General features: G+C 48.0%; 1 protein-coding gene across 1 annotated transcript; it reads right to left on the bottom strand.

Annotated features, from left to right (window-relative positions):
- Positions 1-38,062: 38,062 nt before the first annotated feature.
- On the bottom strand, positions 38,063-110,086 carry LOC137543593 (NXPE family member 2-like). The gene is made up of 2 exons (XM_068264693.1): positions 109,792-110,086; positions 38,063-38,598 (listed from the first exon to the last, which is right to left on the bottom strand). The coding sequence occupies exons 1-2, from the start codon at positions 110,084-110,086 to the stop codon at positions 38,063-38,065; spliced, it is 831 nt and encodes a 276-aa protein (XP_068120794.1).
- Positions 110,087-128,615: the final 18,529 nt, after the last annotated feature.

Genomic DNA, 128,615 nt, shown 5'->3' with positions numbered 1-128,615 from the left:
GCTGACACTCCCAGGTCCTGTGGGATCCGGCTGTACAAACTGACCACATCAATAGTGGCCAGCCTGTCGCTCGGGACCCATGTGGTGCGCTCCACCATACGCAAAACCTCCAATGTGTCCTCAAGTAAGAGGGCACCCCCTTCAAAAGGGGGCGCAGGAGATGGTCGAGGTACCTGGACAACCTCTCAGTCAGAGATCCAAAGCCTGATACTATGGGATGTCCCGGCGGAGCGGTCATGGATTTATGAATCTTCGGTATGTAATACCAAACCGGACGTTTGGGAAAAGGGGGGTAATAGGTTGCATCCCAATTTCTTGGGAAGAAACCCCTTCTCTACCCCCTTAAGTAGAAGGGATCTTAGCTGGGATTGGAAACGAGGTGTTGGATCAGCAGATAGCAGGCAGTAGGTGGATTTGTCATTAAGTTGCCTTTCGGCTTCCTGTCTATATTGATCTACGGACAGGATCACAAGATTACCACCCTTGTCTGCACTTCTGATGATCAAGTTCTCGTTTTTCCTCAACCACTCCAATCCTGCCCTCTCATTCCCTGTCAGATTCGATTTAATATCCTCATATATTTCGGCTTTGATATCTTTGATTACACAATCGAAGAACAAATCAATACTCGAACCAGGACTTACTGGGAAAGGCTGTACCGATCTGCATGCTCTAAAAGTGCTTACATCCCCTATTTCCAAACAATCTCCACTAATGGGGTCCAAATGGCCCCAAGGGCCATCATCAGCCCACAACTCATCGATCACCTGGGCTAATTCCTCATCTGTGGGGTCCCATTGGATTAATGGGCTGAAACCCAAGGTCTCAGTTTGTTTCCCCGTCGTCATTTGAGGATCGTACCTAGAAGTGGGGGAAGAAACAGTAGTATTAAAATTACCCTCAATTCGTCCACCAGACAATGTGGGGTTTCTCCCACTCTGTTCTGGTACCGGGTTCATTATCATCGGGTTTGTCAAATCATTAATTGGAGCTGGTCCTGTAGTCGTATTTCCAGTGATCAGAGGGGTGTTAAACTTCTGACAAATCACCAATTTTCGGACAGACTTATAAAGATCGATGGTAAAGGCAGTCAGATCAAATCTCTTAGTTGGACTAAAGTTCAGGCCCTTCTTGAGCAGGGACGTACAGGATTCTGGAATGTCCAAACCGGATATATTGATAACCTGTAATTCGTCCTTGTTTGTATGACGAACTATTTCATTGCTTTCCGTTTCTTGTTCTTTTGCTTCACATTCTGCATACCCTCCCAATGCACCGATCTCTGCTTTGTTTCTGGATCTATTCCTTCCTCCTCGTCGGATTCTATGTCTAAAGGGGCTTTTGCTCCAACACATGATGTATCTGGTTCCTTATTTTTATCGTCTAATTTCTTGGGGGTCTTAGGTTTCCTTTTGGGTTTCTTTTTAGGGGCTCCTTTCGGTCTTTTTGGATCGTTATCGCTGTCGGATCCTGAATCGGTTGTCCAGTAACCCCTTCCTTTTGGTGATTTTAGGAAAGGCACTGGACCCCAGTTGAAGATTTTACCCTTATCGAAATCTTCCTTATCTCTAAAGAATTTTTTCAATTTTCTTGCTTTTATCTCGTCCTGTATTTTAGTGATTTTATCTTCAAGTTTGTTAACCACTGTTGAAAATTTCTCCTCCGACACTGAATCTTTATACCGCTGTTTGGTTTCACTTAATTCGTCGGAGACTTTATTATACTCGACCACCGCATGGTAAATTGTACAGCCACCAGCCCACAAAGGAGCGTGGATATGATACTCAACCTACAATATGGGTGGGTTAAGAAATTGTACACAGCCCTAAACTCCAGACCCTTTTTTACATAATAAGCCAACATGACAATATAGACAAAAATCAAGTGCAATTAACCTCTTTAGCGGTATGACCACTCGCTGACCCCAGGAGTCTCCCAGTATATATTTAACAGATTGCACACTTGTAAAACCTTTAGCTACCACTAGGCTAGCTAGTACATGTGGCTGGCATCCCCTCGATTGCTGCTGACTCCCCCCCCCCCCCCCGCCGATCCCCTGCTAATACATTACCCAGCCTGGATCCAGCGATCGCGCAGCCTTCCTGCACATCTCCGGTCCTCTCTATGGGGAACATCGGGTCTGCTCATGACGTCATGACGCCGGTGACGTCATGTACGATCCTCTGCATTGAGAAGAGCGGAGCTGTTCAGGGAGGCTGCGCCGACCGATGGATCCAGGCTGGGTAATGTATTAGCGGGGGATCAGCAGCAATCGGGGGGATGCCGGCCACATGTACTTGCTAGCCTAGTGGTAGCTAAAGGTTTTACAAGAGTGTGATCTGTTAAAATTATACTGGGGGATTCCTGGGGCTGCAAAATGTCCTAAGCGGCGTAACGCTCAGGAGGTTAAAAATGTCCACAAGATGTAATATTGGATATAATAAGAAACAATGATGATGTTAAATGGATAATAGACACATAGTCGTATAAATATATAAGAATTATACCATAAAATCTTTACAGCCAATATTGAGAAAGGTGGCCAGGAGCTGGTAAGAACATTTTTATTTTACAGAAATAATGGCACTTTATCGGAGCTGATCTCTATATTTGTTAGCCTTTTAGCAACTTTTTAGCAGCCTAACCGGAGTTGTTTTGTTTCAGACAACTCAATGCAGGGCAACTAAGTCTATCTAATGCAGCCCAATGCAGGAAATGTGTAGGGAGAGCTTCCATATTTATCTCTTCTGGATGCTGAATCGGCTCTCCTCTTCCTCCACTGAGCGGATGCTGCAATGCTAACATCATTGTCTGGGTCTCAATCCCATGACATGCGTACGTACAAAAAGGGCATCGGGAAAAAAGTGTGCGGGGTGTAAACGATAATATTGTTTTGTATTTAGTGTACAAATAATGTTTTACAAATCTATAAATCATTAAATAATGTGTATGAAATCGGCAATAGTGAAAACGTTAATCTTCTCTGTTTCAAAAGTGAAACTTAAAATAACGTTTGTTAAAAAAACAATAATATATGTTTAATCGTTATAATTGTATATTATTGTGATTAACCTTCATTTATGGTTTCTTCTTATAAAAAAATCTGAAAATATTGTTTATAACGATGATATAAATATAACTACGTTTGTAATAAGCAGTGGCGGCGCCAGGGGGGTGTTTTGGGTGCTGAAGCACCCCCTAAAATTCTCCAAGCACCCCCAAAGCACCCCCAAAGCACCCCCCAGCGTGAACTGACTTTTGGCATCTAATAGACGCCGTGTCAGTTCACCGCAGCAGCAGCCAGCAGCAGCGGCAGAGCAGGGCTACGGTAAAATGGCGTGCAAAGCCCTGCTCTGGAGACTTTGAATCTGCAGTGCAGGCTTCGGGCGCCATTTTACCGTAGCCCTGCTTTCAGCGTGGGAGTTTCAGTTGCTGGCTGCAGAGGAACGTGGGAGCTGCGCGCCGGACGGAGGCCAGGACAGGAGGTCTGCTGTGCTGCAGGTGAGTAAATGGGTTTTTTTAAATTTATATTAGCATGTGTTTGTACTTGACAAGTCTGATTGAAGTGTTTTCTGGCCAGGTCTGCAACATGATTGCACATATTTTCTGATCAAATCTTCCACATGCTTGCATGTATTTTCTGGTCAAATCTTCCACATGATTGCATGTATTTCTGGTCAAATCTGCCGACGTGATTGCATGTATTTTCTGGTCAAATCTGCAGACATGATTGCATGTATTTTCTGGTCAAATCTACTGACATGATTGCATGTATTTTCTGGTCAAATTTGCCACATGATTCCACATATTTTCTAGTCAAATTTGCCATATGATTCCACGTATTTTCTGGTCAAATCTGCTACATGATTGCATGTATTTTCTGGTCAAATCTGCTACATGATTGCATGTATTTTCTGGTCAAATCTGCTACATGATTGCATGTATTTTCTGGGCAAATATGCCAACATGATTGCACGTATTTTCTAGTCAAATCTGTCACATGATTGAACGTATTTTCTGGTCAAATCTGCTACATGATTGCATGTATTTTCTGGGCAAATATGCCAACATGATTGCACGTATTTTCTAGTCAAATCTGCCACATGATTGAACATATTTTCTGGTGAAATATGCCACATAATTCCACGTATTTTCTGGTCAAATCTGCTACATGATTGCATCATTTGCATGTATTTTCTGGTCAAATCTGCCAACATGATTGCACGTATTTTCTAGTCAAATCTGCTGACATGATTGAACTATTTTCTGGTCAAACCTGCCACATGATTTAATGTATTTTCTGGTCAGGTCTGCCATATGATTGCATGTATTTTCTGGGCAAATCTGCCAGATGATTGCATGTATTTTCTGGGCAAATCTGCCGACATGATTGCATGCATTTTCTGGGCAAATCTGCCGACATGATTGCATGTATTTTCTAGTCAAATCTGCCAACATGATTGCATGTTTTTTTCTGGTCAAATCTGCCGACATGATTGCATGTATTTTCTGGGCAAATCTGCCACATGATTCCACGTATTTTCTGGTCAAATCTGCCACATGATTCCACGTATTTTCTGGGCAAATATGCCGACATGATTGCATGTATTTTCTGGTCAAATATCCCGACATGATTGCATGTATTTTCTGGGCAAATTTGCCGACATGATTGCATGTATTTTCTGGTCAAATCTGCTGACATGATTGCATGTATTTTCTGGTCAAATCTGCCACATGATTCCACGTATTTTCTGGTCAAATCTGCCACATGATTCCACATATTTTCTGGTCAAATCTGCTACACAATTCCACGTATTTTCTGGTCAAATCTGCTACATGATTGCATGTATTTTCTGGTCAAATCTGCTACATGATTGCATGTATTTTCTGGGCAAATCTGCCAACATGATTCCATGTATTTTCTGGTCAAATCTGCCACATGATTGAATGCATTTTCTGATCAAATCTGCCGACATGATTGAACATGTTTTCTAGTCAAATTTGCTGACATGATTGAAAGTATTTTCTGGGCAAATCTGCTCACATAATGTGTATTTTCTAGAGAAAACCTGCACAATTATGTGAATTTTCTGGGAAAAGGGTCACCAAAACTTGGGCCCACTGTCTTTGCCTTGCACTTTTAAAGGGAACCGGAGGTGAGAATAATATTGAGGCTGCCATATTTATCTCCTTTTAAGCAATACCAGTTGCCTGGCTGCCGTTCTGGTCCTCTGCCTCTAATTCTTTCAACCATAGACCCTGAACAAGCATGCAGCAGGTCAGGGGTTTCTGAAAATATTGTCAGAACTGACAAGATTAGCTGCATGCTTGTTTCTGGTGTAATTCAGTTCACTATTGCAGCCAAATAGATCAGCAGGACTGCCAGGCAACTAGTATTGTTTAAAAGGAAATAAATATGGCAGCCTCCATATCACTCTCACCCCGGGTTCACTTTAAATTACAGTTAGCTCTGCCTTCATCCGGTCAGGGCCACGCCCATTTTTTGCAGCAGGTTATAGCCACACCCATTTTGCGGGCCATCAGCTATCCTGGAAATTGGTCCAGCACCTGCATAGCACCCCCCCCCCCCCCAAAAAAAAATCCTGTAGCTGCCACTGGTAATAAGTGCTGTAAAACATTAGTAAGTATTACTAAAATGTTACTAAATCTATACCTAACCCTACTCTCACACAGAACCCTCCCTGTACCTATCCCTAACCCCTAGACCCCCCCCCCTGGTGGTGCCTAAACCTAAGACCCCCCTGGTGGTGCCTAAACCTAAGACTCCCCTGGTGGTGCCTAAACCTAAGACCCCCCTGGTGGTGCCTAAACCTAAGACCCCCCTGGTGGTGCCTAAACCTAAGACCCCCCTGGTGGTGCCTAAACCTAAGACCCCCCTGGTAGTGCCTAAACCTAAGACCCCCCTGGTGGTGCCTAAACCTAAGACCCCCCTGGTAGTGCCTAAACCTAAGACTCCCCTGGTGGTGAGTAAACCTAAGACCCCCCTGGTGGTGCCTAACCCTAAGACCCCCTGGTGGTGCCTAAGCCTAAGACCCCCCTGGTGGTGCCTAACCCTAACCACCACCCTGGTGGTGTCTAACCCTAAGACCCCCCTGGTGGTGCCTAAACCTAACCACCCCCCTGGTGGTGCCTAACCCTAAGACCCCCTTGGTGGTGCCTAAACCTAAGACCCCCCTTAGTGTTTGCTTTATTATGTGGATAGTAATGTTTTACAAATAGTGACTGTAAAAAATATATTGCAATTTATGTTACGTACTGATAGCTTTATTTTGTGAATAATAATGTTTTACATCCAAGCAATGTGTAGCAAGCACCTATGGTGGACCAAGGAAAGGTATGACGTGCTCTCCACTCCAGTCACCTTTGCACTGTAGGTGTCCTTCCAAATAGCGAATCCAATGAGTAAGCACCGTCTTCAATAAATAAGCTCTTTTATTAAAGTTTCAATTCATCATAAAAGCAGGAAGATCAAGCAACCAGCGACAGCTCCGCTGTTTCGGGCAGACTGCCCTTTTTCAAGCTGTTAAAGCATGTCATCCACAATACAAACCAACACAGAATCCATTTTATAGGAAACATACAAATCAGGTGATCTGGATGCGACCAATCAGAAGCATGGGGCCGCCGACGGACCTGATAGAGAACTACCAGCCTAATATTTAAATTCGCCACTATCCCCACCCCACACAGGGTGTGTCTATCAAAAACCAGCCCCCTCCGCATCAATACGGAAACTCACGCTGTCATCTGACACGCAGTGGGACGAACGCGGTGATACTCTCCGTCCTCCTCCTCCTCTCCAAACAAAACCCACGTGATCCATCACGTGTGGTATGACGCGACACCGCTTCCGCATCAACTCAGCGGCAATTGCGTCATGCATGTCATGGCAACCAGACGCTCTGGTCTTGCAGGGAATTCTACCCCGCCCACCTACAGAGCTCCGGCAGCCAGTCATAACAATAACAAGGAGAGGGACATTGAGCACCGCTCACACTCACCCTCCACGTTGCCAGAAAGAACAGCGCCCCAGGATGATTGGAGATAAGTCAGAGGTCCCATAAAACAGATGGTCGCACTCAGTCACCTGAAAGAATAAAAATAAAATAAAGATGCATGTCAATACACAAGAATAACAGTACCCATCTAAATACACGGTAACAGGTCATATTCTTTATTAAGACCACCCCTTAATAAAGGGGTGGTCTTAATAAAGAATATGACCTGTTACCGTGTATTTAGATGGGACCTCTGACTTATCTCCAATCATCCTGGGGCGCTGTTCTTTCTGGCAACGTGGAGGGTGAGTGTGAGCGGTGCTCAATGTCCCTCTCCTTGTTATTGTTATGACTGGCTGCCGGAGCTCTGTAGGTGGGCGGGGTAGATTTCCCTGCAAGACCAGAGCGTCTGGTTGCCATGACATGCATGACGCAATTGCCGCTGAGTTGATGCGGAAGCGGCGTCGCGTCATACCACACGTGATGGATCACGTGGGTTTTGTTTGGAGAGGAGGAGGAGGACGGAGAGTATCGCCGCGTTCGTCCCACTGCGTGTCAGATGACAGCGTGAGTTTCCGGTTTGATGCGGAGGGGGCTGGTTTTTGATAGACACACCCTGTGTGGGGTGGGGATAGTGGCGAATTTAAATATTAGGCTGGTAGTTCTCTATCAGGTCCGTCGGCGGCCCCATGCTTCTGATTGGTCGCATCCAGATCACCTGATTTGTATGTTTCCTATAAAATGGATTCTGTGTTGGTTTGTATTGTGGATGACATGCTTTAACAGCTTGAAAAAGGGCAGTCTGCCCGAAACAGCGGAGCTGTCGCTGGTTGCTTGATCTTCCTGCTTTTATGATGAATTGAAACTTTAATAAAAGAGCTTATTTATTGAAGACGGTGCTTACTCATTGGATTCGTTAATAATGTTTTACAAACAGTAAGGGATAAAAAGTTAAATAATGTTTTAGTTATAAATAGGATAAATATGTTTAGTATTTTTATAAATGTTATTTGTCATTTTTTTGTGCATTTTGTAAACGTAAATCATCACAAGCACAGTTATAAAACATTAAAAAGCTCCGAGCGCCGTTTATAAAACGTTATTTATCTCTGGCGCCCTTTTTTCCTGCTCGGCGCCCATTAAACGTTATTTACTATGGGAGTGAATGGCTGCGCCCTTTTTCTGCGCCCTTTTTTCCCGTTCCCCCATGACATGACGTGATCGGGAACTGAAGGATAATGTCATCAGCATCGCAGTGCCACGTACAAGAGTCTCCTTCAGCACCAAGTGGCACTGCAATGCTGACGTCATCCACTGGGTCCCGATCACATGTCACATCATGTGATCAGAAGCCAGAAGAGGATGTTGGCATTACAGCTTATTACAGTGGAGGAAGAGGTGAGCCAATCCAGCATCCGGAACAGGTAAATATGAAAGTTCTCCCTGCACTCACTCTGCATTATAGCCTGCTGAAGGAGGGAAACACTGAGGGATTGAAACAACGTGGCACAGCAGCGCACATTGAAAAAAAAAACTTCTGGCAATTGGCAAAGGGTTAAAGTGGTGATAAGTAAAAATGATGTTGTAGTTTATAAGGGCTCACCAGTCTCCTGTGTTCATCACTTAAAGGGATCCTGAGCAGTGGGTTCAAATCAAAAATGTCACTTACCTGGGGCAAGGTCCCCCGGCGTCCCCTGGCTCTTTTGTGGGTCCAGCTGGCGGCTTCCTGGATCTTTGTCGCACAGCATCATCATGCCGGCCACTACGCGACAGTATTGCACATGCGCAGTACTTTTACACCGGCTGTCTTGATGACGCACAGCGGCCGGCGTGATGACGCTGTGCGACAAAGATCCAGGAAGTGTCGACCCGACACCCGAGGTAACGGAGCCTCCAGCAGGACCCGCAGAAGAGCCAGGAGGACGCTTGGGGGCCTCGCAGTCTACGGTGGGCTGGAGGAAGCCCCAGGTAAGTGAAATTTTTGATATGAACCCACTGCTCAGGATCCCTTTATTAATAACTTGCTGGATGCCCGGCGTTGCCCGGGTATGTATTTGGCTGGTGTTGGCCCCGCCCACTTTTCCTAATCCTAACACACAATTACTTAATTACTTAATGAGCAAGTTTGTGAACTTTGCGGTCTTTGGCATCAATAATTTGCATTGAAATAAAATAAATCTGATTGACTGTGGCTCCATCACTTTTTTGAATTTGAACCAATCACCCAATAGCCATGTGTACCAGGTATAGGTGATTAACAGTGCAAGAATGGCAGAAATTAAATATTCCCCTTAAAATCAATAGGTGGATTTTAATTGGCTTTTGTAGGCTCCACCCACCTTTCTGAATATTAATCCCAGTCACCCAGGACCAACTGTGCAAAGTTTGAGAACCCTACCACTAACAGTGTAAGAATGGCTGCAGTTTACATTTTCCCAATGAAATTTGTATTTTTCTCCACACACTGATTTCCTGACATTGTTCGGGTATCAATTTGGCTGGTGTTGGCTCCGCCTACTTTTTCTAACCCTAACACACAATTACTCAATGACCAAGTTTGTGCGCTTTGCGGTCTTTGGCATTAATAATTTGCATTAAGATTAAACACATCCGATTGGCTGTTTGTGGCTCCCCCCCTTTGCCTAAATTTGAACCCCAGTCACCCAATGACCAATTGTACCAGGTTTAAGGCTTGTGCCATTAACAGTGCAAGAATGGCAGCAATTACATGTTCCCCTTGAAAATCAATAGGTGGATTTTGATTAGCTTTTGTAGGCTCCACGCACTTTTCTTAATATTAATCTCAGTCACCCAGTGACCAATTGTGCAAAGTTTGAGAACCCTACCATTAACAGTGTAGGAATGACTGCAGTTTACATTTTCTCAGTGAAATGTGTATTTGTCTCTGCCCACTGATGACCCGGTGTTGCCTGATTATGTATTTGGCTGGCGTTGGCTGCGCTCACTTTTCCTAACCCTAACACACAATTGCTCAATTACTCAATGACCAAGTTTGTGAGCTTTGCGGTTTTTGGCATCAATAACCTGTGTTAAAATGAAACAAATAAGATTCACTGTTTGTGACTCCACCCCCTTTTATAAATTTAAACCCCAGTCACCCAATTATCAGCTGTACCAGGTTTGAGGCTTGTGCCATTAACAATCCAAGAATAGCAGCAATGAAATATTCCCCTGAAAAATCAGTAGGTGATTTTTGATTGGCTTCTGTAGGCTCCACCCACTTTTCTGAATATTAATCCCAGTCACCCAGTAACCAACTCTGCAAAGTTTGAGAACCCTACCATTAACAGTGTAAGAATGGCTGCTGTTTACATTTTCCCAGTAAAATTTTGTATTTGTCTCCGCCCACTTATGAACCCGCGTTGCCCGTTTATGTATTTGGCTGGTGTTGGCTGTGCCCACTTTTCTAACCCTAACACCCAATTAATAAATTACTCAATTACCAAGTTTGTGAGTTTCGCAGTGTTTGGCATCAATAATTTGCATTGGAATGAAACAAATCTGATTGGCTGTTTGTGGCTCCACCCCTTTCTGAAATTGAATCCCAGTGACCCAATGATCAACTGTACCAGGTTTGAGGCTTGTGCCATTAACAGTCCAAGAATGGCAGCAATGTAAATATTCCCCTTGAAAATCAATAGGTAAATTCTGATTGGCTTTTGTAGGCTCCACCCACTTTCCTGAATATTAATTCCAGTCACCCAACGACCAACTGTGCAAAGTTTGAGAACCCTGCCATTAACAGTGTAAGAATGGCTGCAGTTTACATTTTCCAGTGAAATTTGTATTTGTCTCCGCCCCCTTTTTGGTTATGGGAATAAAAAGTATCCTATACTTTATTCCAGGTAATGTACTATGTGTGTGCCAAATTTCATTCAAATCCGTTCAGCCATTTTTGCGTGATCGAGTAACAAACATCCAAACATCCAAACTTTCCCATTTATTATATTAGTAGGATAAGTGGCCATCACCTTATTTAGAAAGTATTGATTATTCAGTCACTAGGAATGAGAGGCCAGTTTCACTGTACTCTGGTTCAAGAAACAAAACACTCACAAGCTGGCCATGTGGCGAGCCTGGGCGCTACCCAGAATGATGAAAGTAGGGAGAGGCCTGTTACCTTACCCCATACAGAGTGGCACAGTGGAGCAGTGGGAGAGTGTATTTAACTCATCTGTCTGGGCACTCCGTTCTACAATTCTACAGGTCCACAGGTTGACTTCCGGCATGACCTCTGCCAATGTCAGGAAGTAGACATTGATGTGGGTAACTGGAAGATGATGGAGCGCCAAAATAGGTGAGTTAAATACATTTACTCACATCCCTACTTTGCCACTTGGCACTCCTCCTCCCCTATAAACATACACACACACACACACACACACACACACACACACACACACACACACACACACACACACACACACCATAAACACACACCACACACACACACATGCACACACCACACACACACATATATACACACACACACACACCACACACACCACACACACACACACACACACACACACACACCCCATAAACACACATCACACACACACACACATGCACACACCACACACACACACATATACACACACACACACACACACACACCACACACACACCACACACACCACACCACACACACACACACACAACACACACAAAACACACACACCACACACACACACACATGCACACACCACACACACACAAAACACACCACACCACACACCACACACACCACACACACACACACAAAACACACACCACACACACACAACACACACAAAACACACACACACACAATCATATTCTTTAGAGGAAAACAAAACCTTTATAGTTTAGGAATTTTTCAATTTGCATCAGGGACATACCCCAAGACCTATTGTGTATTTGAAGTGTACTTAAAGGAATACTATCGATTGAAATGACTTTTTTTTTAATACTCTATATTAGTGTACACATTACCACTAGTGCTAGGGGCACTTTATTTATTCACTCAGGTCTCTCTCTTGCTATCCCTGCTTAAAAATTCATTTCTCACACAGCTCATAGTAGTTTGGGTCACCCTGAGCTGCTTGGTTACTCTGTCACACAGCTCACAAATATATTTCACTGTGTCACTCACAGCATGCAGAGGACATGAGGAGAAACTGTGAGAAAATGCGGAAAAGCCGCCGCATATGCCAAGAGCAAGGCGTCTGACTCCGCGTCCAAAGCGGCGGTTTGCACGCATAGACACGCATCTGGTAGTATGGTAGAATGCGGAAAAGCCGCCGCATGTCCTGACAGCAAAGCGGCTGTTTCCGCGTCCAACGCAGCGTTTTGCATGCAGCAGCATGCGCTTGGTGTGGCTGGGTCTGTTAGTGCACATAGGCAGATGGAGAGCTACGCGCGCGCGGGCCTGAACTCAGGACCTTTATACCAGCAGGTGAAGTGTCAGCTGATCAGGAAGATCAGCTGATTCCTGCAGGACTCATGATTGGCTGAATGGCTCGGGCGGGGCGGCAGAGTCCAGCAACTATATATTCTGCTGCTTGTCAGTTGCTGGTTGTCTGCTATTGCTAACACTTGCGTGAAGGCACTCAGACCTTAGCTAGACCCGACAGTGTGGAGCTGGGAATCCACACTGAGTCAGATTCTTGATAGCTTAAAGTACTAATTGAATTGTATTATTTGTTAGACCAGTTCCAGGGTGTTGAGATCAAGGCCCTCACACCCCAGACTAGGAATACTGTGTATCTTCTGTGTATTCTCTAGCATAGTTCCAGGGTGTTGAGATCAAGGCCCTCACATCCAAGACTAGGGAACTGTATTATCATTTATGTTATGCTCCAGACTAGTTCCAGGGTGTTGTGAACAAGGACCTCACACCCCAGACTAGGATTGTGTTATTACTGTGTTACGTTAGCCCAGTTCAGGGCAAAACCTTACATATTCGCAGCAGGGCTTCCTGCAACCCAGCCTTGGTCCCTCGCTCAGGGGTGCACAGGCTACAGGAATATCACCCACCGCTCAGGGGTGAATTCCTCAGGAGTATAGGCCGCCAGCTCCTCTGGTGGTCTTACTCAGAGTTGTTACTGTTGCACAAACACTTACACTCTCTCCGGTGTCTAGAGGTTAGACATATCTGATTATTGACGATTCCGCAGATCCTCAATAATCGGGTATATCTGTATTCTTGGGGATACTGCGGATCGCCAAGGATCAGATTCTCTCTCTGGTTGCTGACACCAATCGTTACAGAGACAGACTGATCTGAGGTGGTAACAGGTAACTAAATGAGCTGTAATATTGCTGGAATATAACTCGCTATAACACTAGTCTGTGTTTACACTCAGACTGGTTGCCTGGCTGCCTGCTTGTGGTGAATCACTTCAGGATGCATTCACTTTACAAGCTGCTGAGAGGGGCAGACCACTGTTTACAATTAGCATTATTAGTATCTTTATCAGTTAAGAGAAGCAAAGATAATAAACACACATTGCTAGAATCTTTAACCCCTTACCACCATATCAATAAGATTCTTTCAGCAAGGTGATAATTAAACTATAACTGAGGAGTTGATAGCAACTCCCCTGTGCAGAGACATGGTCTAGCCCTCTGGGAGCCTCAGTATTTAGATACATTTTGTATCCAACACTGACGCCAAAACTGACGGAGGATTTTACAGCTGAGAGGAACAGCTGTGTGAGGAATCAAATTGCTCCTAGTACTTGTCCTAATGTGTGCTACAACATACAGCATTTAAAAATAAATGCATACATCGATAGTATTCCTTTAAGGTGAAAATAAACTGATGATTGAACAACAATTTTATCTAGCCTCCTACTTCAAAAAATGACTTTAAGATATCCAAGAGTTTTATGTTATGATTAAAAACGTTGAAAAGTAGACTTATTGTTTTGTCTCAGCTCAATGACTGCTCCGTGTCTCAGAGAGCTAAAATATATGAAGTATTGACCTTTTGTATCTATCCCATGCCCTCAGAAGCCCAGTTCTCTACCAGGAAAGGATTTTATGGCTGTAATTAATTATCAGTGAGGGATGCTATAGTTCAACAGGGTCCCAACTGGAGAAAAACTGTCAGTTGCATAGCTGAATATTAACTCTTCCAGACAGAGAAAGAAGAAAAGGAACACAGCATAAGTACTTGTATGCTTGCCACTGTACATACAAATGTTTAGGTCATCATTTCACATATCACTTAACATTCGATTTTAGGTTCGCAAACCGCGAACGCGAACTTCCAAAAGTGATGGAAAAGGTGTTTCATGGGGTCTAACACCTGAAGGGGGGCATGGCGGAGTGAGATACATGCCAAAAGTCCCTGGGGAAAATCTGTATTTGTCGCACAGTAGCATTTTAAGGGCAGAAATCACATTTTATTGCTAAATTGGAGGCCTAAAGTGCTTTAAAACATCTTGCATGTGTATACATCAATTAGGGAGTGTAATTAGAGTACTGCTTCACACTGACACACCAAACTCACTGTATAACGCACCGCAAACAGCTGTTCGTGTAGTGACGGCCGTGCTGGACTGGTGCACACCATGGCCAGAGTGCAGGCGATAGCAGCTTTCAAGCCCATATGGTCGCCGGGCTGAGGTAGCTCAATCACAAAACAACAGTGACTGAGTGTCCAGCTGATCGAATTTGGTCTGTCCACAATGAAGCAACGACCTTATTTTCTTGGGAGATTCCCCCCCCCCCCCCCCGAGACACTCATATAGCCGGCGGTAATTGCTTCATTGTGATACGCAAGCCCCTTCACCGCGGCAAGCGGCCTTACAAATTCAGGAATCCGTCTGGAGTCCTGGGCCCTGTTGGTGGTGGCGGAGAAGGCAGTCAAGCGGCCTGCGGGCAGAGATGCTGTGTGGGAAGCGACTTAGTCTTGGGGCAGACAGTCACGCGGCGTGCAGGCAGAGATGTTGTGTGTGGGGACTGACTTAGTCTTCAGGCGGGCAGTAGCCCTCCGGGATCCATGCCTCATTCATTCTGATAAAGGTGAGGTGCTGAACACTTTTGTGACCTAGGCGACTTCTCTTCTCAGTGACAATGCCTCCAGCTGTGCTGAAGGTGTTTTCTGACAGGACGCTTGAGGCAGGGCAAGACAGAAGTTGTATGGCAAATTGGGACAGCTCTGGCCACAGGCAGTGCTGCTCGGATACCCCTTTTCAAAATCCGGGTTGGATTTGAATCCGGATACCCAGATATCCGATCCGGGTCGGAGTTCAAAATTTTCTGATCCGAATCGGATATCTGACCCCAGTATCCGGGGGGGGGGGATGTGGGCAAATTCGGAAATCTGGATAGAAAAACTGGAAGTGGCCTTTAAATTGCGTTAAAAACGTTTTTTAGGGTAAATGAGGCATGTAGCATCATTCTTTTTTAAAGGGAAACACTAATTGATGATGTGGGGACTTAACAACCCCCCCCCCCCCCCCAAAAAAAATGGCTGTCAATTAACATCAGGACTAGGTTCCAGACAGCGGTCGTGCAGCCCACATTGTGTCCAAAGTCCAACCGCACAACTGGGACATGGCAGTTTTCAGCTCAGACACCTCCAAAAAATTATGCAGCAATTGTGTTTTGGGATAAATATAGGTGGTATCAGCACAGCAGCAGTGGCCTGTGGCACCCTGGTGGTGGGAGCAGCAAAGGCAGCAAGAGCAGGGCAATGCAGCAGCAGCAGCAGCAGGTGTAACATCGGCCAGGAACATGCCGGACGTGGCACTTGGCAGTGGCACTTGGGAAGTGGCACTTGGCACGTGGCACTTTACACTTGGCAATTTGCACTTTGCACGTGGCACTTTGCACGTGGCATGTGGCACTTTGAACTTGGCACGTGGCACTTTGCATGTGGCACTTTGCATGTGCCACTTTGCATTTGCCACGTGCCAAGTGCCACGTGCCAAGTGTCAAGTGCCACATGCCAAGTGCCACGTGCAAAGTGCCACGTGCAAAGTGCCAAGTGCAAAGTGCCACGTGCAAAGTGCAAAGTGCCACGTGCCAAGTGCAAAGTGCCACGTGCCAAGTGCAAAGTGCCCCGTGCCAAGTGCAAAGTGCCAAGTGCCAAGTGCCAAGTGCCAAGTGCCACGTGCCATGTGCCAAGTGCCAAGTGTCACGTGCCATGTGCCAAGTGCCACGTGCCAAGGGCTACGTGCCAAGGGCCACGTGCAGAGTGACAGTCAGACAGCAGAGGAGAAGAGACTAACTGTCACACTGGCACTGCTCAGCAGCACAGCAGTTCTGTAGTAAGCTAACACAGTAGTACTACTACTCTAACAACTACTAGCACTGACTGCAGTACTACAGTACTAACTACACAATAACACAGTAATCCTATTCCCTAATCCCTAACCTAACCTATACTGTAGCTAGCTAAGGCTAATAGCTGGCCAACAGGCAGCAGCTGGCCTGGTCTGTGCACAGCACACACACATAGCAGCTGCAGCAGCCCTGCAGCACACACTCGGACTGTCACATAATGAAATCAAGCTAATTAACAATACAACAATAGTGTAGTGATAGCGAAGGGGTTAAGCACTGAACAGCTTTAGGTTTATCACTGTGTACAGCACTTGCTAGGCCAGTAGCACTGGAGCATGTCCCTCAGTGATCATTCACAAGCAAGGACGATATTTATCATAATGGCAGCCCTCCTTATTATACAGGGGGGGGGGGGGGGGGCTGGCCAGGGTTCCTTTCTGTGATTGGGTTCGGTTCCAGGGCTTAGGCTGGGAGCCCTCTGATTGGCTCAATGAGGTCTCGTGGGGCCTGCCAGGGTTCCCCTCTGTAATTGGTTGCTAAGGCTTCTGCTGGGAGCCCTCTGATTGGCTCAATGACGTCCTGGACGTCATCTACTTAGTTACAGTATCTCAATAGTCGGATTTCTGCAGATATCCGCGGATATACGCATTGCCAGACAACTATCCACAGATAGCTACAATCTGAATAGGAATCGGATAGCTGAAAAAAATCTGGATAACCATCTCCTCTTGCTGTTTCTCAGTGATGTCAGCTAAGTTCTCCTCCTCCCCCCAGCCACGAACAATACCACGGGAACGTTTAGCAGCACAAGCCCTCTGCAACTCCTGCTACGATTGTTCTTCTACCACCTCCTACTTCTCAAAAAAAACCACCTTCCTCATTTTCTGACTCCTCTTCCCCACACGACTCTTCCTCCTCCTCCTCCTCCTCCTTCCTCTATGCCGCCACAGGTGTTGAGGAAACATCTGGTTCTGATGAGAATTGATCCCACAACTCTTCCTCCTTTAACTGTTCCTGTTCACGCTCCTCCACAGCTTGATCCACCACTCTACACACGGCACGCTCCAGGAAGAAAGCATACGGGATCAAGTCGCTGATGGCGCCGCCGCCTTCACTGCAACTCACCATCTTTGTCACCTCCTCAAATGGCCGCATGAGCCTGCAGGCATTTTGCATGAATGTCCAGTTCTTCAGCCAGAACATCCCCGTCTCCCCAGAGTGTGTCCTTCTACTGTAGTTGTACAGATACTGGGTGACGGCTTTCTCCTGTTGTAGTAGGTGGTCGAACATCAGGAGGGTCGAATTCCAGCAAGTCGGGCTATTACAAATCAAGCACCTCACCGGCAAGTTGTTTCTCCGCTGAATATCGGCCAAGCATGCCATGGCCGTGTAAGACCGCCTGAAATGCCCACACAGCTTCCTGGCTTGCTTCAGGATGTCCTGTAAGCCTGGGTACTTACACACAAATCTTTGGATTACGAGATTGAGGACATGCCATGCAGGGTACATGTGTCAACTTTCCCAAATTCAAAGCCGAAATGAGATTGCTGCCACTGTCACACACCTCGTTGCCGATCTCCAGTTGGTGCGGGGTCAGCCACTGATCCACCTGTTTGTTAAGAGCAGCCAGGAGAGCTGCTCCAGTGTGACTCTATGCTTTGAGGCAAGACATGTCTAAGATAGCGTGACAACGTTTTACCTGGCATACAGCATAGGCCCTGGGGAGCTGGGGCTGTGTAGCTGGAGAGGAGATTGCAGCACTAGTAGAGTTGCGCTGCTACTCAGCCAAGGAGGAGGAGGACGACAGTGAAGAGGATGTAGCAGGAAGAGAGGAGGTGGCAGGAAGCCTGCCTGCAAGCTGTGGAGGTGTCACAACTAGGTCCTCTGCACAGCCACGTACTCCATGCTTGTCATCGGTCACCAGTTTGACCCAATTGGCTGTGTAAGTAATGTACCTGCCCTGACCGTGCTTGGCAGACCAGGCATCCGTGGTCAGATGGACCCTTGACCCAACACTGTGTGCCAGAGATGACACCACTTGCCTTTGTACTTCACTGTACACTTTGGGTATCACCTTTTTTTTAAATAATTGTGGCCTGGTATCTTCCACTGCGGTGTCCAAATGGCCACAAATTTTTGGAAGGCCTCAGAGTCCATCTGCTGGTATGGTAACAGCTGGCGAGATAACAGTTCCGCCAAGCCAGCTGTCAGATGCCGGGAAAGGGAGTGACTGGCAGACATTGGCTTCTTGCACTCAAAGATTTCCCTCACGGACACCTGGCTGCTGCTGTGGGCAGAGGAGCAGGAGCCGCTCAAGGTGAGAGGCGGAGTGGAGGAGGTTGGCTGTGATTGTGAATATGCAAGGGAGAAGGCGGCTGAAGATGATGCACCTGAAGGAGGAAGAGGAGGAGAAGGAGGGTGGCTTAGCTTTTGTGTGCTGCTTTTGCTCAGGTGGTCTTCCCATTGCAGTTTGAGACTTTTCTGCATGTGCCTTCATAAGGCAGTTGTCCCTACGTGGGTGTTGGCCTTTCCACGGCTCAATTTTTGGTGGCAGAGAGTACAGATGGCATTGCTCTGATCTTTGGCAGACACACAAAAACATTTCCACACCGCTGAGCCACCCTGGGGGGTGGGCACTATGGTGGCGTCAGCAGCTGATGTTGAAGGGTATGTGTGCTAGCTGCCCATAGGTGGCGAAACATGTCCCCCTGTTCATCTGCTCTATTGGGAACCCACGTGGCATCCGTATCATCATAATCATCATCATCATAATCATCCTCCCCAGCTTCGCTTGCAGACACCTCCAAAACTGCACCAACAGCAGGTACTTCATCATCCTCCTCCTCACACCTTACATCCATAGTGTCGCCTAACTCAGACATATGAGGTGGTGTAACTTGCTTAGCACCTTCATCTTGTTGTAACAATAATAGCCGTGAATCAGTTAATTCCCCACCAAATAACTCCTGCGACGTGTCAAATGCAGCGGATTTCGTGCTTGTAGTAGCACTGGTGGCTGCGGAAGATGAGGTGTTCTGTGTTAAATAGTCAACCACGTCCTGACAATCTTGGGAGTTGATGGGACGTGCCTTCTTCTGAGCAGTGTACTTGGTCCAGGGTCGCACAAAATCACATCAGCACGACCTCGAACATACCTGCCGGGTGGCCTGCCTCTGGGTCTGCCTCTGCCTGTTTTGTCCTTATCGGGGAGGGGAAGTGAAAGGTATGCACTGACTTGACTAATACAATGTGCAGTCACACAGGTGCAGTGAAAGGTATGCAGTGACTGGTGTTACAATACAAAGTGCAGCTGTCACACAGGTGCAGTTAACAGGTATGCACGGGCTGGTATATTAAACAGCGTGCAGTCACACAGGTGCAGTGAACAGGTATGCAGTGATTGGTATTACAAATTTGCAGCTGTCACACACACACACACACACACAGGTACCGTGAACAGGTGCAGTGACTGGTGGTATATAATAACACTGCGTGAGATCACGTAGGTAGGTGCACTGCACACAGGTAGGTATGCAGTGATTGGTATTACAAATGTGCAGCTGTCACACACACAGGTACCGTGAACAGGTGCAGTGACTGGTGGTATATAATAACACTGCGTGTAATCACGTAGGCAGGTGCCCTGCACACAGGTAGGTATGCAGTGATTGGTATTACAAATGTGCAGCTGTCACACACACAGGTAGTCACTGAATGTGCTGGGCCTGGCAGTGGCACAGTAGGTATTACCAAGGGGCCAAGATCCAGCAGCTGCAATCAGACTGACAGGGCTGTATATGCAACACAAGTGTCAGTGGGACACACACACACACAAAAAATAGATCACAAGAACAACATTAGCTCTCAAAAAAGCTGTTGAGGATGAGGAGTGCTTTTTAGCAATAAGTATCAGCAAGAAGGAGCAAGCTAACAAGCCTATAGCCTAACACAAGAGCCTAAGTAAGCTTTCCCTATGTCAGCACAGGTTCTCTCCCTTCTCTAATTACTGCAGACACACGAGTGAGTGAAATGCCTGACGCTGCCGGCGTTTTATGGGGGGGAGGGGGGGCTCCAGGAGGGAGTGTATCCTGATTGGCTACCCTGTGTCTGCTGACTGTGATGTAGAGAGACAAAGTTGACCCTAATGATGTAGTATAGGGGGCAAATCAAACTCGCATATTGTTCACGGTTCACCGCGAACGCAAATCAGCGAAGTTCGTGCGAATCAGTTCGCCGGCAAACCGGTTCGGGCCATCTCTAGTGAGGAGATAAGCAGAAAATCTGATTATTTGTGCTGTAATGCTGGGGACATACAATTTTTTGTGTTAGATAGATGGTTCAATAGATAATTTCCAACATGTCTGATCTTATTTTCGATCGTTTATCTGATCGATTTCTCATAGAAGTGAATGGAAATAGATAAGAAAAGATAATAGAATCGGATATTGTTTGGATGGAAAAGTTCAATTATTATCTTGTGTATAAAAAAATAAAAAATAAATCAAGACATTTTAAATCAGGATGTTACCACTTATTTGCTAACTTAAAGGACAACTGACCCGAGAGGGATATTGAGGCTGCCATATTTATTTCCTTTTAAACAATGCACATTGCCTGGCTATCATGCTGATCCTTTGCCTCTATTACTGTTAGGCCCTTTCACACTTACTGAGGTACGCACAAAAACGTGTTGAACAAAAATGCTGCATGCCGTCACAGTAGTAGCAATAGCCCTGTGGGGCTATGACATTGATTGCGGTGCGACAGGTCCTGCTGTGGCAATGCAAGAGCTGCAGTGTGCACAGTGAACCTGAGTGAGGCATACTTTCATTAGAGCGTTGAAGTACGGTTGCAGAAGAATTGCCCTGCAACTGATAGGTGGAAGTGTGGAAGGGGCCAAAGCCGTAGACCCTGAACAAGCACAGAGGCTGGTTCTAGGGATGATCGGAAAGAGCAAATTCTGTTCCGCTGAACTCCGTCGCTATGAAAATTCTGGATTCCGTCGGAAAAATTAAAATGATCGCAAATGGAACCTTGTTGATGCTATATGGTAGCCCATAAACCCTATTGACTGTTCCCTTACTCCTTTTTATCCTCCCTTCCTCACGGAGGGAGGAGGGTCTCATCTGCCAGGGAATTGTAGGATTTCAAAAGCCAGCTTACATACCTTGGCCGGGAATCGAACCCAGGTCTAGTGCTTGGTAGGCAGCTCTCTTCACCACTATACCACCACCAACACTACATGCTGAAGCCAGCCTAGCATGTACCATTATGATATATCCAAGAGAAAAATGAGCTTGCTTAGGGATTTGTAGGATGTCAAAAGCCAGCTTACATACATTGGCTGGGAATCGAACCCAGGTCTACTGCTTGGTAGGCTGCTATCCTAACCATTATACCACCAACACAACACACTGCAATGCTACATGCAGAAGCCAGCCTAGCATGTACCATTGTGATAAACCCAAGGTATGCAAGCTGGCTTTTGAAATCCTACAATTCCCTGGAAGATGAGACCCTCCTGAAAGGGAGTCTATCGAGTAGAAATTCTTCTTATTAGGCAGAAATCAGTTCGGTGGGGAAAAAATTTGAATTCCGTAAAATTCCGCGGAATTTAATATCTTTCCGCGGAAATTCCGGCATAGTGCTATAGCAATTCCGTTCCATCACAACGGAACGGAATCATCAAATTCCGTCCGGAATCACGGAATTTTTAATTTAGCGGAATCCAGCGACCATCCCTAGCTGGTTCTGCATATTATGCCCAGCCTCTGTTGCTATATTATCTCCCCCCCAGGGCCCCCCTGACCCTGCGCTCTGCCCCCCAAAGTAAACCGCCATGCTAGTGACATGCAGCGTGTCGCCAGCAGGCCATTTACATGTACACTGTCACTCTCCGCCGCTCCCCACCTTCTCTATTTCGCAGCTCCTCACCCGCGTCCCTTCCCTCCAATCAGCGGGGAGGGAAGGGACGCGGGTGGGAAACGGTGACATAGATGAGGCGGGGGAGCGGCGGACAGTGACAGTGTACATGTAAACAGCCTGCTGGCCTGCTGGCGACACGCTGCATGTCGCTAGCATGGCGGTTTACTTTGGGGGGCACTGCAGAGCGCAGGGGGGCCTGGAGGGAGATAATATAGCAATAGAGGCTGGGCATTATATGCAGAACCAGCCTCTGTGTTCTAATAGGATTTGTAAAAGCCACCTCGGGTTCTCTTTAAGTTTGTCTGCATTTGCTGCATGCTGGTTTCAGGTGTGTGATACAGACACTACGTATGCATGGAATATCATCAGGATGCTGGGCAATTGGCATTGTTCAAAAGGAAATAAATACAGCAGTCTCCATATCCCTCAGTTCTCCTGTCGAAGAAAAAGAGTAAGCTTTCAACTATTAAGCCCTCTTGAGACTCTATACACTTTTTGCATTACGCACAGTACATTGCCTTGCTACATGCTACATGACACAATGGGCCAGATTGCTAACATTAAAAATGATGGGCATGATTCACTAAGAGTAGCATGCTTTATCAAAGTTAACACGCCTTATCAAAGTGAACCCAGCTTATCAGAGTAGCATAGCGAGCGATACGACCCCGCAGGTGCTCAGGGCAGGACGAGTGGAGCTCTCATCATTGCCAATTAGGAGGCATAAGTTGGCTATGCTAGTCTGATAATTCATGTTAACTTCGATAAGGCGTGTTCACTTTGATAAGGCATGCTATTTGTCTTAGTGAATCAAGCCCTATGTGTGCAGACAGAACATATCAAATCTGAGATTGCGTAAATTACATAATACACATTACGTAAATGGCGTAACTCGGGTTGTACACGCATTATGTATGGTGTTTGTGTAAGGCACATTACTGGCTAATACTGACCAAAACACACGGAGGGGAATCTCTTGTTTGAGGACTGGGCTATATCTGAGATATATAAAACTTAGCTTTAAGGCCGGTATTAAATATGTGCATTGCGGTGGGGATGCAATGCTCCTGCATAAACAACAATCATATACAGCAGAGTGCGCTGACGGGGTCATATGCATAGCGCAGCCCTGCGCTCAGTGACGTTCTCCCTGCTGGGCAGAAAGTACATCATTGGGATTCCCATTGGTCTGCGCATGTGTGCAGTGATGCACCGCGCTCTATTGTTTACACATAGGGCCTGATTCACAAAGCGGTGCTAACAGTTAGCACCCTGGTGAAAAGCCCTTTATCATGCCTAAACTCAGTTTAGGCATTATAAGTTTAGGTGTGATAAGTTTAGGTGTGATAAGTTTAGGCATGATAAGTTTAGGTGTGATAAGTTTAGGTGTGATAAGTTTAAGTGCCAACTGCGTTAGCACCGCAGTGCACAGCTGATCAAAAGTTTTACGCTAGCAAAGACTGGTGCACTTCGTATAAAGTTTAATGGCGCTGCTTTGCGTGCGGGACTTTGCAAGCGATCTAAACTTATCTAAACTTAGCATGCCTAAACTTATCACACCTAAACTTATCATGCCTAAACTTATCACACCTAAACTGGCTTTTCACCAGAGTGGTGCAATGGTTATCATGCCTAAAGTCTCTAACTGGGTTAGCACCGCTTTGTGAATCGAGCCCTTAGTGTGTCACCTATTGACTTACATTACTTTAACCACTTTCACCTCCTGGTCGTAGTAGCTACGTCCAGGAGGCCATGTGCGCTCCCGCGGGCGATCGCGTGCGTGCACGCGCGCTTCCAGCCGTGGATCGTTAGCCCACTCCGTTCTAAAAGATACTCAACACAGCATATTAACCTTTATTAAAGGGAACCTAAACTGAGAAGGAAATTGATTTTTCCTTTTAAGATAATACCAGTTGCCTGACTCTCCTGCAGATCCCGTGTCTCTAATACTTTTAGTCACAGCCCCTCAACAAGCATGCAGATCAGGTGCTCGCCTCTGACTGAAGTCAGACTGGATTAGCTGCATGCTTGTTTGAGGTATGTGATTCAGCCACTACTGCAGCCAAACAGATCAGCAAGACTGATAAGCAACTGGTATTGTTTAAAAGGAAACATCCATATCTCTCTCAGTTAAGGCTCCCTTTAAAGAAAAACATTTCTTTGTTACAGCTGATGAAAATCCTGCAATAATTCTGCAGAGTGTCTACATCCTGCTTTCATGGAAGCAAACATATTGTTAACATCCTAGGCCATATGCAATTCACTTTTTCACCTGAGGTAATATTTTCACAACATATCAATTAAATGCCTTTTAAATCATCACTTTTTGATGCTTTTTCAATTGCAACGTGTTGAAAAATTATTTTAAATAGAAGATTTAAAAATTATGTCCTAGGAGAAAACTCAGGAGAAAAAATAATTGCATATGGCCCTGTGTGTTTGCAAATTAGCAGCTGCTCTGCTGTGGCAGAGGAAATCCCTGAGCTGACACAGCTGAGAGCTCAAATTACAGTGGTAGTTAGTCACAGATGAGGGGGAATTAGGCTAAACTCTAAATACATACAGGGTGCATTTATCTAGGTTTTCCTTCTGTCCTGTGCAAGAGTTCTGGTCCACTTAAAGGGAACCAGAGACGAACGATCTCTGAAAAATGAAAGAAGATGTTATACATACCTGGGGCTTCCTCCAGCCCCATAAGCCTGGATCGCTCCCACGCCACTGTCCTCCGCTGCCTCTATCGCCGGTACGGGGTCCCGTCACTTTCGCCGGATGCGACCAGCTGTACGCATGCGCAGGGGCTCCCTCCGGCTTTGTACGCATGCGCCTGCACAGTACGGAGGGAGCGCACTGCGTTTGCGTCGACTGGCCAAAAAGACGGGACTCGGTACCGGCAGACAGAGGCAGCGTAGGACGGCGGCGTGGGAGCGATCCAGGCTGATGGGGCTGGAGGAAGCCCCAGGTAAGTAGTTCGTCTCTGGGTCTCTTTAACCACTTCGAGACCAGCACCCTCTGCCCCCTTAAGGACCAGAGAGTGCTGGTACAGTAAACCGCCGCTTCCCGACGAATCGCTCTGTCCCCACCGCAGGCTGCTCTCTCTGCCGTCACTATGACGGCAGAGCGCTGTGCGCCGGTCAGGAGCCGCTTTCATTGGCTCCTGACCCTGTCACTCAATGTAAGCCAATGGGAACGGCTTACAGGAATGACAGGGCCAGGAGCCAATGAAAACGGCTCCTGCCCGGCTCATAGAGGCGGCAGGGCAGCACATTGCGGTGAGGACAGAGCAACGACAGCGGCGGGGACGGGCGGGGGCATGCGGTCAATGGGACGTAGAGTTTACGTCCGGGCAGAACCGCAGCGCCCCCTACCCGACGTAGAATCGTACTGCGTCGGTTCGCAGGTAGTTAAACAGTTTCTTGCATACACCCTTGTGTATTTACAGTAGCAGCAATGCTTTTTTAGATTTCCAAACACACCATAGGCAAAGGAAAACAGATGATAGGTAATAGGAAAAGGAGTAATCACAGCAACTGATAAACGTTAACTAGCAGGATATTATTATTTGGCACACCCTGACCCCTCTTCAAAGTTTAATTGTAATAATTTTAAACATCCGTACATACCTTTACTGAGAGATGGCCTAAAAGACTTAGAAGGACGATGATCAGGACTACGACAGTCAGAAGAAATATCTGGTACACTTTTGTGGATGTCATAGTCTGAAAAGAATAATTACTTTTATTACAATGGTATGTTAATATTAATAATAATAATAAAAACTTTTCTTTGGGCCAGTTTCCCTGTGGCCATTGCAGTGCTAAACGTGGGATTGCATTGATACACATTTTAGATTTGTGTGAATGCAATGCACAAGGGTGAACTCATTCAGACCCATTGCTAGGTATGGCTGCTCTCACGCTCAGCACTGCAGCTCACAATGCATTTCCATCAAATTATTGACATCTGCACTGCAATGCATATGTTGTGCTTTATGTTAACATTTTATATGGCTTAACAGGCATGGGGTAAACTTACCCTTACAGCAGATATTGTAGATCAGTAGAGGCAATGTCCAATTTTCTGGAGGGAACTGTTTAGTATTATACTAAAGTATACAGAGGCGCCAGCAGAGTAAAAGTAGTACCAAATTAAAATCAGATAAAATGTGGGTGGCAAGGGTGGGCTTACCAACCTAACAATCAACATAACCACTTTGTGTGGTATAAATAACGTTAAATTTAATTAGCACTCCAAAAAAACAGTTTGCAACGCGTTTCACGGGTTCCCAAGCCCACTTCCTCAGGCAAAAAACATACAGGTAGGAGCAACAGTGTCTTTGTGTATACAGGTAAACAGAGGCGCTACACATGTATACACAAAGACACTGTTGCTCCAACCTCCATGTTTTTTGCCTGAGGAAGCGAGCTTGGGACCCGTGAAACGCATTGCAAACTGTTTTTGTTTGGAGTGCTAATTAAATGTAACGTTAGTTATACCATACAAAGTGGTTGTGTTGATTGTTGGGTTGGTAAGCACACCCTTGCCACCCACATTTTATCTGATTTTAATTTGGTACTGCTTTTATTATGCTGGCGCCTCTGTATGCTTTAGCACAATTTGATCCACCTGGTGGATGGGTGTGGACACCCTCTTTCTTTCTACAGAGAGCGACTTTTTAACCTGAGCGGGGACAGGTCTAATCTCCTCGTCTGCGATAGAAGTGGTTGCCTAACCCGGCAACCCAGACTTGCGAGTGTAACCTAATCCTTCCTACGACCTATGCCAATTGTATATCAGTAAAACACTATTGGGGGCTCTCAATTGTCTCTTCCTTTTCCGTTACATGTTTAGAATTATAGGCTATCCCAAATATTAAAATAATCCCAGGTGAGAAAAACATTACTATCCACAAAATACAAATGAAGTCAAGTCAATGTAGGATGCAATATTTAATTCTAATTGTTTCTAATGTCCAATTATTCCAAATGTAACTTTCACTCCAGACAGAAATATTTTTCTAGCTCTGTGTAGTTTATTTTTATCTGAAGATAAGTTAGTTGATTTGTTGATGTTAAATAAATCATTGTTAAAGAACCTATACTTCCTATACTATGATTGGTAGAGGCTGGTCTAAGCCAAAACCCTTGCAGTCATAACAGCAGGATGAAGCAATCCAAGCAGCAGTCCCATGGATGGATGTAAACCAGAAGAAAGAATACTAAGTTTAACCTCTTGAGGACTGCAGTGTTAAACTTCCGTAAAGACCAGGCCTCCTTTCTGCTTATTGGCCACTGCAGCTTTAAGGCCAAGCTGCAGGGCCGCACAACACAGCACACAAGTGATTCCCCCCCCCCCCCCCCCCCCTCTTTTCTCCCCAACAACAGAGCTCTCTGTTGGTGGGGTCTGATCGCCCCCGTGTTTATTTTTTTTGTATAAATATTGATGTTGTTGTTTTTTGAAAATGTTTTACTATATGTCTTTTTTTTTTCTAAACCCCTCCTTCCCCCCCAGCCAGCCAATCTTGGTGATCGGCTGTCATAGGCTTCTGCCTATGAGAGCCTATCGCTCTCTTCTGCCCCAGGGGGACAGCCGTGTCACAGCCACTCGGAGGCTAAAGGCAGGACGGAGCTCCACCCCCCAAGCAGGAGATGCGCGCGCAGCCTGCGTGCGATCTCCTGCAAACTGCAGCCCCAGGACTTGACACCAATTGCCGTTCGGCAGTCCTGGGGCTGCCGCCGTGGCCACGTCCGTTATCGCTTACTGTAGTTTACTGTGAGAGAGGCCCAAGAGATTCACCATGTGGCCAATTTCCCGCTTAAAAATAAGGGGGGGGGGGAGCAAAAATTGGAAGTGGTACAACAGCAACATTTTGTCAGGAAGTGCGTAATAGGCATCTTCAGATTGAATCATTTTCTCCCGGGATGCACAGCAAGGCCAAGCAGCCAATGAGAAAGTATGTAACCACAGGCAGATATAAAGGAGGGGTGGTAGAGGGAGGGTTTTTTTCACTCCATCTTGCGTTATCTGTGCGATAGCAGCTAAGAAACATAGACAGGGAGGTAAGTGTATGCGTCAGGGAGAGATTGCTTGTAGTTACATCTGTAGTTTACCAACTTACACCTGTGATTTATGGGTTGTATTGTTTTCAGAACGATTACTTGTATTATTTATTGTGTGCTGAAGTGGTTAAGTAGACGTGTGGGTAGTTACACTACTTACTCAAGTTTGTTAGCTATCTATAGCTTGCCAGCTACTGAGAAAGCTATCACATCTCTTTAGTGCAAAATTAACATCGGGTAGAACTGTGTGTTAAAGGATACCCAAGGTGACATGGGTATGTACAGTGCCTAGCACACAAATAACTATGCTGTGTTTTTGTCAGAATCCGCTTTGCTGGACTTGATTCCCTGGACTGCTTTGTTTCCTATGCAGCTTGCATAGTTCAGTCCAGGGAAAAGAGTCCTTTCTGTCAGTTTGCAAGGCTGACTGATTTGCATCCACTTGTCATGCAAATTGCTTGTCTGCTTCCTTTGAAGGTTTCTAGTATAAATGTCATTTCCTCCCAGAATTCCTTGCTCGACATAGTTCCTGATTAGAGAAACTTACCTTAGAGCCTCAGCATCATTGTTGCTGTATTCTAGTGTAGTTAATTCTTGGGGAGTGCTCCTTGCATTCCTATTTAGTGCAGTCAGGTTGTGTATATTTGTACTGCCTATTCTGTCTTGTCTTGTCTGTGCGATTGTACTGTCGCCAGCGGTGGCTGACAGTGAATCGTTCTGTACTGTTCTTAGATCGCATTCGCCCTAGCGTTAGAGGTGGTGGATCTTTCTTGTCTGAACCTTGGAGTATAACCTTAGCTGCGGTTGCTACTGGTTACTCCTTCTGTCTGTCTTCTCTGGAACGAACGCTTGCTGTTGTCTGGTGTGAGGCAACCGATTAGCAAGCTTTCGCGTTATCTGTTTGTTCTCTTTCTCCGTGTTCACTTGTTAGTCAGGGTTAGTACGTTTTACCACTGTTGCGCTTAACGTGCAATGGCCGTACCGTTAACGCGCTTGTCTCTGTTGTGCATATCGTGCGTGGACCGCGTTTAGCTAGTTCATTTTGTTATTTTTCTTGGCGTTCAGGTTCTGGTTATTTGCTGTGCCTTTCTTACTCAGTTCACGCTGTGTCTTTGCTCTATCTTGTGTTGCTGATAGCGATCGCCTCTCTTGCGATTAGCTTTCTTACTCTGGTCTGTTCTGATGTGATATGTCTACCGTCGCTGGGTGGTGACTAGATTGGTAGACATTCACATAATCTGTCTTTGTTCTTGCTTTCTTCTGAGTTGCTACCTTGTTGCCCAGTCTTGCTAAATCGTACAATTTCAATCTGGCATCTGTGGCTGTACAGAGGACTTATCCCTCTTTACCCCACAACTCCATCTGCTGGTTGGAATTCTCCTCTACAAGCCTATACTGGGTACTTTGCTTCTGTGACTGTGGCGATTTCCTTTTGCTTGAGCGCACGCGGTGTGCGCTGACTGGGAATCGCCCGCAGATCGTTACAGTTTTCTTTCTCTGTCTGAAAGAGTTAAATATCAGGTATGTAAGTGGCTGACTCAGTCCTGACTCAGACAGGAAGTGACGACAGTGTGACCCTCACTGATAAGAAATTCAAACTATAAAACACTTTCCTAGCAGAAAATAGCTTCTGGGAGCAGGAAAGAGATAAAACGGGTCAATAGTTCATCAACTTTAGCTCTGGCATACGTCAATGAATGTATCATTGAGCAAAAACACTAAAACAGTTAAAACTTCAAAAATATATTTAAACATAAAATAAAACTGTGGAATATCTTTAAAAGTCATTTTTAGGAGAAAGAAGATAGATACAAATTATGTAAATCAAGGTATTTTTAGTACTCCAAACTCCAGCTTGTTTTTGTCTAGCTGTATGGAACCTAGAACTGAGATAAGAACTGTCAGCTATAGCATTCTTTCAGTGCTGAGTAACTTACGGTAGGTAGAACTGTGTGTACAACTAGGTAGGTACTGTACTGCAGGGTAGCATTGTCCCTTAACTAGCTGTATTGTATTACCAATGTAGAGAACTGTCATTCCAAAGAGTTAAAGAGGAACTCCAGCCTAAACAAACATACTGTCATTAAGTTACATTAGTTATGTTAATTAAAATAGATAGGTAATATAATCTCTTACCCACACTGTTTTAAAAGAGCAGGCAAATGTTTGATTTCATGATGGCAGCCATCTTTTTGGTTGAAAGGAGGTGACAGGGAGCATGAGACACAGTTCCAACTGTCCTGTGTGCTGAGCGCCTCTCCCAGTTGCTAGGCAACATGAATAACAACATAGGAAATCCCATCATGCTTTTTTTATTTGATGGGTGGAGCTTAGCTAAAAATGTAACTAAAAATGATGCTTTGGTGAGAAAAACATAGTTCTGATGCTGTGTAACTGTTAAAGAAACACCAAGCCTTTTCAGTTCTGCTGAGTAGATTTTTAGTCCGGAGGTTCACTGCAGAAGTCCAACCCCTCCCGGCCCCCTTCCCCCCAAAAAATATCTTTATTGCACTCCATTTTTACATTTTCACTCAGGGTGGCTGACAGTTATATAATGCAACTGCTCCCCATACATTATACCTCTGGCAGGGAGTTAAAAAAATCATCCACTTGTTTATTTAATTGTCTGAGATGTGTTTCATATCACTGCACCATTACTGATTGCACCACATAGGTGTTGCAAAAATTGTATGCTCATGTATTTAATTGTTTAAAGGAGTTCTGCGTGTGTGTGTGACGGGGGGAGGGGAGTGCTGAGGATAAAAATGAAAACTCCTCAGAACTCCTTTTAAGACATTAACCTCCCTGGAGTTATGATTATTTCCAGATTTTAGGGTCTTTTCAGTACCTTACAAACCCTAAAATCAGGAAAAAAAAATTCCTCCAGAAAGCCAGCAGCAGCCCCTCCTCTCACTCACCTCCCTGGGCTCCAGCACTGCAATTTTCCCTCCGTCCTCCAGGTGGCGCTGTAACACCCTGGTGAGATCGATGATGGTGATCTCTCCAGAGTGATTCAGAGCATCGGAGGACAGGAAGGAGGACGGCTACCGATTTCTGGATCCCCCGAGAGGTGAGTAAAAACACCTGCTGCGCACTATACTTTGCATTGAGATCCTGGTGGCTAGCCCAATCGAGCTTACCACCAGGGAGGTTAACGTGTTGCAGGCTGTTGCACCACCACTGATTGCACCACATAGGTGTTGAAAAAAATTGTACGTTCATTTATTTAATTGTTTAAGACACTGATGCGCTGGATAGCATTGCACCAGCAGTGATGGCAACAGACAGGTGTTGAAAAATAATTGTACATTCATTTATTTCATGCTCCATCTCAGGTCCTCTATCCTTAGTCCTAATGTTGTGGTTATACTCCTAGACACCTTTATACATTCATTTGAGATGTCATCTAGTCCATGATGCCAGCTAGCAATGTGGTTTCTTGCTGTTTTGATGGCAGAGACTGCTGCTAGTGTGCTGCTGACACTTAGGCCCGCAAAATGCTAGCAGATTATTAAACGCGTTTTTCCTATACTTAACATTGAGGCAGAAACGCCTCCGCAATCCAAAAAATGCCTCACCCCGGGAGGATTCGTTTCTGCAAAACTCCTCCCACTCTGGTGTGCACACCCCCATTGAAATACATTACCCAAGCGTATCTGCAGCCGCAAGCGGCTGCAAAAACGCTGAAAAAGCCGCTCGGTGTGCCCCAGCCCTGTGTGCCTCTTTTTCTCAGTCTCAAGTCTTGTTGCTTCTATGGCCTAATGTCTTTGTTGCCTTCTATACGCTGTCCATCACACAATTCCAATTTGCTTGCTGTCACCTTAGCTAGGATTCTCTGAAAAATTGCAAGGTCTTTTGGAACTTTTATTTTTTTAATTCTTTTTCACTATTCTTCTACACATACCTAGCAAATGTGGTGGTTGTAGTATGTAACCTTTTACAATCAGCCCATTGACTTTAATAGAATTCACAAATTAGCTTCAATGAAAATTTGCTTCAACCCTGCTGACATACTGTTATCATTAGGAGTTTTGTTCAGTAACATTCAAATTATACTCTAATGGTTGAACACTCAAAATAATGCTGACTGCCACTTGCATCAACTATTCAGGAAAAATCTGAGAAAAATATAATTTGCATAATAATTTGGAACGTGGTGTGGTAGCTTTAATATTATACACATACTGTATATACTCAAATACAAGACAACCTCGTATATAAGTCGACTCCAATATTCAACTCCCTTAAAGAGACTCTGTAACGTCAAAAAGATCCCCTGGGGGGTACTCACCTCGGGTGGGGGAAGCCTCCGGATCCTAATGAGGCTTCCCACGCCATCCTCTGTCCCACGGGGGTCTCGCTGCAGCCCTCCGAACAGCCGGCGACAGTGCCGACTGTCAGTTCAATATTTACCTTTGCAGGCTCCAGCGGGGGCGCTGTGGCTGCTCTCGGCTCCGAACTACACGGAAATACCCGATCTCAGTCGGGTCCGCTCTACTGCGCAGGCGCCAGAAACTTGCGCCTGCGCAGTAGAGCAGACACGACGGCGATCGGTTATTTCCGTGTAGTTCGGAGCCGACAGCTGTCAGAGCGCCTGCGCAGGAGCCAGGAAGGTAAATATTGACGTCATTATTCTCGGAGGGCTGCAGCGAGACCCCTGAGGGACGGAGGACGGCGTGGGAAGCCTCATTAGGATCCGGAGGCTTCCCCCACCCGAGGTGAGTACCCCCCAGGGGATCTTTTGATGTTACAGATCCTCTTTAAGCTGGAATCTTTTATTGATTCAAGTATAAGTCTTCCCAGCAAAGTTAATGGCTGCACTTGGGGCTCAGGAGAGGTTAATGATTGCACTGCATACAGTATTGCAGCCATTAACCACTCCTGTCCCTTAAGTGCAGCCAATAACTCCTCCAGGCCCCCAAGTGCAGCAATTATTCACTCCCCTTCCTGCAGCCCAGTATTTATCCCCTGTACCTTTCCTTGTTAATTGTTGTGGCTGGAAGTTACAGACCTGTATTTGCTTGGCATTTCCTTTCCTCAAAGATTCACTTACCACTGGGTACATTGTTGGAAATAAGAATGTCACTAGTGACTCGTGTATAAGTCAACCCATATACTTTTTTATGAAGTGAAAAAGACCTAAATTTCTAGACTTATATTCAAGTATATATGGTGCAGTATGTCTCTCATGTAACTTTATATCCAAAACTGTACTCCATAATGCAAATGAAGCCTTACACGTGATTAATACAGAGGCAGAAGTATATTAGCATCACAGTTTTGCTCAAATTATAGCTCTAAAATATTTTAAATTACAACAGTTGTTTAGTGTAGTGGACACATTTTTTACAAAAAGATAATATATTTCAAATTAATGGCTGTGTAATACCGGTAATCATACAAGGTACCCCTAAAAAGCTATTGGATTTTGAATATGAATGCCAGCGGAAGCATGCCGCTCTGAGTTCTGTACCATGTCATGGGTTCTTACATTCAAAAAGAACACTAGACACTGGACCCCAGTATGCAACAATGGTCCATATGCAATTCACTGTTTCGCCTAGGAGATATTTTCACACCTTGTCCATTAAATTCCTTTTTTTAAGAGACTCTGTAACAAAATGTTCAGCCTTATTTCTCCTATCCTGTAAGTTCCTATACCTGTTCTAATGTGCTCTGGCTTACTGCAGCCTTTCCTAGTTGCACAGTGACTGTGTTATCTCTGTTATATAATCTAATCTTCTTTCCTCTGTTGGTTCTGTCGGGCTCAGGCTCTAAAGGTAGCCATACACTGGTCGATTTGCCATCAGATTCGACCAACAGACAGATCCCTATCTGATCAAATCTGATTAGAGAGGGATCGTATGGCTACCTTTACTGCAAACAGATTGTGAACCGATTTCAGCCTGAAACCGATCACAATCTGTTGTGGTGGTGCTGCCGCCGCTCCCCCCGCCCGCATACATTACCTGCTCCGCTGGTGCGACTGCCCCCGGTCACCACTCTTCTTCTCCGTCTCCGCTCTGGTCTGCGGCATGATTCCCTTCTTCCTGTCTGGGGGAAGTTTAAACAGTAGAGCGCCCTCTACTGTTTAAACTTCCTGCCGGGACAGGAAGAAGGGAAGCATGCCGGAGACCAGACCAGAGCGGAGACGGAGAAGAGCGGAGACCCGGGAGTCGTGCCAGTGGAGCAGGTAATGTATGCAGCTCTATTGCGTCGGTCGTCGGGCACTCGAACGCCGCTAGCGATGTGCTCTTTACTCGCGGGCAATCGACGGTTATTTTCCACACGGCGCGATCGACGGGATTGGACGGTATGGACCGAAATTCGGCGTGTAGCGTGAACGATTGGCAGCAGATTCGATCCCAGTGATCGAATCTGCTGTCGAAACGGGCGCAAATCGGGCCAGTGTATGGCCACCTTTAGGCTGGAATGTGCGGCTCTGCTTGTGATAGGATAGAAGCTATACACACAATCTTCACGCCCCCGGAAGGCTTTGTGTGAGTCACAGACTGAGCTCCTCTCAGCCTATCACACTGTGGTTAGTAGCCATGTCTTTTGTTTGTAAACACTGCGTAAAACTGGCAATTACAAGCCAGGATTGCAGCAGGAAGTGGCAGAAACAGCAGAGGGGCCCAGGAGAACATAATGAATAGAATGGTATGCTTTTTATTCCAAGAATTTTAGAGTACAGATTCTCTTTAAACCACCAACAAGCAAGAAAATATTCAAAATAATTTTGACAGATCTTTACCTATGCTGAAAATTTATTTTAAAGAGAAGATAAAAAATTTCAAAAACGTATCTTCAGCAAAATGGTGACTTGAATGCAAGTTAGGCCAGAAACCCACTAGGAGCGATTTCTAATCGCTAGTGATTTAAAAAAGCTCTTGCTAATGCAATGCTATGGGGGGATTTTTATAAAATCACATCACTCAAGTGGGATCACACCCATAGCATTACATTAGCAACGTCATCTCCTCCCTGGGCTTCAAATACCACCTATATGCCGATGATACCCAAATCTATCTCCACACCCCCGATCTCTCCCCCTCCACTATGGACAAGGTCTCCTCCTGCCTATCAACCATCTCCTCCTGGAAGTCAGCTAGGTTCCTGAAGCTTAACCTGAATAAAACTGAACTCATAATTTTCCCGCCCCGCTCTACACCACCCCTCCCAGATATTCACTTCACTATCAACAGCACTACCATCTGTCCTACCTCCCAGGCCCACTGCCTGGGCGTCACCCTAGACTCTGCCCTCTCCTTCAGCCAACATATCCAAAATGTTACCAGAACCTGCAACTTCCACCTTTGAAATATCTCCAAAATCCGCCCCTTTCTGACCCCAGATACTAACAAGCTTCTCATCCATGCCCTCATCATCTCCCACCTTGACTACTGCAATGCCATACTATCTGGCCTCCCACTAAAACGTATTGAACCCCTTCAATCAGTCATGAATGCAGCAGCTAGACTCATCAGACTTTCCCACTACTATGCTTCCACTTCTCCCCTCTGCCAAGCCCTACACTGGCTCCCTATCAGCTTCAGGATCAGTTTTAAGGTTTTGTGCCTTACCTACAAATCTGTGCACAAGACCTGCCCAACCTAAATTTCTGAGCTCGTCAACAGATATATACCTGCCCGTCCCCTCCGATCCTCCAATGATCTCCGCCTGACCCTCCCCACGCATTTCTAATTCCCATGTACGCTTACAAGACTTCTCAAGAGCTGCCCCCACCCTATGGAACTCCCTTCCACTCCCCCTCAGACTCGCTCCTTCCTTCAACACCTTCAAGCAAGCCCTCAAAACACATTTCTTTAAAATAGCCTACCCCACATCTACCACACTCTAACTCTCTGTCAATCACCCTTTCCACAGTCCTAGCTTATGTTTCCCCCCACCCTTTAGATTGTAAGCCTTGGCAGGGCCTTCCTCCTCCCTTAGTGTGTCCTTCTTAATTTTACTACCCCAGCAATTACACCCTTCACATGGACTAACTCGTACTAGTTTTGCCAGGTCTCTGTAAACCGCATTTTGTACCCTGATTGCATGTATAACCTTGTGCTATGTTGTATAACCGTTTGCTACCTCTCTGTCTGTCACCCCTTGTTGCAATGTATGTTGTCATGATATAGCAGCTAGTTATGATGTTGGGATAATACAGGAACATATTCTATCATTTTTCTATCTGCTGTGCATTATGTCAAAGGTGTAGATATGCCAGGCTAGCTTCATGGACTGTTAATGTGATTGTGTGTGTGTGTCAACAGACCTACATTTGCATTGAATTCCTCGGGAAGCAGGGAGCTTGGACATTAGCATACAGTTCCTCAGGACAGCCAGGAACAGGTAATTAGGTTCCCTACAGGTAATTAGGTTCCCTTTTTTCTGGCATCCTGCAAATGTGGTGCATTGCTTTGATCTTTTGTGTTAAGGTAAACAGCTGCCTGTGGGTCAAAACACTAGCAGACTAACTGAGTCTGCCAAGTTCAAAGTGGACAGGAAAAGCCTTGAAATTCGCAGGTCCCAGCTAGCCCACGTGCGACAAGGGGCTCGGCAAACCGTGATGTCACAAACGGGGAAATTGCGTTAGATGGTGGGACTTGTACCCTCAGGCCCCAAAATGGGCCTATAAGAACCTGCACAGGTCCTTCACAACTTGTAGCTCTCTGGAGATAGCAAAGATGCTAGGGCTGACCGACTACTGGTCGAAAGCGGCGTTCTCCCGTTAAGGAAGTTCAAACAACGCTGTTAACGTTTATTTTTCCCTGTTTATTTTGGTAAGCAAATAGCCTTGTGTGTATCTTTGTAACTTGTATCTTTGTAACTTGTATCTTTGCAACTTTTATTTTGTAACTTTTACTGGTTTTGTAAATCTTTTGTATATATTATTTTTTGAATTGTTCCACTTTCTCCCTGGAATATTAAATCGTTATTTAATAAATTTGACTGCTGTACTAAACTAACACTCATAGCCTAGAATAGACTGAAGTGTAACTGTGTATAAGTCCATGCTTGATTGTACGTTTGGGCAACACTACTGTATGAGATTGTAATTGCATTGTGTGTATGGGGCACTTTTGCGCTCGACAGCAGAGTGGCTAACAGTATCGGAACGACTGTTAGTGGTTTTGCTGCACGACAGTGTAACTTGCAGTACAAGTCAGTGCCTGATTGTGCCGTGTTACTGTACAACTGTACTGTGTGTGTGTGCGGCCTAAAGCGCAAAGCTGACCCGAATACGAAAACGCGGATTGCGCGCTGAGCACTCGACAGCTGAGTGGAGGTCTCTAGCAACAGCTAGTGGTGGCAGTAAGGAGCGTTTGAGGTGTCCCAACCTTGTTTGTAGCTTGAATAAATAAGGCTGCTCCCCGCTTGATCTGGTCAAACCCCCAGTCGGGAACCATATACGCAGGCATGCCGCGGGCCGGTTCCTGACATATGTATCCCTATTTATTGTCCAGCGCTGGGTAATATGTTGGCGCTTTATAAATACAATAAATAATAATAATAATTAGCAAGAGTTTTCAAATCACAAAGCGCTCAGAAAATTGCTCCTAGTGGGTTTCTGGCCTTACAATGTTTATTCTACATGGCATGAATTTATAGCCACTTTGCTACTTCAATAATTTGGCATAAAAAATGAATGACTATGTCTTGCAAATTTGTAAGTAAACTGTTTTTTAAAAAATGTATCACAGTGATTGGTTCAATATAAAAACATAAAACGTAAAAATTATATTGTATGATCACTTAACATATATATGATAAAAACAAGTTGATTTGATTCCTAACAACCTCCACTGGGGGATGAACATTATGAGAACCGAATGCTACAGTCATGTCCCAGACATCTATTACCCCAACATTGAGACCACTAAAGATGTTTTGAATTACGAGATACTGGATATACCCATGAAAGTCACTGAATCGTTCAACATCAGTATTGATGTCCCTGGTGTTCTCAGATTTTAGAATAACTTTAGTATCCGGGCTTCGTAAAAAGAGACGTTCTATGGCACTTCGAACATTGAGAATTCTCTTGATGAACACGGGAAGAGGAAAGGGTCGGAAATGCTGTCCTAGAGTAATCACAATAATAGTGTTGGGGCCACCAGCAAGTCGGTCAATTTCATTGGTGGTATAGGAGTGATCTTTCATGTTGAAGAAGCTCAGAGTTACTAATGGGTGTCCATGTTTCTTCCACTGAATGTAGATATTGTTTTTTAAGTCATATGCCATATTGGTCTTGTGCCAACTAGTTCCATGAACGTTATACAACTTCAGATCTGTTAGATAAAAAAAAATCATGACAGGTGTAGTTATATATATATATTCTTTGCTAGATATGGGCAGACCGTATAAATGAAGGAGAAATAGAAACTGGCACTAGATGAAAATCAGAAGTTGATTGGCTCCACTACCGGAGTGTAACCCAAAGCTACGTGCACTTCTATGAGGATAACTTGTGTACAAAACAGAAGAAAAGGCTTGAGGCACAGTAACTTGCAAAAAAGGTTACATTTACTCAACCGTATTCAGACAGCAGAATTGCGGTGGGGGTGACAAGGCCTGACAGCCGTTTCGCTTAACAATAAGCTTCCTCAGAGGCCAGTGGTATGGCCTCTGGCCTCTGAGGAAGCTTATTGTTAAGCGAAACGGCTGTCAGGCCTTGTCACCCCCACCGCAATTCCGCTGTCTGAATACGGTTGAGTAAATGTAACCTTTTTTGCAAGTTACTGTGCCTCAAGCCTTTTCTTCTGTTTTGTACACTAGATATGGGAAGACAATCCATAAAAAATCTCCAATTTTGGGCAGATCTAATGAAAATGTTCCTTCCCTCCAGAGGTATAACAATAGCTCCCACAACCCCAGCCATTGGGGCAAAAGGAGGCTGAGGGGGCCCAGTCTTGTGGCAACGAGATCAGAGCAGCGGCATACATCCAGTGCAGTGACTCATCCTCACTCCTCATCACTGTAGCAACTCTACACTCTATTTCACTTCGGCTCCCATCGCTGAATGTCACATGACGTTCAGAGATGGAAGCCGAAGGTAGATAGTGTACAGTGGCTACAGCAAAGAGAGGAGTGAGAACCTGTCCCTCCACTGGATAAGAATAATATATAATGCTGCTGCTCTGCTTTCCTTGCCACAGGACAAGGACCCCCTCAGTCCCCGCCCACCCTTATGCACAGCAGGAGAGGGGGAAGACACTTGCGCACTGCGATCTTGTTGGGGGCGTAGGATGGGGGTTAAGCAGGAAACCCCTTCCGGCTGAGTTTTTTTTGGGGGGGGCTCAATGGGTTCGGCTTTCTTCCTCCCCTTGAACAGTTTGCAGAGTATGTTAGTGAAACATGCTGAGTGGAGATGTCGCGAACCTTCGATTTTCGGTTCGCGAACCCCGTTCGCGAACCTTCGCGGAAGGTTCGGTTCACGGAAAAGTTCGCGAACCGCAATAGACTTCAATGGGGATGCGAACTTTGAAGAATAGAAAAAATTATGCTGGCCACAAAAGTGATGGAAAAGATGTTTCAAGGGGTCTAACACCTGGAGGGGGGCATGGCGGAGTGGGATACATGCCCAAAGTCTGGATGTGACGCAAAGCAGTGTTTTAAGGGCAGAAATCACATTGAATGCTAAATTGCAGGCCTAAAGTGCTTTAAAACATCTTGCATATGTATACATCAATCAGGGAGTGTAATTAGAGTTCTGCTTCACACTGACACACCAAACTCACTGTGTAACGCACCGCAAACAGCTGTTTGCATAGTGACGGCCGTGCTGGACTGGTGCGCACCATGGCGAGAGTGCAGGCCGTGGCAGTTTTCAAGCCCATATGGTCGCCGGGCCGTGGTAGCTCAATGATAGAACAACAGTGACTGTCCAGCTGATCAAATTTGGTCTGTCCACAATGAAGCAACGACCTTATTATCTTCTTGTATGTAGGTAGGCATAGGTAGGAGTCCCAGTGTAGGTAGGTAGGCATAGATAGGTGTCCCAGTAGTTAGCTAGGCATAGGTAGGAGACCCAGCATAGGTAGGTAGGCGTAGGTAGGTCCTCTAGTATAGGTAGGTAGGTAGGTGTCCCCGTATAGGTAAGTAGGTGCCCCAGTAGTTAGGTAGGCGTAGGTAGGTGTCCCAGTATAGATAGTTAGGCAGGGGCAGGCTGGCACAGTAATAACAATTACCAAGGTCCAGCTGCAACAGATAGGGCTGTATGTCAGTGTCAGTGAGCAACACACACAAAAAAAAACACATCAGGAAAGCATTAGCTCTCAAAAGAGCTGTTAAGGGGTGCTATTTTAGCAATAACAATCAGCCAGGAGCAAGCCAAGACCAAGAGTCTAACTAATCTGTCCCTAGAAGAACAAGTCTGCAGCAGCTGTCCCTAGTCTGTCTCTAGCAGGCACACGAGTGAGTGTAATGGCCGGCAAGCCTGCCTTATATAAGGGGGGGTGGGGCTCCAGGGCTTAGTGTAGCCTGAATGGCTACAATGTGCCTGCTGATTGTGATGTAGAGGGTCAAAGTTGACCCTCATAGTGCATTATGGGGCGAATCGAACTTCCGCTAAAGTTCGCTTGGTCCAGGCGAACGCGAACCCCCAAAGTTCGCCTGGAACCGTTCGCTACATCTCTAATGCTGAGCAAAGCATATGTTCCTGCACTGAAAAGTCCACTGCAGCTCCTGAGTTCTCACATGAGGTTTTTAACCTGGTGAAAAAGTCATGTTATAGGTGGATCATCAGTGTTAGTTAGAGGGGAACATTCATCAATTTAATTGTACTGAATCACAATGCAGTTGCATCCCACATGTGTAGAGGTTCCTTATGATTCTGTTCAGGGGCGTTGTTAGCCCAAAAGATCAGTGGCTCGGGCCCCGGATTTTTTCTGGGGTGCCCCGGATGTCCCCCAGGCAGCTGTGGTGTATCGATCAGGGGTATGCTGGGTGCTGTGGTGCCTATATGTGGGCATACTCTGTGTTGTGGTGCCATGTTGGATGCTGTGATGCCTTTATGGGGGCATGCAGGGAGTTGTGGTTCTTCTATGGGAGCATGCTGGGAGTTGTGGTGCCTCAATGGCAGGCCTCTAAAAGCATCGGAGGGGGTCCACTAGAACAGTGTTTTTCAACCAGTGTTCCGCGGCACACTAGTGTGCCCCGGAACGTTGCCTGGTGTGCCGTCCTCTTCTCCCCCTCCCGCCCGTGCCGCTGCTGTTATTAGCATAGCAGCGGCCGCTCTCCCCTCTCCGGCGCCTGTATATTCTAGCAGCGTATCTCCGGCTGCTCTGTCTGTGTGATGCGGAAGGAGGGAGGGCTCGGTTCCCATAGTAACGGCGATACATATCGCCGTTACAGGAAGCCGCTGCCCGGATGCTTCCTTCCGCATCACACAGACAGAGCAGCCGGAGATACGCTGCTAGAATATACAGGCGCCGGAGAGGGGAGAGCGGCCGCTGCTATGCTAATAACAGCGTTGGCCGTGGGGACGGGCGGGAGGCACTATACTGGCTATCCTGGGGCACTATTCTGGGGCACTATACTAGCTATACTGGGGCACTATTCTGGCTATACTGGGGCACTATACTAGCTATACTGGGGCACTATACTGGGGTACTATTCTGGCTATACTGGGGCACTATACTAGCTATACTTGGGCACTATACTGGGGCACTATACTGGCTATACTGGGGCACTATACTAGCTATACTGGGGGGCTATACTGGGGCACTATGCTGGCTATACTGGGGCACTATACTGGCTATACTGGAGCACTATACTGGGGGGCTATACTGGGGCACTATACTAGCTATACTGGGGGGCTATACTGGGGCACTATGCTGGCTATACTGGGGCACTATACTAGCTATACTGGGGCACTATGCTGGCTATGCTGGGGCACTATGCTGGCTATACTGGGGCACTATGCTGGCTATACTGGGGCACTATTCTGGCTATACTGGGGCACTATACTGGCTATACTGGGGCACTATACTGGGGCACTATGCTGGCTATACTGGGGCACTATTCTGGCTATACTGGGGCACTATACTAGCTATACTGGGGCACTATGCTGGCTATACTGGGGCACTATGCTGGCTATACTGGGGCACTATGCTGGCTATACTGGGGCACTATGCTGGCTATACTAGGGCACTATACTGGCTATACTGAGGCAACTAAACTCCCTACACTGGGGCAACTATGCTAGCTATGCAGCCGCAACTCCGCCCGTCGCCCCCCCCCCCCCCCCCCCCCCGCGCCGTTCCCCGGAGAAAAATTTGGTCAGGCAGTGTTCCCCGGGCCGGAAAAGGTTGGGAACCACTGCACTAGAAGATCAGGGAATGCTATGGGGGAATTGCTATTGCCAGGCAACTTGGCATCAGATCAGCCTGCCCAGCAGAAAACCAGGTCAGCCAGCACAGAAGCCAGGTAACTCTGTCTAGAAGTGACGCTGCCTATTTATGTAATATTTTGGGGGTTTTTTGTTTTGTTTTTGGTTTTTTTCTTTTGCATTAATGGAGAGGAGGTTTCATCCAACATTTTTCTGGGCAGGCCTACTTAAACTGCTGTTAAGTTCATGTAAATGTTGCTCCACCCATAGAAGAACCACAGCTCCCTGCATGTCCCCATAAAGGCATCACAGCATCCAACATGGCACCACAACACAGAGTATGCCCACATATAGGGACCACAGCACCCAGCATACCCCTGATCGATGCACCACAGCTGCCTGGGGGACATCCGGGGCACCCCAGAATAAATCCGGGGCCCGAGCCACTGATCTTTTGGGCTAGCAACGCCCCTGAACAGAATCATGAGGAACCTCTAGAAAGCACATCATTAAATCTTCCCTAACCCCCTGCCAGTAAGTCAATATATTTGTAAAAGTTGCACAGTCTCACTTATTGGAGTTCTCCAGCAAAAACATTAATTGTTGCACATTACCTGCTCGTCAGGCTAAGGGACTTCTGATCAACTTGAAATACAGGTGTTCATTCGTAAATGTTCTGCAGGACAATATACATTTTCTATTCCCTCCTGTGCTCACATTAGGATGCAACTGCATTGTGATTCCTTACATCCCTATATATATATATATTTATTTACAGACCAAAAGTTTGGACACACCTTCTCATTCAAAGAGTTTTTCTTTATATTCATGACTATGAACATTGTAGATGGACCGCAGAGTGGAGGCAAAAGGGCCAACAAGTGCTAAGCATCTCTGGGAACTCCTTCAAGACTGTTGGAAGACCATTTCAGGTGACTACCTCTTGAAGCTCATCAAGAGAATGCCAAGAGTGTGCAAAGCAGTAATCAAAGCAAAAGGTGGATACTTTGAAGAACCTAGAATATGACATATTTTCAGTTGTTTCACACTTCTTGGTTATGTACTATACTTCCACATGTGTTAATTCATAGTTTGGATGCCTTCAGTGTGAATCTACAATGTTCATAGTCATGAAAATAAAGAAAACCCTTTGAATGAGAAGGTGTGTCCAAACTTTTGGTCTGTACTGTATATATATATATATATATATATATATATATATATATATATTTACTATTATTATTATGTGATGGGTTACCCTGAGGAAGAAATGTAGAGCAAGAGATACAGAGAGGTACAGAGAGCTGCACTTAGCTGTTATTATATAAAAATAATGTAAAGAAAAACAAAGTTATTTTCCAGTAAATTGTCAGAAATATTGATAGATGTATAATGTGTTAGAGGTTAGGGTCGCTTCCAGAAGGATGGCCTCTTTGCAGTGGAAGGGCCCAGTACAGAACACTCTGTACGCAAACTGTTAGGAAGCTAACATCCTTTATTAATGTTAATTTGGTGTATCTGTTTTGCAGGATTTGTATCCTGCTTATAATTAGACTCTGCACACCTATGCTGGTCGTCATTCAGATGCAGCCTGTCTTGGGAAGCGCTGCCACCTCTCCCTGCTGTCTAAAAAATGTAAGTTTACCTTATGTCTAGTTGCTCCCATTTGATATTTCATGTATGCATTCCATTTTTATACAGAGGATAGGGCTATAGTGCATAGATTAGCATCTGTTTTGAATACAATGTGTGCATTTGCCTCTAGGGGGTGCTGCACGCCTCTGTTGGTAGTCATTTCAAATGCGGCCTGGTTTTAGGATGCCCTGCCAATTCTTCCTTGTTGTCTAAAAAAATGTGTAAACCATGTTATGGCCAGCTGCTCCCAGGTTCATACTATGCTTATTAGAGACCCTAATTCCAGAAGGATGGCCTCTTCGCAGTGGAAGGGTCCAGTACAGAACACTCTGTATGCAAACTGTTTTTGGAAGGTAACATCCTCCATTAATGTTAATTTGGTGCTTCTGTTTAGAATGCAAGATTTGTATCCTGCTTATAATTGAGGTTCTGCACACCAATGCTGATAGTCATTCTGATAGTCCTGTCTTGGGAAGCGCTGCCACCTCTTCCTGCTGTCTAAAATATGTAAGTTTACTTTATGACTAGTTGCTCCCTTTTGACATTTCATGTTTGCATTCTGTTTCTATTCAGAGGCTGGGCTATAGTGCATATTTTAGCACCTGTTTTGAATACAAGGTGTGTATTTACCTCTAGGGGGCTCTGCACCAGGGGTGCTCGGATACCTCTTTTTAAAATCCGAATTAATTCGGATCCAGATAGCTAGGAATCCGGATCCGAAACGGTTATCCGAATCTGAACATTCCGGTATCCAAATAAATTCGGATATCCGAACCCATTATCCAGGTAAATCCAAATTAATTCGGATATCTGGATAGAAAACCGGAAGTGGCCTTTAAATTGCTTCCAAAACGTTTTTTAAAGTAAATGATGCATGAAGCATCATGTTTTTTTTAAAGAGAAACACGAATTGATTATGTGGGTGTGAGGAAACGCGGAAAAGCCGCCGCGTGTACTGATAGCAAGGCGGCTGATTCCGCTTCCAGTGCGGCAGTTTGCACGCAGGAGCGGGCGTCTGGTGCTGTGAGAGAACGCGGAAAAGCCGCCTGTGGACTGATAGCAAGGCGGCTGGTTCCGCGTCCAGCGCGGCGGTTTGCACGCAGCAGCATGCGTCTGGTGTGGCTGGGTCTGTTAGTTCACACAGATTCAGGAATACGCACGCGCGCGCTGAGAGGCAGAACTTTTATGACGGCCAAGGGGGGGATCAGCTGACCTGGCTGGTCAGCTGACCTCAGAGCAAGTAACTATTGGTCTATCACTTAAGGGTGGCGCCAGAGAGCACTGTTCTATATATAGTTACTGCTGGCCAGTCGCAAGTTGTCTGCCGTTGCAAACACTACGTGGAAGCACTCAGACCTTAGTCAGATCCTACAGTGTGTTTGAACCAGGTGGACCTGGGAATTCACACTGAGCCAGAATATTTGTGTTATCATTCTGTTATACTTCAGACTAGTTCCAGGGTGTAGAGACCACGGACCTCACACCCAAGATTAGGGAACTTGTGTTATCATTCTGTTATTCTTCAGACTAGTTCCAGGGTGTAGAGACCACGGACCTCACACCCAAGACTAGGGAAATTGTGTTATCATTCTGTTATACTTCAGACTAGTTCCAGGGTGTAGAGACCACGAACCTCACACCCAAGACTAGGCATTGTTTGATATCTGTTATGACCTATTGCTTTCCTGACTATCCCTCCGCTCTCTGATTCGGTATCACGCACATCTGATTATCCGTTGCCATCCCTGCCTGCCTTGGATACCGAATCAGCCTTCTGTCTTTGTACTTTGTCTGTCCATGTGTTGCCGACCTGGCTTGCTCGACCTCGAGAGCTATCTCTCCCCTTTAGGAGATAGTCTCCAGATCAGCTAGTGACATCCATCTTCAGGTGTCACTCACTCACTGGCCCTACCTACCTTCAACCTGAGACTCCACCCCTTGGAAAGTCTCAGGCAGCTGGAAGGTTCTCGGGCTTCTCTAAAGAGCAATATTGCCCATACTGCCAAGGACCATCTGCTCATCAGGTGGTTTACTCAAAGTCTTTACTGTTGCACCAAACACTCACGATTATACAGGTGTCCAGAGGTTAGTACTATATCTGTATTATTGGTGATTCTGCAGATCATCAATAATCGGGTATATATCTGTATTCTTGGTGATACTGCAGATCACCAACAATCAGATTCTCTCTGTGTGCTGACACCGATTGTTACAGAACGGCAGACCCAAACCAAATGGACGCACTCAACAGCCGTCTTGATGCACTCACCACTTCAGTGGAGAATTACACCCGAGTGCTGGACAGTCACCAGACCCAGATCAACGCTTTGTCTGGGACTGTACAGGTCTTTCAGACGGCTGTGAATACAGTGCAATCCCCTCCTAGCACAGACATACGTATGCCTGTACTCGAAAGGTTTTCTGGTCAAAGATCTGACTTCCAGAATTTTAGAAATAGTGTTGTCATACTTTGAGTTAAGGCCTAATGCATCAGGAACCGTGGCACAGAGAGTTACATTCATCAAAACTCTGTTGTCAGGGGATTCCCAGATCTGGGCATATAGTCTGCAGACAGGGCATCAGGCTCTAACCTCAGTGGAGGAATTTTTTAAAGCTATGGCTATAATTTATGATGATCCAGACATTGCCTCTACTGTTGAGTGGAAGCTCAAGACACTACAGCAGGGCAAGGGTCCGGTGGAGAATTATGCAGCGGAGTTCAGGAAATGGTCAGTTTCAGCTAGATGGGACTCATTCACACTTCTAGACTGTTTTTTGTCAGGGTTGTCAGATGCGATCTCTGATCTAATGTTGGGTCATCCTGAGCCGAAGTCTATTGATGAGGCCATTTCGTTAGCAGTCAGAATTGATCGTCGCCTACGTTATCAAAGACAGACTCGGAGTGGGAACAATGTGAAATATGTTTCCTACGCCGCGCCTCCATCGGTTGTATCCCCACCCGTTTCACCTCCACCAGAACCAATGCAGATTGGTCGGTCGAGATTGTCCCGGGTGGAGCGGAGACGCAGAGAAACAGAGCAGCTCTGTCTGTACTGTGCAGAGGAGGGTCATAGAGTACAGAATAGTCCCAAGAAGTCGGGAAACGCTGCCGCCTAGGTGTAGTCGGAGGTAATACCCTAGGCATGCAGTCGTTACCTCTAGATGATAAACGTTTGCTCCTCCCTTGTACTATATCTTGGAAGGGTAAGACAGAGACCACTGAGGCTTTCATTGACTCTGGCTCAGCAGCCAATATTATGGATTACAAATTTTCTAAGAAAGTGGGGATCCCTATTTTTCCGTTGCAGCAACGGATTCTGGTCACGGCAGTGGATGATTCTCCTCTGCAGAGTAAACACCCTCTGTCTCAGACCCCAGAGTTAAGGGTTACATTGGGGGTGTTACATAAAGAGAATTTGCAGTTTCTGGTCTTGCGGATGACAACCTCCACGATCATTCTTGGTATGCCATGGTTACAACTTCACTCTCCTCAGATCAATTGGGCTTCAGGTCAGCTAACAAGCTGGTCTACCCTTGTTATCATCATTGTCTAGCGAAGGTAACATTGGGTAAAACCAAGATACACATGGAAGGGTTGCTAGACCAGTATTCAGAATTTGCGGATGTGTTTTGTCCCAAGTCAGCAGATAAACTTCCTCCGCACCGTCCTTTCGATTGTCCCATTGATCTCAGGTCTGGTTGTATGCCCCCTAGAGGTCATCTCTATAATTTGTCTGGGCCAGAGAAATTAGCTATGCAAGAATACATCTGAGAAAATTTAGCTAAAGTCTTTATTCGCCCCTCTCGGTCACCAGCAGGGGCAGGATTCTTTTTTGTGAAAAAGAAGGATGGAGGCCTCCGTCCATGCATTGATTATCGGGGCTTAAATAAAATTACAGTAAAAAATCGTTATTCTCTGCCCTTAATAGACGATTTGTTTACCCAGGTCACCAATGCTAAGATTTTCTCGAAGCTGGATTTGAGGGGTGCATACAACCTTGTGCGTATCAGGGATGGTGATGAATTGATGAATGGAAGACGGCCTTTAACACACCTGACGGGCATTACGAGCCCCTAATGATGCCCTTCGGGTTGTGTAACGCCCCGGCCGTCTTTCAAGAGCTGATTAACGAGGTCTTCAGAGAGGTATTGGGCAAATTCGTCTTAGTGTACTTAGACGACGTACTAATTTTCTCATCCAACCTCTCAGAACACAGGAAACATGTTGGGTTTGTGTTACGGAAGTTAAGACAAAACATGCTGTATGTTAAGTTGGAAAAGTGCATTTTCGAAGTGACCTCTGTCGCATTTCTGGGGTACATAATCTCGACCCCTGGCCTCTCTATGGACCCTGGAAAGGTTTCGGCTGTCTTGGAGTGGCCCCAACCTGTAGGACTGAAAGCTCTCCAGAGATTCCTAGGGTTTGCCAACTACTACAGGAGGTTCGTAAAGGGGTACTCTACGGTGATTTCACCTCTCACCAGTCTCACCAAGAAAGGGGCAGATACTCACCAATGGTCCCCAGAGGCCTATGCTGCTTTCTCCACTCTGAAGAAATTGTTCTGTTCTGCACCCATACTGTGACATGTTGACGTCACCTTTCCCTTTATTGTGGAGGTAAATGCCTCAGAGGTAGGGGTAGGGCCTGTGCCGTCTCAGCGTTCCGGGTTGCAGGGAAAACTGCATCCTTGTGCCTATTTCTCCTGTAGGTTTTCACCAGCAGAGAAAAACTACAATGGGCTCGATTCACAAAGCGGTGCTAACCCAGTTAGAGACTTTAGGCATGATAACCATTGCACCACTCTGGTGAAAAGCCAGTTTAGGTGTGATAAGCTTAGGCATGATAAGTTTAGGTGTGATAAGTTTAGGCATGATAAGTTTAGATAAGTTTAGATCGCTTGCAAAGTCCCGCACGCCAAGCAGCGCCATTAAACTTTATACGAAGTGCACCAGTGTTTGCTAGCGTAAAACTTTTGATCAGCTGTGCACTGCGGTGCTAACGCAGTTGGCGCTTAAACTTATCATGCCTAAACTTATCACACCTAAACTTAGCATGCAATGGCCACAGAAAATCAGGAGCACCAATGTAGATAATCTGAAACGGTGTGCCGAGGTCCCACCCCAGTACTCAAGGGGTCACAGCAATTTCCAATCCAAGGACCGGCACCACACAATGCAAAGTAAGCTCAATTACTTTATTTCCATGAAGACAGCAACAACAGACGCTGTTTCGGCCGCAAGGCCTTTCTCAAGTTGCTTAAGGGTCATACATAGTACAAAACACATCACATACATATATACTAATATACACGCCCCTACAGGGATGTGTGTTAACCAATCCCGGCAGCAGAAGAGAAGAGGACCTGATGGGAGACTGAAAGGGTCAAACCAGACCAATGAAAATAAAAAATATCAAATATGAACTCACCAATCAGGCGTGCTGCGATGAAACCGCCGCTCTACCGTTAACCCGTATGGCGGCATGACGCTCAATAGTGGGAAGCCGCCGCCTCCGATACCCGGAAGCGCCTGGCCACATGACGCGGTCACGTGCTAAAAAGCACATGACCGCGCTACACCAATCACAGCGCCCATCTGCCACCCAATGGAAACGGAGAGCCGCTCCAGCGTAGTAGCGGTGGGAGGTGCGGCATCGTCCCATCACCATAGTAACCAATAGCATAACGATGCATATCAACCGCACATACTCACGCCTACACCGCCCGCTGGATTAAAGGCCATCGCTGCACATTTAACACCTCTTGCTGCCGGGCACCAGCTGCAAAATAAAAACAAACATGTGAAAATTAAAAACAAATGTAGAAACAAGTTAATAGAGAATACTAGCATTAATCAGTAAGGAGCACCAGACAAAGTACAAGCTGTCATTAAATATCTATTCAAGCTAGCAGATCATGTATATCATATACAAAAACCTAAGTCATATTCCCTGTTCAAACCCGCTCTGCCCATTGCATCCAGGCGCCTGATCCACCCCGCCTCCCTGCGTAATAGTTCTTTAGTCTTGTCACCTCCCTTCCACCCCGGGGGAACTCCATCTATTATAGTGACCCTCAACTGGGAGACACTGTGGCCACACGCTGAAAAATGTTCTGCCACAGCCTGTCCCTCAGTAGAGTGTCTTATAGCCGTTTTATGAGCCGATATGCGGCTTTTTAAACTTTGTGTGGTCATGCCCACATATATGCTGCTGCACGGGCATTTCAGTAAGTAAACAACAAAAGACGAGTCACATGTATATCTACCCCTGATGTAATAGGTCATGCCAGAGGTTGGATGCTGGAAGGTGTTACCCTTTACCACATTGCCACACATGTGACATGACATGCAAGGGAACATACCCGTTCTGCCAGTGAGTGCCTGAGGGGTGGGAGCCGGTCGTATACGTAATTTATCCTTAACCGTAGGTGCTCTGCGGAATGACATCAATGGGGGATAACGGAACTCCGGCACTCGAGGTAACCCATCGCGTAAAATGTGCCAGTGTTTACGCAAACTTCTTGTTATTACATCACTGCACGTATTATACGTAGATACAAATGGGACGCGTGAAACGTTTTTTGGTTTAACTCGACGCGCAGAGATAGAGGTATGCAGAGTCTCCTCTGGATATCCCCTCCTCTGAAATTTTTGTGCCAGCTCTATTTTTCGTGTCTCACACACCCCAGGCTCACTCACTATTTTGTTGACCCTAATAAATTGGCTCCGGGGAATACTTTTTTTAACTCCCTCGGGGTGAAAGCTGGAGAAATGTAATGTTGAGTTCCTATCCGTGGGTTTGGAGTAGAGGTCAGTAGCTATTCCATCAACCCCACGATAGACCCGAACATCCAGAAAAGAAATACTGTCATGGTCACAATCAGCTGTGAGCCTAATGGGTGGGCATTGCTCATGGACCTGCCGGATGAAAACATCCAGCGTAGAACGTGGCCCCCTCCACACGCAAAAGACATCATCTATATACCGCCACCAGCAAACGGAGTGCTGGCGGAACAATGGATTGAGATATATAAAAGTTTCCTCATACAATCCCATAAATAGATTTGCGTAGGAGGGGGCCACGTTCGATCCCATAGCTGTTCCCCGTAATTGTCCAAAGACTTAGCATGCCTAAACTTATCACACCTAAACTTATCACACCTAAACTTATCATGCCTAAACTGGGTTTAGGCATGATAAAGGGCTTTTCACCAGGGTGCTAACTGTTAGCACCGCTTTGTGAATCAGGCCCGATAAGTTTAAGCGCCAACTGGGTTAGCACCGCAGTGCACAGCTGATCAAAATGTTTACGCTAGCAAAGTCTGGTGCACTTCGCATAGAGTTTAATGGCGCTGCTTTGCGTGCGGGACTTTGCAAGCGATCTAAACTTATCTAAACTTATCGGGCTCGATTCACAAAGCGGTGCTAACCCAGTTAGCATGCCTAAAAGACTTTAGGCATGATAACCATTGCACCATGCTGGTGAAAAGCCAGTTTAGGCGTGATAAGTTTAGGTGTGATAAGTTTAGGTGTGATAAGTTTAGGCATGCTAAGTTTAGATAAGTTTAGATCGCTTGCAAAGTCCCGCACGCAAAGCAGCGCCATTAAACTTTATACAAAGTGCACCAGTCTTTGCTAGCGTAAAACTTTTGATCAGCTGTGCACTGCGGTGCTAACGCAGTTGGCACTTAAACTTAGCATGCCTAAACTTATCACACCTAAACTTATCATGCCTAAACTTATCACACCTAAACTTATCACTCCTAAACTTATCATGCCTAAACTGAGTTTAGGCATGATAAAGGGCTTTTCACCAGCGTGCTAACTGTTAGCACCGCTTTGTGAATCAGGCCCAATATAGGCAATAGCAAACTTCTAGCCATAAAATTGGCCTTTGAGGAATGGCGACATTGGCTAGAAGGGGCAGAACATACCATTACTATTTACACTGACCACAAGAATTTGGAGTACATTGAGGGCGCTAAGAGACTTAGCCCCCCTCAGGCCCGGTGGTCGTTATTTTTCTCAAGATTCAGATTTGTAATCACGTATACCCCTGGTAGTAAGAACATCAAGGCTGATGCCTTATCCAGGTGTTTTGAGCCCGAGACAGCACAGCCCTCAGACCCAGAGACCATTGTTCCTTTAGAAAGTGGTCCTGGCAGCCACTGAGACCTGGAAAGACTGGGCTGTCACTTTAAGTCCGTTCCAACAAGATGTTCCAGGGGGAAGCCTGAGGGGGTCATGTTTGTACCATTGCCTTTTCGCCTACAACTATTGCAGCTGTTCCATTCCCACAAGAATGCTGGGCATCCTGGGGCCACCAGAACTCAGGATCTCATTGCTAGATGTGCTTGGTGGCCGTCATTGGCAACAGACTGTAAGGAGTATGTAAGAGAGTGTGCAGTATGTGCTAGGAGCAAACCCTCCCGTCAGGCAACCGTTGAAACATTGCAGCCTTTACCAGTCCCGAGTGAACCATGGACCCATTTGTCCATGTATTTTGTGGGTGAACTCCCCAGGTCTGAGGGCATGACGGTCATTTGGGTGGTAGTCGATCGATTCAGCAAGATGGCTCATTTTGTCCCCCTGAAAGGACTCCCCTCGGCCCAGGAATTGGCTGATCTCTTCATCCAGCACATTTTCCGGCTGCATGGCATTCCCGGAAAATATAGTGTCAGTTCGGGGAGTCCAATTTTCCAAGTTTTGGAGGGCATTCTGCCATCAGTTAGACATGGAGCTTTCTTTTTCATTAGGCTACCACCCACAGACCAATGGCCAGACCGAAAGAATCAATCCGTCCCTGGAACAGTTTCTGAGATGTTATGTTGCAGATGCACAAACCGACTGGGTCAAATTTTTGCCGTTTGCAGAATTTGCACACAACAACCTGAAAAGTTCCTCTTCAGGATTTTCCCCATTTCAGGTAGTGACAGGAAGGTCACCTAAGTTCACCCCATTGCCAGTGGCTTCTACTCCGTTTCCAGCCCTGGAGAATTGGCAGAGGTCTTTGAAACAGATTTGGGGAATGGTTAAAAGAAATCTGGGGAGGGCTTTTCAGAACCAGAAGAAACAGGCTGACAGGAGACATTCCATAGAATGGGAATTTCTTCCAGGAGACTTGGTCTGGGTGTCCACACGACATTTGGCTCTAAAGCAACTGTCACCCAAGTTAGGTCCCAGATTTGTGGGTCCGTTTCCAGTGACCAGAAAATTCAATAATGTCACTTATGCCATTGATCTCCCTACCAGCATGTGAGGTGTGAGATCATTGCATGTGTCCTTGCTCAAGCCGGGAGTACACGTGGATTCCCTTCCCCCCCCCCCCCCCCCCCCCTGTGTTGATTGATGACCAACCGGAGTATGAAGTTGAAAAGATTCTGGACTCACGGCTTGTGCAGAACTCCGTGCAGTATTTGGTTCACTGGAAGGGGTATGGCCTAGAGGAGAGAACTTGGGTGCCAGACTGTCGTATGCAAGGAATTAAAGAAGGAATTCCATAACTTGCACCCTGGAAAGCCTGGTGGGAAGTGTCCGGAGTCCACTCCTCGGGGGGAAGGGGTACTGTGAGGAAACGCGGAAAAGCCGCTGCGTGTACTGATAGCAAGGCGGCTGATTCCACGTCCAGCCTGGCGGTTTGCACGCAGGAGAGGACGTCTGGTACTGTGAGAGAATGCGGAAAAGCTGCTGCATGTACTGATAGCAAGGCAGCTGGTTCCGCGTCCAGCGCGGCGGTTTGCACGCAGCAGCATGCGTCTGGTGTGGCTTGGTCTGATAGTTCACACAGATTCAGGAATACGCGCTGAGAGGCACAACTTTTACGACGGCCAAGGGGGGTGATCAGCTGACCTGGCTGGTCAGCTGACCTCAGAGCAAGTAACTATTGGTCTATCACTTAAGGGTGGCTGCTGGGCAGTCGCAAGTTGTCTGCCGTTGTGAACACTAAGTGGAAACACTCAGACCTTAGTCAGATCCTACAGTGTGTTTGAACCAGGTGGACCTGGGAATTCACACTGAGCCAGAATATTTGTGTTATCATTCTGTTATACTTCAGACTAGTTCCAGGGTGTAGAGACCACGGACTTCACACCCAAGATTAGGGAACTTGTGTTATCATTCTGTTATACTTCAGACTAGTTCCAGGGTGTAGAGACCACGGACCTCACACCCAAGACTAGGCATTGTTTGATATCTGTTAGGACCTATTGCTTTCCTGACTATCCCTCCGCTCTCTGATTCGGTATCACGCACATCTGATTATCTGTTGCCATCCCTGCCTGCCTTGGATACTGAATCAGCCTTCTGTCTTTGTACTTTGTCTGTCCATGTGTTGCCGACCTGGCTTGCTCGACCTCGAGAGCTATCTCTCCCCTTTAGGAGATAGTCTCCAGATCAGCTAGTGACATCCATCTTCAGGTGTCACTCACTCACTGGCCCTTCCTACCTTCAACCTGAGATTCCCCCCTTTGGAAGGTCTCAGGCAGCTGGAAGGTTCTTGGGCTTCTCTAAAGAGCAGTATTGCCCATACTGCCAAGGACCACCTGCTCAAATACATAAAAAAAATGGCTATAAATTAACATCAGGACCAGGTTCCAGACAGCGGTCATGCATCCCACATTGGGCTTGATTTACAAAACGGTGCTAACGTTAGCACTGGCCCTTAGCACGTCTAAACTCAGTTGAAATGTGAGAAGTAGTGATCGTGCGCAAAGTACCGCGCGCAAAGTTTTGCGCGCGCACTGCACAGAGCGCAGGGCGCTCCGCGCGCAGTGCCCATTAAAGCCTATGGGACTTAGTGCGCGCATAGAACTTTGCAAAACTTTGCGCGCGATCTGATTGAGAAATCTGGTGCTAACCTACTTAGCACCCTGGTTAGCGTGCCTTAAGACTTTAGACGTGCTAAGTAGGTTAGCACCTCTTAGTAAATCAAGCCCCTTGTGTCCAAAGTCCAACCGCACAACTGGGACATCACAGTTTTCAGCCCAGACACTTGCAATTGTGTTTTGGGTTAAATATAGGTGGTATCAGCAACAGTGGCCTGTGGCACCCTGGCGGTGGGAGCAGCACAGGCAGCAGGAGCAGAGCAATGCAGCAGCAGGTGTAACGTGTGCCAGGAACATACCGGAGATTGCACCGTGGCACATAGCGTTGGTACCATGGCTGTAAAAAAATTGTGAACCAGGCTTAGTTAGTAATAGTTAACAATCAGGAGGAGCCAGGAGGTTGTGGTGGCAAAGGGTGGTAAGGCAGGCATAGTGATTCTAAGCCACTTCATGTCCTCCTCTTGCCAACAACAGGGAAAGACTCGCCCAACAGTGTCTGGCGGCATTTTTTCCATGCATGGAAAGCAGTGGAGGGAGCAGAGGAGGCCACTGAGGACTGGCTGCCTGAACAGGCCTCAGTGTCAGCAGGAGTGGCAGAGGGGGTTCTGGTTCTCTGAGTCTGACCACTGCCAGCGCCAGCTTGCTTCAGCCTCTTGAACTCCTCATGCTCAACAAAATGTTTTCTGGACAGATGGGTGATGAAGCTGGAGGTGCCATACTTGGAGGGGTCACAACCTCTGCTCAGCTTTAGTTTGCACACATTGCATATGGCAAACTTGCTGTCCAATGAGGGCAGAGTGAAAAACCGCCAGATTGGGGACATGAAGATTCCCCTGCGGCATGAATGGGATGCTGCTGCTTTTCTCCCTGTGGCAGTTGGGGGTTGAGTGGTGCAGCTGGTGGTAGTGGCAGAAGATGAAGCAGCAGGCTGTGGGTCCCGCATTCCACACCCACTGCTGCTCCTGCCACTGTCTGCAATGCTGATCCTCCGTGCCAAACCCACCGACGCATCCTCCTCCTCCTCCTCAGAGCTGACACCCTCATTCTGTGGATGGTAGTCACAGCCCTTCATCTCAACATCAACATCCTACCCCCCCTCCTAAAACAGCTGCTGCTGGGATGATGATCCCCCAAACTCCTCTTCTGCTGCCACATGTAAGGACCCCCCCCAGCAACCACCGTCTGCATCTGTGACTCCTCCACATAGCCCAATGCGCCCAGAATATCCTCCTCAAACTCGCTGTGGGTAACAGCCCTGATTTTGATCACAGTGCCTGGAGTGAAAAGCTCGTTCACTGAGGGTAGGCTGCCTGCTGTGGTCAACGTGATGACCGAGACCCCAGAAACTGCTGGGCGGCTGCTGCTGCTCTTGCAAACAGGAGTGCTGGTGGGGGTGGAGGTCTCAGTTGTAGAGTTGGTGGTGGCCTGCTCATCCACCATCAGCTGGAAAATGGCTTCTACATGCTGCTGCGCCTCTGCAGCGTGACTACCCCTAACAGCTGGACGGCCAGTGGCTAGTGGCAGAATGAACACTGATGCGGCACAACTGCTGACGGTGGCCACAATGTTGTTCCCTCTCCTCTTGGCCTTTCTGTCCCTCCCCTGGCTGCCAGTGCCAGCAGACATAGTACAACTTATGTGATGATGTCACCAGATGATGTGGGGTACTTGTACTTTATTAAAATCGGGGTTGGACTTTAAAGAAAATCAGTACGGAGTGACAGACAGCAGAGTAGAAGACAGTGCACACTAACTGTCTAACTGTCACACTGACACTGCTCAGCACAGCAGCACAGCAGTAGTTTGTAGTAGGCTAACACAGTACTACTCTAACAACTAACTAGCACTGCAGTACTAACTACACAATAACACAGTAATCCTATTCCCTAACCTATACTGTACCTAAGGCTAACAGCAGGCCAGCAGCAGGCCTAGCATGTGCAAAGCACACACAGACACAGGACCTAACTAGCAGCTGCTGCAGCACAGAGTCTGACTGTCACTGAATGAAATCAAACAATTACACAAGCTAGCTAACTAAAAAAACAATAGAACAATAGTGTAGTGAAGGTGTTTAGCACTCAAAAACTTTATGTTTACCACTGTATACAGCACTTGCTAGGCCAGCAGCACTGGAGAATGACTCTCAGTGAACAGTCACAAGCAAGGACGAGATTTCTCATCATGGCACCTCTACTTATATACAGGAGGGGCTGGCCAGGGTTCCCTTCTGTGATTGGTTGCTAGGGCTTAGGCTGGGAGTCCTCTGATTGGCTCAATGACGTCATGGATGTCATTTCCATGGTTACACTATCTGGATTTGGATATCCGAACTAAGTATCCGACCGGATTCCGGATTTCCGATAGATACCTGAGTTAACTCGGATAGTGCTATTCGGATTTACACAGATATCCGAAATCCGAATCTGAGTTCGGATAGCGGAAAAAGTTTGTATCTGTCTAGGTAGTTTGTGTATCCGGAATCCGGATGAGCATCCCTGCTCTGCACTCCTCTGTTTGTAGTCATTTTATATGCGGCCTGGTTTTGGGATGTGCTGCCAACTCTTCCCTGTTGTAAAATATTCCACATTTTAATCACTGTTACGGTACACAGGGCCGGTTTAAGCAACAATGGGGCCCCAGGGCAAAATAAACCTGGGGGGCCCCCCCAACATATACCCCGGAACAAAAATCGGCATTAGGAGACCTTTTTTGCAGCTGGTATAGTCAGGGTGTGAAGTCCCAATCGGTCAGAGCTCCACATTCTGGCTATCCCAGCCTGCATGGGGGACAAGGAGTAAAAAAGTTTCAGGAGGGGGGACCCCACATAATTTTTTTTTTTTTAAAAAAATTCCTACACTCTAAACATAAAAAAAATTGGGAAAATAGGAAAAAATGCCAGGGATCTTCATACAGTCATATTGCGGCTGTATAGCGATCCCTGGCCAAAGCGCTGCGGCTGCGTATAGACCCCCTGGAAACCCCGTCAGGAAATTTATTGCGCTTTCGTTTGATGCATGTAAAATTACACTACCGTTAGGTTTGCTACTAAAAGTGACATTTACCGCATTTAAAACTATACTTTTTTCCTTCTAAACTTTAAAATCAATTTTCTCAAAAACTATAAGGTCTTTTTGAAAAATTGTTTTTCCTCTTATTCCTAATGATCTCCTTAACATATCCTGCAAATTTAGGGTTTCTAGCATTTAAGGTGGATTTGTTATTAACCATTAAAGTCTGCAGGCTTTTAAATGTGTTTTTTTTTCCTTTGAAACTTTAAAATCGATTTTCTCAAAAACTATAAGGCCGATTTGAAAAATCTTTTTTTCCTCTTGTAGCCACTGGGGGCCCCTACAAGCTCTGGGGCCCTGGGGCAGCTGCCTCCTTTGCCTTAATGGTAGCGCCGGCCCTGACGGTACAGAACCCCTTTCTAAATTGATGGAAAACCCTTTTAATCTCTGTACACAGATCCTGTCCCCTTGTCCTTTGTACAAGCTTAGGGACAGAAAGATCATCTGCCAAGCTTTTGTATTGCCCTTAGATAAATAAACCTATTGTGTCCAACCTTTCTTAGTGAGACCTTCCATCCCTCTGATTAATTTAGCTGCCCATCTTTTTACCTGTTCTATTATGTCAATGTCCTTTCTATAGTATGGTGCACAAACCTGTACCCCATACTCCAGGTGTAGCCTTACAAGTGAATTATACATCAGAGTGAATAGTATACTAGCATCTCTTGATTTTACTTTCCATTTTCTGCATCCTCGAATTTTATTTGCTTTCACTGCTGCTGCTTTACATTGAATATAGTTGTTTAAAGTGTTATTAACCAGTATTCCCAAGTCCTTATCCAAGTCTGATGTTGCCAGTACTAGTCCAAAAGCCTGTCTGTTGAATAACGGGCATTAGGAAACTGGCACATGCCGTCCGCAGCCATGTGCCGTGCATTGTGCACCAAGCAGCTGGCATGGACACGGGAGGACGCAGGAACAATAGGATTATTATATACGATGGTGCTCTAACGTTGCGGTTGCATGTCCAAAGGTGCATGACCTTAAATGTATCTACATTTAATTGAATCTGCCCTCTGTCTGCCCATATAGCCATGCTGTTGAGATACTGTTGTAAAATGTCACAATCCTGCTTAGTGTTTATTATTCTGAATAATTTTATATCATCTTCAAAGATGGCAACATTACTCTGTATTCCATCCACTAGATTTATTAATAAATACATTGAAATGGATTGGACCTATTACTATAGAAGTTTTCCATTTTGAATATAATCCATTTACCACCACCTTCTAGAAAGGCCAGTTCTCTGTCCACATACACACAGGTTCTCTTAGTCGCTGTATCCTCAGCTTCTGCAGCAGGCTATTGTGGGGAGCACTCAGTTTCAAAGGTCTTTGCAAAGTCCAAGTACAGTACATCTATGTCTTTTCTTAGATCTTTTAGAATAGACACCAGCAGTACAGCCAGCCAAGGGAAAGCCTCCATATCCCTCTCAGTTTAGGTGTGCTTTAACCACTTAAGGACCAGGCTTGTTCGTGCTGATCTGTGCAGCGTGGGCTCTCCAGCCCACAGCACAGATCAGCAGGCAGCCAGGGCGACCAGACTTCCCCCCCTTTTTTCCCCACTAGGGGGATGTCCTGCTGGGGGGAGGGTCTGATCGACGCCGGCTATTTTCGATCAGCGGGGGGGGCCTCAAAGCCCCCCTCCGCAGCTATTTTCCGCCTCCCTTCCCTCCCTCTCCTCTTTCCCCTGGGCGGCGCAGGACGGAGATCCGTCCTGCACTGCCTCTAATAGGCTTCAGCCTATCAGCTGCCGGCAATCCCCAGCCAATCAGAGACCGGGGATCGCCGATCTCCTTTACGGCGCTGCTGCGCAGCAGCGCCGTATGATGTAAACAGCGGGGATTTCTTCTTCTTACATTTTGCCTGCTAGCTGCTATCAGCGGCTCGCAGGTTGTTCACGGAGACACCCTCCGTGAACTGACATAGAAAGGCCGCTCGAACGAGCGGCCGTTTCCATGTAAACCCACTTAACACCTAGGTCCGCCGATCGGCTGCCCGTGGTCGTTAAGTGGTTAACCACTTGAGGACGACAGTGGTAAACCCCCCTAAAGACCAGGCTATTTTTTTCATAATTGGCCACTGCAGTTTTAAGGCTAAGCTGCAAAGCCGCACAACACAGCACACTAGTGATTCCCCCCACCAACAGAGCTCTCTGTTGCTGGGGTCTGATCCCTCCCCCCCATGTTTATTTGTTTTTAATAAATATTTATGTTCTTTATTTTTTCATATTTTTTACTGTTTATTTATTTCTTTTTTTTTTTAAACTGCCTCCCTCCCCCCAGCCGGCCAATCCTGGCAATCGGCTGTCATAGACTTCTGCCTATGACAGCCGATCGCTCCCAAGTGCCCCAGGGGGACTGTCCCCAGTACAGCGCTGTACATGTAAATAGACAGCGGTCATAGAAAATAGGAGAAAGTGGCTTATCAATAACTGAACTATTTGGAGGTGGATGCCATCTGGGCCAGGTGCCATTATTATTTTTGTTTTTATTTAATTAATTCTACTGTTGCAGATTCTATCTGTCTGTCTGTCTGGCTGATGCATAAAACAATGATCATATAGGAATATATCTGTAGCAGAAGCACATGTGCTAAAATGAATTAGGTAAAAAGATAAAAAAAAAGTGCAACACATATGCATTTACCTTTTAAGAGCGGTGAAATGAATTCTATCTATTGAAGCAAAGTTGAATCACCTATTAACCTCCTTGCCGGTCTAAAAAATCCGGCAAGGAGGCAGCGCCGCACTTTTTTTTAATTTTTTTTTTTAGATCATGCAGCGAGCCCAGGGCTCGCTACATGATAGCCGCTAAGCAGCGGCATCCCCCCACCCACTCCGATCGCCTTCGGCGATCAGAGTATGCAGGGAATCCCGTTGAGAACGGGATTTCCTGCAGGGCTTCCCCGGTCGCCATGGCGACCGGGCGGGATGACGTCACCGACGTCATAGACGTCGTGACGTCAGAGGGAACTCCGATCCGCCCCTTAGCGCTGCCTGGCACTGATTGGCCAGGCTGCGCAGGGGTCTGGGGCGGGGGGGGGGGCGGCTCAGCGCGGCGGGTAGCGGCGAATCGGCGGCGAGCGGCGGCGATCACGACCTACACGCAGCTAGCAAAGTGCTAGCTGCGTGTAGGGAAAAAAAAATTATGCAAATCGGCCCAGCGGGGCCTGAGATATCCTCCTGCGCAGGTTACCCCGAGCTGAGCTCGGGATAACCGGCAAGGAGGTTAAATATATCATTTTGCCAGCTAAGCATGTCTGGATGTTAGACAAAGGCTCAAATGAAGACAGGTTGCAGTGTAGGGGGAACCACTGATTCTTTAGAAAATAGCCACCAGGAAATGGTGGGGACATCCCAGTTTTACACTTTGAAGTCCCACTTATAATCATTTCTGAAAAATAATTTGACCACAAGTTTTTATTTGGTGTCTTTAAATTATTTTATGCAAATAAAAATAAAACTGTAAACCTAAAGAGACAAGGGGCTGTATTCAATTAACTTTTTCTCCCGTGTTTTTTCTCCTAGGAGACAATTTTTCAACTTTTTAAAATAACTTTCCAGTTTTGTAGTATTTTCTTACTTGCTTGTGGTTTAAAAGGCATTTTATTGAAAAGGTGTGAAAATATCCAGTAACCATAATAATAATCAGGGATGGACTTTCGAGTAATTCCAAGTAGCAAGCTACTCGGAAATGAAATGGCAACGAGGCGCTGATTAAAGGGAAGGTCCAAGCGGAAAAAAACGAACAAACTCCACTTACCTGGGGCTTCCTCCAGCCCCTGCCAGTCGATTTGTGCCCTCGCCGCAGCGCCTCTCACTCCCGGTGTCCTGCGCTGAAGAAGCCGACCTTACCGGTAGTGTTGGGCGAACAGTGTTCGCCACTGTTCGGGTTCTGCAGAACATCACCCTGTTCGGGTGATGTTCGAGTTTGGCCGAACACCTTATGGTGTTCGGCCAAACTGTTTGGCCATATGGCCGAACTAAGAGCGCATGGCCGAACGTTAGCCGAACGTTCGGCTAGCGCTGTGATTGGCCGAACGGGTCACGTGGTTCGGCCCCGAACACGCTCTGATTGGCCGAACGGGTCACGTGGTTCGGGTAAATAAATACCCGATCCACGTCATTTCTCCGCCATTTGTCTGTGGGTTTAGCTTTGGGTAGGCAGGCAGGGTAGTTCTCTCTCCAGCCAGGCTAGCCAGGGTCCCCCGGTCATTGTGTCACTGCTGGGAATAGTACTACACCGCTCACCCACACTATATAGCATTGTGTTTACTGCCACTCTGTATCTCTGCTGGGAACAGTAGTACACCGCTCACCCTGTATAGCATTGTGCTCTGTGTCGCTGCTGGGAACAGTAGTACACCGCTCACCCTGTATAGCATTGTACTCTGTGTCGCTGCTGGGAACAGTAGTACACCGCTAACCCACACTATATAGCATTGTGTTTACTGCCACTCTGTGTGTCTGCTGAGAACAGTAGTACACCGCTCACCCTGTATAGCATTGTGCTTTGTGTCGCTGCTGGGAATAGTAGTACACCGCTCACCCACACTATATAGCATTGTGTTTACTGCCACTCTGTGTCTCTGCTGGGAACAGTAGTACACCGCTCACCCTGTATAGCATTGTGCTCTGTGTCGCTGCTGGGAACAGTAGTACACCGCTCACCCACACTATATAGCATTGTGTTTACTGCCACTCTGTGTGTCCGCTGGGAACAGTAGTACACCGCTCACCCACACTATATAGAATTGTGTTTACTGCCACTCTGTGTGTCTGCTGGGAACAGTGGTACACTGCTCGCCCTGTATAGCATTTTGCTCTGTGTCGCTGCTGGGAACAGTAGTACACCGCTCACCCACACTATATAGCATTGTGTTTACTGCCACTCTGTGTCTCTGCTGGGAACAGTAGTACACCGCTCACCCACACTATATAGCATTGTGTTTACTGCCACTCTGTGTCTCTGCTGGGAACAGTAGTACACCGCTCTCCCACACTATATAGCATTGTGTTTACTGCCACTCTGTGTGTCTGCTGGGAACAATAGTACACCGCTCACCCACACTATATAGAATTGTGTTTACTGCCACTCTGTGTGTCTGCTGGGAACAGTAATACACCGCTCACCCTGTATAGCATTGTGCTCTGTGTCGCTGCTGGGAACAGTAGTACACCGCTAACCCACACTATATAGCATTGTGTTTACTGCCACTCTGTGTGTCTGCTGAGAACAGTAGACCACCGCTCACCCTGTATAGCATTGTGCTTTGTGTCGCTGCTGGGAATAGTAGTACACCGCTCACCCACACTATATAGCATTGTGTTTACTGCCACTCTGTGTGTCTGCTGGGAACAGTAGTACACCGCTCACCCTGTATAGCATTGTGCTCTGTGTCGCTGCTGGGAACAGTAGTACACCGCTCACCCACACTATATAGCATTGTGTTTACTGCCACTCTGTGTGTCTGCTGGGAACAGTAGTACACCGCTCACCCACACTATATAGAATTGTGTTTACTGCCACTCTGTGTGTCTGCTGGGAACAGTGGTACACCGCTCGCCCTGTATAGCATTTTGCTCTGTGTCGCTGCTGGGAACAGTAGTACACCGCTCACCCACACTATATAGCATTGTGTTTACTGCCACTCTGTGTCTCTGCTGGGAACAGTAGTACACCGCCCACCCACACTATATAGCATTGTGTTTACTGCCACTCTGTGTGTCTGCTGGGAACAGTAGTACACCGCTCACCCACACTATATAGAATTGTGTTTACTGCCACTCTGTGTGTCTGCTGGGAACAGTAGTACACCGCTCACCCTGTATAGCATATTTCTCTGTGTTGCTGCTGGGAACAGTAGTACACCACTCACCCACACTATATAGCATTGTGTTTACTGCCACTCTAAGTCTCTGCTGGGAACAGTAGTACACCGCTCACCCACACTATATAGCATTGTGTTTACTGCCACTCTGTGTGTCTGCTGGGAACAGTAGTACACCGCTCACCCACACTATATAGAATTGTGTTTACTGCCACTCTGTGTGTCTGCTGGAAACAGTAGTACACCGCTCACCCTGTATAGCATTTTGCTCTGTGTCGCTGCTGGGAACAGTAGTACACCGCTCACCCACACTATATAGCATTGTTTTTACTGCCACTCTGTGTCTCTGCTGAGAACAGTAGTACACCACTCACCCACACTATATAGCATTGTGTTTACTGCCACTCTGTGTGTCTGCTGGGAACAGTAGTACACCGCTCACCCACACTATATAGAATTGTGTTTACTGCCACTCTGTGTGTCTGCTGGGAACAGTAGTACACCGCTCACCCTGTATAGCATATTTCTCTGTGTTGCTGCTGGGAACAGTAGTACACCACTCACCCACACTATATAGCATTGTGTTTACTGCCACTCTGTGTCTCTGCTGGGAACAGTAGTACACCGCTCACCCACACTATATAGCATTGTGTTTACTGCCACTCTGTGTGTCTGCTGGGAACAGTAGTACACCGCTCACCCACACTATATAGAATTGTGTTTACTGCCACTCTGTGTGTCTGCTGGAAACAGTAGTACACCGCTCACCCTGTATAGCATTTTGCTCTGTGTCGCTGCTGGGAACAGTAGTACACCGCTCACCCACACTATATAGCATTGTTTTTACTGCCACTCTGTGTCTCTGCTGAGAACAGTAGTACACCACTCACCCACACTATATAGCATTGTATTTACTGCCACTCTGTGTCTCTGCTGGGAACAGTAGTACACCACTCACCCACACTATATAGCATTGTGTTTACTGCCACTCTGTGTGTCTGCTGGGAACAGTAGTACACCGCTCACCCTGTATAGCATTTTGCTCTGTGTCGCTGCTGGGAACAGTAGTACACCGCTCACCCACACTATATAGCATTGTGTTTACTGCCACTCTGTGTGTCTGCTGGGAACAGTAGTACACCGCTCACCCTGTAAAGCATTGTGCTTTGTGTCGCTGCTGGGAATAGTAGTACACCGCTCACCCACACTATAGCATTGTGTTTACTGCCACTCTGTGTCTCTGCTGGGAACAGTAGTACACCGCTCACCCTGTATAGCATTGTGCTCTGTGTCGCTGCTGGGAACAGTAGTACACCGCTCACCCACACTATATAGCATTGTGTTTACTGCCACTCTGTGTGTCTGCTGGGAACAGTAGTACACCGCTCACCCTGTATAGCATTGTGCTCTGTGTCGCTGCTGGGAACAGTAGTACACCGCTCACCCACACTATATAGAATTGTGTTTACTGCCACTCTGTGTGTCTGCTGGGAACAGTAGTACACCGCTCACCCTGTATAGCATTGTGCTCTGTGTCGCTGCTGGGAACAGTAGTACACCGCTCACCCACACTATATAGCATTGTGTTTACTGCCACTCTGTGTCTCTGCTGGGAACAGTAGTACACCGCTCACCCTGTATAGCATTGTGCTCTGTGTCGCTGCTGGGAACAGTAGTACACCGCTCACCCACACTATATAGCATTGTGTTTACTGCCAATCTGTGTCTCTGCTGGGAACAGTAGTACACCGCTCACCCTGTATAGCATTGTGCTCTGTGTCGCTGCTGGGAACAGTAGTACACCGCTCACCCACACTATATAGCATTATGTTTACTGCCACTCTGTGTGTCTGCTGGGAACAGTAGTACACCGCTCACCCTGTATAGCATTGTGCTTTGTGTCGCTGCTGGGAATAGTAGTACACCGCTCACCCACACTATAGCATTGTGTTTACTGCCACTCTGTGTCTCTGCTTGGAACAGTAGTACACCGCTCACCCTGTATAGCATTGTGCTCTGTGTCGCTGCTGGGAACAGTAGTACACCGCTCACCCACACTATATAGCATTGTGTTTACTGCCACTCTGTGTGTCTGCTGGGAACAGTAGTACACCGCTCACCCTGTATAGCATTGTGCTCTGTGTCGCTGCTGGGAACAGTAGTACACCGCTCACCCACACTATATAGAATTGTGTTTACTGCCACTCTGTGTGTCTGCTGGGAACAGTAGTACACCGCTCACCCTGTATAGCATTGTGCTCTGTGTCGCTGCTGGGAACAGTAGTACACCGCTCACCCACACTATATAGCATTGTGTTTACTTGCCACTCTGTGTCTCTGCTGGGAACAGTAGTACACCGCTCACCCTGTATAGCATTGTGCTCTGTGTCGCTGCTGGGAACAGTAGTACACCGCTCACCCACACTATATAGCATTGTGTTTACTGCCACTCTGTGTCTCTGCTGGGAACAGTAGTACACCGCTCACCCTGTATAGCATTGTGCTCTGTGTCGCTGCTGGGAACAGTAGTACACCGCTCACCCACACTATATAGCATTGTGTTTACTGCCACTCTGTGTCTCTGCTGGGAACAGTAGTACACCGCTCACCCGCCACTGTATAGCATTTCTGTACTGCCACTGTACTGCTGCCAGTCAGTGTGTACTTTAAGGATAAGTGAAATGAAGAAGAAATCCTGTGAAAGAGGGAGGGGCAAGGGAAGAGGTGTTCCCCCTGACGGTTCACGTACAGGCCACAGTGGAGCACCGAAGAAAACCCACTCAATACCGCCCATGTTGTCCAGGAAATCAACCCTCACAAATCCAAAAGAACAGGACCAGATAATTAATTGGATGACCTCTCAAGCGTCCAGCAGTGGGTTAAGCAGCACCAGCACATCACGCACGAGGTCCGAGTCCTCAGCCAGTTACAAGGAGCCAGTGTGCACAAAGCTGGCACAACCGGCAGTGACACCACGCACACAACTGCCAAATAACCAGTCCGAAGAATTTCCTCAGGACACAATGGGGTATTTGCAGGAGCTATTCCCAGCCCAACAAACTTCCACCTTTCAAAGGTCAATGGAACAGCCAGAAATTTTGTGCCCGGATTCACAACCATTGACTGTGGGAAATGCACCGCGCACTGAAATGCAAGGCGAGTCCGAGGAGGACTTTGAAACCCAAATCCCAGAGCAAGTTAAGCAGGAGGGGTTTTAATTGCAGGAGGTCGGCCGAGAAGATCTTGAAGACGACGTTGGAGTGTGCTGCGCAGAGGTTGTTGTGGGGAGCTCTACTCCACGGCGGCGGCCCACAATCACATATGACGAGTTTGAGGAGATGGAAGAGGAGGAGGGTATGGACAATGTTGACAGATACCCAGATTTTGTATGTGAAGGAGAACATCGCCGTCGTAGCAGCACAGATGAGTCTGTTGAAGAACCCACTGCTGCACGAGTTCGCCTTGTGCCACAAGGTAGGCGGCGCGAAATTTCAGGCACCACAAGCGTGGAAGTTCAAGTGAGACGCAAAAGAGGCGCAAACAGAAATCGCCAGCAAGGCAGGTGCTCCAAAGTCTGGCCTTTCTTTGAAGACTGCAGTGAGGATGGTACCATGGTGATTTGCAAGGTGTGCAAGACCCGCCTGAGCAGGGGGAAACATATTAACAACCTCTCCACCACCAGCATGACCCGCCACATGGTATCCAAACATCCCACTCTGTGGCCGCCAGGACAGGGTACCAGCAACACTGCCTCCCTTGGGGTCACCAGACTTACCACCAGACCCTCCTCAGCAGCAGCAGTAGCCCAGCCATTGCGTGGTTCACAACAACATTCACAAACATCAGACGACGCTGACACTGTCACTTTCCGGAATAGTGCTCTTGAGGTCTCCCAGTCATCAAACACAACAACCAACAGCCGTTCAGTGTGCAGCCCTACGGTTCAGTTGTCTGTCTCGGAGATGCTTGAGCGCAAGAGGAAATTGCCAGCAAATGACCCCCGGGCCGTGGCACTAACAGCCAGCATAGCCAAGCTTCTGGCCTACAAAATGCTGCCATATCGAGTGGTGGAGACAAACAGCTTCAAGGGCATGATGTCAGTGGCCATCCCACGTTACGTGGTTCCCAGCCGCTACCACTTTGCGCGCTCTGCAGTGCCTGAGATGCATGAGCACGTGGTCAGCAAAATAACCCGAAGCTTGAAGAATGCCGTTGCCTGCAAGGTTCACCTCACCACTGACACCTGGATGAGTGCGTTCGGCCAGGGTCGATACATCTCCCTTACCGCGCACTGGGTGAACCTTGTGGAGCCTGGCAGCGATTCCTCACCTGCTACGGCGCGGGTGTTGCCCACGCCGCAAACAGCTGCACCGCCGTCCCTCCCACTGGATAACAACAGCAGCACCTACCTCTCTGACTCCTTCTCCTCCAACGCATCTCAAAGCTGTACCTCATCCGGAAACGCTAACCCAGCAGCAGTAGGATCGTGGAAGCAGTGCAGCACAGCTGTTGGCATGCGTCAGCAAGCGTTGCTGAAGCTGATCTGCCTTGGGGATAAGCAGCACACAGGGGAGGAAATTTGGAGGGGAATAAAGGAACAGACGGATTTGTGGCTGGCACCGCTGGACCTGAAACCGGGCATGGTTGTGTGTGATAATGGGAGTAATCTCATTTGCGCTTTAAGGTTGGCTAAGCTGACACACATCCCTTGCCTGGCGCACGTGATGAACCTAGTAGTTCAGCGGTTCCTGAGGACATACCCAGGCGTGGCCGATCTTCTGTTGAAGGTGCGACGAGTGGCCAAACATTGTAGAAAATCCAGTACTGCTTCGGGGGCACTCGACAAGATGCAGGAGCGCTTCAATCTCCCCCACCATTGCTTGCTGTGTGATGTCCCTACGTGCTGGAATTCTACGCTGCACATGCTAGCCCGCTTTTGCGAGCAGAAGAGTGCAGTGGTCCAGTACATGACGGCGCAGTACCGAGGCGCATCCGGACAGCTGCCAAGCTTCTGTGGATCCGATTGGGCCAACATGTTGGACCTCTGCCAAGTCCTCCAAAATTTTGAGCAATCCGCGTTGCTTGTGAGCAGTGACAACTCTTCAGTCAGCATTACCATACTACTGCTGTGTTTACTGAAGAAGTCAATGTTGAAAATCAAGGAAACAGCTGTCATGATGCAACTGTGGGAATCTGAAGGAGAAAACGATCAGCGTGATGGTACCAACATCAGGCCATCCGCCTCAGGAAACGCTGGCCCCAGCAGCTATGACGAAGAAGAGGAGGAGGAACAGCTGGAGTTGGAGCAGGAATTTCATGCCACCACTGACGAGGGCCAGAGCGGTGCACGTTGGACTTCCACAATTCAGCGCGAATGGTTAGCAGAAGCAGACCAGGAAGAAGGTGACGACTATGATGCATCACAACAACTATCACAACGCTCACAAGAGGATGATGAGGATTCTGGCAGGACTCTGGCACACATGGCTCAATTCATGCTAGACTGCATTGAACGCGACCCACGCATTGTGCGCATTCTGGAAAACACCAATTACTGGGTTTATACCCTTCTGGATCCACGGTACAAACACAATGTTCCAAAACTGCTTGAAGAAAGAGTCAGACAGGTCAAAATGGAAGAATACCAGCAGGCCCTTGTGGAGACTTTAGAGAGGAGATTGACATCCTCCCCCTCCTCTAGCCAGTTGTACGCCGACAGACTGACTTCCGCAAACCCAGGACGACCAGGAGGGCAGCAAACAACACAAGCCGCAGCTAGTGCCCAAAAGGGAATGGTATCGGCAGTGTCCTTGGAGTGGGAAAATTTTATGACACCCATGCAGCAGCAGCCCACAGAACAGCAAGCGTGCAGATCCACCTCCAACACCGATCGCCTGGAGAAGATGGTCAAGGACTACATGTCAGATGGCATAGCTGTGTCTAACAATCCATCTGCACCCTTCAACTATTGGGTATCGAAGCTAGACACCTGGCACGAACTGGCAATGTACGCAATAGAGGTGCTGGCTTGCCCGGCAGCCAGCGTTATGTCGGAACGCTGTTTCAGTGCTGCCGAAGGCATCGTCACAGATCGGCGTATCCGCCTCTCCACAGAAAATGCAGACCGTCTGACTCAAATTAAAATGAATCAATCCTGGATTGGAAACGACTATGCAACACTCCTGGACCCCAACCAAGTAACATGAACAATGACCATCTGTGATGGGTTAGCGTTTCTGGTCCCTGTTTATTGAACCTCTTATCTGTATTACATTTATGACTGCATGGCGGTAAAAAGCATGCTATCCGCACGCTTCTTGTCCTCATGCAAGGCCTGGGTTGTTGTGTCTGAAAGCGTGGCCTTCTCCTCCTGCGCCTCCTCCTGTTCCATCACGTGTGCTGCTGCTGGGTTAGCGTTTCCGGTCCCTGTTTATGGAACCTCTTATCTGTATTACATTTATGACTGCATGGCGGTAAAAAGCATGCTATCCGCACGCTTATTGTCCTCATGCAAGGCCTGGGTTGTTGTGTCTGAAAGCGTGGCCTTCTCCTCCTGCTCCTCCTCCTGTTCCATCACGTGTGCTGCTGCTGTGTTAGCGTTGCCGGTCCCTGTTTATGGAACCTCTTATCTTTATTACATTTATGACTGCATGGCGGCAAAATGCATGCTATCCGCATGCTTCTTGTCCTCATGCAAGGCCTGGGTTGTTGTGTCTGAAAGCGTGGCCTTCTCCTCCTGCGCCTCCTCCTGTTCCATCACGTGTGCTGCTGCTGGGTTAGCGTTGCCGGTCCCTGTTTATGGAACCTCTTATCTTTATTACATTTATGACTGCATGGCGGCAAAATGCATGCTATCCGCACGCTTCTTGTCCTCATGCAAGGCCTGGGTTGTTGTGTCTGAAAGCGTGGCCTTCTCCTCCTGCGCCTCCTCCTGTTCCATCACGTGTGCTGCTGCTGGGTTAGCGTTGCCGGTCCTTGTTTATGGAACCTCTTATCTTTATTACATTTATGACTGCATGGCGGCAAAATGCATGCTATCCGCACGCTTCTTGTCCTCATGCAAGGCCTGGGTTGTTGTGTCTGAAAGCGTGGCCTTCTCCTCCTGCGTCTCCTCCTGTTCCATCACGTGTGCTGCTGCTGGGTTAGCGTTGCCGGTCCCTGTTTATGGAACCTCTTATCTTTATTACATTTATGACTGCATGGCGGCAAAATGCATGCTATCCGCACGCTTCTTGTCCTCATGCAAGGCCTGGGTTGTTGTGTCTCAAAGCGTGGCCTTCTCCTCCTGAGCCGCCCTCCTCCTGTTCCATCACGTGTGCTGCTGCTGGGTTAGCGTTACCGGTCCCTTTTCCTGGAACCTCTTATCTGTATTACATTTATGACTGCATGCCGACAAAAAGCATGTTACCTGTGCAAAGAAAACAGACATTTCTCGCATTTAAAAGACAGTTTTCCCTTTGAAACTTTAAAATCGATTTTCTCAAAAACTATAAGATCTTTTTGCTAATTTTTTTTCCTCTTGTACCCACTCCCAAGGTGCACATACCCTGTAAATTTGGGGTATGAAGCATGTAAGGAGGCTTTACAAAGCACGAAAGTTCGGGTCCCCATTGACTTCCATTATGTACGGAGTTCGGCGCGAACACCCGAACATCGCGGCCATGTTCGGCGAACGTTCGCGAACCCGAACATCCAGGTGTTCGCCCAACACTAGTGTCTGGGTGCTAACCTGAACAGCGGTTGTTACTGGTAGCCTCTTCTGATCTGTCTTCCTGGATCGCACTAGCCTCTTGCGCTAGTGCTGTGGATCCTTCTGGTCTGCTACTCTCTTGCTGTACTTGGATCGCACTAGCCTTTTGCGCTAGTGCTGTGGATCCTTCTGTTCTGTCTTCCTGGATCGCACTAGCCTCTTTTCGCTAGCGCTGTGGATTCTATCTCTCGCTTGTTCATATTTTCGTGTGTCTGTCTTGTCTGCTACGAACGTTTGCTGGAGGCTCGGTGAGGTAACCGTTAAGCAAGCGCTCGCGTCCTCTGTTTCATGTTTGTCTGTCGGTGGTTAGTTAGGCGTGCTTGTCTCACGCGGAGACCACGCATAAACGCGTGCACTGTTGCGAATGAGTGCGGTGTTCGCGTTTAGCTAGCGTTTGTTATTTTCCGTATCTTCTCATTGTATGATTTGCTGTGCCTTTGCCACTCTCGTGCTCTGCCTTGCTGTAGCCTTGTGTCACCTCTGGCAATCACCTCTCTCGCGATTGCGTTCCTACTTCATATCTGCTGTTGTGTATGCACCGTCGCGGGTTGGCGACTAGTTTGGTGCACACACATACAATCTGTCTCTGTGCTCATTCTCTTCTGCAATCGCTTCTCTTGCGATTGCATTCTCACTTGGTTTCTTCTGTTGTGTGTCTGCCGTCGCAGGTTGGCGGCTAGATTGGTAGACATACATACATTCCTCATCTGTGCTTATTCGGTCTTGTGTCGCTGTTAACAATCGCCATCTCCGGCGATTGCCTTCTCGCTTTGTCTTCCTGGTTGTGTGTTCATCGTCGCAAGGTGGCGACTAGTTTGGTGAACACACATACCCTCTGTCGCTTTGATCTCTCTTTTTCAGGGCTATCTTGCCCTGCGTTTCTTCCCTCCGTACAATTCCTGTCTGGCGTGTGTGGTAGGGCAGAGGAGCTGTTCCTCTGCACTCCACAGCTCCCCCTGTCGACAGGAATTTCCCTCTACCGGTGTATTGCACCAGTGGTGCTCAGCAGAGCTCGAATATTCGAGTAGCTCGAATATTCAAGCTCTTTTTCAGCTATTCGAGCTCGAATACCGAGCTCGAATAGCTGCAGCTATTCGAATGGGCTATTCGAGTTAATTCGAATAGCCCATTCACTATTCGCGCTATTCGAGCAAACAGCGCTATTCGAGCTCAAATACCGAGCTCGAATAGCGTCATAGCCCAGATTGATGTCCTTAGAGCCAATCAGAGGGCTCCCAGGCCCTCTGACGGCAGCCAATCACAGAGGGGGACCCTGGCCAGCCCCTACCCTATAAATAGCGGCCGCCATTTTAGGTTTTTCCGTCCTTGCCTGACTTTGTACAGAGAGAGATCTGCTCCTTTGTGCTTTGGCTTAGCAAGAGCTTTATTGTGGTCAACCACCTAGTGTTTTTGCTCACATACACCTCCTATATACACCTATATTGTTGTTAGTTAGATAGACATTGTATTTTAGTTAGTAGCTTGTGTGTTACATAGAGACAGCCAGCTGCTGCAGGCAAGCTTACACAGCTTTAGGCCTCAGGGCATTGCCTGTGTGGGCACAGCTGTCCTCCTGTCCTCTGTTAGTTTATTTCTCATCTATACCAGTGTTTCTGCTGTCCTTTACTACTGAGTGATTGTATTTTGTAGTATACTGTAACTGTACTAGGACACTCACTGTCACTGTTTGTTCGTTCATAGCTCCTGCGTGTGTGCGTGCACCGTCTGTACAGTACACACACTCTATTTCCTTCTGATTACTACTGATTATTGTAATTTTTAGTTGTACTTACTGTTACTACTTACTGCACTAGGGACACTCAGTCACTGTTCATAGGCTAGCTCCTGCGTGTGTGCGTGCGTGCACTGTCTGTACAGTACACACACTCTATTTCCTTCTGATTACTACTGATTATTGCAATTTCTAGCTGTACTTACTACTGTTACTACTTACTGTACTAGGGACACTCAGTCACTAATCATAGGCTAGCTCCTGCGTGTGTGCGTGCGTGCACTGTCTGTACAGTACACACACTCTATTTCCTTCTGATTACTACTGATTATTGTAATTTCTAGTTGTACTTACTGTTACTACTTACTGTACTAGGGACACTCAGTCACTGTTCACAAGCTAGCTCCTGCGTGTGTGCGTGCGTGCACTGTCTGTAGTGTACTACACACACTCTATTTCCTTCTACTGAATCTGATTACTACTGATTATTGTATTTTCTAGTTAGTGTACTAGGGGACACACTCACTGTTCACTGTTCACACTTACTGATTACTGAATTATTGTATTTTGTATTAGTACTGTACTAGTAATCACTTAGCGATCTAATCACTTAGTGATTAGTGTCACCTCACCCATCAACCCACTCCATTAAAGTACCCCACTTTTTCACCCGCCCTTTTAAAAAACTTTTTTGTTTACGCCCAAAACATCAAAGATGTCTGGAAGTGGCAGCCAGCACGGTTTGGGCAAGGGGAAGGGCAGCAAGGGAATCAGGAGGAGAGGGAGCAGCATTGTGGCAAGCCGCGGCCGCGCCACCATGCACAGTTCCGCAGCAGCTGCGTCAGTGGCTAACATTCCGCCTCTAGCCACTGGCCGTGGACGCCTTGGGTGCCGCCCAGCAGGAGCATCTGCAACTCACGCTGCAGAGACACAGCAGCAGCAGCAGCGTGTAGTACCTGCTCCTATTTTTCTCCAGCCGGGTCGGAAACGTCCCATTGAGGAAAAGGATGCAGCCACTGTGGTGCAACTGATGACGGAGGAAGAGCAGCCCGCCATCAGCTCTGCATCCGAGGCCTCCACCCTCACCACCACCACCACCCCTGTTCGCAGCAGCCGCCCAGCAGGGCCTGGGGAAGAGGTCAGTTCACCATCACTTGGCGATCTGTCATTCAGCAGTCTTTTGACCCCAGGCATCATGAGTAAATTGTCTGCTGTTGTTGGTGATTTTGAGGAGGAGATGCTGATGGGCACTTTGGGGGAGGAGGGATTGGACAGCAAGACTGTGGCGACAGTCAAGCAGCCCATCCATGTATCAGGAGAGGAGTTTTTGGGGGTCATCATCCCAGCAGGACATGTTTCAGGAGGGGGAAGATGATGATGACATGGTGACAGACAAAGACTGGGTGCCACCAGCTCCAGGGGATGTCGTCGTCAGCAGCTCTGAGGAGGAGGAGGAGGACGCACTTGTGGGCCTTGCAAGGAGGCGCATCATTGCAAGCATTGGCAGCAGTAGGCAGGTCCCACAGCCTGCTGGTGTCTCAGGCTCAGCAGCAGCAGCAGCAGCAGCAGCATCTGCCAGTATCACCACCAGCCGCACCCAAGCCCCCCCCCCCCCCCCCCAACCACCACAGGGAGACAGGCAGCAGCGGCTCCAGGCCGTAGGGGGTTGTTCTTGTCACCAATCTGGCGATTTTTCACAATGCCCACAGTGTACAGCAAGTACGCCACTTGCAACCACTGTCAGCAGAAGTTGAGCCGAGGTGCAGACCCCTTAAAGTTCAGCACCAGCTCGCTCATCAACCACCTTGCTGCTAAACATTTCCACCAGCATGAGGCGTTCCAGAGGCTGAAGGCAGTGGCACCACACCCATCACTGCACAGCCTTCAGCAGCAGCAACAGCAGCCACCCGCCCTCCTGCTCCTCCAGCAGCACCAGCAGGAGTGCGGAAACGCACTGCTCCTCCCCCCTCTGCAACTCCTGCCTCCGACACTGAGGCCTGTTCTGGCAGCCAGTCCTCAGTGGCCTCTTCTCCTGCTGTGTCCGCTGATTCCTGTGCTAGCAAAAGGCCACGCCAGAGCCTTTTGAGCGAGTCCTTCCAGGGGGTGGTTAGGGCTCTGCCTCCCAGCAGCCGTCGCGTGCGTCAGCTGAACGGCTTGCTGGCACGGGCCATGTGCTCCCAACTCCTGCCGTACACGCTCGTGCAGGAGGGGAGCGACATGCGTGCGCTGCTTGCTTGTGCAGCCCCAGACTGGCAGCTCCCCAGCAGACACTACTTTGCCCGCAAGGCCATTCCTGCACTGCACCGCTTTGTGATGGCCAATGTGGAGCGAGGGCTGGAGCACGCGGTTGGTGAAAGGGTCCACGTCACCATGGACTCCTGGAGCAGCCGCTTCGGGACAGGCCGCTACCTGTCCTTCACTGTCCACTGGGTCAGCTTGGTGGAAGGGGGTGAGGATGGGAGAGCAGCAGCGGGCACAGCAGCAACACAGTGGGTGGTGCCACCTCGCAGGGTCAGGGGAACTGCAGCAGGTTCCTCCGATCTTCTGCCATCCTCCGGCACACCTGGCCAAACCCCCCGCCTCAGCAGCAGCGTGAAGGCCCGCCACTGCCAAGCGCTGCTGCAGTTGGTCAGCCTTGGGAAGACCAAACTGACGGCAACCCATGTGTTGGCCAAACTCCTGGAGCAGGAGAGGATTTGGCTGACCCCCAGAGGCCTCAGAGTCGGAGAGGTGGTGGCCGACAATGGGGCCAATCTGGTTGCCGCAATAGACAGGGGAAACCTGACCCACATCCCCTGTCTTGCCCACGTGCTGAACCTGGTGGTGCAAAAGTTCTTGCGCACCTACCAGGGGATGGGCGAACTGCTGGAAACGGCAAGGAACGTTGTGCGTCACTTCCGGCGCTCGGCTTCAGCCTGTGCGAGCCTGGATGACGTGCAAAAGGAGCTGGAGCTGCCACGCCATCGGCTGATCCTTGATGTTCCAACTCGCTGGAACTCTACCCTGGCGATGTTGGAGCGTCTGGTTGAACAGAAGCACGCTGTCAACCAGTACCTTGCCCTAGCCACTGTTTCCGCCGCTCAGAGAAGGGACAAGACCAGCAACATCCCGTCCATCGTCCCCGATGATGACTGGAGGCACATGCAGCAGGTGTGCTTAGTGCTGGCTCCCTTTCTGCAGGCCACTAACATGGTGAGCAGGGACCATGCTATGGTCTGCGAGTGGGTGCCCCTGGTTTGTCTGCTGAACAGGGCCCTCGAGGCTTTGCTGGAACAGGGAGCGGCAGCCTTGGACCAGCAGGAGCGGCAAGCAGCTGCACAGTCCACCTCTGAGGGGGAGGAGGAGGAGGACTTGGTGGAGGTCCCTGACCTTGCTGCTGATGAGGGGGATCAGCACAGCGCAGCTGAGTTGGTGCGGGGGTGGAGAGAGGATGAGGCGGCAGAGGAGGAGGATGAGGACAGCACTGCCATCGGTGTGCCAGCACACGTGGCCCGCCTCTTCCCAATGGCAGCGCACATGCTGACGTGCCTGCACAAGGACCCCAGGGTGATCCAGATGAAGCAGAGGGAGGACATCTGGATCAGCATGATGTTGGACCCACGCCTCAAGGGGAAGTTGAGCCAGTTCCTGCCACCTGCAGGAGGAGACCCAGCGCAACAAATAAGGAGCTTGCAGCAGGCCCTTGTTGAGCGCTTGGAGGAAGCCTTCCCCCAGCCTTCCACCCCCACTGTCCAGCCAGCACAGAGGCAGCAGCAGGTGCCTGCATCCAGCAGCAAGCGCCCCACAGACCTGCTGTCTCTCAGCAACGAGCTCTACAGGACTGTAGAGGCTCCAGCAGCAGTGACTAGAGAGGAGGTGCATGCAGCAGCATCCTCCTCCGGTCACAGCCAGCGCCTGACCCGCATGGTGGCTGACTACATGGGGTCCTACAGCGGGCTTGACAGCGATGCCCCTGTTGATCCCATGGAGTATTGGGTCAAGCGCCTGGAGATCTGGAGCGAGCTGGCGCAGTACGCCCTGGAAGTGCTGTCCTGCCCCCCTTCCAGCATGCTGTCCGAGCGCTGCTTCAGTGCAGCTGGTGGCGTGGTCACCGAGAAACGCTCACGTCTGTCTCACAAGTCTGTGGACAGACTGACGTTTCTCAAGATGAACCAGGCGTGGGTGGAAGGCGAGTTCCTGGCCCCCGTTGTCGGCGAGAGGGGGACATGAACTGGCTGCCGGAAGAACCATCGTTAATGTGCCTTACCACCCTTTACCACCTCCTTGCTCCTGCTCACTAAGCCAGCCTGGTTCACTTTGACTATTACGTCGCCTGCAGCCACACATTTTACATCTACAGTGGGCTGCTGTGTACTGCCCTTCTGCTGTTTGTCTGTGTTTCCCACTGCCAGGGTACACAGATTTACCTTCTGCTGCCACTCTGCCGCCAGCTATTACGTCAAACAATAGCTATATCTGTGTAATTTGCTGTAAAAAAAAAAAAAAAAGTAAACCATTAAAAAAAAAACAATTTTTAATTTTTTTGAGGTGCCCGGGTTGAAAACTGTGTTGTCCCAGTTGTGTATTGGACACGATGTGGGCTGCACGACCACTGTCTGGGACCTCCTGTTGTATTTATTTAAAGCCCTGGTATCAACGCTAGGTACCAGGGCTATTATGTCACGCTGCCTACCTACCTGCTGCCACACTCACACTACTCCTCCATTCCTCCTGCTGCTGCTGCTGCCTGTCTGTGTTTCCCACTGCCAAGTGTACACAGATTTTACCTTCTGCTGCCACTCTGCCACCAGCTATTACGTCAAACAATAGCTATATCTGTGTAATTTGCTGTAAAAAAAAAAAAAAAAAAGTAAACCATTAAAAAAAAAAACGTTTAATTTTTCTGAGGTGCCCGGGTTGAAAACTATGTTGTCCCAGTTGTGTATTGGACACGATGTGGGCTGCACGACCGCTGTCTGGGACCTCCTGTTGTATTTATTTAAAGCCCTGGTATCAACGCTAGGTACCAGGGCTATTATTAGAGTTGAGCTGAAATTTTCGTAATTTCGCATTACTATAATTACGCATGCGAAATTTGCGATTACGATGCGAAATTAGCGTAGCGAAATTGCCATTAAAATCGTAATTGAAAATACCGTAAGCGTAATTTTCAACGCGAAATTTCGCGTTTCGTTCATGCTGTAATTTTGCATTAAACGCTACCGTAATTTCGCGTTAAACCGTAACGCTCCGTATAATATAAAAAAGCCGCCGACTTTAAGGGTTAATAGCAAAGCCCCCTTAAATGCTAAGAGCCTCAAATTTGGAGAATATATTAAGGAGATCAGGAGGAATAAGAGGAAAAAAAATTTTTTCAAAAAGACCTTATAGTTTTTGAGAAAATCGATGTTAAAGTTTCAAAGTAAAAATGTATACATTTAAAAACCCGCCGACTTTAACGGTTAATAGCAAAGCCTGCTTAAAGTTTAGGAACACCAAATTCCTAGGGTATATTAAGGGGATCAGTGGGAATAAGAGGAAAAAAATTTTTTTCAAAAAGACCTTATAGTTTTTGAGAAAATCGATGTTTAAGTTTCAAGGGCAAAAATGTCTTTTAAATGCGGAAAATGTCAGTTTTTTTTGCACAGGTAACAATAGTGTATTATTTTCATAGATTCCCCCAAGTGGGAAGAGTTTTACTTACTTCGTTCTGAGTGTGGGAAATATAAAAAAAAAACGACGTGGGGTCCCCCCTCCCAGACCTCTTTAACCCCTTGTCCCCCATGCAGGCTGGGATAGCCAGAATGCGGAGCACCGGCCGCGTGGGGCTCCGCACCCTGACTATACCAGCCCGCATGGTCCATGGATTGGGGGGTCTCGGAAGGGGAGGGGCAGCCAAGCTTTCCCCTCCCCCTCCGAGCCCTTGTCAGTGGCGCACGGAGGGGGTTGTTCTGAGTGTCTAGAACAACCCCCTGCACCGGGACCGGAAGTGGGGCTGCCGCATGGCCCGGCCGGCTGGGGACAGAAGACAGAAGAAAATGATGGAGGCGCCAGCCGCGCTAATAAGGGATGCGGGAGCTTTATTCCTCCCTCCCTCCCTCTGAATGCCCCTCACCTGCAGTGAATGTGTGCCCGGCTCCCCCATGAGTGTGTGCGCAGCGGAGCGGTAGGTCCTCTTACCGCAGATCAGGCGCACCAGCAACTGGAGTCTCATGCTTCCTGTTTACCATGACGTCACAGGAAGCATGAGACTCCAGTTGCTGGTGCGCCTGATCTGCGGTAAGAGGACCTACCGCTCCGCTGCGCACACACTCATGGGGGAGCCGGCACACATTCACCGCAGGTGGGGGCATTCAGAGGGAGGGAGGGAGCGAGGAATAAAGCCGGTTCCCGCATCCCTTATTAGCGCGGCTGGCGCCTCCATCATTTTATTCTGTCTTCTCCCCCAGGCAATCTTCTCCCCACACAGGGGGCGGGCACCTTCCTTCACCTATCTTATACTGGGGGGCATATACCTATCTAATCTATCCTGGGGGGCATATACCTATCTAACCTATACTGGGGGGCATATACCTATCTAATCTATACTGGGGGGCATATACCTATCTAACCTATACTGGGGGGCATATACCTATCTAATCTATACTGGGGGGCATATACCTATCTAACCTATACTGGGGGGCATATACCTATCTAACCTATACTGGGGGACATATACCTATCTAATCTATACTGGGGGGCATATACCTATGTAACCTATACTGGGGGGCATATACCTATCTAACCTATACTGGGGGGCATATACCTATCTAACCTATACTGGGGGGCATATACCTATCTAACCTATACTGGGGGGCATATTCCTATCTAAGCTATACTGGGGGGCATATCCCTATCAAACCTATACTGGGGGGCATATCCCTATCTAACCTATACTGGGGGGCATATACCTATCTAACCTATACTGGGGGGCATATACCTATCTAACCTATACTGGGGGGCATATACCTATCTAACCTATACTGGGGGGCATAGCCCTATCTAACCTATACTGGGGGGCATATCCCTATCAAACCTATACTGGGGGGCATATACCTATCTAACCTATACTGGGGGGGCATATACCTACCTAACCTATACTGGGGGACATATACCTATCTAATCTATACTGGGGGGCATATACCTATCTAACCTATACTGGGGGCAACTATATGGGCTACCTATACTGGGGGGGACCTATAGCTGGCTACCTATACTGCGGGCACCTATACCTGTCTCCACGTTGGGGGCGCATTTTACGCCCTCACCCTGGGTGCAATTTAGCCTAGAAACTGCTAGTATTTGGCTCCACCCACACCATATTTTGGCCACGCCCACACGCCACTTTCAGGAACCCCCCCCCCTTGGAAATCCTGGATTTGCCCCTGCTTGTCCAATCCAAGGACAAGGGGCTCTTCTCCACCTCCGATGGGCGGTGGAGGTGGAGGCCGCGATTTCCTGGGTGGGGGGTTCATGGTGGAATCTGGGAGTCCCCTTTAAAAAGGGGTCCCCCAGATGCCCACCCCCCCTCCCAGGAGAAATGAGTATAGAGGTACTTGTACCCCTTACCCATTTCCTTTAAGAGTTAAAAGTAAATAAACACACAAACACATAGAAAAAGTATTTTAATTGAACAAAAAACATAACCACGAAAAAAGTCCTTTAATATTCTTAATTAACCATTAATACTTACCGTATTTTTCGGACTATAAGACGCACTTTTTCTCCCCCAAAGTTGGGGTGAAAAAGCTGGTGCGTCTTATAGTCCGAATGTACAATGTTACAATTGGAAAAGCACCTCTGTATTTCCTGAGATACATGTGTCCGCATACAGGATGCTTACTTCTGCCCAGCTTTGCCTGCTCTGCCTCTTAAATGTTGCCGCCTGAATGCTGCGATCACCCTGGACTCTGACTGGCGATCCACTGCGGCGATCGGCGATCCCCCACTGTGCCGCTGCTGATGGTTTATAAGATGCTTAAGTGAAGTCCTACTGGCTCCCAAGGCATTTGCCAATCATCGCTAACAGCCGGTGCCCGGTAAAATCCTCCGACATGCAAGATACATACTTCCGCTTTGGAAGTGACTGCAGACGCATCTGATTGGTCGCGCTAGTCCTGCGGGCGGGATGAAGGTACCGCTCCTGAACCAATCACAACCCTCCTTCCCTGACACCAATCAGGGAGGAAGGATTGTGATTGGTTCAGGAGCGGTACCTTCATCCCGCCCGCAGGACTAGCGCGACCAATCAGATGCGTCTGCAGTCACTTCCAAAGCGGAAGTATGTATCTTGCATGTCGGAGGATTTTACCGGGCACCGGCTGTTAGCGATGATTGGCAAATGCCTTGGGAGCCAGTAGGACTTCACTTAAGCATCTTATAAACCATCAGGTCAGCAGCAGCGGCACAGTGGGGGATCGCCGATCGCCGCAGTGGATCGCCAGTCAGAGTCCAGGGTGATCGCAGCATTCAGGCGGCAGCATTTAAGAGGCACAATGGGGGATCGCCGTTTGCGCAGTGGATCGCCAGTCAGTCAGAGTCCAGGGTGATCGCAGCATTCAGGCGGCAGCATTTAAGAGGCAGAGCAGGCAAAGCTGGGCAGAAGTAAGCATCCTGTATGCGGACACATGCATCTCAGGAAATATAGAGGTGCTTTTCCAATTGTAACAGTGCTACAGGAGTCAAAAGCTGAGGACGAGAGCCACTTTTGCACTTTTCCCCACTCCCGGAGTCTGTGTTATGTCTCTCCCCACTCTGAACACTGGCTGGTACGAGTGGTGGATGGAGACATACATGCTTCATCCCTGGTACATCAGGAGCTGGCAGTGAGTGTAGTGTGCCCCTCTGGAGTCTTCTTAATGGGTAAGCTGTTGATCTTGCACTTTTTTTTTATTATTTGCAGCCATTTATCTCTACAGCACCTTGTTTATTTACCTGTGGAGCACTTGGCACTAGCACAGTATATACTGTATATACACTACTCTATTTATATTGTTACCTGCTACTGATGTTAGTGTCTGAAGCTCTACAGGACACTCCTGCACCATGGACGCACCAGGTTTATTTTATTTTTTTCCCTGATTTTTGCCCTCTAAACCTAGGTGCGTCTTATAGTCCGGAGCGTCTTATAGTCCGAAAAATACGGTACCTGTCCCTTTAAATAAATGATCCCACGCAATATCCTCGGAAATGTTCTATCAGTTACAATGTAACAAAGTTATTACAATGTAACAACTTTGTTACATTGTAACTACGCCGCACCCGACGCCACTCGCCGCTCAGCCGCCGCATACGCGTCCGTGCAGGACGCTAAGTCCCCGCAGCTCCCGCTGTCCACCCCGCCCACTTCTGTCACCCACATGTCACCCACATGTGGGTGACATGTGGGTGACATGTGGGAGAGGCGGGGAGGGCAGCGGAGCCGGCGGGGACTTAGCGTCCTGCACGGACCCGACAGAGCTCTGAGCTATATAGCTCAGAGCTCTCTAAAGCATCTTTGTATTTGGGCTTCAAGGAGCCCCATTGGTCCTTAGCAGACCAATGGGGTTACTTCAAATCAGAAGGAACCCCATTGGTCTGCTAAGGACCAATGGGGCTCCTTGGAGCCCAAATACAAAGATGCTTTCGAGAGCTCTGAGCTATAGCTCAGAGCTCTGTCGGGTCCTGCAGCACAGACGCGGTGGCGGCGGCGGCGGTGAGTGACGTCGGGTGCGGCGTAGTTACAATGTAACAAAGTTGTTACATTGTAATAACTTTGTTACATTGTAACTGATAGAACATTTCCGAGGATATTGCGTGGGATCATTTATTTAAAGGGACAGGTAAGTATTAATGGTTAATTAAGAATATTAAAGGACTTTTTTCGTGGTTATGTTTTTTGTTCAATTAAAATACTTTTTCTATGTGTTTGTGTGTTTATTTACTTTTAACTCTTAAAGGAAATGGGTAAGGGGTACAAGTACCTCTATACTCATTTCTCCTGGGAGGGGGGGTGGGCATCTGGGGGACCCCTTTTTAAAGGGGACTCCCAGATTCCACCATGAACCCCCCACCCAGGAAATCGCGGCCTCCACCTCCACCGCCCATCGGAGGTGGAGAAGAGCCCCTTGTCCTTGGATTGGACAAGGGCTCGGAGGGGGAGGGGAAAGCTTGGCTGCCCCTCCCCTTCCGAGACCCCCCAATCCATGGACCATGCGGGCTGGTATAGTCAGGGTGCGGAGCCCCACGCGGCCGGTGCTCCGCATTCTGGCTATCCCAGCCTGCATGGGGGACAAGGGGTTAAAGAGGTCTGGGAGGGGGGACCCCACGTCGTTTTTTTTTTATATTTCCCACACTCAGAACGAAGTAAGTAAAACTCTTCCCACTTGGGGGAATCTATGAAAATAATACACTATTGTTACCTGTGCAAAAAAAACTGACATTTTCCGCATTTAAAAGACATTTTTGCCCTTGAAACTTAAAAATCGATTTTCTCAAAAACTATAAGGTCTTTTTGAAAAAAAAAAATTTCCTCTTATTCCCACTGATCCCCTTAATATACCCTAGGAATTTGGTGTTCCTAAACTTTAAGCAGGCTTTGCTATTAACCGTTAAAGTCGGCGGGTTTTTAAATGTATACATTTTTACTTTGAAACTTTAACATCGATTTTCTCAAAAACTATAAGGTCTTTTTGAAAAAAAAATTTTACCTCTTATTCCTCCTGATCTCCTTAATATATTCTCCAAATTTGAGGCTTTTAGCATTTAAGGGGGCTTTGCTATTAACCCTTAAAGTCGGCGGCTTTTTTATATTATACGGAGCGTTACGGTTTAACGCGAAATTACGGTAGCGTTTAATGCGAAATTACGGCATGAACAAATAACCATTGTAATGCGAAAATTACGCGAAAATTACGCTTACGCGAAATTTCGTGAAATCCTTCTTTATTATGATTATGTACTTACGGCCATAATCGTAATTACACTAATTACGCGAAATTTCGCGAAATCATAATTAGGTCATTACGCTCATCTCTAGCTATTATGTCACGCTGCCTACCTACCTGCTGCCACACTCACACTACTCCTCCATTCCTCCTGCTGCTGCTGCTGCCTGTCTGTGTTTCCCACTGCCAAGGGTACACAGATTTTACCTTCTGCTGCCACTCTGCCACCAGCTATTACGTCAAACAATAGCTATATCTGTGTAATTTTCTGTAAAAAAAAAAAAGTAAACCATTAAAAAAAAAACACAATTTTTAATTTTTTTGAGGTGCCCGGGTTGAAAACTGTGTTGTCCCAGTTGTGTATTGGACACGATGTGGGCTGCACAACCGCTGTCTGGGACCTCCTGTTGTATTTATTTAAAGCCCTGGTATCAACGCTAGGTACCAGGGCTATTATGTCACGCTGCCTACCTACCTGCTGCCACACTCACACTACTCCTCCATTCCTCCTGCTGCTGCCTGTCTGTCTGTGTTTCCCACTGCCAGGGTACACAGATTTTACCTTCTGCTGCCACTCTGCCACCAGCTATTACGTCCAACAATAGCTACTCATTACTCCTCCATTCCTCCTGCTGCTGCTGCTGTCTGTCTGTGTTTCCCACTGCCAGGGTACACAGAATTACCTTCTGCTGCCACTCTGCCACCAGCTATTACGTCAAACAATAGCTACTCTCATTACTCCTCCATTCCTCCTCCTGCTGCTGCTGCTGTCTGTCTGTGTTTCCCACTGCCAGGGTACACAGAATTACCTTCTGCTGCCACTCTGCCACCAGCTATTACGTCAAACAATAGCTATATCTGTGTAATTTGCTGTGAAAACAAAACAAAAAAACCATTTAAAAAAAAAAAGGTTTAATTTTTCTGAGGTGCCCGGGTTGAAAACTGTGTTGTCCCAGTTGTGTATTGGACACAATGTGGGCTGCACGACCGCTGTCTGGGACCTCCTGTTGTGTTTATTTACAGCCCTGGTATCACCGCTAGGTACCAGGGCTATTATGTCACGCTGCCTGCCTCATTGACTGCCTGCTGCCACACACTCATCCTCCTCCTCCTGCTGCTGAATTTACCTCCTGCTGTCTGTGTGTTTCCACTGCCAGGGAGCACATACAATGGCGCTTCCACCATGCGCCACCAGCTATTTGTTACGCTCAAAAATAGCTGCATTTCTTTAAAAACACAAAAAAAAATATACTTTTTATTAATACTTTGTGATATTATTTTTAGAGGTGTCCGGGTTGAAAACTGTGTTGTCCCAGTTGTGTATTGGACATGATGTGGGCTTCACGACCGCTGTCTGGAACCTCATGCTGTGTATTTACGGCCTAGTACCACCGCTAGGTACCACACAGCCTATTATGTCTCGCTGCCTGCCTCATTGACTGCCTGCTGCCACACAATCATCCTCCTCCTCCTGCTGCTGCTGCTGAATTTACCTCCTGCTGTCTGTGTGTTTCCACTGCCAGGGAGCACATACAATGGCGCTTCCAACATGCGTGCGCCACCAGCTATTTATTACGTTTAAAAATAGCTGCATTTCTTTAAAAAAAATATATAAAAGAGAAATAAGTGAAGAAGAAGAAGACGATATAGAAGAAGAAGAAGATATAGAAAAAGAAGAAGAAGAAGGAGAAGAAAAAGAAGATATAGAAAAAGAAGAAGACGAAATAGAAAAATAATAATAATAAGAAGAGGATATAGAAAAAGAAGATATAGAAAAAGAAGATATAGAAAAAGAAGATGAAGAAGAAGAAGAAGATGAAGATGAAGATGAAGATGAAGATGAAGATGAAGATGAACATGAAGATGAAGATGAAGAAGAAGAAGAAGAAGAAGAAGAAGAAGATGAAGATGAAGAAGATGAAGGTGAAGATGAAGATGAAGATGATGAAGAAGAAGAAGAAGAAGAAGAAGAAGAAGAAGAAGAAGAAGAAGAAGAAGAAGAAGAAGAAGAAGAAGAAGAAGAAGAAGAAGAAGAAGAAGAAGAAGAAGAAGAAGAAGAAGAAGAAGAAGTATATACACTACTGAACAGAATTTTGGACACAACTTCTCTTCTCTTTCCACCTTTTTTTTTTTTTTAAGGAACATCCCCACATAATCACTTGCTGTTGTTACTTGGAAAAAAAGATATTTCTTGCATCATTCACCCTCAAAACAAGTGTTGGAAGCTATTTAAGGCCAATTCGAATAGTCAGCTCGAATAATGAGCTCGAATACCGACTCGAATAGTGAGCTCGAAGTCCGAGGTCGAATCGAATAGTAAAAAATATTCGACTCGAATATTCGACCGAATTCGAATAATTTACTATTCGAATTCGACCAAACTCGAATAATAAAAAGGGGTATCCGAGCATCACTGCATTGCACCTTTTGCTGGGTTCCCGCAAATTATACGCTTGTGGAGGATTTCCGCAGTGTCAGCGCACGTCTTGTGCGCTGATCACGGAGAGAATTCCACAATCGTTACAATTGGAACTCAAATTGGCTTGGTAAGCTCAGTGACCCCTGACCTACATACACAGGTGAATTTAATTACAAGAAAGAGTATTTAAGGGGTTCAATTGTAAGTTTCCCTCCTCTTTTAATTTTCTCTGAAGAGTAACAACATGGGGTCTCAAAACAACTCTCAAATGACCTGAAGACAAAGATTGTTCCCCATCATGGTTTAAGGGAAGAATACAGAAAGCTGTCTCAGAGATTTCTGCTGTCTGTTTCCACAGTTAGCAACATATTGAGGAAATGGAAGTCCACAGGCTAAGTCCAAGTTAAGGCTCGAAGTGGCAGACCAAAGAAAAATTTCGGATAGACGGAAGCGATAAATGGTGACAACAGTAAGAGTCAATCCACAGACGAGTACCAAAGACCTACAACATCATCTTGGTGCAGATGGAATCACTGTGCATAGTTCAACCATTCGGCACACTTTACACAAGGAGATGGTGTATGCGAGAGTGATGCAGAGGAAGCCTTTTCTCTGCCCACAGCACAAACAGAGTCACTTGAGGTGTGCTAAAGCACATTTGGACAAGCCAGCATTATATTGGAATAAGGTGCTGTGGTCTGATGAAACTAAAATTGAGTTATTTGGGCACAGTGCAGTTTCTAGGCTAAAATGCACCCAGGGCGAGGGTGTAAAAATTGACCCCCCCCCCCCCCCCCCCCCGCAGCAAGGTTTGGGTGTCCGCAGTATAGGTTAGCCAGGTCTAGTTGCACTCAGTATAGATTCCCCCAGAATAGGTACCCCAGTATAGGTAGCCAGCTATAGGTCCCCCCAGTATAGGTAGCCAGGCATAGGTGAGCCAGTATAGTTGCCTCCGGTATCGGTTAGCCAGGTAGGTGCCTCCAGTATAGGTAGCCAGTATAGTTGCCCCCAGTATAGGTTATATAGGCAGGCGTCCCCGGTATAAATTAGATAGGTAGTAGGTGCCCCCAGTACAGGTTAGCTAGGTGGGTGCCTCTAATATAGGTAGCCAGAATAGTTGCCCCCAGCATAGGTTAGATAGGTAGATGCCCCCAGTATAGGTTAGTTAGGTAGGTGCCTCCAATATAGGTAGCCAGTATAGTTGTTACCTGTATAGGCTAGCTAGGTAGGTAGGTGCCCCCAATATAGGGTGGATGAGTTAATGCTCCCACTATAGGTTAGATAGGTAGCTGCCCCCCAGTATAGGTTAGATAGGTAGGTGCCCCCCTGTATAGGTTAGATTAGGTAGCTGCCCCCTCAGTATAGGTCAGATTTGGTAGCTGCCCCCCAGGTTAGATAGGTAGCTGCCCCCCAGTATAGGTTAGACAAGTAGGTGCCCCCCAGGATAGGTTAGATAGGTAGCTGCCCCAATATAGGTTAGGTAGGTGCCCCCCAGTATAGGTTAGATAGGTAGCTGCCCCCCAGGATAGGTTAGATAGGTAGCTGCCCCAATATAGGTTAGGTAGGTGCCCCCCCCCCAGTATAGGTTAGATAGGTAGCTGCCCCCCAGTATAGGTTAGATAGGTAGGTGCCCCCCAGGATAGGTTAGATAGGTAGGTGCCCCCCAGGTTAGGTTAGATAGGTAGCTGCCACAATATAGGTTAGGTAGGTGCCCCCCAGTATAGGTTAGATAGGTAGCTGCCCCCCAGTATAGGTAAGATAGGTAGCTGCCCCCCAGGATAGGTTAGATAGGTAGGTGCCCCCCAGGATAGGTTAGATAGGTAGCTGCCCCAGTATAGGTTAGATAGGTAGGTGCCCCCCAGGATAGGTTAGATAGGTAGGTGCCCCCCAGGATAGGTTAGATAGGTAGCTGCCCCAATATAGGTTAGGTAGGTGCCCCCAGTATAGGTTAGATTAGGTAGGTGCCCCTCAGTATAAGTTAGATTAGGTAGGTGCCCCCCAGTATAGGTTAGATAGGTAGGTGCCCCCCAGTATAGTTTAGATAGGTAGGTGCCCCCCAGGATAGGTTAGATAGGTAGGTGCCCCCCAGGTTAGGTTAGATAGGTAGCTGCCCCAGTATAGGTTAGGTAGGTGCCCCCCAGTATAGGTTAGATAGGTAGCTGCCCCCCAGTATAGGTTAGATAGGTAGGTGCCCCCCAGGATAGGTTAGATAGGTAGGTGCCCCCCAGGATAGGTTAGATAGGTAGCTGCCCCAGTATAGGTTAGGTAGGTGCCCCCCAGTATAGGTTAGATAGGTAGCTGCCCCCCAGTATAGGTTAGATAGGTAGGTGCCCCCCAGTATAGGTTAGATTAGGTAGATGCCCCCCAGGATAGGTTAGATAGGTAGCTGCCCCAGTATAGGTTAGGTAGGTGCCCCCCATGATGGAGGGGGGGAGCCGCAGCCGCGGGGAGGGCAGCCCTCCCTCTCCCTCCCTCTCCCCGGGCCGCCCTCCATGCGATCCCCCCTCGGACTCACTGCAGAGTAATGCGCAGGGAAGCACTATAGAAAACTACTCACCTCCCTGGTTCCGATCGCTGCTCTCTCGCCGCCAGTCTCCTCTCTCTCCATACACGCTGATACATACACACGCTGCTTCCTGTTTAACTGGAAGCAGCGTGTGTATGTATCAGCGTGTATGGAGAGAGAGGAGACTGGCGGCGAGAGGGGGATCGCATGGAGGCAGGGGCGTAGCTAGGGGGGGTCGGGGTAGGACAAGTGCCCCCGGGCGCCGGGTCCCCAAGGGCGCCCAGCTGAGCTGCGTTTTTTTTTTTTTTTTTGTTTCTTTTGGGGAGTGGAGCAGCGCAGAGAAGAGGGAGAGCTGTGCGGACGGTGGAGAAGGGGGCCATCTCCCCCCCTTCCCTCATCTTAGGGTGCTCTCTCTCCCTCGCTGTCCCCTCCATTATTGTCCGGGTGGCTGATAGCGGCGGGCGGTACTCACCTCCGTCTCGCGCCGGAAGTTCGGGTGTCGCAGCCGCTGTTCTGGACTGGACCAGACCGAGTAGCGGCAAATCCATCCGGCGCTGTGACGAGACGGAGGTAAGTTCCGCCCGCCGCTGCCAGCCACCCGGACATTAATGGAGGGGACAGCGAGGGAGGGAGAGCACCCTAAGGTGAGGGAAGGGGGGGAGATGGCCCCCTTCTCCACCGTCCGCACAGCTCTCTCTTCTCTGCGCTGCTCCCCTCCTGCTGGGGGGGGGGGGACCTGGCTACCTACTCTGGGGACATATAACCCTGACTACATATACTGGGCACATATACCCCTGGCTACATATACTGGGCACATATACACCTGGCTACATATACTGGGCACATATACCCCTGACTATATATACTGGGCACATATTATACCCCTGGCTATATATACTGGGCACATATTATACCCCTGGCTACATATACTGGGCACATATACCCCTGGCTACATATACTGGACGCATATTATACCCCTGGCTACATATACTGGGCGCATATTATACCCCTGGCTACATATACTGGGCATATATACCCCTGGCTACATATACCCCTGGCTACATATACTGGGCACATATACCCCTGACTATATATACTGGGCACATATTATACCCCCGGCTACATATACTGGGCACATATACCCCTGGTTACATATACTGGGCACATATACCCCTGACTACACATACTGGGGACATATACTCCCCACTACATATACTGAGCTCATATACCCCGGACTATATATACTGGGGACATATACCCCGGACTATATATACTGGGGACATATACCCCTGACTACATATACTGGGGACATATACCCCTGACTACATATACTGGGGACATATACCCCTGACTACATATACTGGGGACATATACCCCTGACTACATATACTGGGGACATATACCCCTGACTACATATACTGAGAGAACATATACCCCTGCCTACATATACTGGGTATATATACCCCTGCCTACATATACTGGGCACATATACCCCTGACTACATATACTGGGCACATATACCCCTGGCTACATATACTGGGCACATATAACTCTGGCCAGAGCAGGGACAAGGTCCTCCAGCACCCAAGGCTGAGACAGCAAAGTGCGCACCTCCATCCCTCCCACCCCAGCCGTCACACACTGATTGCTATTAGACTAAGCGGGCCACAGGGCCCACAACCTCCCAAACACCTTAATATCTAGTTATCTGGCTTGCAGTCACTGCTATGTATCCCCTTTTTCTTATTTCTGCTTCATACACAATTAGGAATGACAACTGAATGAATTGTGCGCCCCCTCCTAAACTGCGCCCTGAGGCTGGAGCCTCTCCAGCCTATGCCTCGGCCCGGCCCTGCCTCTGGCTACATATACTGGGGATACCCCTGGCTACATATACTGGGCACATATACCCCTGGCTACCTGTTCTGTGGACATCTCTACCACTGGCTACCTGTTCTGGGGACATCTATACCGCTGGCCACCTATTCTGGGGACATCTACACTGCTGGCTACCTATTCTGGGGACACCTATAGACCTGGGTCTACCTATTTTTGGGGAACCACTGCTGTCAGATTGAGTGTATTTTGGGGAACTGCTGCCAGGTGAGATGTGTCTACCATATTAAGGGGGCATTCTGCCTATTTATGTGAAATGCTGTCTATTTATGTGCCTCATGACTGCTGAATTTGTCTTGTTGGGGGCCTCATGGTTACTGAATTTGTCTTGTTGGGGGCCTCATGATTTGTTGGGGGCCTCAAGATCGCTGAATTTGTTTTGTTAGGGGCCTCATGATTGCTGAATTTGTCTTGTTGGGGGCCTCATGATTGATTGCTGAGTTGGTCATGTTGGGGGCCTCATATTTGCTCATGATTGCTGAATTTGTCTTGATGGGGGGGCTCATGATTGCTGAATTCGTCTTGGAACATGCTGGAAGGTGCATACTGAGGGAGGGTGGGTGAGCGTGAGCCTGCTAACCTCCATGTACATTTGGCTCCACCCATAACCACGCCCACGTTTATTATGTGGCGCAGCCTTCACCTTAGGGGGCGCATTGATAGTCTTTGTCCCCGGGCGCTGAAAGCCCTAGCTACGCCTCTGCATGGAGGGCGGCCCGGGGAGAGGGAGAGGTCGGGCTGCCCTCCCCACGGCTGCGGCTCCCCCCTGCATCACAGCGCCCCCCTCCCAGCAGCGCTCAGTGCGGGGGCACGGGCCGCACGGCAGTAGAAACGGCCCTGTTTGGGCATAACAAGGGGCATTATGCATGAAGTAAAAACACAGCATTGCAAGAAAAACACCTTCTCCCTACAGTAAATTATGGTGGTGGTTCCATCATGCTGTGGGGCTGTGTGGCCAGTGCAAGGACTGGGAATCTTGCCAAAGTTGAGGGACGCATGGATCCTACTCGGTATCAGCAGATTCTGGAGACCAATGTCCAGGAATCTGTGACAAAGCTGAAGCTGCCTCAGGGATGGATCTTTCAACAAGACCCTAAACACTGCTCAAAATCCACTAAGGCATTCATGCAGAGGAACAAGTACAACAAGAGAGCTGTCCATGCTCGGAAGCCATCACACCTGAATGAACTATAGATGTTTTGTAAAGAGGAATGGTCCAAAATACCCTCAACCAGAATACAGACTCTCATTGGAACATACAGGAAGCATTTAGAGGCTGAAATTAATCTAATAAACTTCATTTCACTTCTCAAATATCACTGTGTGTCTCCTACATGATATATTTAAAGTGAACCAGAGACAAAGCACCCTCATGTATTTTACCATATATATCAGTGGGAACATTAGAGAAAACACCTACCCTGCTCTCTGCTTCATCCTTCTCTGCTCAATCTGCCTGTTATCAGCCCTGAAAAAATCCCTGACTTAGCATTAAGTCTGGCTTTGCTCAGGAGTCATCATAGCTGAGTCTGTCCTCTCTGATGCATTTTCAAGCCCCCGCCTGTCCCCTTCTGCCTCCTCTATAATGACTCAGCTATGATTCCTGAGCAAAACCAGACTGAATGCTCAGTCGGGATTCTATCAGGGCTGATAACAAGCAGACTGAGCAGAGAAGGATGAAGCAGAGAGCAGGGTAGGTGTTTTCTCTAATGTTCCCACTGATATATATGGTAAAATACATGAGGGTTCTTTCTCTCTGGTTTACTTTAACTCACATTTTTTATCGTAACAACCAATGATTTATACAGGAAAATCATGACGAGTAACAAGGTTGCCCAAACTTTCGCATCCCACTGTATTTCATGAAAAGAGAACCTCTGCTTCTCAGTGGAGATGCCAGATTCCCAAGGCTACAGCCTGCTAGGACCTACACATACAATTGTCCCGTTAATGACAATTCGTGCAGAAAACCGACTGCGATTGTGTTTTTCACAGCTCTTCCGTGACAAGCAAGACGTGTTTTTTTTTTTTTTTTTTTTTTGGTTTTTTTGTATGATGCACTTTTCACATGTGGGTTTTCCAAGCATTGTATTTAAAAGAAATCTCTGTAAACTTAAACAGAATCTATGCTTTGAATAGTGGCATAGCTAAGGAGCTCTGGGCCTCATTGCAAGTTTTACATTGGGCCTCCTCAAGCAGTCTATACATAAGAATTGAGACGGCGCACCAAAACCTGCCAAGGACAACCACAGTGTCAGAGGTGCAAGAAGAGGATAGGGACCATCCTAGTACTATTCAAAGTATCTATAGAAGTGATTATTACCAGCACAGGACCAATAAAGACCTACTACTGTGGTTGAGGGAGGGCCCCTCTGGCCCAAGGGCCCAGTGCCGTCGCAACCTCTGCACCCCTTATTGCTACGCCCATGGCTTTGAGAGAAATTAATCTGTTAAAACTTAAAGGACAACTGTAGTGAGAGAGATATGGAGGCTGCCATATTTTTTTTCTTTTAGGCAATACCAGTTACCTGGCAGCCTTGCTGGTCCTCTGCCTCTAATACTTTTAGCCATAGACCCTGAACAAGCAGGCAGCAGATCAGTTGTTTCTGACATTTTTGTCAGATCTGACAAAAATTAGCTGCATGCTTGTTTATGGTATGATTCAGAGACACGTCTGCAGCAAAATAGAGCAGCCGGGCTGTCAGGCAACTGGTATTGCTTAAAAGGAAATCAGTATGGCAGCCTCCATATGCCTCTTACTACAGTTGTCCTTTAACATGTTTGCTAATAAAAAAAAAAAAAAAAAAAAAAAAGATATAGCCTGTACTGCCTATCAAATCATCTACATAGGATGAAAGGGGTGCAAAGGCTGTGTTAAAAAAACTTTAATGTGACGCATTTCACAGGGGTGAAACGCGTTGCATTAAAGTTTTTTAAAACACAGCCTTTGCATATCATTGCGGCTAACACCGCCTTGCTTTTTTTAGCTGTTTTTATTTTCTACTACACTCATAGCTGTGGAATCCGGCTCATACCGGCCAAGCGTAAAAAACGTTTACCTGCCCACCGCAGCGTGTTCCAAATAACCACAGTGGAATCCCGACCGGATCACCATCCAGGACCGTGAGGATATCCATGCAAGCCAGGTCCCCAGCATAAGAGGGACACAAGCGTGACAGCTGGCAAAACTATATAGGTTTCTCCAGCCTCGATAACCAGGTGAGACCTTTCCTATAGGGCCTAGAGCCCTCCCCTACTAGTATCACAGTGTGCCCTTTTTCTCCTTAATGTCTCCACATCCAGCACTGTTCTATACAGGTAGCAGCACCTGTGATACAAGGGGACCCGCAGATCGCTCTCTTTACTACCAGAATCCACAGATCTAAAAATCAAAGGGGGACAACAGTGCTAACACCCTTTAATGGGTTGGTAGACTTGCAGTGTTGTTGGGGTGTTTCCCCCTCCTTAGCCTTACTAATCAGAATGCATAATATTTACACACATACACCCTCTATCTATCCCAGGTGATAGGTGGAGGGTGTTTGTGTGTAAATAGAAGGACTCCCCATCCTTCTATTTAGAGGAGTCGATAGGCAGTGCAGGCTAGATCATTTTTTAAGCGAATATATTAAAAGTTGAGTTTTAAAGTGTACCAGAGATGACACAAAAAAAATTCTTACCAGTGGTGCTCATCATGACCTCATGATCACGGAATAGCCATGATTCACGAGCATTTGTTCACTATCCGCCGCCGTGATCTGATTTCGTGATTGATTCTGGATCACAGAATTCAATCACTAGTCAGCCGTGGTTAATATTATTTGGACGGTGCGGAAAGCCGTGATTGAGTCGTGATTGGCAGAAATGGGCGGAAATGACATCCCTGGGCCAATCAGAGGCCCCCAGCGAGACCCTAGCAACAAATCATAGGAGGCTCTGCCCTCCCCTCCTGCATATAAAGCAGCGCCCATTACAGAGCTCCGTCCTTGCTAGACTCTGTGGCACTGAGAGAGTATCTCCAGGCCATATTGCATAAAGCAAGAGCGTTTTTTTGTGTCAAAACCCAGCGTTTTCACTTATTACATTGCTCTAATACTGTATTTGATACTTGTATTCAGCTAGGTAGCCAGTGAGTGATTAACTTAAGCTAGTTGTAGTCCGTGTACTTGTCAGTGAGAGTGTAATGATTGCTGTGCTTAGTGCAGGCAGGCAGGTTCATTGATTCTGCTGCTCTATCCAGGGCCGTTTCAAGTAACAAATCGGGCCCTAGGGCAAAATTAGCCTCGGAGGCCCCCCAACAGACACCCCCGACCAAAAAGCATCATTAGAGGCCATTTGTTGCAGCCAAATTTCCCTCCTGGGCCCCTGAGCTGGCTGCTGACCCTCCCCCAATCACCTCCCAACTTTACAGACTCTGCAAAGTCCCTGGGGAGCAACAGTTAAGATGGAGGAGGGACAACTTGGGGGCCCCTACAGGCTCTGGGGCCCTGGGGCAATTGTCTATTTTTTCCTATGGTAGGTCCGGCCCTGGCTCTATCTATCGTCCTGATGATGCGCCACAAGGAATAACGGCGCAAAACGGCTGTAGACCCCCCTTAACTGCCTGTACCTCTCTCCATTGTATGCCTTTTAAACTCTTGGAATAAAAGTGATGTTTTAAGTGGATGTGCATGGCCGCTCTGTCTCTCGTGTTGGCTCTATTACTGTATTTGATACTTGTATTTAGCTTAAGCCAGCCATCCAGTGATCAACTTCAGTTTGTCAGTCACTCAGTGTAGTCAGTGTCAGTGAAATTGTTCTGTGCTAGAGTGCAGCCAGGTACTTTGCTGTGCGTAGTGTAGGCAGACCGCTGTCCACTGATTTTCATGCTCTATTACTGTATTCAGTATTTGCGCCGTCTGCGCATTTTTGTTTTTTTGTGTTTTTTTTCTGAAAAATCAATAAAGAAAGCCCTCTGTTATATTCCGTCTGTCCCAAGGCCGACACACATATTGACAGTAAAAAGCATCACACTTTCTCCACTTTGAAATATTGTGCATACAACATGTCTGGCAGGGGTCAGGGTCATGCTATGAAAGGGAGAGCCATCGCCTCTGCCACTTCTGGGACTGGTCCACAGCCAGGGAGAGGGTGGTCAGCTGTAGGGGATGCAGCAAAGAGCCGTCCATCAGCAGCACAGCCGAGTCAGCCGACACCGGTGGCACCCATTTTCAGCACCTTGATTCGCCATGTGGTCATTCAGGAGAGTCACTCACATGCAGTGGTGGACATGAATCATGATGACGGAGGAGCAGCCCATTATTACTTGTTCCCAGACCTTGGCTGTAAGCAGCACTCCCAGCAGCAGCAGCCAATGCCCCATCCTTGCTGTGACATCCACTCCAGCAGCCAGTGGTTAGCAGCTTTCCCCGGACGAGAGCATTCTGTCCCTTAGTCCGGCATCTGGGAGAGTCTTGATGGCTGCTGTTGAGGAGATGATGAGGCCTGATGTGGAGGAGGTTGTGCTCAAGACAGCAGCAGAAGCATATTTTGAGGATGAGGAGGGGTCTGTGTCTGGGGATGTTGAAGTGGAAGAGGTGGTGGGGGTCAGGAGAAGAGATGTTTTCTGACGAAGAGGATGATGATTATCAGGACCGTCCTTATGTGCCTGAGGTCCCAGGAGACAGCTCGAAAGAGGATTATTCACCTCGAAGCTTAGGCCATTGTATCGCCACATGTCAGGCAGGGGCAGGTCCAGCAGTGGGCGTGGAACACAGGCCGCTGCTTCAGCCAGCACCGCTATCAGCCCCAGCACCACCACGCAACCCCCAACCAGAAGGAGAGCCACTGCACCCTCTGTGGGACGTAGGGGGGTGTTTACGTCCCCAGTAAGGAATGTTTTTCATGTGTCCACCCAGGATGAAAGGTATGCAGTGTGTAACTCCTGCAAAAAAAACTTGAGCCGTGGGCGCAACATGTCGAAGATGGGTACCTCATCCCTCCAGGCCCACCTGAAGATCCATCAGTGTCATGCTTATGCAGAGTTCAATAGGCTGAAGGACCAGGAAGGGAGTGGTCAGAGCAGGAGACCACCACAGCAGCATCATCCCTCCCTCAGAGTGGTGTAGCCACTGCATCAGCATGCAGATGCACTTCTCCATCCAATGCGCCCTCGGCAGACATTGAGGCTGATGAGGCCAGCTAGTCCTCATTGGCCTCCTCTGCTTCCCCTGCAGGACATCGGCGGCAGACCCTGCTGAGCGACAGCTTTCAGGGTTTGACCAAGCCTCTGTCTCCTGATCACAGGTACGTCCATAAGCTCAACGGCTTGCTGGCCCGAGCCATGTGTTCCCAGCTGCTTCCGTACTCCCTGGTGAAGGAGGGGAGCGATATGCGCACGCTGCTCCAGTTTGGGGTCTCAGAGTGGTAAATTCCCAGCTGCCACTTCTTTTCAAGATCCGCCATCCCAGCACTGCACGAGTTTGTGGTGGCAAACGTGGCCTGTTCGCTCGACTACGTCATGGGCGAGTGGGTCCATATCACCATGGACTCGTAGAGCAGCCGATTTGGGACAGGCCACTACCTGTCCTTTACGGCGTACTGGGTGACATTGGTGGAACAAGACCTGGGTGACAAGAGCACAGCAGCCCAGTTGGTGGTGCCACCATGTGGGATATGGGGGGGATGCAGCAGGCTCCTCTGATCCCATTCCCTCCACAACCCGCAAACAAGCCCGCCACAGTCAGCAGCAGCAGCAGCGCCACTGCCAAGCGCTGCTGAAATTGGTCAGCCTGGGGAAGGATAACCTTACAGCTGCCCACATCCCGGCCGCCTTCAGAGTACAGGAGCAGAGGTGACTGACCCCTAGAGGCCTGAAAGTGGGTTATGTGGCATCCGATAACGGGGCCAACCTGGTGGCCGCACTGCAGCAGGGACACCTCCAGCACATCTCCTGCTTGGCCCACATTCTTAATTTGGTGGTGCAGCGCTTCCTGCGCACCTACCTGGGGATGAACAACCTGCTGGAAGATACCCGGAACGTGGTGCGCCATTCCCGCCGCTCTGCCACTGCCTCTGCAAGCCTTGCCCACCTGCAGTAGAGCAAGGACTTGCCATCACATCGCCTGATAATATGATGTCCCAACTCCCAACTCTTTGGAACTCAATTCTAGCGATGTTGGAGCGGCTGTGGTCCCTCCAGGGCTGTGGAGTCGGAGCAATTTTGAGTGCCTGGAGTCGGAGCCAGGGTCAGGAAAAAATGCACCGACTCAGACTCCTAATGAATTTAAACTGTAATTAAAATAGAAAATATGCTACAATGTTCTATTTCTCAGATAATAGTCATCATAAATAATTTATATATACAGTAATAGCTCTGCTTAGTCCACAAAAATGAAATAAACCGATCAAAATTAGTTACTTGTGCTGCTTCAATAAAGCAGTCCCTGTATTTTTAAAGTTAGATATACATATCTGATTGTGGCTGTTCAGTATATATGATGTGTACACAGGAATCTCTTATATATACTAAATAACATCTATGCTGTAAGAATAAAGCCTGATGTGTAGCTGTGTCACAAATAGAGATGGTCACTGAGATGGAAATAATTCTGCATTGATGCTGATTTATGCAAATGTATGCACTCTCTTTGCTCAGGAAATCAAATATTTTGATATGTTGCTAAAATTTAGTTTGGTGACTACGAATTAACCTTCCTGGCGTTCGGGGTAAGCCGCACAGGAGGTTTTCTCAGGCCCTGATGGGCCGATTTGCAATTTTTTTTTTTGCTGCACGTAGCTAGCACTTTGCTAGCTGCGTGAGCACAACGATCGCCGCCGCCCCACTCGCAATCACCGCTATCCGCCGCGCCCCCCCCAGACCCCGTGCGCTGCCTGGCCAATTAGTGCCAGGCAGCGCTGAGGGGTGGATCGGGACTCCCAATGACGTCATAGCGACGGGAGAAGCCCTCCAGGAAATCCCGCTCTTTAAACGGGATTTCCTGATCGGAGATCGCCGGAGGCGATCGAAGCGGGCGGGGGGATGTCGCTGCATAGCGGCTATCATGTAGCGAGCCCTGGGCTCGCTGCATGATTTAAAAAAAAAAAAAAGACTGCTGCGCTGCCCCCTGGCGGATTTTAATAGACCACCAGGAGGGTTAAAGGGTACCTGAGATGGATGAAAAGAAAAGTGTTATACATACCTGGGGCTTCCTCCAGCCCCCTTCAGGCTAATCAGTCCCTCGCTGTCCTCCTCCGCCACCTGGATCTTCTGCTATGAGTCCAGGTAATTCAGCCAGTCAGCGCAGTCCGGCCACGTGCGGCTCCAACAGCCAGGAACATTCTGCATTCGGCGGAGGAGTGTGTGCATTCGGCGGCAGAGTGTGTGCATGCGTACTACATCAGACTGGCTCACCAAGTTGGGTTAAATCTTGATTATTGTATACTTTGTAACATACCAACCTCTATATTGTTCTAGACAGTTCTTGTTGTTTATGGTCCTTCTTATACAATGTGCTGTTTGTACTATATCATGTATGGTATTCGTATTTATTCCTTATCTTGTACCTTATCCTTAACCTCCTTGGCGGTAACCCCGTGTGTGACACGGGGTAAGCCGCCGGAGGGTGCCGCTCAGGCCCTGCTGGGCCGATTTACATAATTTTTTTTTTTTTGCTGGACGCAGCTAGCACTTTGCCAGCTGCGCCAGCACCCCGATCGCCGCCGCCGCGCGCCCGATCGCCGCTATCCGGTGCGGCGCGCCCCCCCCCCCCCCCCAGACCCCTGCGCTGCCTGGCCAATCAGTGCCAGGCAGCGCCAAGGGGTGGATCGGGTCTCCCAATGACATCCCGACGTCGCTGACGTCGGTGACGTCATTCCGCCCCGTCGCCATGGCGACGGGGGAAGCCCTCCAGGAAATCCCGTTCTTTTAAAAAATTTTAAAAAAACTGCTGCGCTGCCCCCTGGCGGTATTTTTCATACCGCCAAGGGGGTTAATGTTAATATTTATATTATCATATTATCCCATCATTTTATTTTTAACTTACTACTTTTAAAATGAATACTATGTAAAACACAATCTTTCCCTTAAATTGCACTTTGAATATGGTATACAGTTAGTAGCCACATGATGGCAGCAAAATACACTTTACACCAGGGTTCTCAAACTCAATTTACTCGGGGGCCGCAGGAGGCAAAGTCAGGATGAGGCTGGGCCGCATAAGGAAATTCACAATCGCGGTGCATCACCGCCTCTGCCCGCCCCTCTCACTCTTCCTTCACAGAGAGGCGGGGAGAGGCGGCGATCAGCAGGTCAGGAGGGGCAGAGCTGAAGCTGAAAGCTCTGCCCCTTCCAGCAAATGCAGGCAGATTGCCCCCCGGGCGATTTGGGGGCTCTGCAGCCCTCGTTTAGCGGCAGGGATGCGGCGGATTACTTGGGAGCACTGAAGTGAACTATAAGGAAGCTTTTGCCGGCGAGGGCCACAAAATATTGTATCGAGGGCCGCAAATGGCCCGCGGGCCGCAAGTTTGAGACCCCTGCTTTACACTAACTAACCCAACGCCTTGCAGAATGCACATATACAATACAATAATACAAAACAATAACATTTGTAAAGCGCTTTTCTCCCATAGGATTTATACATTTCTTTTTATATATATATTTATATAGGTTATGTATAATGTTGTAATTTTTGTATATATGTATATCAATTTATATATTTTTAGCTATGAACACAAGGCCCTCTTGCCCTCATTCGTCATGGACACTTATCCCGGTGCTACATAAACTGCGCCTGCGCAGTGCATATCAACATAGACGCACGCAGACATGTAATCCCATGGGCGGCGCCATTTTTGGAGCATGCACACTTTAGATGCACGCAGGGTGCGACGCCATCACCGCACCATGTGACCAGACACCTTGTGTGATGCGTCATTGTTGACGCATATGTTCTTACCATATACGCTTGGTGCGACGTTATCGTCACACCACGTGGTCCAACACACCCACTCGCAGCGGATTGGATACCAATCCGCTGCAGTCTTGCTCACTGGCCGCATGCACCCTGTTCTTTCCACTCGGCGCTCCGCTCACATTTATACAGGTGGCAACAGCCCATTGGCTGTGCACACTGTGAGGCAGTGGCGTAGCTAAGGAGCTGTGGGCCCCAATGCAAGTTTTACATGGGGCCCCCCAAGCACTCTATACATAACAATTGATACGGCGCACCAAAACCTGCCAATGGCAACTACAGTGTCAGAGGTGCAAGAAGGGGATGGGGAACAGTTTGTTAATGATTACCAATATTAAAAGTATCTATAGAAGTGATTATTATGAGCACAGTACCAATAGGGAGCTAATACTGTAGTTGTGGGAGGGCCCCTCGGGGCCCCTATGGCCCAAGGGCCCCGATGCGGTCGCTACCTCTGCACCCCCTATTGCTACGCCCCTGCTGTGAGGTATTTACACACAGCCCCTGCCTCTCTACATGGCATCAGCCTATTGGCTGCCTGCTCTATCACTATAGTTACCAGCCCCGCCCACCAAAGCCCTCCCTGGTTCCCCATTGGTTATTCAGCCTCCTCTCATGCATATGAAGAAGTGAGCGTCCTCATTATATTACTGAGGCGCTATACTTATCACTGCCGGAATTCTGGTCAGTTTTTCCTGTATATTATTATATTTTTTGGACTTTATTTCCCCTAGATGCTACTACACACTTTCTACTAGTCCACTTCTTCCTCCAAACTCCTTATTACCCTGCATTTCACCTAGATCTACTACACCTTAGGTTCTATTCCCCTTTACAATACCTGTTCATTTTCCATAGCCTCCCTTCACTTTATCTACTACCCACTCTGGGCGTAAATATCTCCACTACCACACCATCACATATGATGATCTGCATCATTTATCATACTGCATATTTAAATGCCATTCCTAGCAGTGATGTTATAGCTTTGTTTATTGTTTCTTATTTACAGTTGTACCCACTTTTATTGCCTGATGAAGCGGGCTTGGCCTGCGAAACACATTGCAACTTTGGGGAACCGTATAATAAATGTGTTTATTACTATTCAGACAGTCCTTCCTGTCTGCTTTCGGGAAGTAAGCCCACCACTTCCTCCAAGCAATTTTTAAACATTTTATCTGATTTTTATCCTGCTGGCGCCTCTGTTTCTCTTACTACTACATGATGTGTAGCCGTGTCACTAACAGAGATGGTCAATGAGATGGAAATAATTCTGCGTTGATGCTGATGTTTATGCAAATGTATGCACTCTCTTTGCTCATGAAATTAAATAATTTGATATGTTGCTAAAATTTAGTTTGGTGACTACGAATTAAAGGGTACCTGAGACGGATTAAAAGAAGAGTTTTATACATACCTGGGGCTTCCTCCAGCCCCCTTCAGGCTAATCAGTCCCTCGTAGAGATGGGCCAAACCTCCGATTTTAGGTTCGCAAACCGGGTTCGCGAACCTACAGCGAAAGTTCGGTTCGTGCAAACTTTCGTAAACCGCAATAGACTTCAATGGAGAGACGAACTTGAAAAATTAGAAAAAATTATGCTTTCTAGAAAAATGATGGAAAAGATGTTTCAAGCGGTCTAATACCTGGACGGAGACATGGTTGAGTGGGATACATCTCAAAAGTCAATAAAAAAAACTAGATATGACGCAAACCACTGTTTTAAGGTCAGAAATCAAATTGAATGTTGAATTGCAGGCCTAAACTGCTTTACCACATCTTGCATGTGTATAAATCTATCAGGAAGTATAATCTTCTCTCTTCCTCCCTCCTCCTCCTCATCCGGAGGATCTTGTCTTCTAGGGATTTGAAGGATGTCAAAAGCACGCTCACACATTCATTGGCCAGGAATTGAACCCAGGTCAACTGCTTGGAGGGCAGTTATGCTCACCACTATACCATCAACACTACAGGCTGAAGCCCGCCTAGCTGGCCAGGGAAGGATGAAAAGCTAGGTGGCCATGCAACCATTCCTGCTAACCTAAAGCTTACTTGTGTCTTACAACACATTGGCTTAAGACTAATCCAATGCTCCAATATGGGGAAGCTTCTCTGTTTGCTGTTTTTTTTTTTCTTTTTTAAAGGGATACTGTAGGGGTCGGGGGGAAATGAGCTGAACTTACCCGGGGCTTCAGATGGTCCCCCGCAGACATCCTGTGTTGGCGCAGCCACTCACCGATGCTCTGGCCCCGCCTCCAGTTCACTTCTGGAATTTCTGACTTTAAAGTCAGAAAACCACTGCGCCTGCATGCCCGTGTCCTCGCTCCTGCTGATGTCACCAGGAGTGTACTGCGCAGACACAGACCATACTGGGCCTGCGCTGTGCGCTCTTGATGACATCAGCGGGATCGAGGACACGGCAACGCAGGCGCAGTGGTTTTCAGACTTTAAAGTCTGAAATTCCAGAAGTGAACCGGAGCCGGGGCCAGAGCATCGGTGAGTGGCTGCGCCAACACAGGATGTCTGCGGGGGACCATTAGAAGCCCCGGGTAAGTTCAGCTCATTTTCTCTCAACCCCCCTACAGTATCCCTTTAAGTGTGGTGTCACAGTTCACTCATCTCTTTAACTACAAGAAAGGCCCAGGAGTAGTCTTAGCTACCGTAATATCTATGTTACGGCAGGGCCCTTTTTACACTTTCTCTTACAGGGCTATGGAAACCGTTTTGCCCATGCAATAAAGCGAGGTGCAAAAATGAAATCATGCCTAGCAGAGGTTGGTTTTGATCCATCCATCTTTGGGTTATGGGCCCAGCACACTTCTGCTGCGCCACTCTGCAGTCTGCTTACAGTTGTATACAATCTTCAAGTTTAAGAAGGGTACATTAGTTGAAATAGTTACACTACAATCTATGTTACAGCAAGGCCCTAATGACACTTTCCTTAAGTGGCTATGGTAAAGTCTTAAGCCAATGTGTTGTAAGACACAAGTAAGCTTTAGGTTAGCAGGAATGGTTGCATGGCCACCTAGCTTTTCATCCTTCCCAGGCCCGCTAGGCTGGCTTCAGCCTGTAGTGTTGGTGGTATAGTGGTGAGCATAGCTGCCCTCCAAGCAATTGACCTGGGTTTGATTCCTGGCCAATGTATGTGAGCGTGCTTTTGACATCCTACAAATCCCTGGAAGACAAGATCATCCAGAGGAGGAGGAGAGGAGGGAGAGGAGCTGTTGTGGGGTGCTATATAAGGAATAACAATCAGCCAGGAGCAAGCTAACATGCCTACAGGAGTCCTAACTAAGCTTCCCCTAGCAGAGTCTGTCAGCAGCTGTCCCTTCACTAATTACTGTAGGCAGACGAGTAAGTAAAACAGCCGGAGAACCTTGGGTGGGGTGGTGGGGCTCCTGGAGTGAGTGTAGTCTGATAGGCGACAATGTGCCTGCTGACTGTGATGTAGAGGGTCAAAGTTGACCCTAATGGAGCATTATGGGGGAGAACCGAACTTCCACAAAAGTTCACCTTCGCCGATGAACGTGAACCACCCAAAGTTCGCCTGGAACCGTTCTTGGACGACCAACCATCTCTAGTCCCTCGCTGTCCTTCTCCACCACCTGGATCTTCTGCTATGAGTCCCGGTAATTCAGCCAGTCAGCACAGTCCGGCCACGTGCTGCTCCAACAGCCAGGAGCATTCTGCATTCGGCGGAGGAGTGTGTGCATTCGGGCAACTGTGGGTACACGCTGCTCCTCCTGCTGCGGCATTTCCCTAAATCCCTACAAAAGTCTGTGTTCCCACTGCCAGGGTCCATGGATGCATATAAATTTTGGGCAGCATTATCATGCTGTGGTACTGCCATTGAGGTGCCATAGATTTTTGGGCTGCTGCACTGACTGCTTAGTCGTCCTCCTCCTGCTTCCGCAGATGTTCTATTTCACTACTAAAGTCTGCGTTCCCACCGCCAGGGCCCACGGATTCTGCTGCCATGTCATTGCTATCGCTGCAAGTGGAATTTTTTTTTACAAAAACCACTCTGGGTGTTTTTGTGGCGTCGGCCACTTATCCTCCTCCAGTGGTACCACCACCGCCAGGTGGCGTTGGGACTCATCATCACCTGTCTGCATGGTTGTAGTTTGCTAGGGACTCTGTGATTGCTTAAAGTGTATTTCCCTGTTTAAAACCAATTATTACCAATTAATAGCCCCCTTCAAAGTGTTAATTTAACTTTAAAATCGATTTTCCCAAAAACTAAAAGTCAGTTTTGAATTTTTTTGTTCACCTTTATAATCCATGCAAATTTGTGGATTGTAGCCTGTATGGGGGCTTTGCTATTAAGATTAAAGGAAAATCCGGATCACGGCCCGTGATTCCGGATTTTAGAGGCAATCACGACTAAAATCTGAGTTGAATTCGGAAGTCCGTTTCAAATCTGTATCAAAATCACAACTTATCCAGATATCGATTCAGCCACTGCCAAATTCAGTCGAATCCATGACTGGGGTATCCGAGCACCACTAATTCGTACATACCCAGGGCTTCCTCCGGTTTCCTCCAGCCTGATCACTCCCTCTGCGCTGTCCCCCACTTCCTGTATCTTCTGTAAGGGCTTTCGGTATCTTCGGCCATTCAGGGCCAGTCATACAATCAAAAAACAGAGCAATCCTAACATATCCATATCCATGGACAAAAATGACACAACTAAGCAAAAAAAGCTTCCATGGTTTATAAACCAAGCAACCACAACTGCATATAGCAAAAATGTATACATTTATTTAACCTCCTTAGCGGTAGCCCCGTGTGTGACACGGGGTAAGCCGCCGGAGGGTGCCGCTCAGGCCCTGCTGGGCCGATTTACATAATTTTTTTTTTGCTGGACGCAGCTAGCACTTTGCTAGCTGCGCCAGCACCCCGATCGCCGCCGCCGCGCGCCCGATCGCCGCTATCCGGTGCGGCGCGTGGCCCCCCCCCTAGACCCCTGCGCTGCCTGGCCAATCAGTGCCAGGCAGCGCCAAGGGGTGGATCGGGTCTCCCAATGACGTCCCGACGTCGCTGACGTCGGTGATGTCGCTGACGTCGGTGACGTCATTCCGCCCCGTCGCCATGGTGACGGGGGAAGCCCTCCAGGAAATCCCGTTCTTTGAACGGGATTTCCTGATCGCCTATCGCCGGCTATTAAAAAAAATTAATTAAAAAAAACTGCTGCGCTGCCCCCTGGCGGTATTTTTCATACCGCCAAGGGGGTTAAGGACGTATCCCAAAGATATAAAACCAAAACAATTCACCAGCGTTACTGGAAGGGAAGATATCAAGTATAATAATAATATAAATAAATAATAAATAAATCTTCACACAGTGCCAGTGGGGGTGGATGTAAATGTCAAAGCAAATCACATACAAATGACATGAAGCTAGCCGGCGGATGATGAGAGGGGCAGTGCATTAGAACGGTGAGGGTGTTATTTCATTTCTTATTTTACTACTGACAGCCTCATTATTTATTTGCATTATGACAGCTGTACTCAGGAGTTTGTGCTGTCCGTAGCTAGCTTCATGTCATTTGTATGTGATTTGCTTTGACATTTACATCCACCCCCACTGGCACTGTGTGAAGATGTATTTATTTATATTATTATTATACTTGATATCTTCCCTTCCAGTAACGCTGGTGAATTGTTTTGGTTTTATATCTTTGGGATACGTCCTTAAATAAATGTATACATTTTTGCTATCTGCCGTTGTGGTTGCTTGGTTTATAAACCATGGATGCTTTTTTTGCTTAGTCATTCAGGGCCAGTCGACGCGTGGGCAGTGCAGCTGCGCGCTCTCCCCCGTATCCCTACCACAACCTGGAGAGTTCTGTAGTACTGCGCACGTGCAGAGAGCTCCTAGTGACGGCGCGTGTGCAGTGCAGCTGCACGCTCTCCCCCATATCCCTACCACAACCTGGAGAGTTCTGTAGTACTGCGCATGTGCAGAGAGCTCCTAGTGATGGCGCATGCGCAGTGCAGCTGCACGCTCTCCCCCGTATCCCTACCACAACCTGGAGAGTTCTGTAGTACTGCGCATGTGCAGAGAGCTCCTAGTGACAGCGCATGCGCAGTGCAGCTGCGTGCTCTCCCCCGTATCCCTACCACAACCTGGAGAGTTCTGTAGTACTGCACATGTGCAGAGAGCTCCTAGTGACAGCGCATGCGCAGTGCAGCTGCGCGCTCTCCCCCGTATCCCTACCACAACCTGGAGAGTTCTGTAGTACTGCACATGTGCAGAGAGCTCCTAGTGACAGCGCATGCGCAGTGCAGCTGCGTGCTCTCCCCGTATCCCTACCACAACCTGGAGAGTTCTGTAGTACTGCACATGTGCAGAGAGCTCCTAGTGACAGCGCATGCGCAGTGCAGCTGCGTGCTCTCCCCGTATCCCTACCACAACCTGGAGAGTTCTGTAGTACTGCGCATGTGCAGAGAGCTCCTAGTGACGGCGCATGCGCAGTAAGCCCCGACTGCCGAAGGACCATTTATGGAAGATCCAGGAGGAGGAGGATGGCGCCGAGGGAGTGATCGGGCTGGAGGGGGATGGAGAAAGCCCCAGGATTGTATAAAATTTTTTTGTGTGTCTATTGATGCTCGGATGTCCCGATCCACGGATTCGGCAACCACGGCCGTTGCCGACGTGATTGGTTCTGTATTGTGATATGCATCCACGCCACGACGCCGATTTTTGGTCGTGAACGAGGCAATCACGGTCGGATCCGGATCTTCTTTTAGCGTTAATAGCAAAGCCCCCATACATGCTACAATCCCCCAAATTGCATGGATTATCAAAGTGATAAGAGGGTACAACTTAAACAAAAAAAAATCCAAAAATAATTTTTTGTTTTTGAGAAAATGGATTTTAAAGTGAAATCAACACTTTAAATGGGGCTATTAATTGGTAATAAGTGGTTTTAAACAGGGAAATACATGTTAAACAATTACAGAGGTGAAGGTGAGTTCCAATGGCACTTGGCGGTGATGGTACCACTGGAGGAGGAGGAGGAGTGTCTGACGCCAAAAATACCCAGAGAGGTTTTTGTAATTTTTTTTGGGGGGAGGGGTTTGCAGCGATTAGCAATGACATGACAGCAGAGTTGTCAGTGGACCCGGGCAGTGTGAACGCAGAGTGTAGTAGCAACAGAAGGACCATGGCAACTCACTGGTAGTACCACAGGCAAAAAATGAACCAAGGTAGGCAGGTTGTAACTTTCTTTGCAAAGGCAGGCATGGTTAACACATTGCAGCAGCCACTTCATGTCCCCCTTTGTCCAACAATAGCGTCCAGAAACTCACCTTCCACCCAAGCCTGGTTGATTTTCAGGAAGGTGAGTTTGTCCAAAGAGGCGTGGGAGAGCCAAGAGCGCTTCTCGGTGACCACGCCACCGGCCGCACTGAAGCATCTCTTGGAGAGGACACTGGAAGGGGGGCAGGACAGGAGTTTCAGGGCGTACTGGGCAATCTCCCTCCAGATGTCCAGTCTCTTGACCCAGTACTCCAAGGGGGCCATGCAGGGCCGGCCCGCCCATGAGGCGGGGTGAAACTTTTGCCTCAGGCGGCACCCGCCCGTCCATGTGTGTGGGGGGCCGCCCGAGCTGGAGGGGATAGCAGGCAGGAGGGGGGTATTGGGCCTAGCGGCGGGGAGGGGGGTCGGACCCCCCCCTCCCTCGCCTGGGTCCCCTGTCCTCCGCTCCCCTCCAGCTTTAAAAAGGTCCGTGCTGTGGCTGCAGCTATTCGTAAGAGGCAACGGGCGGGGATTACTCACCTCTTCCTCGTTCCAGGCCAGCGTGCGCTCCACTGACGTCACTTCCTGCTACGCCGCAGGAAATGACGTCATTGGAGCGCGCGCTGGCCTGGAACGAGGAAGAGGTGAGTAATCCCCGCCCGTTGCCTCTTACGAATAGCTGCAGCCACAGCACGGACCTTTTTAAAGCTGGAGGAGAGCGGAGGACAGGGGACCCAGGCGAGGGAGGGGGGGGTCTGACCCCCCTCCCCGCCGCTAGGCCCAATACCCCCTTCCTGCCCGTTATCCCCTCCAGCTCGGGCGGCCCCCCACAACAACGGCTTGGGGGGGGGGGCGGCGGCGATTTCTTTAAAAATTGCCTCAGGCGGCAAGAAGTCTAGGGCCGGGCCTGGGGCCACGGGGCTGTCGGTGTCATTGAGCCCGCTGAAAGACCACATGTAATCAGCCACCATGCTGGTTAGTCACTGCTGGTGCTGGGTGGAGGTGGATGCTGTGGCTGGCACCTCTGCTGTGGGCTGCTGCACTGCATACAGGCTCTTGCTTAGGCTCTTCAGATCTCTGGGGCGCCAGTTGCTGGTGGCAATGTCAGGCACCTGTTGCTGGGTTGGCAGAGCAGTTACAGTGGGGGTGGAAGGCTGGGGAAATGCTTCCAGTAGTCTGCGCACAAGGGCCCCCTGCAACTCCCTTGTGCGTTGCTCGGTGGTGGATGGCGTCATGAACTCTCCCAGCTTCCCCTTCAGACATTTGTCCAGCATCAAGGTGATCCAGATGTCCTCCCTTGAACGCATCTGGATCACCCAGGGGTCCCTGCGAAGGCAGCGCAACATGTGCACACCCATGGGCAACAAGTGGGCATTGGCAACAAGATCTTTATAATCCTCGCAGTCCCATATCACATGCCTGTCCTCTTCCTGTGCCGTGTCATCCTCCCCAAGCCACCATCCCCGTACAACGCCAGCGGCGCTCTGCTCCTCCTCCTCAGCATTCAGGCTAGGGACCTCCAACTCGTTCACCTCCTTCACTACCTGTGAGCCCTCTTGTGCTGCCATCTGCTCCTTTTCTAGCTGCCTCAGGGCTTCATCACCATGCTCAATTAAATTGCGCATTGCCCGGTCCAGCAGGCAAACCATGGGCACCCAATGTCACACAGAGGCCCGCTCCTCGCTGACCATCTTCGTTGCCTCTAGGAAGGGACTCAGCACCAGGCATACTTGCCGCATCTGTGTCCACTGACTTGCACTGATGATGGGGATTTGCTGGTTGCTGAGGCCAGTTTGGTCTAACATGTAGGCCCTAACAGCCAGCCTGTGCTGACACAGCCGCTCCAACATGGCCAGAGTTGAATTCCAGTGAGTTGGCATATCTGTTATCAGGTGGTGTGGCTTTCCATATTGCTGCCGTAAGGTGGACAGGAGTGTAGAGGCAGTGTCTGAGTGGCGGAAAAATCGTACCATCTCCCGGGCATCTTGCAGCAGGTCGTTCATCCCCTGGTGGGTGAGCAGGAAGCGCTGCACCACAAGATTCATCATGTGGGTGAAGCAGGGGATGTGCTGAAGGTTTCCCTGTTGCACTGCGGCCACCAGGTTGGCCCCGTTATCGGCTGCCACATACCCCACTTCCAGGCCTCTGTGGGTCAACCACCTCCACTCCTGCTTCCTGAGGACATTGGTGGCCATGAGCTTTTCCTTCCCCAGGGTCACCAATTTTAGCAGCGCTTGGCAGTGCCGAGGCTTGGCGCTGCTGCTGCCGAGGTGGGCTTGCTTCGCGGGTATGGAGGGAGTGGGATGAGAGGAGCCTGCTGCATCCCCCCTGATCCCACGTGGTGGCACCACTAACTGGGCTGCTGTGCTGTTGTCCTCCCTCCCTTTCACCCAGTGTCACCCAGTGGGCCGTAAAGGACAGGTAGTGACCTGTCCCAAATGGCTACTCCACGAGTCCATGGTGACGTGGACCCGCTGGCCCACAGAGTAGTCAAGCGAACGGGCCATGTTTTCCACCACAAACTTGTGGAGTGCTGGGATGGAGTTCCTGGAAAATAGTGGTGACTGGGGATTTGCCACTCGGGGATGCCAAATTGGAGCAGTGTCCTCATATCGCTCCCCTCCAGCACCAGGGAGTAGGGAAGGAGCTGTGATGCCATGGCCCGGGTCAGCAAGCCATTTAGTTTGCAGATGCACCTGTGGCTTTGAGGCAGAGGCTTGGTCAGACCCTGAAAGGTGTTGCTCAGCAGGGTCTGACGATGATGTGATGCAGGGGAGACAGAGGAGAGAGACGACTGGCTGCCAGTCTCAATGTCTGTATCCTGAGTAGCCGAGGTGGAATAGCGCTTGTGTGCTACTACTGCTGCTGCGGCGAGGGATTCACGACCCTGAGGGAGGGATGATGCTGCTGCAGTGGTGGGCCTTGTGCTCTCAGCACCCCCTGCTTGCAATGCCTGCCTCCTCTTGAAGTCCTCATACTGACGGCAGTGGCAGCTCTTCAGGTGGCCCTGGAGGGATGAGGTACCCATCTTGGACATATTTTTCCCACGGCTTAATTTTTTGCTGCAAAACTTACAGACCACATATTTTTTGTCCTGGCTTGACACCCCAAAAAAGTTCCATACCGGTGACTGCAATTTACTGTGGCCCTGGGCGCTACCGCTAGCAGAGGGTGCAGCGGAACAATCTGTGCTTGGGGTTTGCATGGTTGTGGTGCCAGCTGAAGCTGTGTCCTGTCTACTTCCTCCACACCCACTGCTGTACCTGCCCCTGCCTGACATATGGCGATATCCTTGCCCAGGCCTAGGTGACTCGTCATCCTGCTCCGACCATTCTTCCCCGGACTCGATCAATCTAGCTCTTCCTCTGACTCCCCCACCTCCTCTTCCGCCCCTACATCCCCAGACACAGACCCCTCTTCATCAACATTGTCCAATAAGAGTTGTGATTCTCTGGCTCGAGCTGAATCTCCTCCATATCAGTCCCCAGTAGGTCCTGAGCTTCAGCCATCAATATGTTCCCAGATGCCGGACTGAGGGACAGAGCACTGTCGTCCTGGGAGGGCTGCTGACCACTGGCTGCTGGGGTGGATGTCACAGCAAGTGTGGGGTGCTGGTTGCTGCTGCTTGGAGTGCTGCTCACAGTTTGGGATGCAGTCATGATGTCCATCAATATGTTAGGTTCCATCTGCTCAACCACCACACAGGGACCAGAAGTTTTAAAATATTGTGATAACAGCATCCGCTGACTCGGCCCAGGCTGTTCTGCCCTTTCTGCTGCACCACGACCCCGTACAGCTGGGCGTCCTCTCCCTGGCCGTGGAGCAGTCCCAGAAGTGGCTGAAGCAATGGAGCTCCCTTTCCTGACACCCCCACGAACCCTGCCAGACATGTTGCTAATGAATCACTGCAAAATGAGATGAGTAATACCAGTGAGCAGTGAGCACAGTACAATGTAACTGAAGGGTATCACTGTCAAATGAGATGATTAATACCAGTGAGCACAGTACAACGTAACTGAAGGGTATCACTGGGTAATGAGATGATTAATACCAGTGATCAGTGAGCAGTACAACATAACTGAAGGGTATCACTGGCTAATGAGATGAATAATACCAGTGAGCAGTGAGCACAGTACAACGTAACTGAAGGGTATCACTGGGTAATGAGATGAATAATACCAGTGAGCAGTGAGCACAGTACAATCTAAGTGAAGGGTATCTCTGGGTAATGAGATGAATAATACCAGTGAGCACAGTACAACGTAACTGAATGGTATCACTGGGTAATGAGATGATTAATACCAGTGAGCAGTGAGCACAGTACAACGTAACTGAAGGGTATCACTGTCAAATGAGATGATTAATACCAGTGAGCACTGAGCACAGTACAACATAACTGAAAGGTATCACTGGCTAATGAGATTAATAATACCAGTGAGCAGTGAGCACAGTACAACGTAACTGAAGGGTATCACTGCCAAATGAGATGAATAATACCAGTGAGCAGTGAGCAGAGTACAACGTAACTGAAGGGTATCACTGCCAAATGAGATGAATAATACCAGTGAGCAGTGAGCACAGTACAATGTAACTGAAAGGTATCACTGGGTAATGAGATGATTAATACCAGTGAGCAGTGAGCACAGTACAACGTAACTGAAGGGTATCACTGGGTAATGAGATGATCAATACCAGTGAGCAGTGAGCACAGTACAACGTAACTGAAGGGTATCACTGGGTAATGAGATGAATAATACCAGTGAGCAGTGAGCACAGTACAATCTAAGTGAAGGGTATCACTGGGTAATGAGATGACTAATACCAGTGAGCACAGTACAACGTAACTGAATGGTATCACTGGGTAATGAGATGATTAATACCAGTGAGCAGTGAGCACAGTACAACGTAACTGAAGGGTATCACTGTCAAATGAGATGATCATCAATACCAGTGAGCACTGAGCACAGTACAACATAACTGAAAGGTATCACTGGCTAATGGGATTAATAATACCAGTGAGCAGTGAGCACAGTACAACGTAACTGAAGGGTATCACTGCCAAATGAGATGAATAATACCAGTGAGCAGTGAGCAGAGTACAACGTAACTGAAGGGTATCACTGCCAAATGAGATGAATAATACCAGTGAGCACAGTACAATGTAACTGAAAGGTATCACTGGGTAATGAGATGATTAATACCAGTGAGCACAGTACAACGTAACTGAAGGGTATCACTGGGTAATGAGATGATTAATCCCAGTGATCAGTGAGCAGTACAACATAACTGAAGAGTATCACTGGCTAATGAGATGAATAATACCAGTGAGCACAGTACAACGTAACTGAATGGTATCACTGGGTAATGAGATGATTAATACCAGTGAGCAGTGAGCACAGTACAACGTAACTGAAGGGTATCACTGGGTAATGAGATGAATAATACCAGTGAGCACAGTACAACGTAACTGAAGGGTATCACTGGGTAATGAGATGAATAATACCAGTGAGCAGTGAGCACAGTACAACGTAACTGAAGGGTATCACTGTCAAATGAGATGATTAATACCAGTGAGCACTGAGCACAGTACAATGTAACTGAAAGGTATCACTGGCTAATGAGATTAATAATATCAGTGAGCAGTGAGCAGAGTACAACGTAACTGAAGGGTATCACTGCCAAATGAGATGAATAATACCAGTGAGCAGGGCCGTATCTATTAAGAGGCACCCGTGGGCCGGTGCCATGGGCGGGTCCTCGGGGGGGGCGGGTGGCCACTGGTTCAAATAATAATACTTTTTTTTATTTTTTTTCCCCCTTATGACATTTTTTTTTCTATCATTAACATTTTTTTTTGGGGGGGGGGGGGGGGGGAGCGCCGCTGCAGCAGCCAGAAGTTACAGTTCTTACTGTTTGCAAGCGCTCCCCCCCTGCCGCCACCATCCACAATGGTTTCCTCTGGTCACGTTCTCTGTGCGCTCTGACTGACTCTCATCGCACAGTAATGAGCCAGCCAGAGCAGGTGGAGCCACTTGCATGTACAGGGAGGGGGCGTGGCTTGACATTGAGGCTGAGACAGCAGGGCAGGCTATGAAATACATTGGCTTCCGATGCTCCGCCCCCCCCCCCCCCAGCCGACTAGCCGAGCCCGGGTAAAGTGACTCCTCCTCAGCTCCATTTTACATCACGCAGGAGGAGGACAGCAACACATGAGATGGTCGGGTCGGGAGTCACTCGATCGGGAGCCATGTGAAGCAGCTGCTGCAGCCCAGCCCCCAGCTACCCAGCCCAGCCAGCCAGCTAGGCAGACAGGTCACCCTCGCCCAGCCCAGGGTCACAGGCAGCAGGCCCCAGCCGCCCAGGCAGCACAGCAGGCCACCACCAGCTACCCCAGCCCAGGGTCACTCGCAGGCCCCAGCTGCCCAGGCAGCACAGCAGGCCACCACCAGACCAGGCGGTGGCATGCAGAGTTTCCCTCGCGCACCGGACTAGGTAAGATATTTGTTGTAGTCAAGTTCCTGGACAAATCTGCTGACATTATTGCACGTATTTCTCATCAAATCTGCTGTCATTATTGCTCGTATTTCTCATCAAATCTGCTGTCGTTATTGCTCGTATTTCTCATCAAATCTGCTGTCGTTATTGCACGTATTTCTCATCAAATCTGCTGTCATTATTGCACGTATTTCTGATCAAATCTGCTGACGTTACTGCACGTATTTCTGATCAAATCTGCTGACGTTACTGCACGTATTTCTGATCAAATCTGCTGTCATTATTGCTCGTATTTCTCATCAAATCTGCTGTCGTTATTGCTCGTATTTCTCATCAAATCTGCTGTCGTTATTGCACGTATTTCTCATCAAATCTGCTGTCGTTACTGCACGTATTTCTGATCAAATCTGCTGACATTATTGCACGTATTTCTCATCAAATCTGCTGTCATTATTGCACGTATTTCTGATCAAATCTGCTGACGTTACTGCACGTATTTCTGATCAAATCTGCTGACGTTACTGCACGTATTTCTGATCAAATCTGCTGTCATTATTGCTCGTATTTCTCATCAAATCTGCTGTCGTTATTGCTCGTATTTCTCATCAAATCTGCTGTCGTTATTGCACGTATTTCTGATCAAATCTGCTGACGTTATTGCTCGTATTTCTGATCAAATCTGCTGACGTTATTGCTCGTATTTCTGATCAAATCTGCTGACATTATTGCTCAAATCTGCTGACATTATTGCTCGTATTTCTCATCAAATCTGCTGTCATTATTGCTCGTATTTCTCATCAAATCTGCTGTCGTTATTGCTCGTATTTCTCATCAAATCTGCTGTCGTTATTGCTCGTATTTCTCATCAAATCTGCTGTCGTTATTGCACGTATTTCTCATCAAATCTGCTGTCGTTATTGCTCGTATTTCTCATCAAATCTGCTGTCGTTATTGCACGTATTTCTCATCAAATCTGCTGTCGTTATTGCACGTATTTCTCATCAAATCTGCTGTCGTTATTGCACGTATTTCTCATCAAATCTGCTGTCGTTATTGCTCGTATTTCTCATCAAATCTGCTGTCGTTATTGCTCGTATTTCTGATCAAATCTGCTGTCGTTATTGCTCGTATTTCTCATCAAATCTGCTGTCGTTATTGCACGTATTTCTCATCAAATCTGCTGACGTTACTGCTCGTATTTCTGATCAAATCTGCTGACGTTATTGCTCGTATTTCTGATCAAATCTGCTGACGTTATTGCTCGTATTTCTGATCAAATCTGCTGACGTTACTGCACGTATTTCTGATCAAATCTGCTGACGTTACTGCACGTATTTCTGATCAAATCTGCTGACGTTATTGCACGTATTTCTGATCAAATCTGCTGACGTTATTGCTCGTATTTCTGATCAAATCTGCTGACGTTATTGCTCGTATTTCTGATCAAATCTGCTGACGTTATTGCTCGTATTTCTGATCAAATCTGCTGACGTTATTGCACGTATTTCTGATCAAATCTGCTGACATAATTGGGCAGATATGCCGACATGATTGAATATATTTTCTGGGCAAATCTGCTCACATTACGTGTATTTTCTTGAGAAAACCTGCACAATTATGTGAATTTTCTGGGGAAAGGGTCACCAACACTTGGGCCCACTGTCTTTGCGTTGCACTTTTAAAGGGAACCCGAGGTGAGAGTAATATTTTAAGCAATATTAGTTGCCTGGCTGCCGTGCTGATCCTCTGCCTCTAATTCTTTCAACCACAGACCCTGAACAAGCATGCAGCAGGTCAGGGGTTTCTGACAATATTGTCCGAACTGACCAGATTAGCTCCATGCTTGTTTCTGGCGTAATTCAGTTCACTACTGCAGCCAAATAGATCAGCAGGGCTGCCAGGCAACTAGTATTGTTTAAAGGGTCACTTAAGCCAAATAAAAAAAATGAGTTTTACTCACCTGGAGCTTCTACCAGCCCCATGAAGCTGTCCGGTGCCCATGTAGACTCGCTCTGATGCTCCTGGCCCTGCCAGCAGCCACTTAAGGTTTCGGCGACAGGAGCAGACAGGCCGGGAACGCGAATGATTCTTCGCATTCCTGGACGTAATAGCGCCTTCTATGCTGTTATATGATATATGCTATATCAGCATAGAGGGCGCTATTACGGCCAGGAATGCGAAGAATCACTCGCGTTCCCGGCCTGTCGGCTCCTGTCGCCAGAACCGGAAGCAGGGCCAGGAGCATCGGAGCGAGTCTACGTGGGCACCGGACAGCTTCAGGGGGCTGGTAGAGGCCCCAGGTGAGTAAAACTATTTTTTATTTGGCTTAAGTGTCCCTTTAAAAGGAAATAAATATGGCAGCCTCCATATCACTCTCACCTCGGGTTCACTTTAAATTAGTTAGCTTTACCCTCATCCGGGCATGGCCACGCCCATTTTTGCCGCAGTGCGGTTATAGCCACAAAAATTGGTCCAGCACCTGCATAGCACCCCCCCCCCCCCCCAAAAAAAACCCTGGAGCCACCACTGACTGTACTTATACTAATTATTTATATAGCGCCAACATATTACGCAGTGCTGTACAGAGTATGTATTGTCTTGTCACAGTGGGGCTCACAATCTAATCCCTACCATAGTCATGTGCATGTAAGTATCGTAGTCTAGGGCCAATTTTTAGGGGAAGCCAATTAACTTATCTGTATTGTATGTTGTTGGGATGTGGGAGGAAACCAGAGTGTCCTAAGGAAACCCACACAGACACAGGGAGAACATACAAACTCCTTGCAGATGTTGACCTGGATGGGATTTGAACCTGGAACCCAGCGCTGCAAGGCGAGAGCGCTAACCACTACGCCACCATGCTGCCATACTACTATACTGTATTGTACTGCCATCTTCAGCAGTACTTCACAGAGTATGTAGTCATGTCACTGACTATCCTCTGAGGAGCTTACAATCTAATTCTGCCATAGTCTAATGTCCTACCATATTTGTATTTATATAGCACTGGCATCTTCTGCAGCACTTTGCAGAGAACAGCCATGTTCCTGACTTTTCTCAGGGGAGCTCACAATCTAATACCTACCACTATTTTGTGGGAGAGAACACTGGCTAATGTGTGGGGTTTTTTTTGGGGGGGGGGGGGGGGGGACTTTTCCTACTTGCTTTTTTAGGGTCACTTTACTCATACCTGGGGAGAAAACGGCTTTGGGCTGCACTCTTACTAGGAAATTTTAATTGACCACACCCACTGTGTTATGGACACACCCACTGCATTCTGTGGCCACGCCCATTCTTTGCCGCGGCGCGCTTGGCGCGCCGCCAACATCCTCCTGGGCGCGGGGGGGGGGGGGGGGGCGTCGTAGGTTTGGGGTGCCTAGGGGAGCCCAAACCCTAAATACAGCCCTGCCAGTGAGCAGTGAGCACAATACAACGTAACTGAAGGGTATCACTGGGTAATGAGATGAATAATACCAGTGAGCACAGTACAACGTAACTGAAGGGTATCACTGGGTAATGAGATGAATAATACCAGTGAGCAGTGAGCACAATACAACGTAACTGAAGGGTATCACTGCCAAATGAGATGAATAATACCAGTGAGCAGTGAGCACAGTACAACGTAACTGAAAGGTATCACTGGGTAATGAGATGATTAATACCAGTGAGCAGTGAGCACAGTACAACGTAACTGAAGGGTATCACCAGTGGCGTAGCTAAGGAGCTGTGGGCCCCGATGCAAGTTTTACAATGGGGCCCCCCAAGCACTCTATACATAACAATTGATACGGTGCACCAAAACCTTCCAAGGACAACCACAGTGTCAGAGGTGCAAGAAGGGGATGGGGAACAGTTTGTTAGTGATCTCTACTATTCAAAGTATCTATAGAGGTGATTATTACTAGCACAGGACCAATAGAGAACTAATACTGCAGTTGAGGGAGGGTCCTTTGGGGCCCCTCTGGCCCAAGGGCCCCAATGCTGTGGCTACCTCTGCAACCCCTATTGCTACGCCCCTGGGTATCACTGGGTAATGAGATGATTAATACCACTGAGCAGTGAGCACAGTACAACATAACTGAAGGGTATCACTGGGTAATGAGATGAATAATACCAGTGAGCAGTGAGCAGAGTACAACGTAACTGAAGGGTATCACTGGGTAATGAGATGATTAATACCAGTGAGCACAGTACAACGTAACTGAAGGGTATCACTGGGTAATGAGATGATTAATACAAGTGAGCAGTTAGCAAAGTACAACGTAACTGAAGGGTATCACTGGGTAATGAGATGATTAATACCAGTAGGCAGTTAGCACAGTACAACGTAACTGAAGGGTATCACTGGGTAATAAGATGATTAACCCTCCTGGCGGTATAAAAAATTCCGCCAGGAGGCAGCGCAGCAGTTGTTTTTTTTTCTAAATCATGTAGCGAGCTCGCTACATGATAGCCGCTACATGATAGCCTTCGGCGATCTCCAATCAGGAAATCCCATTCAAAGAACGGGATTTCCTGGAGGGCTTCAACCGTCGCCGTGGCGACGGGGCGGGATGACGTCATTGGGAGTCCCGATCCACCCCTCGGCGCTGCCTGCCACTGATTGGCCAGGCAGCGCACAGGGTCTGGGGGGGGGGGGGGCGCCGCGACGGATAGCAGCGATCGGGCGCGGGGCGACGGCGATCAGTGTGCTAGCTGCGTCCAGCAAAAAAAAAAAAATTAAGCAAATCGGCCCAGCAGGGCCTGAAAAAAATCTCCTGCGCGGCTTACCCCGAACTACTACAGGAAGGTTAATACCAGTGAGCAGTGAGCAGTACAACATAACTGAAGGGTATCACTGGTTAATGAGATGAATAATACCAGTGAGCAGTGAGCACAGTACGCAATGTCACTCACGAAACTTACTGAATGAACAGTACTGGCAGTGGCAGTGTGACTGTCTGTAAGTAGTAGCTGAAGTGTATGACTGGCTAGCTGAATACAAGTGAGCAGTACACTGTGAACCTGCCTGCCTGCACTAAACACACTAATCACCAGTACACTCTGACTACACTGACTACAGCAATGACTCACTGGCTAGCTACCTAAATACAACTGACAAGTACAATATAAGAGCACTGTTAGGAGTAAAAACGCTGGGTTTTGACACAGAAAACACTCTTGCTAAAGCAACAATGGCCTGGAGATGATCCTTTGAGTAGTGGTGCTCAAATACCCCTTTTCAAAATTCGAGTTAGGTCGAATTCGAATAGTAAATTATTCGAGATCAGTCGAATATTCGAGTCGAATAATTTTTACTATTCGATTCGACCTCGGAATTCGAGCTCACTATTCGAGTCGGTATTCGAGCTCATTATTCGAGCTGACTATTCGAAATGGCCTTAAATAGCTTCCAACACTTGTTTTGAGGGTGAATGATGCAAGAAACCTCTTTTTTTCCAAGTAACAACAGCAAGTGATTATGTGGGGATGTTCCTTTAAAAAAAAAAAGTTGAAAAGAGAAGTTGTGTCCAGAAATTTGTTCAGTACTGTATATACTTCTTCTTCTTCTTCTTTATCTTCTATATCTTCTTCTTCTTCTTCTATATCTTCTTCTTCTATATCTTCTTCTTCTATATCTTCTTCTATATCTTCTTCTTTTATATTGTCTTCCTTTTCTTATTCTTCATCTTCTTCATCATCATCTTCTTCTTCTTCATCTTCTTTTTCTTCATCTTCTTCATCTTCTTCTTCATCTTCTTCATCTTCTTCTTCATCTTCTTCATCTTCTTCATCTTCTTCTTCTTCTTCTTCTACATCTACTTCATCTTCAACTTCTTCATCTTCTTCTTCTTCTTCATCTTCTTCATCTTCTTCATCTTCTTCATCTTCTTCATCATCATCTTCTTCTTCATCATCTTCTTCTTCTTCATCATCTTCTTCTTCATCATCTTCTTCTTCATCATCTTCATCTTCTTCATCTTCTTCATCTTCTTCATCTTCTTCATCTTCTTCATCTTCTTCTTCTTCTTCTTCATCTTCTTCATCATCATCTTCTTCTTCTTCATCTTCTTTTTCTTCATCTTCTTCTTCATCTTCTTCATCTTCTTCTTCATCTTCTTCTTCTTCTTCTACATCTACTTCATCTTCAACTTCTTCATCTTCTTCATCTTCTTCATCTTCTTCATCTTCTTCTTCTTCTTCTTCTTCTTCATCTTCTTCATCATCATCTTCTTCTTCTTCATCTTCTTTTTCTTCATCTTCTTCTTCATCTTCTTCATCTTCTTCTTCATCTTCTTCATCTTCTTCATCTTCTTCTTCTTCTTCTTCTACATCTACTTCATCTTCAACTTCTTCATCTTCTTCTTCATCTTCTTCATCATCTTCATCTTCTTCATCTTCTTCATCTTCTTCATCTTCTTCATCTTCTTCTTCTTCATCATCTTCTTCATCTTCTTCTTCTTCATCATCTTCTTCTTCTTCTTCATCTTCTTCATCTTCTTCATCTTCATCTTCTTCATCTTCTTCTTCTTCTTCATCTTCTTCATCTTCTTCTTCATCTTCATCTTCTTCATCTTCTTCATCTTCTTCTTCTTCATCATCTTCATCTTCTTCTTCATCTTCTTCTTCTTCATCATCTTCATCTTCTTCTTCTTCATCTTCTTCTTCTTCATCATCTTCATCTTCTTCTTCTTCATCTTCTTCTATATCGTCTTCTTCTTCACTTATTTCTCTTTTCAAATTTTTTTTTTAAAGAAATGCAGCTATTTTTGAGCGTAACAAATAGCTGGTGGCGCACGCATGTTGGAAGCGCCATTGTATGTGCTCCCTGGCAGTGGAAACACACAGACAGCAGGAGGTAAATTCAGCAGCAGGAGGAGGAGGATGAGTGTGTGGCAGCAGGCAGTCAATGAGGCAGGCAGCGTGACATAATAGCCCTGGTACCTAGCGGTGATACCAGGGCTGTAAATAAACACAGCAGGCAGGAGGTCCCAGACAGCGGTCGTGCAGCCCACATTGTGTCCAATACACAACTGGGACAACACAGTTTTCAACCCGGGCACCTCAGAAAAATTAAACCTTTTTTTTTTTTTTTTTTATGGTTTTGTAGTTTTGGTTTTACAACCAATTACACAGATATAGCTATTTTTTGACGTAATAGCTGGTGGCAGAGTGGCAGCAGAAGGTAAATCTGTGTACCCTGGCGTTGGGAAACACAGACAGACAGACAGCAGCAGCAGCAGGAGGAATGGAGGAGTAATGTGAGCAGCTATTGTTTGACGTAATAGCTGGTGGCAGAGTGGCAGCAGAAGGTAAATCTGTGTACCCTGGCGTTGGGAAACACAGACAGACAGCAGCATCAGCAGGAGGAATGGAGGAGTAGTGTGAGTGTGGCAGCAGGCAGGCAGCGTGACATAATAGCCCTGGTACCTAGCGGTGATACCAGGGCTGTAAATAAACACAGCAGGCAGGAGGTCCCAGACAGCAGTCGTGCAGCCCACATCGTGTCCAATACACAACTGGGACAACACAGTTTTCAACCCGGGCACCTCAGAAAAATTAAACCTTTTTTTTTTTTTTTATGGTTTTGTAGTTTTGGTTTTACAACCAATTACACAGATATAGCTATTTTTTGACGTAATAGCTGGTGGCAGAGTGGCAGCAGAAGGTAAATCTGTGTACCCTGTCGTTGGGAAACACAGACAGACAGACAGCAGCAGCAGCAGCAGGAGGAATGGAGGAGTAATGTGAGCAGCTATTGTTTGACGTAATAGCTGGTGGCAGAGTGGCAGCAGAAGGTAAATCTGTGTACCCTGGCGTTGGGAAACACAGACAGACAGCAGCATCAGCAGGAGGAATGGAGGAGTAGTGTGAGTGTGGCAGCAGGCAGGCAGCGTGACATAATAGCCCTGGTACCTAGCGGTGATACCAGGGCTGTAAATAAACACAGCAGGCAGGAGGTCCCAGACAGCGGTCGTGCAGCCCACATCGTGTCCAATACACAACTGGGACAACACAGTTTTCAACCCGGGCACCTCAGAAAAATTATTAACCTTTTTTTTTTTTTTTATGGTTTTGTAGTTTTGGTTTTACAACCAATTACACAGATATAGCTATTTTTTGACGTAATAGCTGGTGGCAGAGTGGCAGCAGAAGGTAAATCTGTGTACCCTGGCGTTGGGAAACACAGACAGACAGACAGCAGCAGGAGGAATGAAGGAGTAATGTGAGCAGCTATTGTTTGACGTAATAGCTGGTGGCAGAGTGGCAGCAGAAGGTAAATCTGTGTACCCTGGCGTTGGGAAACACAGACAGACAGCAGCATCAGCAGGAGGAATGGAGGAGTAGTGTGAGTGTGGCAGCAGGCAGGCAGCGTGACATAATAGCCCTGGTACCTAGCGGTGATACCAGGGCTGTAAATAAACACAGCAGGCAGGAGGTCCCAGACAGCGGTCGTGCAGCCCACATTGTGTCCAATACACAACTGGGACAACACAGTTTTCAACCCGGGCACCTCAGAAAAATTAAACCTTTTTTTTTTTTATGGTTTTGTAGTTTTGGTTTTACAACTAATTACACAGACAGATATAGCTATTGTTTGACGTAATAGCTGGTGGCAGAGTGGCAGCAGAAGGTAAATCTGTGTACCCTGGCGTTGGGAAACACAGACAGACAGCAGCATCATCAGGAGGAATGGAGGAGTAGTGTGAGTGTGGCAGCAGGCAGGCAGCGTGACATAATAGCCCTGGTACCTAGCGGTGATACCAGGCCGTAAATGAACACAACAGGAGGTCCCAGACAGCGGTCGTGCAGCCCACATCGTGTCCAATACACAACTGGGACAACACAGTTTTCAACCCGGGCACCTCAGAAAAATTAAACCTTTTTTTTTTTTTTTTTATGGTTTTTTGGTTTTGTTTGTAAAACAAATTACACAGATATATAGCTATTGTTTGACGTAATAGCTGGTGGCAGAGTGGCAGCAGAAGGTAAATCTGTGTACCCTGGCAGTGGGAAACACAGACAGACAGCAGAAGGGCAGTACACAGCAGCCCACTGTAGGTGTAAAATGTGTGGCTGCAGGCGACGTAATAGTCAAAGTGAACCAGGCTGGCTTAGTGAGCAGGAGCCAGGAGGTGGTAAAGGGTGGTAAGGCACATTAACGATGGTTCTTAGCCAGTTCATGTCCCCCTCTCGCCGACAACAGGGGCCAGGAACTCACCTTCCACCCACGCCTGGTTCATCTTGAGAAACGTCAGTCTGTCCACAGACTTGTGAGACAGACGTGAGCGTTTCTCGGTGACCACACCACCAGCTGCACTGAAGCAGCGCTCGGACAGCACGCTGGAAGGGGGGCAGGACAGCACTTCCAGGGCGTACTGCGCCAGCTCGCTCCAGATCTCCAGGCGCTTGACCCAATACTCCATGGGATCAACAGGGGCATCGCTGTCAAGCCCGCTGTAGGACCCCATGTAGTCAGCCACCATGCGGGTCAGGCGCTGGCTGTGACCGGTGGAGGATGCTGCTGCATGCACCTCCTCTCTAGTCACTGCTGCCGGAGCCTCTACAGTCCTGTAGAGCTCGTGGCTGAGAGACAGCAGGTCTGTGGGGCGCTTGCTGCTGGATGCAGGCACCTGCTGCTGCCTCTGTGCTGGCTGCTGGACAGTGGGGGTGGAAGGCTGGGGGAAGGCTTCCTCCAAGCGCTCAACAAGGGCCTGCTGCAAGCTCCTTATTTGTTGCGCTGGGTCTCCTCCTGCAGGCGGCAGGAACTGGCTCAACTTCCCCTTGAGGCGTGGGTCCAACATCATGCTGATCCAGATGTCCTCCCTCTGCTTCATCTGGATCACCCTGGGGTCTCTGCGCAGGCACGTCAGCATGTGCGCTGCCATTGGGAAGAGGCGGGCCACGTCTGCTGGCACATCGACGGCAGTGCTGCTGTCCTCATCCTCCTCCTCTGCCTCGTCAGCCTCATCCTTTCTCCACCCCCGCACCAACTCAGCTGCACTGTGCTGCTCCCCCTCATCAGCAGCAAGGTCAGGGACCTCCACCAAGTCCTCCTCCTCCTCCCCCTCAGAGGTGGACTGTGCAGCTGCTTGCCGCTCCTGCTGGTCCAAGGCTGCCGCTCCCTGTTCCAGCAAAGCATCGAGGGCCCTGTTCAGCAGACAAACCAGGGGCACCCACTCGCAGACCATAGCATGGTCCCTGCTCACCATGTTAGTGGCCTGCAGAAAGGGAGCCAGCACTAAGCACACCTGCTGCATGTGCCTCCAGTCATCATCGGGGACGATGGACGGGATGTTGCTGGTCTTGTCCCTTCTCTGAGCGGCGGAAACAGTGGCCAGGGCAAGGTACTGTTTGACAGCGCGCTTCTGTTCAACCAGACGCTCCAACATCGCCAGGGTGGAGTTCCAGCGAGTCGGAACGTCTAGGATCAGCCGATGGCGTGGCAGATCCAGCTCCTTTTGCACGTCTTCCAGGCTCGCACAGGCTGCAGCCGAGCGCCGGAAGTGACGCACAACGTTCCTTGCCGTTTCCAGCAGTTCGCCCATCCCCTGGTAGGTGCGCAAGAACTTCTGCACCACCAGGTTCAGCACGTGGGCAAGACAGGGGATGTGGGTCAGGTTTCCCCTGTCTATTGCGGCAACCAGATTGGCCCCATTGTCGGCCACCACCTCTCCGACTCTGAGGCCTCTGGGGGTCAGCCAAATCCTCTCCTGCTCCTGGAGTTTGGCCAACACATGGGTTGCCGTCAGCTTGGTCTTCCCAAGGCTGACCAAGTGCAGTAGCGCTTGGCAGTGGCGGGCCTTCACGCTGCTGCTGAGGCGGGGGGTTTGGCCAGGTGTGCCGGAGGATGGCAGAGGATCGGAGGAACCTGCTGCAGTTCCCCTGACCCTGCGGGGTGGCACCACCCACTGTGTTGCTGCTGCTGCTGTGCCCGCTGCTGCTCTCCCATCCTCACCCCCTTCCACCAAGCTGACCCAGTGGACAGTGAAGGACAGGTAGCGGCCTGTCCCGAAGCGGCTGCTCCAGGAGTCCATGGTGACGTGGACCCTTTCACCAACCGCGTGCTCCAGCCCTCGCTCCACATTGGCCATCACAAAGCGGTGCAGTGCAGGAATGGCCTTGCGGGAGAAAAAGTGTCTGCTGGGGAGCTGCCAGTCTGGGGCTGCGCAAGCAAGCAGCGCACGAATGTCGCTCCCCTCCTGCACGAGCGTGTACGGCAGGAGTTGGGAGCACATGGCCCGTGCCAGCAAGCCGTTCAGCTGCCGCACGCGACGGCTGCTGGGAGGCAGAGCCCTAACCACCCCCTGGAAGGACTCGCTCAAAAGGCTCTGGCGTGGCCTTTTGCTGGCACGGGAATCAGCAGACACAGCGGAGGAGGCCACTGAGGACTGGCTGCCAGAACAGGCCTCAGTGTCGGCGGCAGGAGTTGCAGAGGGGGGAGGAGCAGTGCGTTTCCGCACTCCTGCTGGTGCTGCTGGAGGAGCAGGAGGGCGGGTGGCTGCTGTTGCTGCTGCTGCTGAAGGCTGTGCAGTGATGGGTGTGGTGCCACTGCCAGCACCAGATGCCTTCAGCCTCTGGAACTCCTGATGCTGGTGGAAATGTTTCGCAGCAAGGTGGTTGATGAGCGAGCTGGTGCAGAACTTTAAGGGGTCTGCACCTCTGCTCAACTTCCGCTGACAGTGGTTGCAAGTGGCGTACTTGCTGTACACTGTGGGCATGGTGAAAAAGCGCCAGATTGGTGACAGAAACATCCCCCTACGGCATGGAAGCGCTGCTGCCTGTCTCCCTGTGGTGGTTTGGGGGGGGGGGGGCTTGGGGGGCTTGGGTGCGGCTGGTGGTGGTACTGGCAGATGCTGCTGCTGCTGCTGAGCCTGAGACACCAGCAGGCTGTGGGACCTGCCTACTGCTGCTGCCAATGCTTGCAATGATGCGCCTCCTTGCAAGGCCCACAAGAGCATCCTCCTCCTCAGAGCTGCTGAGGACGACATCCCCTGGAGGTGGTGGCACCCAGTCTCTGTCTGTCACCGGGTCATCAACATCCTCCCCCTCCTGAAACATGTCCTGCTGGGATGAGGACCCCCCAAACTCCTCTCCTGATGCATGGATGGGCTGCTTGACTGTCGCCACAGTCTTGCTGTCCAATCCCTCATCCCCCAAAGTGCCCATCAGCATCTCCTCCTCAAGATCGCCAACAACAGCAGACAATTTACTCATGATGCCTGGGGTCAAAAGACTGCTGAATGACAGGTCGGCGAGTGACGGTGAACTGGCCTCCTCCCCAGACCCTGCTGGGCGGCTGCTGCGAACAGGGGTGGTGGTGGTGGTGGTGAGGGTGGAGGCCTCAGATGCAGAGCTGATGGCGGGCTGCTCATCCTCCGTCATGAGTTGCACCACAGTGTCTGCATGCTTTTCCTCAATGGGACGTTTCCGACCCGGCTGGAGGAAAATCAGAGCAGGTGCTACACGCTGCTGCTGCTGTGTCTCTGCAGCGTGAGTTGCAGATGCTCCTGCTGGGCGGCGCCCAAGGCGTCCACGGCCAGTGGCTATGGGAGGAATGTTAGCCACTGACGCTGCTGCTGCTGCTGCGGAACTGTGCATGGTGGCGCGCCCGCGCCCGCGGCTTGCCACAATGCTGCTCCCTCTCCTCCTGATTCCCTTGCTGCCCTTCCCCTTGCCCAAACCACGCTGGCTGCCACTTCCAGACATCTTCGATGTTTTGGGCGTATAGACAAAAGTTTTTTAAAAGGGCGGGTGAAAAGTGGGGTACTTTAATGGAGTGGGTTGGTGGGTGAGGTGACTGAGTGAGTGTCCCTAGTACAGTAAGTAAGTAGTAACAGTCAGGAAGTACAACTAGCAGTTACAACTTACAATAATCAGTAGTAATCACAAGTAAACTTAGTGTGTGTACACTACAGACAGTGAGTGCACGCACGCGCAAACACGCGCAGGAGCTAGCCTATGAACAGTGACTGAGTGAGTGTCCCTAGTACAGTAAGTAAGTAAGTAGTAACAGTCAGTAAGTACAACTAACTAATTACAATAATCAATCAGTTATCAGAAGGAAATAGAGTGTGTGTAGTGTGTACACAGACAGTGAGTGCACACACGCAGGAGCTAGTAGCCTATGAACAGTGACTGAGTGTCCTAGACTCCTAGTACAGTAAGTAGTAACAGTAAGTACAACTAACTAATTACAATAATCAATCAGTTATCAGAAGGAAATTGAGTGTGTGTAGTGTGTACACAGACAGTGAGTGCACACACGCAGGAGCTAGTAGCCTATGAACAGTGACTGAGTGTCCGAGACTCCTAGTACAGTAAGTAGTAACAGTGAGTACAACTAACTAATTACAATATTCAATTACAATAATCAATCAGTTATCAGAACTTGGAAATAGAGTGTGTGTAGTGTGTACACAGACAGTGAGTGCACACACGCAGGAGCAGCTAGTAGCCTATGAACAGTGACAGTGAGTGTCCTAGTACAGTTACAGTACTAATACAATCAGTAGTAAAGGAAAGCAGAAATACTGGTATAGAATAGAGAGAAATAAACAGAGGACAGGAGGACAGCTGCCCACACAGGCAGGCCCTGAGGCCTAAAGCTGTAAGCCTGCAGCAGCTGTGTCTGTCTCTATGTAACACAAAAGCTACTAAATAAAATACAATGTCTAACTAACTAACAACAATATAGGTGTG

This window comes from Hyperolius riggenbachi, unplaced genomic scaffold (genome assembly GCF_040937935.1).
Source record: "Hyperolius riggenbachi isolate aHypRig1 unplaced genomic scaffold, aHypRig1.pri scaffold_109, whole genome shotgun sequence".
Classification (NCBI taxonomy): Eukaryota; Metazoa; Chordata; class Amphibia; order Anura; family Hyperoliidae; genus Hyperolius; species Hyperolius riggenbachi.
Note: the sequence above shows the minus strand (reverse complement) of the source record. Positions and strands in the feature narration are given on the sequence as shown.

Coding starts and splice junctions, on each gene's coding strand:
- LOC137543593 (XM_068264693.1), bottom strand. CDS start 110,086: ATGGTTTGCCTGCTGGACCGGGCAATGCGCAATTTAATTGAGCATGGT. Junction 38,599..109,791: donor TGCCCACTTGTTGCCCATGG/GTGTGCACATGT, acceptor TTTATCTAACAG/ATCTGAAGTTGTATAACGTT.